This window comes from Coenobita brevimanus, chromosome 61, assembly GCF_032717465.1.
Source record: "Coenobita brevimanus isolate Jiangsu-jjx chromosome 61, ASM3271746v2, whole genome shotgun sequence".
Lineage (NCBI taxonomy): Eukaryota > Metazoa > Arthropoda > Malacostraca > Decapoda > Coenobitidae > Coenobita > Coenobita brevimanus.
The window spans coordinates 31,527,025-31,671,203 of NC_137014.1; the positions used below are offsets into that span (position 1 = coordinate 31,527,025).

Here is a 144,179-nt window from a genome sequence, read left to right on the forward strand (position 1 = left end):
AATTACACACACACACACACCGACGGCATAATGACCTTGGCAGTTGAGCAGCCGGTTTTTTATCTCGTTTTATCCGCCAATCAATCATTCCTCCCTCCCTCCCATAAATTATCATCATCATTACGAACCCCGCCAATGACCATATCTTGTCGGTTTCCACACACACCTATTCCAATCCACTTGATAACGGAAACCACGAAGAAGAAATGGAGAGAATACGTTGATAATAACACAGCCTTCACTATCTGGGTATGTCAATTAAGAGTACCGTATAACAATAATATTGTTCATTATAGAATAGTTATCAGTTTTTATGGTGGTAGATTTTGATGGCAGGAATGGTGGTGGTGGACTTGATTTTGTTTTCGGCATGCAAGAGAACCAAAGCTGGTAGTCGGTTTGCTGTTTAATTAAGGAAAACTAAACGAAAGGGAGCCAAATTCAGCACCAGTTCACTTTCAGGTGCTTGGAAGCACTGCGTTTAAGACTGGAGGTCAGTTAGAAGGAAATACAGACTGGTGACGACAGATCCAGGCTTGACCTGTTGCATACATGAAGGACCTAGAGCACCGCTTAGCTCTTGCTTTAGGGAGCTGGGCAGACAAGGGGTGAGAGTGAGATACCAGACGGGAGCTATGGGCCCACTGGAATGGAGGAGGGAGGGATAGTGGTAGTTGCTGTGTGATGAGAAAGGGGTCTGGAAGGGAGTGGAGATGAGTGGGAAAGGGGGTGGGTGTAGATAGGAGAGGAGGGGGAGGAAGGGAGGAAAGTGGTAGGGTTGAGACCAGTGGTGACGTAAGTTTCACCCGTACCACAGTCTAGTCACACCTACACACATGGAACAGTCGTGGTTGTTCAGGTGCTTAAAAAAAAAAAAAAAAAACTGGAAGACCGCCACAACAAAATAGTATTATCTGACAATTGGTAAAGTTTTAGCTTAACTTAGAAATTCTTTCCCAAACTCATAAAAGACGAACACACACACACACACACACACACACACACACACACACACACACACACACTCATCTAGTATGCCGGGATGTAAAGAAAGTTATAAAGTAGCAAAAAACTCTCACCCCTAACGCGGAAAATAACAGCATGTAACTACACCACATAGCGGTACACACACTCAAAAAAGTACCGTTACAGGAGGTCCGATGAGTTTCGTACTGAACAATCCAGCTGTCTCGGTAGGGTTGGAGGAAGGCAGTTATCAAACGTTTCATTCGTGGTGTCAGTTTGTATCGTGCAGTAGGTGTAACCATAGTTTTTTGAGTGTGTGTACTAATTATTGACTGTTTTATGTTTCACCTAATGTGCTGTACTTTCTTGACCAAACATCTCCTCTTCATATCCTACACTTTTACTCCTAATACCATTCGCTGTTTCATCTAAAGTACCTTTGCCCAAAGATAAGCACCTTGCTAAAAAAAAAGAATAGGAGTGATGGGAAAAGATGAAGATCTTTGTGGGTTCGTGGAGTGGGTTGTGGTTAGGAAAGGGCTTTGAAAGGGCGGGAGATAGGTGTGAACGTAGAAGAAAGAGGAGGGCAAGGATGAGGGATGTGGAAGGAAGGATATGTATGGGATAGGGGAATGGGTGTGTGAAAGGAAGATCTGGGGGGGGGGGAAGAGAGGTTTGGAAAAAGGGAGGTGGGTGTGGGTGGGGGAAGAGGGGTGGGAAGGAAGGAGACGCGTGGGAAAAGTGATGGGAAAAGGAGATGGGTGTGAGGGAAGAGGGATAAGGAAGTAAGACGTGTAGGTGTGGGTTTGAGCGAAGAGGGATGGGGAATGAAGATGTGTGGGTGTGAGGGAAGAATGGTGAGGAAGAAAGATGTGTAGGTGTGGGTGTGAGGGAAGATCGGTGGGGAAGGAAAATGTGAGGGTTTGAGGAGGGAAGGGGAAGGAAGATGTATGGGTGTGGGGGAAGAATGATGGGGAAGGAAGGTATGTGGGAGTGAGTGGAAGGGAATTATGGGTCGGGAAGGACGATGTGTGGGTATGAGTTAAGAGGGCTGGGAATGGAAGATGCGAGGGTGTGGGTGAGAGGGAAGAGGTGTGGGGAAGAAAAAAGTGTGTGTGTGTGTGTGTGTGTGTGTGTGTGTGTGTGTGTGTGTGTGTGTGTGTGTGTGTGTGTGTGTCTTAATATAAAAGTTAAGCTGTGTATGTGTTTGTCTGTGCATAATGTTCTTTTCTTTCACGAGAACATTAATTGATTTTGATTTATCTCGTTCTGCATTAGGTCGCAGTAAGTCCAGGGAGTCAGAAAATATCAAACAAAATTTTGCCTGTTGCTCATGATGCGACGGTGTGAGATTGTTGAAAATTGCAACACACGGAAATATCAATGTATTTTTTTTTTTTTTCAAACTTTTTGTTCATATCTGCTCATTGTGGGCTCAGTAATGGCATGGAAACGAAGATTATGGTATTTGCAAACATTTTGTAATGGAGAGGGTATTAGTTAGTCCCGAAAATTGTTGTGGGCAAGCAGTAGTCTATATATATCTATATATATATATATATATATATATATATATATATATATATATATATATATATATATTTTATGCAAGAATGAAGGAACCAAAGGCCAGGAGCTCGCAAACCATTCCCTCCAAGAAAAAATATATATATACAAAAGAGAGCCAAATTCAAGATCCGTTCATTTCGAGATGCCTGGACACACTGCGTTTGAAGACTGGAGATCATAGGAAGTAGGAAACACAGACAGAGGGGGACAGTTTCAGAGCTGACCTGTTGCATAAATGAAAGACTGGAAGTAACGGCTAACTCTTACATTAGAGAGTTGGACAGAAAAGGGATGAGAGTTTGTTGCTAGGGCGGGTGCTACACACCCGTCGTAGAGGTGGAGGGATGCAAGCAGATAGTTCAGAGGAGCAGCGACCATTGAAGTTGCGAAAGAAAAGAGATAAAGATGCAACAGTGCGGCGAAGAGACAGAGGTTGAAGGGAGCCAGTAAAAGGAGGAGAGTTGAGACGAAAAAGCATTTGACTCCACACTATTGAGAAGAGTTGTATGTGGGAAGCCCCCCCCACACATGAGAGTTTTACTCCAAACAGGGGCAAAAAAAACCAGTGTATAAAGTCAACAACTGCGCAGGGGTAAAGAAGGAACGGAGTCGGCTCAGCACACCTAATCTCTTGGAAGCAGATTTTACAAGAGATGCAATATGATCTTTCCAAGATAATTCCCGAGTGAATGAAACCCCAAGCAAGCTCAAGGATGATGCATAATTGAGCTGGATATAATTAAACAATAGTGGGTACTCCTGTGGAAGATTGTGTCGGGATGATAGGTGTAACAACTGAGTTTTTGATGCATTAAAAACAACAAGATTATTTTTACCTCAGTCAGGGATACGTGCTAAGTCAGCCATTAGGTGTGCCATAGCCTCATCCCTTGTTTGTTGAAGTAGCTGTTGAGATGGACGTTGCGGGAACCGAATTGAAAGGTGAAGGATGGAATCATCAGCGTACGAGTGGATAGGGTTAGATGCACACCTTAAAGGATCATTGATGAATAAAAGGTAGAGAGTTGGTGATAGGACAGAGCCCTGAGGAATATATATATATATATATATATATATATATATATATATATATATATATATATATATATATATATATATATATATATCTCCCTCTCTCTCTCTCTCTCTCTCTCTCTCTCTCTCTCTATATATATATATATGGGTGTGTGTATGTATATATGTATGTATTGAGAGAGGGAGATGACACATCTAGCCATTCCATTTTGAAACTTTTCCCCTAAACTGAAGAAAATGGACTGCATATTGCAAGAATAAACTCAAATGTAGGTCACAGGATATAATGCGATTGCTCAGTACCCAGTTTGGCTAGGTATATACAGGTCATGCTTTTACATATAGTACTCCCAGTACTGACATTTGCCTTTCATTGTTTTCTGGATTCCATCTCTGGATGATGGTCTTGGTGATGATGGTGATGATGATGGAGATGAATCTCCGACTTTTGTTCTCCACTTTTTTGTTTCTCAATATTACTCCATTCCATCTGTAAGAAAGATGGGAACATAACGATAGTTGTTGTGGTAGTGATGATGATTCACTGTTTAATTAATTGCTAAGTTTCAATGTCCCCCATGTTGCAGACGAGGTATGGGGTGCAATAAATTTGCCAAGGATGATGAGATGAAGATAATGATGATGATATAGCTGACTGAGATGCTGATGCTCCTGCATATATTGCTGCTGCTGATGATGATCATTGACGGCATAATCAGTGCTAAATTTTTGTCGTCCACGTTACAGGTATTTAGTCTGAGGTGCAATACACTCTGCCAAGGATGAAGAAGTGGGGCCGCGGAGAGTACTGGGGTGTGAGTTCTGACTACGACCCTGACTGGCTCCTGACACCCACGCAGAAGAAACTGCGGGATGACCTGATAGAGTTGTGCAGGGTTAAGATAAGGCCTCACGCGGTAAGTGACTCGAGGGAGACAACCGTCTATCCATTTTTACTTGGTCTGTAATTCTTACTACACATTGATAACTTTAGCTTGGCTTGATGGAGCTGTGATGGGGAAAGGCAAGACCTCGCACAGTTTGGCTCTGGGACGCCGATGATATGTCCACTCTAACTTGGCCTAAAGTTGTCCCAGTACTCAGTGCACATTAAATTGGTTTTAAATTATCACTATATTTTATCCACTTCAACTTGGCCCAATATTTCCACTATATTCTGTCCACCTTAACTTGATCTAAACATGCCAGTACTCTCAATTCACTTTCAACCCCCCCCCCCTCTCTCATTTATTTTTCTATCACAGTTTCCCACTTTTATTCACCCTTTTTTCAGCAACACTCAAACTCTCACTTATACACACACTCATTTTCTCCCACTCACCCCTTTCCACTGACTCTCACCTTCTCGCTTACGTATTCACTCAATCTTTAATTTACTCATACTTTTCTCCACATTCACGGTCTCCCATTCCCACTTGATTATTCACTCTCAAGCATACTTTGTCTCACATTCGGTTAAACTAATTGTCCCTCACACTTACACTTGCTTATTTTCACATATACGTGTAAGTGTACTCACTCACAGTCAGTCACTCTCATGCTCTTTTACACATATTTAATTACATGCTAACGCACTCATTCAGGCCTCCTCTTTTCTGAATACTAGATGGAGCCTGTTAAAATATTGTGGCCTCCCGCGCATGCGAAATGCGAACCAGGTGGATTGCAGGCCGAGGTTGTCCTCCTGCAATCCTCCACGCCGTCCTCCTGCAATCCTCCACCCTCCTTCTGGGGGATAGGGAGGGAGTTGAGGGACATTTTTGTAACCAGCATAGTGGAGTTACCTGATCTAACCCGAGACCTGCTGCCTACCTTACATGATACAGCTGCAAGCACCTGTGTCCTACCTCATATGAGCGGGAATTACAATAAGGCATCACCAAGTTCCTGGAAGTAGCAACGTCATGGATATTTTACGGGTCCTTTGGGTGACTTATCACCCATATCCACCCCATAGCTTATTACTAGATGTTCAGTAACATCAGCCGCTATGAGCAGAAGTTACTCACTTCATAACAAGTTTACTGTGACATAATCATCCCCTAAAGGGCAGCCATAGTTCAGAGTTGTTTAGAATAACTTACGATCATCTACAAAGTCACCAGGAGATGGTGGAAGTGAAATATGGTGATAAAAAATGCAAAAGTAGTGTGCTATTCATGTACGGAAGAAAATCATGCTAACTGGCAAACCATCTGTCATAAGGGATGGGCGCTCACCACCCCATTTAGCCACAAATTTGTTAAGTAACACAAAAACTAAACGTGTCATTATGAGTGATCCATCTCGCTCGTCTTTTCCTCACCAACCTTCCCACCACCATGCCCTCAGGGAGTGCTTTAGGAGCTACCGTGTGCTCCAGAACCCCTAGACTGCTAATAAACAGAAGAACAAGCAGGGCTGAGAGAGAACAGACGGAGTGAGTGGCTGACAGATATACAGACTACATATGTAAATAAATGTATATACTGTATATCTGAATAAACTGATCTCTTTACCAAGTTAGGAAATAGAATCAGAATCCTTCATTCTTGTCTGGTAATGAGTATAATTTTCATTGCAAGTAAGCATAAATAGTTCAGTTAGGGAACTAGATAGTTATAAATTCTTCATTTATGTAATTAAGTAGCTAATTTTTAGTCTCAGGTAAGGACCACACCAAAGAATATGTAGTACAGATTTGTAGAAATACTTAAGTAATAAGACTTGAGAATAAATGTACAAACAAGCTGGTAGGTGATGATGGCCAGCTGTAAGCGGACCAAGGTTTATCAGCAACCGGAAATGAGTTTCAGCACTTGTAATTTCTATACGCAGGTACTCCAATGCAACATTCTACCCTGGCTTAATAATATTTGGAGCCTTAGGATTTCGTGCGAGCAAGGTTGTAATTTTGGTGCTTATCATATTTTCTGCACATGATGACCGTTGATCCCTGACCTCATTGATATAGGTCATGCCTGTGCAAAGCACACTTGTAGTATTCATGAACATCTATAAGCATGCTAAGTTTCATTCGATTCCATCCACTTACTGTGGAGCTAGGGAATTTGAAATTCACAGAATAACCCACCAGAAGTACAACTTCTAGGTGGAGCTGCCAATGACTGAAAGTGAGTTTTGACACTAAAAAATTTAATGTTATTTTGTTTGGAGGTTCTCCAATGCAACGTTCCACTCAAGAATCATAGCTCTGGCTTAATTATCTTCGGACCCTCATCACTTCGCGCAAGCATAGTTGCAATTTTACCCGTTTCCACTGTTTTCGCGTTTGATGACTTTTGACCCCTGACCTGGCTAATGTTGCACATACGAGTATAATAGAAAGTTGTAGTATTAGTCAATGGCTACAGGCATACAAACTTTCATTCAATTCCATGAAGTCGCTGGGGAACTAGGGCATTTTTGAAAATCGGTACTGGTTGTTAGAGATGCTGAGGCCAATCTTGGCATGATTACCACTTGAAAACTAGAAGAGAGAGAGGAAAAATGGAAGGAATACTTCCAGTAGAGAATAACCTCAAGATTACGCCTAAAGGTGTCAGAGCTTTCTGAGTCCATTAGTAATGCTTCTACAGCTCAAAACGTGAAACACACACACACACAAAACGGGTTTTCGGCTGTTGCTAGGCAACGAGTAGTTGCCTAGCAAAAAAAACCTTGCGGACACAACTAGGTCATATGCTGGTCAATGTGTCCAAGTTTGGTCAGAATCGGTTAATTCTGAAGGGTAGAAGTGCCTGCCACAATTAATCATGAAAGAATGAATATAAGAATACAAGAAAGAAAAAAAGAAAGCAAATGCGAGTAACAATGAGGGCAGCATGGAGCTGGCCAATAAGTTGAGTATTGTACATAGAGGAAAAATCCAATGATCCGTGACAAAGTTACGGACTGTCTCCCACCCTCGTCTGAGAAGAGTGTAGCCTGTGAGAATAGCTTTATGTAGATGGATAGCTAAATACGTTTACCAGACTAAGTAAAATGCAGTAGAAAGTAGCAATAATTAACAGAAGCCTTACTAGGTTTGGGGAAAAAAATTATCACTTAAGTGGCAGCACCAGATTCCCACTTGTCCCCTTCACTCAGACGAGTAATAGATGCAGGAATATATCGGATAGACTGGTGAATAATGTGGCTATGACGATTTCTGCCATTCGTGGGAGAGTGCCTAGGACAGTGATGTTGGATATCAAAAACTAATTTTTGGTAGCTAAGACAGTCATAACCCAAAATAGGCTCATTAACTTCAGCAGTTACCAAGGACCATGAAAGTTGTTAATGCAGTTCTAATTTAATGAAAGTTCCCGAATACCATGAGACAATTGGCGTTTCATTTGCAACAATTAGGTCGTTGGCAGGTTTTCAACTTTCCTGGTTGCACTTGCTTGGCGGAATGAGACTCGCAAACACTCCTGTATCCACTAACAGCCCCATAGTAGACAAACGATCAGTAACACGTAGGAGCATAGATTTCTCCGTTGCAAGGGTAACTGCTCCTAGGACCGCCTGTTTTTTCCATTTAACGACATTTGGCAAAGCTGTCGGCACTTGCTGACTCTACCTCCATAAGTGGTGTGGTACCAGTAGAGGCCTTTGGCTGAACACCGTGAAACTGGATTGTGTTGTCCGGTGATTTTTATGGCTCGCTCTAACTTGTCCAATTGTCCTACTGTAGTAATTTTTCCTAAACTTATTCATCCTTGTTAGCTTTTACACAAGAATCTATAGCTGATGCACCCACTAACTGGCTCGAAATAGGAATTTTTCCCACTCCTCCTTAACAACAGGTTGCACCACTCGCGCTAAAAGCCCCTACCCGTGCCGAAGTCGGTTGTCGAAAATGCTCTCCGCGACAGTTAGAAATGCCTTGATATCACTAGTAAGACTTCCCCCACGGGAGGTTTATGACAGAGTAATTGCCACAACAGTGACTCAGACAGTGGCGTACTGCAGTGTCAGTTGACGGACGTCATCTTCACCCATAACGACGTTGCAGTATAGCCTCCTAGTGTCAAACCTTGTATCTCACCTAGAAAAACAATCTGGCTATCTGTAAAGAGGAATTAATGATTACTTGTGATGCTCAAGTGCGTATTGGTAGATTTACTACAGCGTCTAGTGGTGGGTGGTGGCCAACATTATCTCACTTGTAGTGCTGCCTGCTTCTTCACCTTTATAATTCTATTTCTTCATGTGCCCTCCTTTTCCCCTACCTCTCCCTTTCCTTCTTGTCACTTTTCAGTCTTCTTCCTACCACAGGTAGGCTACACTGAGTGACAAATCTAATGGTTTTCTGTAACCCAGGAAATCATTTTCAACGCTAGGTGGTAACCGTATAACCTGATCACTGGGTGGAGTGGAACCTTCTGTGGTGCCCCTGTTAACTGGATGGAGAGATACAAATGTGGGCTCCTTTCTCCAGGCCTCGCCACAGCGCTGTCAACCGCAAGGGAACATCGATTCATTGCACAGAACGACCTGGCAGGGGTGGTTGCTTGCATGTGGTTGATGAGTCTGTTCGGCCAGACATATTAGGATTGATCAACAACAACAATTACTAAGTGTCTCGAACCTTCAAAGTCATGTTTGTCGGAAGTACCGAAACTAGTGCATGGCGTCGTTGTTGTGAGATCCGTGGTGAACAACATCGCCTCAGTGAGAGTTTACCAGGACTACTTCAATGGTGAATGGGGGTAGCTTAATTTTTGCAGCCACACTTTTTTGAGGAATAATTTCGGAGACAGCAATTTAGTGATTCTCAAGATAATCAAATAGGCAGGCTAAAAACACAAAATTATTTAAAAAACACACAAAATAAATTGAAAAACAAAAGTAAAGAAAACAAAGAAAATGTAGTTCTTTAAGATGACAGAAATGTTATCATAGAAACACAACAGTTTTGCGTATAATTCGTTCCAGTACATGTGGTGGCAGTCGTAACTCTTTCTGGTTGTTTTTATCCGGTATGGGTTTGACGGTCATCTCGGATCCCAGATTCGTTTGCCTGACCAGGGCTGGCGGTAGGGATCGTAGCTGGCGATGAAGCAATGCAGTATGTAGCAGAACTGTAGCATGGAATCATAAACGGTTGGGACCAGCAAACAGACAAATGAGGACCAGGTATTTCTGTATCGTCGTGTTGAATGAGAAGGTCCAGAGTAGGAGTGAGCTTGCTTTTCTCTAGCCTGTTGGTAAGTTTCTACTTGCTGGGTTCATGTTAGTCACCACCATGGTTCGTGGCTTCGGTTGCGTAGCCTGGCTGTGTTGCAACAGCCGTAGCGCCGCGCCAAGGGGCGAGACAGAGCTTTCAAGAGCAAAAATGTGAGAGGTGAAGGGGGGATTAAGGGGGTTTGTCGCGGTTGAGTTGTAAATGGCTTAGATCACGGTTATGTTAAGGATAACAGAACTCTACATACCATGGTATTTATCTGTGTATTTTTGGAGACTGAACGGATTTTGAATACGTCATAAATAAAAAGATTTGTTACAATACCCTCTTCATTTCAATTTAGTAATAATTTTTCGCTTAATGAAAGTAAAGGCTATGCAGATCTAAAGAATACATATTGAGGGTTTATTTTCAGTCATTCCCCTGATCATACTTCCGTGAAGTACAGTCGTGGCCATAAATAATTACCTATCCTCCTGTACCCCGTGTCCCAGGCTGGCTTCTTTATGCGCGGCAAGTCACACTGGAGTAAGAGGGGGTGAGTGGGAGGGGCCAGAGAGAGAAGGGAAAGTGGCTGGGGGGACGAGCGATGGTGATGGGGTGGAGTGAGGAAGGTGGGGGAGGGTAGGTAGGAGAGGAAGAATGAAATGTGAAGTTGCGGCCACATAATTTGTCTATTTTATTTCATTCAGGGTATCATATACAGGAGTTACTATTCGGTAGATAATGCTGCATCACACCTTGTATAGCAGCAACAGATAACAAGCATTAAATAGGTGGTGGTTCAGGTGCTGGCTTGTGAAATATATTGACGTGACAGATCAAATATTAGTGCAGAGCCAACGAGATTGTGTGGGTCCAGATTGTCAACGAGTGGAAACCAGAGAATTAAAGGACACGAGCCCGCCTCCTCCAGCACACCAAGGACGAGTGGGAGCTGTTCAGACGAAACAAGCAAACCATCAACAACATAGTTTCCCCGGTGCCGCGAAACCTGCATGAGGTTTTTAAGGCATGAGGCCACTGGACTGCTTACTAAGGCGTTCCTGGTTGCTTTGATTTTGGGCGTTTGGGTAGGATTTTGTTTCATTTTCCCTCTAACAGATTATGAGAGATACAGTTATCATATCCACCTATGAGCACAAACATCAAATTTATTTACCTTTTATGCACAATTACTTTAAATAGCTTTTTCATATAGACATATCATTAAATAATTATTTAATTGACATGATGGTGACTGTTTAGAGCAAGTGTATACTGCGAGGGTGATCATATTTACTGCGGACACAACCATGTCAAAGATTGCATATAATATTTAGATCCAAAAATTAAGTACATGTAAGGGTAGAGGACTTTTCTTACACAAACGTTACGGAAGTCATAGCCATCCAGATTCCATTCTGCGTTTGAAGTCAAAATACACGGATAAACACAAATATCTGGCTTCGCACTTTTGTTTGATCTGTCACGTCAGTATATTTTTCTCACGAGCCAGCCCTTGATATCACCACCTATCTAAAACTTGTTGTCTGACGCCGCTGTACAAGGTTTAATGCAGTTTATCTACAGAATAGTAACTCCTTTATATGATGTCCTGAATGAAAGAAACAAGACAAATTATGTGGTCACAATATCGGATTTCATTCTTCCTCCCCTACCTATCCTCCCTCCCCTCCCTCAATCCTCCCTAGCACTATCGCCCGTCTCCCACCCACCTTCCCTTCTCTCTCTGACCCCTCCCTCTCAGCCCCTCTTACTCCAGTGTGACTTGCCGAGCATAAACGAGCCAGTCTCAGGTATGGGGTACAGGATGAGGTGATTATTTATGGCCACGACTGTACCTCCTCACAAGCATCATGTCTTCCAAAGTAATCTTTTTCCACTGCACTCTTGCATGCAGGGTCCATTTCGTCTTCAGAATCGGAGGAAATCACAAGAGGAAGCAGCTGTGGCGAAGGCAGGATTTGTTATGGTTCTTCGATACTGCTTATATAATGGTTATATATATCCAAAGTATTTCGGAAATATACATTTATGATTGTATGTTGCAGAGATGTATTCAGGTAACTTGTCAATATTGTTGTCAATAATGCACAAATATGCATAACTGCTAAGGTATTATTGGAGTTATTGTATTCTAAAACAAGGATATCTAGAGTTAAAGCTAATTCGCGCTCCAAGTATTTGGTGTTATTACTGCTACGCCCACTACCCCAGGACCGCTCCGTGGCACTAAGGCCTGGTGCAACGCAGCCCTGGTGTGGTTGTGGCGGCAAACTGCTACTCTGCGAACAAGGCCGCAAACTCTGCGGGTGTATTATACTGTACACATTGTTACTACTCTAGTCCACACGATTTTTTTACACTCCGTTTAACTTTATGATAGCTATAACACAAAAAAATTGCGCAATCACACACACACACACACACACACACACACACACACACACACACACACACACACACACACACACACACACACACACACACACACACACACACACACACACACACACACACACACACACACACACACACACACACACACACACACACACACACACACACACACACACACACACACACACACACACACACACACACACACACACACACACACACACACACACACACACACACACACACACACACACACACACACACACACACACACACACACACACACACACACACACACACACACACACACACACACACACACACACACACACACACACACACACACACACACACACACACACACACACACACACACACACACACACACACACACACACACACACACACACACACACACACACACACACACACACACACACACACACACACACACACACACACACACACACACACACACACACACACACACACACACACACACACACACACACTTCTTTAACTGTCTCACCACCAACTTCCTACTAAATTTTCCCCAACAGATCCACTGCGATCGAGAGTATGTGTTCCCTCGCGAGAGTCTGAACGCCATGGCTGACTTGAAGCTGCTGAGTCTGATAGTGCCGAAGGAGCTGGGTGGGCTCGGGGAGAACCATGTCTGCTGTGCCATGGTTGTGGAGACTTTGGCACGCTATGGTTGCCCCTCTACCGCCATGGTTTATAGTAAGTTGGGCTTTTTTTTTTATTTTTTTATAGTGCGAGGCTCATCAGAACACCAGTAATATTTACAATTAATGATGATGATGATGATGATGATGATAGTGATGATGATAGAGGACCTGTGTCATTCGTCTAATTACCACTTAATTCAGCAATGCACATTGGGGCTGTTTCAACCCTTCTGCTGCGCCACCACAACAACCCTCGCATCAAGGACCTCCTCTCTCGCCTCGACAAGGACAAGCTGGTCGGCACCTTGTCCTACTCCGACCCGGCCACAGGTGATCCTTATGGTGTGGGAGTCTCATGTACATTAAGTGCCTCTACAAAATGGGAGAGGAACTTCAGCATTTTATTTTTGGGCTAATTTTGAGTAACAAAGGCATTATCAACACGGGTTTAGTTCTCAGCCGATATGAAGCTTGTGTTGTGGTCAACACTTGGTTAGTCAACCACACACACACACACACACACACACACACACACACACACACACACACACACACACACACACATCAACACGGGTTTAGTTCTCAGCCGATATGAAGCTTGTGTTGTGGTCAACACTTGGTTAGTCAACCACACACACACACACACACACACACACACACACACACACACACACACACACACACACACACACACACACACACACACACACACACACACACACACACAATCTATCTATCTATCTATATACCCAGGCTGCTTCCCCCAGGGAAAGGTAGGTAGCCGAGACAGGACGACACACTCCCCATTTACTCATCCATTCAAACATTCGTTCGCATCTTAGCCCCAAAGGAAAGAACGGACAGATCCTCACCGCACCACACTGCACAAGGGTGAACTGCACAATGCAGTCAGTGACATTTGCAGCAGGGCCCGACACCAGAGCTGGTTTACCCCTGCCATATCATAACAGACCCATCCTCTTACCCGCACCTGACCTGACTAGCTGATCAGATCAAATGCAGGAGAATATCCCCTCAGGGCTGCATCATCACTTATTCATTCACAATTTCTCTCCATTTATTTCTGTCACGCACAACCACTCTTCCTTGCTCAACAAACATCCCTCTCGCATCCAGCGCTCTCTTCACACTGTCCATCCATCTTATTCGTGGTCTTCCTCTCAGCCTTACACCTCTCACATCAGATCTAGTTTTCTTTTTCACCAATCGTTCATTATCCATTCTCTCCATATGCCCAAACCATCGCAACACCCTCTGCTCAATTCTACCAGCCATCTCCCGAACAACTCCAGTTCTCCTTCGCACTTCATCATTTCGCACTCGGTCCTTATGCGTTACTCCACACATACTCCTCAGACACCTCATCTCCATTACATTCAAACTTTTCCTCTCTGCTACACCCATATTCCATGTTTCAGCCCCATATAAAGCAGTCGGTACCACAACACCCTCATACAGCCTTCTCTTTACATCCATTCTAAGCGAACGACATCTAAACACTTTTTTCATTCCTCCCAGCACCTTTCCTACTTCATTTATTCTAAACTTCAATTCTGCATGTATTCTTCCATCCACAGCAACATGTGACCCTAGATATTTAAAACACTCTACCTCCTCAAGCAACTCGCCATTCAAAACTATATTCATCCCCCTACCATCAACCAACCTCGTACATTTCATTACTTTACTCTTATTCTCATGGGGGAGGCGGTGGCTGAATCGGTAGAGAGGCGGCCTGCAGTCCTAATGGACCCAGGATCGAATCCCGGCTGGGGCAGGGAACAGTTTAAGGATTTGAACTTCCTAAAAGGCAGACTTTCCTGATCTACCAGATGACCCGCCGACATGTCGTAAAAATACCCCCGCTAATACCAACACACCAGTCCTGTATGAGACAGCCCTAGCATGTATTCAATATGGACGGTGGGTGTTAGCGCCGAAGTGGTGACATGTGGAGGTGTAGGAGGACTACTGGGCCTTGGGATAGGTGACTGCCCCCAAGAAATAGGCCCTGAGCCTTTGCCCACAGGCGGACACGTAAAAAAAAAAAAAAAAAAAAATACTTTCAATTTCCTCCTTTCACACACCCTTCCAAACTCCACTACCAACTATCTCAATCTCTCCTCCGAATCAGCCACCAGTGCAGTATCATCTGCAAACAGCAGCTGCTTCAGATTCCACTCTCCACCATCAACATTCACTAGACTCAGACCTCCACCTAAAACTCTTGCATTCACCTCCCTTACAACACCATCCACGTAAATATTAAACAACCAAGGCAACATCACACATCCCTGTCGCAGCCCCACTCTCACGGGAAACCAATCACTCACAGCATTTCCCACTCTTACACACGCTTTACTATTTACATAAAAACTTTTCACCCCTTTTAGTACACTACCATCAAGTCCATACAATCTTAAAACAGTCCACAAAGCCTCCCTATCAGTTCTATCATACGCTTTCTCTAAATCCATGAATGCCCAAAACACATCCTTGCCTTTCGCCATATATTTTTCACACACTAGTCTCACAGCAAACACCTGATCCATGCAACCCTTCCCTTTCCTAAAGCCACACTGCTCATCACCAATCACTCCCTCTGTACCCTCTCTAATTTTATTTCAGCAAATCACTCCGCTAGAGGTCGCTTTCCCATGAGATACACCGCGCTGCCTCACACCACCAGTTGCTGGGTTGTTTTCACACCGACCACACGCATACTCCGACTTGGGAATCAAGATTTGGCTGCCTTCTTCCCATTATCCATTTAGGAGCGGAAAGGCTTTGCCTCAGCCTGTTATCCGTTTAGGAGCAGGTTGCTTCGTCACCCGTGATCCGTGTAGGAGCGGGTAAGTGCCCATTTTGGTGCACTTGGGAGAGTTAACGATTCTCAGACCGTGCCGGCTGTACCACCATTGCCAGCCTGCCGCCGCCATGTCTGATGTCCCGGAAGGATCTCTCGGCAAACAGTTATCAGGCACAGAGGACAAGTCCAGGCATGGGAGCAAGGGTTCATCGCATATAAGGATTTGTCCAGATCCACGAACCGCTCTTCCCAACGGGAATGTTCTAGACGGGTACATAAGCATACCCGGGGTCATGGCTCAGATAGTGAAGGTGAGTGTGATCCTCCACCCACTCATCCTTTAACCTCTACTTCAAGGGATGAGGTTAATTCCCCACCCTGGGCCATGGTGATGGAAGCTTTGGCTGAGTTACGGAGTGATGTGAAGAAATTGAAGGAGGAGAGAAACTTGGCTACAGGTGACTTTGGGGAGAATGCTAACAGCCAACCCACAGAGGTGATTGATTCCAGTTTTCAATCGGTTCAGCGTCATGATTCTAGTGGCGACAGTGACATTCAGAGTGAAGTGTTCACTGGTAGTGTCCTCCTGCAGTGCGCCAAGACTTACGGTCCTGTGGAAGATGTATCTGTTGAGGTTGACAAGCATGTTGCCGACATGGTGAATCATGTGTTTGATTACGGCATGCGGGAGGAGGAGTACAAAGAAATTTTGGTTGATGACATTACCAAGAGACCGAGCAACTGTCATGCTCTAGCCCCGGTTGAATGTAACACACAAGTTTTGGATGCGCTGAAAACCGATGCCAAAAAGTCTGATTTTCGTATGAAAGAAGTTAGTAAGGACATTATAAAAGCTGCCATAATAATCACCAAGTCACTCACGGTGTTGGATAAAGTCGCCCAAGAAGGACAACCAGATGTGGCCCATGAAGTCGGCATGCTTAATGGTGCGCTAGCATTACTGGGAAATGCTAACCACAAGAACAACTTGACGCGCCGGTTCATCATTAAGCGCGAGATCAATCAGAAATATGCTCACTTATGCTCAGATAAGGTGCCAATGACTAGGCTCTTGTTCGGTGATGATGTTTCTCAATCTGCCAAGCACATAGAGGAGTCGGAGAAATTGAAAAACAAGATCACACCGAAGAAACCGTTTCAAACATGGAAATTCGGTGCAGGAAAAGTCAGAGGCTCCTCTGGAAAAACCAACTACAGAGGATTTTCGTCCAGGTTCCACCCCTATGGACAGCGGACATATGGACACAGGAGTGACCACCGGCAATCCTTCTCACGGCAGGGTTCGGAGGCAAAAAACTCCAGAGGGCGGGGACAAAGCAATCCCCGGCAATAACTGAGGTGAGTCATAAATTTGAAGCTGGCAGGCTTCAATATTTTGTGCATGAGTGGCATAAAATAACCAATGACCCTCATATTTTGGATATTGTTGCACATTGCCATCTTGACATTAATGTTGATGATATCAGTCACTTATTTTCTGAAGGAACTGAATATGTTTTTTGTGAGGAGGAAAAGATCATTATTTGTCAGGAAATTGAAAAGATGTTAGATCTTAAAGTTATCAAGGAAACACACAGACAAGAAGAACAAATTATATCCCCAGTTTTTCTGCGGGAAAAAGGATGGAGGTTTTAGAATGATCCTTAACCTGGAAAAACTAAACAAGCACATTAATTATAAACATTTTAAAATGGAAAACTTCGAACAGGCAATTCGGCTTATTAACAAAGGTGATTACATGGCCTCAGTAGATCTTAGGCATGCATACTATTCTGTCAGTATAGCTGAAGAGCAACAAAAATTTCTTTGCTTTAAATGGCAAGGGAAAATCTATCAGTTCACCTGTCTTCCTAATGGGGTTGCAGAAGGGCCACGTCTATTCACCAAACTAATGAAACCCATTTTTGCTACACTGAGAGAGATGGGACATACCATCACCAGTTTCATTGACGACACACTTATATCACACAGCCCATTGGAAGGATGCTATGAGAGCATACATTCAACAGTAGAGATTCTAAGGAAAATGGGATTTTGTATTAATGCTGACAAATCTGTCCTAGTACCTACAAAACGTTTGGAATATTTGGGGAACGTCATTGATTCAGAGACATTGACAGTTACATTACCTGAACGGAGGAAAGAGAAAATAGTTCAAAGCTGCAAACAATTATATCATAGTAATAGAGACAAAATCAGGAATGTGGCCAGAGTAATTGGGCTTTTGGTCGCTGCAATTCCAGCAGTAGAAATGGGGAAACTGCATTATAGAAAGTTGGAAACTGCTAAAATTTTAGCACTGGAGAAAGAAAAAGGTAACTTTGACAAATGGATGGCTATCACATATGACATGAAAACTGATCTGATTTGGTGGATAAATTTCATTGCAGTGCAAGACAGAAAAATTTTTAGGACGGGTACGGAAATAGACCTGTACACTGATGCATCAAATTTAGGTTGGGGTGGTTACCTAAATCATCAACAAATTAATGGAAGATGGTCAATAAAAGAAAAAGAATTGCACATCAATTCTAAAGAACTCAAAGCCATCTTACTGGCAGTGAAATCATTTGCACATCAGATCAGAGGGAAACACATTAAGGCATTTTGTGATAACTCGACAGCGGTAAACTGTCAATGAAATGGGTGGCACAAAATCCGCAACATGTAATGACATCTGCCTCGAAATTTGGGAATGGTGTGCAGAAAATGATGCCTGGATTACATGCTCTCATATACCAGGTAAAGTTAATCTTATGGCAGATGCCGCATCTCAAAAGTTTAATGACAGACATGAATGGAAATTGAACGAGGACATTTTTAGGGAACTTTGCGAAATCTTTGGAGTCCCAAGCATTGATCTATTTGCATCCAGACTAAATAAACAGGTACCTCGTTTTTGTTCTTGGAAACCCGACCCAGAAGCCGAACACTTTGATGCCTTCTCAATAAGTTGGTCACAGTTTGACCTAATCTACATTTTTCCCCCTTTTGCTCTGATTGCCAGGTGCCTTCAGAAAATGCGAGCAGAGATGGCAAGGGGATGGTTGATTGTGCCACTGTGGACGTCCCAACCATGGATGGGGACCCTACTCAGAATGCTCATCAAAGAACCACGGCTAATAATGAGAAGGAAGAATGTATTGCAACAGCCGTCAGCAGCAGAGGAACACCCCATCATGAAACACACCAGGTTAATGGCATGTCTATTGTCCGGCAACAACTGCGAGAACGAGGCGTATCTGCAGCGGGTACGGACATTATCATGGCCTCCTGGAGACCAGGAACTGTGAAACAGTATCGACCACATGTCAATAAGTGGATCCAATTTTGTGATAGACGGCATATCAATCCCCTTAATCCCGCTGTAACGGATATTGTAAATTTCCTGTCCGACACTTTCCACCGAGGTGTGGGCTATGACTCTGTAAACACGGCGAGGGGAACTCTCTCCTCACTAGGGATAGTTGTGGACGGTTGCAGAGCAGGCAACCACCCTCTTGTCAACAGGCTCCTGAGAGGGGTATTCAACTTGAGACCGTCAAAACCCAGGTATGCAGAGACCTGGGACGTCCAGCTGGTGCTCCAGAAACTGAGAACTATGGAACCTTTATGCAATCTTCCTCTAAAAGAACTAACACTAAAATTAGTGATGCTAATGGCACTCACTCAAGCAGCCAGGGTGCAAACATTACATTTGTTAATGCTAAAAAACATTAGAATTGGCAAGGATTCTGTTTGTGTTTGGTTAGGGGGCAACATTAAACAATGTAGGCCAAAATTCAATGTGCAGTTTGTGGAGTTTAAAGCTTACGCTAAAGATAGAAGACTATGTGTTTATGAAACATTGAAAATGTACATTGAACAGACTGAACGCTTAAGAAATGATGTGGATCAAGAGAACGGGAACTTATTCATTAGTGTTATAAAGCCACACAAAAATGTAACAAAAGACACTATTGCGAGATGGATTAGGATAATGCTTAATATGTCAGGAGTGGACACAGGAAAGTACTCAGCTGGCAGTGTTCGGTCAGCTGTAGCTTCAAAGGCCAAGACCATGGCTGTGCCGATAACATACATTATGGCAAAGGCTGGGTGGTCAAGGGAGACCACCTTTGCCAAGCATTATGACAAGGAGATAGTTCAGGAGCTTGACACATTCCAAGAAGCTGTACTAGAATAGGGAGTAGGTATTTATTGTGATAAGAAAGTCATCATTCTTTTGACAAGCTACTAAAATTTGTAAATTTATAATACAGCGGGTTTTGGGTCATGGTTGTTTTATTTCACCAAGTCCACACTTATATAACTTCAAAACGTCAAAGTACGACACCCACATGGCTTCAAAACCTCATGGGAAAGCGACCTCTAGCGGAGTGATTTGCTGAAATAAAATTGAAGAAGTACATGAGACTTACCGCAGGTCAGTTGAAATGTGCTTCGAATTTTATGAAGCAAATCACCTCTGCTAGAAGGGAGCTTTCACATGCCCTCCACTCCCTCCCTAAGCTATGCAGCGTCACATGGATAAAACAGTGTAAACGGTAGGAAATGATACACTACTTGTCATGTGGGTAATCGTACACTTTAAAGTCTGGTGGTGTGAGGCAGCGCGGTGTATCTCATGTGAAAGCTCCCTTCTAGCAGAGGTGATTTGCTTCATAAAATTCGAAGCACATTTCAACTGACCTGCGGTAAGTCTCATGTACTTCTTCAATTCTCATAATTAACACTCTACCATAAACCTTACTTATAACACTCAACAGACTTATACCCCTAAAGCTAGTACATTCATACTTATCACCCCTGCCTTTATACAGCAGGACCATGCAAGCACTTGCCTAGTCAATTGGCACCATACCTTTCACAAAGCACACATTCAACAATCTTACTAACCAGTCAACAATAGTCACTCCACCACCCTTCAGGCATTCCACAGCACACCCATCCATACCTGCAGCTTTCCCTGTTTTCATCTCCTTTACTGCCTTCTCCACTTCCTCCTTCGTGATCAAAGAATCATTCAACTCTCCCAACACATTTATTCCTTGCACCCTTCCATCCGCAACAATCTCAGCCACCCTTTCCTCCTCTACATTTAACAATCTTTCAAAATACTCTGCCCATATCTTCCTTACTGCATCCATCTCAGTTAACATCCTTCCATCCTCTGCTTTTACTCGTTCTTCTTTCCCAGACTCTCCCTTTCGCACCCTTTTCACCTCCTTCCAAAACATTTTCTTACTCTGTTGACAATTCTCTGTCAGCCACCTACCCCACCTCTCATCTGCTGCCACTTTAGCATCACGCACAGCCCTTCTCGCCCTATTCCTCTTTTCCTTATACCTTTCATATGACATCTCATCCTTCCTTTGCAGCCACACTTCATATGCACGTCTCTTCTCAGCCACAGCCATACTTACTTCCTCGCACCACCAATTACTTCCTTTTCTTACACCACCACCCACACGTCTCGCACCAAACACCTTTTCTGCATGCCCCACCACAGCACTCTTAAACAACTGCCATTCCTCCTCCACACTGCCATTTTCCTAATCTTTCACTGCGTTCCACTCATCTTTCAATTTCTCCTGATACTCTATATTTTTCTCTATTTTATCCAACTCACTCACTTTCAAAACCTCCCTGCCACACCTAACCCTCCTAGCTCTCACCCATCTCTTACCTACTTTTAACTTTCCCTCCACTAGGAAGTGGTCAGACATACCTTCACCCTCCCCTCTCAGAACTCTCACATTCAACAATCTCCCTATTACATTCCTTGACACAATCATATAGTCCATCAAAGCTCTATCAACAACCCTTCCACCCTCCTGTCTCACCCACACCCACACAAAACCTTACACAATGTGTGTAACCATAAGTCCTCTGCAACTTTTCCCAGGTGGTCATTTTTGGTTCCCGTTGTCGTCCAAGGTGAAGCAACTTGATGACAACACGATCAAGCTGCTGAAATACGGTTCGTGGGCTACCAGCGCAGGTCACGCCGACTTTTATACCATACAGACGATCAGCCCTGGACACAAACCTGGGGACTACTCGGATCTCTCTTGCTTCTTGGTGTTTAAGGTAAGAGTTGCAGCTTGCCAGTGCTATACTCTGTCCGTTTTAGCTGTCCACGCATAGCCAAGGGGAGACCATAAACATATTGCCTGTATGTCAGTCTGTCCTCCGCCATCAGGCTGTCTTACTTTCAGCTCACCACACCTCCCTACCCAGTCGCTCCACCTCATCCCCTATCTCACCCTTCCCCTTTTCCCTTCCACCTCACTCACAATGAAAGTATTTGATTCTCCATTCTCTCCACACGGCCACGCCTCTTAAACGTGGCCGAAAATGGCCATCTCCACCTTGATGACTGAACTGTAACAAGAGGATAACACTAGAATACACTATAATTTGTATACTTCTGCTTGGTCTAAAATTTTCAGCTCTCAAGGCTGAATGCTGAGATGCAGTAAAACATTATCGGCAGAATAAAATGTCTGTCATAAAAAATTATGGTAAAGATGGCTAACCGTAATATTATCCTATTCTGCAGTTGGGCTACGGGCAAGAAAACGAAAATCCTCGCCAGTTAAAGTGAACGTACAATAACTTGCAGTCCGACTTGTGACATGTCTTTGCTTAATTCCATCTAGTGTTTGATTTTCAGCTGTAAATGCAATTTATTGGGACATTTAGTATACCCTCTCAGTTCGGAAACGTGTTATTTTGCTTTTTTCTTATCACCTCCAAAATGATCAAAGATCTGTTGTAATTGAGGGGCTAATTAAGGCTGCATCAAACATCTCCAATTAGGAAAAAAAAAAAAAAAGAAAATCGCCTTGAGTGAGAAATAGTAAATAGCTGGACTGAAGGAAGTAGAAGAATCCTTGTCTTAATAAGTGGAATTTACACATTTTATATGTCCTCCCCACAAATTTTACAAATGATCTTCATGAACTGCACTTTCCTCCTCCTCTTAGCTTTCAGGCAATAGCGAAAGACTCCCACTTGTAAATATTATTTACTCTTAGCCCATATACCGTAATCAAGAAAAAAATGTACTCTATTGTATATCTATCTGGCCGCTTTCACTCAGCGACTTACAGCAGTTTTATGAAAATATTTGAGGGACATTTGATTACCAGCCGCGATAGCGAAGCTGGTATTGTTTTCAATTTCTGTGTGTGTGTATGTGTCTGTTAGCAAGATAGCTTCGCAATGGCTACAAAAATTTTACAAGTTTGTAGTAGGGATGAAAATCTACGAGTTCGAGATTGGTGAAGGTATGTCAAGGTCTGTGTGCCTGTTACCACGATAACTTCGCAACTGCTGCAGGTATCATTACAAAATTTTGCAGGTTTGTAATAGGGATGAAAATCTCCTACGAGTTCCAAATTGGTGGAAGTAGGTCAAGGTTAAATTCCAAGCCGCGCTAGATATGTATCGGCTCACGGCTGGTGTGATTTCCCTCCTTGGGGGGGGGGGCCTCTAGTTATTATTATTATTATTATTATTATTATTTTGACGGCGATTTGTTTGTGGCCACCGCCTCTGGGATTAAGGCATCTGATGACAGACAGACAAGTAGACATATAGACCAGGGCAATGCAACAACTGTAGAAGTACGTTCGGATTATGAAACTCAGATTAACAAAAAAGCCATACATAATTTTACCTCTATTTCTTCTCTCTATCTAAGGTTTTATACACAGAGAGAATAAAAAATTAATATATTATTTACGAAGCATTTTCTACTAAATACATGAATAAAAAGAAAAACGCAAAACAGTTTGGGAGAGAGATGTATGGCTGCAGTCAGTAAACTTAAGATGAATAAAACACTGGTGCCGGACGAAATTTCGTCATGCGTAACAAAGGACGTTCATGATGAAATATCAAAATCTTTAACTGAACTTTTGAACATATCTGTAAGAGCATCACGATACCACACGAGTGGAGGGTAGCAAATGTTACCCCATTAAAAAAAAAAAAATGCAACTAAGTACAAGCACAAAATTACCCCCAAACTAGCTTAATGTCAGGGGTTTGCAGATTGCTAGAAACTGTTATCATAGGCAAGTTTGTCAGACTCTTTGAAACAAATAATCTTACCACTGGTTCACTGCATGGTTTTCCTAATAATCGCTAATGCCTTATGAATCTCTTAGATTTTTTCAACGATGTATTAAAGGTGTATGACGAAACTAAATCTGTTGAACCTGTCTATCTTGACTTAAAAAAAAACGTTTGGCAGAGTTCCATACAAAAGACTTTTTCAGAAATTAGAGGCACATGGTTTCAGAGGCACCGTGCACAGGTGGAGAGCAAAGAGTTGTTTATTACATGGGGAAAAAAATTAGATTGGATAAATAATACAGGTTAGAAATTGAGTGCCACAAGGTTCAGTCTTGAGGCCTATTCTGTTTAAAATACAGTACACACACACACACACACACACACACACACACACATATATATATATATATATATATATATATATATATATATATATATATATACAGTAACCCCGCGTTATATGATGCCTCTTTATGCGATATTTTGCTTATACAATGATGACATTTTAGTACCCTATGTTCACTGTACAATGGGAACGATTTTCTACAATGATGGATCATCCGCGGCTAATTGAACAGCGAATGTGCGAACGCAACGCAAACGTCCCCACACGGTCGGCGCTGGACAACACACACTTGTCCACCGGTCCAGCCTCATCAGCCAGACCTTCCCAGCCCACCAGCCCTGCCTAGGCGACCAGTTCTGACAGTGATGAGTGAGGGCTGTGAGGCCCTTATTTTCCCTTAGCCTCAGAGTCGGGACAATTTGCCGTCAAGTCATTTTACTGTCAGGACGATTCCCCGTCATTTATTTACTTTATTTAGCAAGTAAACTAGTTTTTGAATTATATGAGTTATCAATGTGATGATGGTTTATTGCTTTTATAGTAAATGTAAAATATGGCATCAAATAATGGGTATTAACTGAAAAAATATAAATATATTGAAATGTGAATCAGCTGATTTATGATCGTTCCTTCATCTTAACATAAGGCTACATACGAGACATTAGCATTTATATAAATGCCTAATGACCTTAAGTGAACGACCGACATACTTTGGAATTATACGAATGATCTTCATATTACGTCTATATAAACGTTTCGGGACAATTCGCCATCACAACAAAAACAAGACAATTCACCATCAGGACTTTTTGCCATCAGAACTTTTTGCCGTCAGGATGATTCCCCGTCGTTTATTTACATATCAGTGTATTAAGCAACTACACTAGTTTTTGAATACTGTACTTGTACAGTAAAGTCGTTTTAAAATATACCCAGGATGTTGTAGTACCAATGGAAATTAATGAAGACTGTTATGGGTGACGCCAGAATAAAATTCAAAGTCAACTACAGTGAGGTAGAGACAATTATTTTCTAAAAATGCAACTTAGAATTGACATCCAAAGCCTACGCTATTGCATGAACATAGACTTTGATAGATCCCCCTGAAAATTAGTTATTAAAATATCAATCAATAATAAGTATGTTTATAGAATGACGGAGAATTGTCCCGACGGGGAATGATCCATATTTTGACGGTTAATTGTTGACTTCACGACAAATTGTGTAGGAACCACATCAACAACCTTACTTGCTTCAGTAAAGGTAAGAACTACTGTATACTGTAGTTTCCATGGGTTTTTCCTCTTTATTCAGTATTATTGTGTTTTTTGAAATATTTAAACATAAGGATATTTCATGTATGTGAGTGCTAAGGTGTGTATATGTGTGAGTTTAGGCAGGTCAGGGAAACGTATCCCCATTGACTCCGTGTTATAATGGGTTTTCAGGAACGGAACCCCATCGTATAACGAGGGGGAGTGGAATCAAGGTCCAAGTAAAATGGAGAAATAGAAGAAGGGAAGGACGGGAGGAAGGAGTAGATACAAGGAGAATGGAAAGGTTACAAGAGGATGAGAAAAAGGCAGAATATAAGAGAGAAGTGGAGGAACGATTGGGTAAATATGAACTGGAGTAGATGGGGGACATGGAAGATGTGTGCATGATATTCACAGAAGAAATATGTGCAGCATGTGAGGTAGTGTGTAGTGTGAAGAGAAGACGAAAGGGGGTGCAAGGAACAGCATGGTGGAATGAAGATGTGAGACAGGCTGTGGCACAAAAGAAAAAAGCATATAGTGAATGTATGAGAAATAGGGGCGTGGAAGAAGTTGAGAGACAGAAGAGAGAGTTATATGCAGAAAGGAAGAAAAAGGGGAAAAGATTAGTAAGAGGAGAGTAAGAAGAGAGTGGATGAGGAATTTGGAAGGAATTTGAGTGTCAAGTGGAGGGAATGTAAGAAAATGTTCTGGAAAGAGGTAAAGAGACTCAGACAGGGTGGCAATGAAGTTAGTAGGGGAAAGATAAAAATGGTAGATTACTAGTTGAGAGGGGGGGAAAAAGTGAGCGGATGGAGAGAACACTTTAATGAATTGTTGAACATAGAAAATGAAAGTAGCATGAATATAAGTGGCTGGAGAATGGCTGGGAGAAGGAGGGAGGTGAGAAGAGAGGAAGATATCAGTAGGATGGATGAAGCAATGAAGAAAGTCAATATGGGGAAAGCCCCAGGAATTGATGGAGTGTGTGGTGAAATGCTGAACCAGGGGGAAAGATAGTAGTAGAATTGATGTGGAAGATGTGCAGATTGGCCTGGGAGGAAGGTAGAGTCCCGGAGGATTGGGAGTCAGGTATAATTATTCCCTTGTACAAAGGGAAGGGGTAAAAAAAGTAATTGGTAATCATAGGGGCATTTGTCTTCTTAGTGCAATAGGAAAAGTATACGGTAGCATACTTATTGAGAGAGTTAGGGAAATAACAGAGGAATTAGTAAGAGAAGAATAAGGAGGATTTGGGAAGGGAAGAGGTTGTGTAGATCAGATATTCATTCATAGATCTTTAGTGGAAAAGTTTCTAGAGAAGGGAAAGAAGTTGTATCCGGCCTTCATGGACTTGGAGAAAGCATATGACAGGGTGGACTGACAAGGATTATGGAAATAGATGGGAAGTTGTTGAATGCTGTGAAGAGTATTTATGACGGTGCTAAGGCTGCAATGTGTGTAGATAGTGAACTGAGTGCGTTTTGCTATTTGAAGGTTGGGTTAAAACAGGGATGTGTCATTTCTCCATGATTGTTCAATCTGTATATGGATGGGGTTATTTAAGAGATACAAGGTAGGGCAGTGGATGTTGGAGTGGCCCTAATGAGAAAGGGCAGTGTTTGGAAACTCCCTGTACTGTTGTTTGCAGATGATATATTGTGTTGTTAAGTGAAGACGAAGGGGAGCTGCAAGGCTTGGTGGATAAGTTTGGGAGTGTGTAAGAAACGGAATCTAAAGGTGAATGTAGGGAAGAGTAAAGTTATGGTTTTCGTGAGAGGTGAAGTCAGTTAATGTACAATGAGGTTGGATCATGAGGAAATGGAAAATGTGGGTACGTTTAAGTACTTGGGTAGTGTGATGAGTAAGGATGGAAGTTTGGAGGGTGAAGTGCTCGAAAGGGTACAACAGGGAAGAAAGGTTGCTGGTTCCTTGAAGGCAGTGATAAGAAACAGAGAAGTGAGCATGGAAGAGAAAAAGTTATTACATGACAGTATTGTGATACTAACTCTAACGTATGGAAGTGAAGCTTGGACGTTGTTGGAGGGACACAAGAGTGAGAGCAGTGGATATGAGTTATTTGAGAGGAGCCTGTGGAGTCACACGGAGAGACAGACTGACAAATGAGGATGTGAAGGAGCGTTGTGGTGTGGATGTGATTGGAAGCGTTAGGAGAAACACATTGAGGTGGTTTGGCCATGTGGAGAGGATGGAGAGTGAGAGACTGACGAGGAGAGTGTATGTGAGTGAGGTGGAGTGGGAGAGAGGGAGGAGAAGGCCAAGGATGAGATGGAGGGATGGAGTGGAAAGGTATATGAGAGAAGGGGGTGTGAACTGGGAGCTGGGCAGTGAAATGGCTGGGAACAGGGTGACGTGGAGGCGATTTGTTTGTGGCCACCCCGTATAAGGGATTGAGGCATCTGGCAATATATATATATATATATAATGTTAGTGAAGGAATAATTTGTAAAATTCTAAATTTGCCGATGATAAAAATGTGTCACCATGCAGACACAGCATTACGAAGGCAGGCAGTTCAAAGATGTCTTGATCAACTGTTTAGCTGAATCCAAGTTTTGAAAATGGATTTCAGTATTAGTAAATATAAAGTGCCTTACACTGGCAGTAAACACGTGGGGGCCAGTTTTGTATGAATAACATTCAACTGGATAATGTAAGCCATGAAAAAGATTTATGAGTTATCATAACAAATTATTTGAAACCGTGCAAGCAGTGTACAGATGCAGTAAAAAAAATAATGGTTGTATTAATAGGTGGAACATTCGAATATCATTCTGCAAATGCTGTTTTCACCTTCTACGGTTTTCTAATACGCGCACTATTGGAATACTGTGTCCAGTTTGGTCATCTTATTTTTAAAAATTGGGGAAACTCGAGAGTTTGCAGCAAAGGGTGAAAAAATAATACCTACACTGGTATGAGGAACGTTCGGAACTAAGGCTGTTTACCTCATCTAGGTGAAGACAACAAGGGGACTTGTTTCAAGTGCACACAAATATGGCAGTTGAAAAGTACTTCACTGTAGATTGATCAAAGTATACTAGAGATAACGGACATAAAGCTATTGGCAAGCGTTTTCACTCACATGAAGCAAAGCACTTCTTCAACAGAGTTGTAAACATATGGAACAAGTTGCCTCCTAATGTGATAAAGTCTGATACAGTACTGACTTTCAGAAACCACTTGGATAAGTATTTGTTCCTAGTTCAGCATGTTCACTTATGAATTATGCATTTCCGAATTATGATATCTTACAATACAAAACATGGAGGCAGAAACTGTAGAATCAATCCCCAATTAAGCATATTTACTACTGAGTAATGTCTTTCTGAATTATAATTTCTTGCAGTACAAAACGTGGACGGCATAGCCGCAGAACTAATCCCCAGCGAAGTGTATTCACTCCTGAATAATAACCATCTGAATTGTGATGCCTTATAGTACAAAACATGGAGGCCTTGACCACAGAACACCATCATTATGTTCCGTATGTTGATTAGATGTTTTTCCTTTGCAGGTTACATTAGTATAAAATATGATATCCTCTAATCCTTCCGTATGAAATTTCCATGTCACCTTTTCTGTGTTGCATGGTAGTCCATCTCACTATTCCTGCCGGCTTCACCTGGGTGATGGGAGTCTTCCTGCATTCTCATCCTTGTTTTTGACCCATGGAGTAGTTACATCAGCTATCACCAATCTAAGAAGAAAGAGGCCCGAAAGAACCAGTAGCTCTGTTGTCGTTTGCTTCCCTTTGTAATTTTTCACACACACACACACACGCACGCACACGCACACACACACACACACACACACACACACACACACACACACACACACACACACACACACACACACACACACACACACACACACACACACACACACACACACACACACACACACACACAGACACACCCACACACACACACACACACACACACACACACACACACACACACACACACACACACACACACACACACACACACACACACACACACACACACACACACACACACACACACACACACACACACACACACACACACACACACACACACACACACACACACACACACACACACACACACACACACACACACACACACACACACACACACACACACACACACACACACACACACACACACACACACACACACACACACACACACACACACACACACACACACACACACACCATCATCATCAAAAACATCATGACCATTTTTCAACCTAAGGATGAGATGAAATAGTATACAGAAAAAAGAAAAGAAAAAATAGAATACGTAGGTTTGCCAACTATCAGTAGTATACCCAGTAAAACCCGGCAATAAATTCTGACATTATATATATATATATATATATATATATATATATATACATACATATATATATATATATATATATATATATATATATATATATATGGAGCCCCTGTGATACAGTGGTAAAGCATGCGATTTTGTACACTGAAGAACAAAGGTTCGCGCCCTGCCAAGATATTAAACTTTGAGAGCGTTCTTCAGGCCACGCACTGCATTGGCGGACATAAGGGGTGCTGTGGCTGAACCAGTGTCGCATACTATAAAAGTATGCTAGCACCCAGTCGGCTTGCGCGGGCCAATTACACTTGGTTCACAGACTACACACACATCCAAAGCCACTCCAACACTACAATTACACTTACAAGCACTTCTCACGCTACATACAATCACTACTAGACAGCCTAAGCCACTTGGTAGAGATACATTGGCTGTATCATCCCTGCAATGGACACTCAAACGGCTGATGAGATATATCTATCTATCTATATACACACACACACACACACACACACATATATATATATATATATATATATATATATATATATATATATATATATATATATATATATATATATATATATATATATATTTATATATATATTATATATATATATATATATGGGGATACACATTTAAGCCCTTGTCACACAGTCACGATAATCGTCACGGTAGGGCTACTTATCAAATTTTTCGTTTGTCACGATAGCTGAACGACACCCTTATGACTGTGCTAAGTGTGTCATGACAGTCTTAAGATCGTCACGATCGAATCATGACAGCTCAACGACATCATCATTGGCGGTTATTTAAATTTTTAACGGTCATTTTCCTGTCATGACAAAGCCACGATGAGCACGACAGAGTCACGATGGCGTCATGAAGGTGTCACGATAACATCAGAAGTGTCGCCCACAGAGGGAAATAATTCCTATCAGATGAATATGTGCCGTACGTTAGTCTGTGACAAAAGAAACAAAATGTTTCTGGACAAAATTATATGTTATTATATAGTATTATATATTATTTATATAGTATATACACATCTATCTATCTGTCTGTCTATCTAATCTATCTCTATCTATCTATATATATAGTATATACTGTGTAGTATATGTTTAGTATTATATATTATATAGTATATACATTGTATATTATATAGAGTACATATATAGTATTATATAGTATTATATGTAGTATATATATATAGTAGATGTAGTATTTATAGTATATACAGTATATTTATAGTATTATATAGTATTATATATATATGTAGATTATATAGTATTATATAGTATTAAATAGTATATATATTTAGTATATATATGGTATATATACAGTATGTATAGAGTACAGTATATGTAGTACATGAATAGTATATCTATATTTATTTATCTGTATTCTATTTATGTACTATATACTGTATATATTATACATACTGTATATATACCGGTAGTATTATATAGTATTATATTGTATATATATTTTAGATATAGAGTATATCATTACAGTATGTATAGTATATATGTAGTACATAAATAGTATATATATCTATATCTATACCTATCTATCTATTTATATATGTATATATAGTATTATGTAATATTACATGGTATTATATATAATATATATAGTGTATATAATAGGTGTGGGCGCTCACCATCTACTCAATGTAGTGCTGCTCTAGGGTGTCTGCCCTTTCCTCTCCTCCATCCTTCTTTCCTTCCACCTTCTGTCTTTCTTTCCTTCAGTCTTTCCTCGTCTTTCTGCCTACGGGTAACTTTACAATTCCTCTTCTGGATTACTTTCCTTCATTCTTTCCTCTTCCTTCTGCCTGTGGGTGACTCTACACTGAGTGACAAGCCAAATGGTTTCCTGTACAAGAGGAAACCATTTACTACACTGGATGGTAACCATATAACCAGATTTTGGCGCCTGGTGGTTTAGTGGGTAATTATTGTGCTCCAATCGGATTAAACCGATGAAGGTATATATCTGAGGGGTGGTTGGGGTTCATTGCTCACGTAATGCCACTCAGGGATGAGCGAGGTTGGTCACTTTTGTGTTAAATGTCAGGACCAACTGCCTAACCCCGGGCTTCTACGCTCCTCATAGGGCAACATAGGATTGGATGATGGATGGATGGATGGTATATGTTTTGAATATATATAGTATAGTACATACAGTATATACATAGTACTACATAGTATATATATATATTATATAGTATATTATATAGTGTACAGTATATATTGTGTGAACGGCACAAAGACAGACCGTGGGCGTAGACTGATAAGAGCCGAGCGGGCCGTTGGTGCAGCCAAGGCCCATAAAACTTGTGACTTGTCATGACGGTCATAGCGCTGTCGTGACGCCGTCGAAACATTTTTTTCATCACGATTACGTCACGATAGCGTCATGATAGACCAATACGCATGACATGATAACGTCACGACAAATGCTACGTTGGGTACAAAATTCGTCGTTCCCAATTTTTTTGTGCAAGCACAAACTTTTCGTGACGGCCGAAGAATGTGCTAAGACCCAAGGCCCATAAAATGGGCCTTGCTAAGACCGTCACGATACGTCACGAAAGACCAAAAGGAAGCGTCATGATAGCGCTACAGCCGCTATTAGTAGTGCTATCGTGATGATTATCGTGACTGTGTGACCGGGGCTTAAACGCGCGTGTACAAATGTTTTTTATGCTTCTGACCGTGAACCGAACCTGAGACTTCTAGATAAAAAGTCAGGCAGTGTTACCATCACACCATGGCATGATAAAAGCTGAGGTGCCTGAATATATTGACGAATCAGGTAAATTCACTATGGGAGGATATATTTAATTCACAACACATCAAGCATTATTGCTCAGCCCCACGCAACTTGCCAATTAACAGAGCAGTTTTAATCTATCCCTGCCAGAACATGAGCGTCTTTATATGTTGGAGGGACACACATTACACCCGTGTGTATAAATGTTTTTTATGTGCTGTGATTGAAGTATATCTTTGAATAATGGATTTACCTTGTTCATCAAAAATTCAGGTAGCTTAGCTTTTATCACGCCATAGGGTAGTGATAATAGTGCCTGACTATTGTCTTGAAGTCTCGGGTTCGATTCCCTGTCAGGAGCAAAAAAAACATTTGTACACATGCGTGTAATGTGTCTCTCTCCAGCATATAAAGACGCTTGCGTTGTGGGTGGGATAGATTAAAACTGCTCTGTCACTTGCCGAGTTGCGTGGGGTTGAGCAATAATTCTAATGTGTTCTGACTGAAATATATCCTCCAATAATGGATTTATCTGGTTTGTCAAAAAATAAAATAATTCAGCTTCTATCACGCCATGGTGTAGTGGTAACAGTGCCTGGCTTTTTCTAGAAGTCTTCGGTTCGATTCCTGGTCATGAGCATAAACACACACAACACACACACACACACACACACATATATATATATATATATATATATATATATATATATATATATATATATATATATAAGAAAAATGGCGCACTATAAGCACGCATCTGAGTCCGCAGGGGGGGGGGGACCATAAATGCCCCTACCATTCGCTCCTCTTTCGGTGATGACTCAACGTGCCTGGAACCACTGTCTAATTCATTTCTTCTTTTCTGCAACATTCTCGGCCTTTTCTCTAAATTTCCCTCTGTTGAACACCACCTCTTTTCCTCGAAACCTCACCTTCTCTTTTTAACCGAGACTCAGCTGTCTGAGGCAACTGACAGCAAATCTTTTTCTGTATCCTCCTACTTTCTCTATACTCATTTCAAAGCCAAAGGTGGCTGTTGTGTATATGTATGCAGCGACCTATCTTGCTCTCGTGTTCCTTAACTTGATTCTTCTGAATTCTCTACTCTCTGGATTCGGCTCTCCTGTCATTCTCTGATAAAATATATCTGTGCTGTTTACTTATCTCCTAACTCTACTATCAAAAATTCTTCGACTATCTTACCTCTACGATGGAACACATTTTATCCATTTCTCCTTTCTCGGAAATCTCCATTCTAGGAGACTTCAATGTTCACCATCACCTTTGGCTCTCCTCTCCTTTCACTGACCCACCTGGTGAACAAGCCTGCATCTTTTCTATCCTTAATGACCTAGAGCAGCTTGTACAGCACCCTACCCGTATCCCAGACAGCCTTGGAGAGAGCTCCAACATACTTGACCTCTTCCTTACAACTAATCCTTCTGCTTACACTGTTAATGTTTCCTCTCCGTTGGGCTCCTCCAATCATAACCTTATTACCTCAACCTGTCCTATCACTCCGGTATGGCCAGTGGACTCTTCAAAGAAACGTTGGCACTTTGGAGCTGCGGATTAGGAGGCCCTCAGGCAGTACTTCTTTGATTTTCCTTGGAATGATTATTGCTTCCATGGCCTGGAGCATCCTGAGTGTGCCTTGCACATTATGCATGGTATTCTCTCAGCCATGGAAGCATACATTCCCTTCTCATATCCTTTGTCTAATGCAAGAAAGCCTTGGTTTAATCATGCTTGTTCTAATGTTGTCTGCAACAAGGAGAGGGCCTATAATTGGTACCAGAGCCAACCCACCCCTGATTCACATCTTGTTTATGTTTCTGCCCGGAATCATGCTAAGTCTGTTCTTCGCTCTTCTAAAAATAATTTCATCCGTACTAAATACTCTCAACTCCCCAACTCGAATTCTTCCTGCTCCTTCTGACACCTTGCCAAAAACCTTTCAAACAACTTTACCTCATCATCCTTCCCTCCACTTTTCTACTCTGGTGGCTCTGTAGCTATTTCTACTGATAAAGCAGATCTCTTCGCTCAGACTCTCTCCTCCAGTTCCACCTTAGACGATTCCGGTGCTGTTCCTCCATCAATTCCCCCCTCTGACTTCCTCTTGCTTGACATTAAAATGTCCTCAGTTGATGTATTTTCTGCCATCACCGGCCTCAGTACTAACAAGGCATATGGGCCTGATGGAGTCCCTCCTGTTGTCCTCAAGAACTGTGCTTCTGTGCTTACACCCTGCCTAGGTAAACTCTTTCGCCTTTGTCTGTCAACTTGTACCTTTCCTTCTTGCTGGAAGTTTGCTCCCATTCAGCCAGTCCCAAAGAAGGGTGACCATTCCCAACCCTCTAACTATCGTCCAGTTGCTTTGACATCCTGTGTCGCAAAAGTTTTCGAGTCTATTCTCAACAGAAAAATTTTAAAGCATCTTTCCTATCACAACCTTCTTTCTGATCGTCAGTATGGGTTCCGTCAGGGACACTCCACTAGTGATCTTCTCACCTACCTTTCAGACTCCTGGTCATCCTCCATTCGGGACTTTGGAAAAAGCTTTGCCATTGCACTTGACATCTCGAAGGCTGCCGATCGAGTCTTGCATAAATCTTTAGTTTCCAAACTGCCCTCTTGTGGTTTCTATCCTTCTGTCTGTGCCTTCATCTACAGCTTCCTTTCTGGTCGTTCTGTAGATGCTGTTGTGGACGGCCATTGTTCTGCTCCTAGACCTATCAACAGTGGTGTTTCTCAGGGCTCTCTCCTATCACCAGCTCTCTTCCTTTTATTCATCAATGATCTTCTAAGCTGTACATCTAACCCTATCTACTCACGCTGATGATTCCACCCTTCACCTTTCCATTCGGTTTCCGCAACGTCCATCTCAGCAGTTACTTCAACAAACAAGGGATGAGGCTATGGCACACCTAATGTCTGACTTGGCTTGTATCTCTGACTGTGGTAAAAATAATCTTGTTTTTAAAGCATCAAAGACTCAGTTTTTACACCTATCAACCCGACACAATCTTCCACAGGAGTACCCACTAATGTTTAATAATATCCAGCTCAATCCTGCATCATCCTTGAACATGCTTGGGGTTTCATTCACTCGGGACTTATCTTGGAAAGATTATATTGCATCTCTTGTTTAATCTGCTTCCACGAGAGAATGTGTGCTAAGCAGGCTTCGTGCCTTCTTTACCCCTGCACAGTTGCTGACTTTATACACGGGTTTTATTCGTCCCTGTTTAGAGTACAACTCTCATGTGTGGGAAGGCTTCCAACAAACAGCTCTTCTCAATAGGGTGGAGTCAAAGGCGTTTTGTCTCATCATCTCTCCGCCTCATACTGGCTTTGTCTATTTGTTGCACTGTTGCCTCTTTATCTCTTTTCTAACGCTACTTCAATGGTCACTGCATCTCTGAACTGTCTGCTTACATCCCTCCACCTCTACAACGGGTGAGTAGCACACTTCTAGCAACAAACTCTCATCCTTTTTCTGTCCAACACACTAATGCAAGAGTTAACAGTTACTCCCAGTCCTTCACTCATGCAACAGGTCAACTCTGGAACTGTCTCCCTTTGTATTTCCTGCTAGCTATTATCTCCAGTCTTTCAAACGCAGCGTGTCCAGGCATCTCGAAATGAACGGATCTTGAATGTGGCTCTCTTTTGTATTGTTTTTGTTTTTTCTTGGAAGGAACTGTTTTACGGGCTGAGCCTTTGATTCCATCCTCCTGGCATAAATATATGATTATATAAATATAAATGAATAAATAAATAAATAAATAAATAAATAAATATATATATATATATATATATATATATATATATGTGTGTGTGTGTGTGTGTATGTTTATATATATATATATATATATATATATATATATATATATATTTTATAAATGTGTATCACAAAGACTAAACCAACCAGATAATCAATTCGTCGACTGTGTTGAAAGAAGGTTGTGAAACACTTGTTATATATTCCTCCGTATATAATTCATACAACCATCTTTTTGAAAACAAATTTCGTGACTAACAGTGTTACCTAATGTTAATCTCTTGTTACGGCTCAGTAGCTCCATAACACTCCTTCGTGACTAGCATCTGTTTTTGGTATTACCCTCTTGCTACTATTCAGTGGCAGCATAAGATAAGAACACAGCTGCTCTGCATCTTTTACAAGGCACTTCTTCGTGACTAGCAACATATTTCAGTGTTAATCTCTTGTTATATCCAGGTTGGAAAGATAACCAACTTTGGCCAGGCTAGTATGGAAAGATAACATCAATGACTTACTACACCGCAAATTTATATCTCCTCAGACTTTTCACCACCACCACCATCCAAACTTTATTTTACCACCTATGAGCATACAGGAGCAGTCTGCCGAAACTGTTGTGTGCCTTTCTTATCGTTTCCATAATTCTGTCTCAGGACGAGATCCGTGCCAACACTGAGGACTGGAGTGCCCTGGGGATGCATGGCAATATGTCTGGCCCACTGGTAGTCGAGGGAACCTTCAGCATGGACAGGATGATTGGACCCCCAGGTGATGGCAGGCTGGTGAGTAGTAGGCTATAGCATTTGCTTTAGCCTGACGAAAATCCATAACTCCTTTCAATTCAGATGATGGCAGGTTGGTTAGTAGTGCCAAATTAATATATTCTGGTCAGACAAAGATCCTTCACCCACTTTCAGCTTAGTTGGCGGCAGGCTAGTGAGTAGTACTGCATTTGTTTTAACCTGACGAAGATCTCTAACCTCTTTGAGCTCAGCTTATGGCCAAGTGTAGTCCGACTGGAAGGTTGATTTGAGTAGTAACAGTGAGATTATTTTCTACTTCATAACTCAGTCTCATCGAATTTTATGCTACAAGGAGTGGGAAAGTGAAAACAAACCGACTATAATTCTTTGTTCGAGCCTCAGGTGACAGCGTATCACATGACCATGACCAAAGACAGAGTGATAGCATTTCATCAAAACCCAAGAGGTTGTTATGGCGATGGAGTGACCCTCTCCACTCTATCAAACATAACTGTTTACTGTAAAATATAGCACAGTAAAAAAAAAAAAAAAACACGCTATATAGAATTGGTTAGGGATGATTCATAAACTGTAATAAACATAAATTAATACTCTGTGCACTGCAGCATACTTAGTGTTCGAATGTACCGTTCTAACTATAATCATTCACTCTTGAGAACAGAATAGATTCGCTCTTCTTCATTTACTGTAAGAACAGACTACAGTATATTGACTCTGAGATCAAACCAATATTCTCTCGTCTTCATTTTAGTCGAAGTGAAGATGAGTACTCAGTTCCATGGTCGGTAGCGATTCTTTGTTTAGATAAGATACTATATTAACCTTTCATCATTTAGTTTGAGAAAACACTATGCGACAATTCTTCCTCCTTTGTTTTAACCAGAGCAACGATGAATGCGTGGACCCTTACTTCCTGCTGAACACGTCTGCCTGCTGGAATGGCATAGCTCTGGGCTCAATGGACGTGGCACGCAAACACGTCACTCGCAAGGCGCACGCAGACGTTGGCATGCGAGTGTGTGACTACCCCACCATCCAGGTCGGTGGACAGGCGATTGTATTTTTATCTAAATGAAATAGTTGATAGGTAATATGTAGCGCGTTTGTGTGGATGTTAATGCCTGTGAGATGTGGGCAGGATTCCGAATGGTTTTATTGGTGAATGAATAAGAGTGTGACCTTTTTTTTTTTATTTTTTTTTATTAGACCTGCTAGTTCTCTCTCTGTCAGTTTTTTCCTCGAGCTCTGGACCTTACCTAACACCATCCTTAGCTGAGAAACGTCTGGATGATGATGATGATGCAATAATTTTTGCTTTAGGGGCATGGCAGCTCAGTGGTACAGCGCCTGACTCAAGACCGAAGTTTTGTGAGTTTGAGCCGCGCCCGGGTAAGCTGTCCTGCCCGGAGAGGTAGCTTTCTCCTGTCACCTAGCTGGTTGTAGCAGCTGTGGCTCAGTGGGTTACAGCGCTCTGACCGAAGGGTCGGAGGTTCGAATCCTCCCAAGTGTAATTGGCAGACATTAGGAAGGGCATCCGGTCATAAAGTGCTACACGCTCCAAAACCAAAGTCCTCTACCCAGGGGCAACGCCTCAGCCCTTATCGTAGAAAAGGGACACGGCGTAAAAAAAAAAAAAAAAAAAAAAAAAATGGACTGCTCGAGGGTCATCAACCCCATGCATCTAGGTAATGTCCTTGATAGTTTACTTTTGCTTCTAACATTCAATTTTATTCGACTTAGGAAAAACCTGTTGTACTGAAGGTTGTTTGTCACGACAATATCTGATCCATCCAGTTCGAAAAGTCACTCCAGAGCTGAATAAAATCATCTGGAGACCGCAAGAGAAAAGAATATCTAAAGAGGGTTCACATCGAGCCCAGACTACAACTACTACTGCTGCTGCTACCGCGCCGCTGCTGCTGTTGCTGTTTCTGCTGCTGCTGCTGCTGCTGCTGCTGTTACTGCTGTTGTTGTTGTTGCTGCTGCTGCTGCTGTTGCTGTTGCTGCTGCTTCTGTTGTTGTTATGGCCGTAGTCTTGTCGGAAACGTAAACACGGTGGACTGCAGGCATAAGTTGCCCTTTGCAGTCCGCGATCTTACATTCGGGGGATAGGGTAGTAGATGAGAGACTTTGGTTCCTGGCTCATTTGAAACGTGAACCCGTTGGGCTGCAGGATTAAGATGCCCTTCTGAAGTTCACCATTCTCCTTGAGGGGAATAGGTGGTAGTTGTGGGATGTTAGTATGACCAGGCAGTTCAGTCGCCCAGTTATATTAATGCCTTCTCCAGCACCAAACAGTTGTATCTTGTCAGTAAACAAGATTTCAAATGGGTATCATTCTTCCAATGAATGGCATCACTAGATTGAAGGAGTTAGGGCTGCGTTGTAGGGACCATCAGAGGCTTCATAACACCTCTCCCTTAGTGATTTATTTTGCATAATACGTCATACACATTCTCTTGTATGTTAGTCATTATAATTCTCTTGTCAACATAGTTGCTTGAGACATATGCAAGTCGATAATAAATACGTTGTGTGAATGAAGTCGTTAAGGAAGAAGTATTACGAAATCTCCGAAACAGTACAGAATTCTGAAGGTTACTGAGGGATAAATAGGCAAAATAACTCGTCATGGAAGGTGTGTTACGGAGTATATAGCACCACTGATTCCGGTGGCAATTCTTTTCAGTCTGATGACATATTAATATAGTTAATTCTTGCTACCTCCGGGTTAGAAACAGTCTCCATCAGCCCCTTCACAAACTGATCTCTCTCTCTCTCTCTCTCTCAGTGAAATAAAAGAGCTTGAAGGTAGCAAAATAAGTCTTCGGATTGAGGGATAATTGTCTTCTTTCAAAATTATTGATGTATAATGTGCAAAATAAATCGATAAGGAAGGGATGTCACGAACTCTTCAGAACTACGAGTACATAGAATGCGATTCCTATTTTTTTTTCCTCCCAGGATTACTTGTTTTCATCAGGAACATACAGCAGAATAAGTTGCTAAGGAAAATGTGCCACCGAAATTTCCAAAGCAACTTCTGACTAATTTTTTTTTTCTCCCAGGATTACTTTGGTGAGGCCATGTGCGATGTGACCGCCTCTCGTGCGATGACCTTCATGGTGGCCGGTGTGCTGGACCAAGTCACAAACAACAACGACTGGTCCATATATAAAGACCTAAAGAAGACGGCCAGGCAAGTGACAGTTATAATCAGAGTAGCCACGCATTACCTACTTATCTTTTCATCTATACCCTTCTCACTTTACTTGACCTAAATTTACTAGTGTTAATCAGTGCGACGGACCAACTCACAAACAGTAACGATTAATCCATATTTAAAGACCTCAAGAAAACAAGCCTGGCGAGTAACAGTTATTCTCAGTTCATCGAGTTGTACCTTTTCTGTCTATGTATTAATTTGGCCTTTCTGTACTCTGTCCACTTTATGTTGGCCTAGATTTGCCATCTCGCCATCTCAGTCCATCTCTAAAGACATCAATAAACAAGCCAGGCCAGAAAGAGTTTGACTCAGTTCAGCGAATCCTCATCTCTGTCTATACCATTTTCACTTGAACTTGACCATGTGTACCAGTGGAAGGGACAAACTCACGTGCACAAACGTGTGGTTCGTATTCAAAGACATCAAGAAACAAGCCGGGCAAGTAGAGATATTGTCATTTCAGTCAGTTTTTATCTGTTTGTACATCTATACTCTGTCCACATTAACTTCCCTTAAAATTCTATTGATCACCAGTTAGAGAATATACAATAATTTTTAACGTCTATACTCAGGGGCCCCTTGCTGCACTGGGCAATGCAGATTAAGTTCACGGCAGCAAAGGTGGTGTCTCATGTGAGTGATAAGATGCTGCAGGCCACTGGTGGATCTGGATACAAGGTGAGGATGTGTTAAAATTGTTTACTGAGTGGTTCTCTACGTGGCACCCAAGGGAGCCTTGCCATATTTCTATGGGGCCATATTGGAAAAATGGAACATTAGAGTGTCATAGTAAGTTTCTAAGGGGGCCTCCTAGACCAATCTGCTAGGCGTATGATCAGTTTTTCATAATCCTTACATTTCATTCTCTGTGCTAATTTCAGCATCATAAATATTGAAAACTGCTATAATTTACAATACATAAAAAAAAAGACAGTTTGTATTACGTGAAATTTTATGTTCACGAGAGACAAACTTTAAAACACTCTGAGGTGGCAAAGCCTGGCAACTCAAACACATTCAATCAACGTAAGGGTAGTCGCTATATACTACCTTCAACGTGGACATTCCATTGTATCTGATTACTATTTTTTTCTATCACAAGATATGATTTGAAGGTTAGATTCAGATTGCGCCATTGCTTATCCATCTAGCAGTGGCTGTGAGGGGAGTCACAGAGGTAAATAAAGCACGAAAGGGGACCATGAGCAAAAAAAAGATTGAGAAACCCTTGTTTAGATTATTTTACGTACATTACCCCCTTGTTCTACTCGCTAATGCAAGATAACTGATACTTTCAGTCCTTCATGTATGCATTAGGGCATCTCTAAGTGTCTTCCATAGTCTATATTTCCCTCTGTCTGTGACCTCTGGGCTTTTAAATACAATGTGTCTGGGTATCTCGAAGTGAACGGAGCTTGAATTAGGTTCTCTTTTGTTTACCTTTTCCTGGAAATAATAACTTTCAGGCCTGCAGCCTTTTTTTTTCTTTGCATAAAATATCGTTTATCCCTTAAACTAAGGGGAAGCAATACTTGGACCACCCAGTTATACTACAGCATTGTAATTACTCCTCCGCCCCCCTTGCCAGACCGATCTGGGTATAGAGCGGCTGCTGAGGGACGGGAAGGCAGGCTGGGTGATGGGGCCGTCCAATGAGGTGCTACGCCAGATGGTGGGCAAGACGGTGCTCTGTGGCATGGATGCTATCGACATGTGGTGAGCCATTATAGTCAAACATATATCACTTGAATTTTAGGACGTTTTATATCCCATACTGAACTCGGGTGAGCTTCCTTCTGCCATTTATCGTTAAAGATGTCATTGAGCTTTCCTTCACCCATTTATTCCTTGAATTTGTCTCTAGTTAACATCATTCAAACATTTTATTGATTGAATTAGTACCGGTAGCAGCTTTGTTCTCCATATTTGTTATAATAATGTTGGGTGGGTGTTTAATCGCTTTCGCCTTCGCTGAAAACGCTGCAGTGGCGTATATAGGTTCATGGAAAGGGGGGGGGGGGCACAGGGGTGAACCCAGGATTTTTTAAAGGCGGGGGCAAGCGAAGCGAGCCTCTACAGCTGGGGGTACCAGGGGGCGCTGTAAGCCCCCCCCAGAAAATTTTTTGGAAATTAAGCATTTTTAGGGGCATTTTGAGGGCTCAGGAGGGATGTATTGCTTTAATTTGATACTGAATGGCAAAACAGTATAAAGAAGCTTATGTATCTTGGCTAGAACAAAAATGAGTTGTTTGAAAAATATTTAATTAGGGAATTCTGCAGTACCCAGTATGTATTAAAAAAAAAAAAATGCTAGATCATAATATATAATTGTTGATTCCTTCACTCCTGGAAGTTGCAGTGTTCATTTTTAGATCAAACATTTAAAAAATTAAACTAAAACTCTCATTAATGACTTAGAGAGAGAGAGAGAGAGAGAGAGAGAGAGAGAGAGAGAGAGATTGAGTGAGTGAATGAGTAAGTGCTTACTCGCTAGGGTCGTTTGAGAGTAGGTCATTTGAAATCAAGCAGCCTATTTTAACGGCTGAATTCACTGATTACTTGTATACGTATTTAGATCTGCAGATATGTAGGCCTACTGGGACAAAAAGGGGGGGACCATGGCCGAATCCCCCCCCCCATATACGCCACTGAAACGCTGCATTTATGTACTGCACTGCACCACAAGCAAGAGAATTTCACTTGCTATGTGTGTGCTTATATATTTAGTATACTCAACTTTGAATCTCCTTCATATTAACAGGGAACAACGAGCTAATGAGCGAGTTATTCACCATGAGGTAAAGAAATTGAGTGTAGCTGAAAAGAAGAAGCTGGCACAGTTTCTATTGGAAGATGTGGAAACTGAGGAAAAAGGTGGAGGAGCCAAACATCCTTTCCAGGAAACTGACTTTGAAAACCCGTTCAACACAAGCCCACCAGCTGTGAACGACAAAGTATGCACTGACGAGTGTTACACTTGTATGCAGTAAGCACTCTTCTAGCAGAGACCTTATAGTTTCTTGTACCTGAAATACACTTTACTTGACTATGCACAACTGTGACAAATATTAACTGTGTGTACAAAATGAATAATACACTGCATTAATCAAAGCTGTTACTGCTTCATAACTATCGAAGCTGTTAGTGTTTCATAACTGATACCTGGTCTTGTAAACACTATAAATCCCACTGTCAAACAATTATTGAAGCAGCATTTTCCCACCCGTAGCTGCTCAACCCATCAGGATTCATCTCGATTTATCCTAGAACTTTGTCGTACAATGACACATTATGATTAACTGAGTGATATAATAACTGATGAATCCACACATACGTATATAGATCATGTAATTCTCTAACTGAAAAATGGGCATATTGATGATGTAGATTGCTTAACTTACTGAGAAACACGCGATTAAGACATGATGTAGATTATATTAGTCACTGTCCAACAGGTGATAATAAATGGTGGGAAATGGGTGAATAAGACATGATGTAATTGTTATTCACTGGCCAACAGGTGATAAAGACAAGTGATGGGATAAGTCACGCACCTGCTCTGAAGCCTGACAAATGGTTGCCGTTGAAGCTACAGTCGTACCATGATGTGAGTGACAAGATGGGATCCTTCGTCTTCGCGCTGCCCAGTGCTACGGATCACACGGGCTGTTATGCTGGACAGTATGTTTCGGTGCGTACACTGCCTAACTATAATGCTTTTATTTTAACTTTGCAAAGATCCATAACCACAGCAGATTCGATGAGCACAGTAACAAACCATGATGGATTGACTCTAACCTCAAAAAGATTCCTAACACGTTTCATCTCGGGTGATTGCCAAGTGTAATCAGACTGGAAGGGCTATGAGGACTTAGCTCTTGACTGAGTGTTGTAAAACTGGATGGTCAGTTGAACTAATATCCAGTAAAATTCATTTCTACTTCATACATACAATAGGTAAAGTATGCGATTCCACTTCCGCAAAGATATACTGTACTTTATGGTGCACACGCAAGTGATCTTAAAGCGTGCACACACACACACACACACACACACACACACACACACACACACACACACACACACACACACACACACACACACACACACACACACACACACACACACACACACACACACACACACACACACACACACACACACACACACACAGTTTTTACAGAGGAAAAAAAATTTGAGAGGGATTATGTGGAACATACATGCCCACATATACTACCAGATATACAAACATCAGAAAAAGTAATACAGGAGGAGCTAAGTAAATTAGACAAAGGAAAAGCAAGTGGTCCTGATGAAATTTCATGTTGGGTACTACGTGAATGTGCAAAGGAGTTAAGTAAACCATTAATTTTAATTTTCAAGAAATCCTTGATTCAAGGTAAACTACCTGATATTTGGAAGAAAGCAAACATTGTTCCCTTATTCAAGAAAGGGAATAGACAAAATCCACTCAGCTACCGACCAGTTTCATTAACCAGTGTTGTAAGCAAGGTATTAGAAAAGCTTACAAGAAAAGCCTGGGTAAATCATCTAGAAGAACACAATATGATAACAGAAAGACAGTTTGGTTTCAGAAAAGGAAAATCATGTGTTACTAATCTGTTGAGCTACTATGACAGAGTAACAGACACATTACAGGAAAGAGAAGGATGGGTGGACAGTATCTATTTAGATTTCAAGAAAGCATTTGACACAGTATCACACCAAAGACTTTTATGGAAACTCTAACATCAAGGAGGAATTCGAGGCAAACTGTATTGTTGGATGCAAGATTTTCTCATAAGAAGAGAAATGAGAACAGTACTAAGGGGAAATTACTCATCATGGAAAGAAGTAACTAGCGGAGTACCACAGGGCTCAGTGCTGGCACCAATCATGTTTTTAGTGTATATAAATGATATAGACAGTAACACTGGAAATGAAAGCTATCTAAATATGTTTGCAGATGATGCAAAAATACATAGGAGAGTTACTAACACAGACTCTTGTAAAGAGCTACAAGAAGAATTAAGTAAACTTCATGAATGGAGTAATACATGGCAAATGGAATTCAATGTGGACAAGTGTCATGTAATCAAGTTCGGTAAAAGTGGAAAAAGACCGATTGGGATTATACGTTGGGAAATAAAACCCTACACACATCAGAGAGAAGGACCTAGGTGTGATTATCAATAACAGACTATCTCCGGCTGACCACATCAGTGAGAAGGTACGGAACATGTATACACTGCTTGCAAATATGAGAATAGCATTCACATACATAAATGAAGACATGCTAAGAAAAATAATAACATCATTCATCAGACCAATCCTGGAGTATGCATCAGTAGTCTGGAGTCCTCATCTCAAAAATCACATAGACAAGATTGAACAAGTTCAAAGGGCCGCTACAAGATGGGTACCAAGCTTAAGGGACCTAAGCTACGAAGAAATACTAAATAAACTGAATCTACCAACACTACAGGAGAGAAGGAAAAGAGATGACATGATTATGCTATATAAATGCAAATCAGGGAAGGAGAAAATAGACATAAATGATTACTTAACATATGGGGAAGCATCAGCAAGAGGACACTGCAAAAAACTGCATAAGAAGAGAGGTGATAAGGACGTAAGGAAATTTAGTTTCCCAGATAGAGCAATTGATCAGTGGAATGCACTACCGAATGAAATAGTGTGTGCCAAAACAATTCACAATTTTAAGGATATGTACAGTCGTCAGCACAAATTCGCTGCAAGTCTACTCGTGTGATGTGAGTCCTTTTGTCTGGCAACAGTGTAAGGGGACTATTTGCCACATAGATTTTTATACACTTTAAAGACGTGTTTTTAAGAAGTGGTACTATAGTAGCCGCAGCGAGAAATGAACGCTGTGGTGGGGCAGCCGGGATGACCGGGGATTCCCCCACTGTAGCCATATCCACATGTCACCGACCATAGAGGTAGGATGTCACCGACCATCGGCCGCCGCTGCAGCCCCGCTCCATGATCCTTACCCTGTGTCTCTGGCTTTCTCTTTCTCTCTCGGTTTCTATATAAACTGCTGTATTTCCGAAACTAATTATGAAATTATTATGACTTTTGTTCCACACCACCACTGAGGTAAAAATCAAGGAGAGTTTTCTGTATAAAGGTTTCCCCCCCCTTGTCTGAGGGCAGGTCAGTTCTGGCGAGTGTATAATTATAGGTCAGGCGGGGGTATCGGCAAGGCCGCACTCCCCCGCTCATATGCCACATTTAGGAGGGGGGGGAAACCTTTAGACAGAAAACTCTCCTTGATTTTTACCTCAAAGGTGGTGTAGAACAAAATTCATAATAATTTCATAATTAGTTTCGGAAATACACCAGTTTATATAGAAACCGAGAGAGAAAGAGAAAGCCAGAGACACAGGGTAAGGATCATGGAGCGGGAGACTGCAGCGGCCCGATGGTCGGTGACATGTGGATATGGCTACAGTGGGGGAATCCCCGGTCATCCCGGCTGCCCCACCACAGCGTTCATTTATCGCTGCGGCTACTATAGAGACCGCCTAGAGTACAATATTCCGTAGGCTATACTGTACGGTATCTAATGAAGGAGTTGGCAGAAGAATGTTATGGAACGACGTATGAGCGCAATACTTTGATATTCCTAATTATAACCGTGTCTAAACTCCCTTCCCCTCTCTCCCCCTTACTCCTGAATTCCTCCCCACCCCTCCCTCTCCCTCCTACCTCCCACCCACATTCATGCCTCTCCACTTTCTCCTCTCCCCACCCTCTCTACCTTCATTCTTTTATCAACGACACTAACCCGACTGGTGCATCGCAATTCTCTCGTGACGGGTTACTAAACCCAGCCAGTCCTGTTTTCAATTGCTTGCAATACTTTAATAAAACTAACAATATCCAAGGTTAATTATCAATATTCCTTCCTGTTCGAGTCCCATTCCCGCTCCTTTTATTCCAATTGTCATTCTTTTCTTCACCCCTTGTCACAACCAACAGCCGCAAGATACAGAAACGTTTGAGGTCTCGTTCTTATGACGTATTCCTTTTTTTTTTTTTTTTTTTTTTTTTTTGAGTGAGCCAGGCAGTCGGTGAATATTATTTCAGTTGATGAAATTGAACAAACATTTGTGCCCCTTCCTCCTATTGCTTGCCCTCTCTCTTCCCTAGGAAAATGTTCATTTTGTTCACAGCTTCATGATGTAGGATCAGAATCAATAATGTTTCGAACTGCTGCATCATGTTTGGAGAAGAGAGTGGGAGAAAAGGACTGTTTCATGGCAAGAAACTCTCGAATGTTGAGGAGCGAAAAAGTTACAGGAATAGACATGAAATAGAGAAAAGTGCAATTCATTACACAGATTAGCGCCGTGGATAATATAAGTTAGACAGGGCAGAGAGAGAAGAGAGTGGAAATGAAGGAAAGAAGGGGGAGGGGGGGGGAAGAGGGGGAGGTTGGAGAGGGACATCGGAAGGGGTACGAGGGAGAAGAATGTAGAACGTTTCGGCCACGGACGTTTAGGCCATGGGCCACCAACCTAGGACGTTTTGAAGTGTGAAGTGTTGTGAACCTTACCAAATCTAGCCTAACCTAACGTAGGCCCAAAACGTCCTAGGGTGGTGGCCCATGGCTGAAACGTTCGTGGACCAAACGTCCGTGGCCGAAACATCCGAGCACGGAGGGAGAGAGCTAAAGTTTCTTCATTCCACAACATTTTTCCGCCGTCTTTTGCACATTATTATGCTAATCAGATATAAAGAATATTGCATTTGGGGCGATTTATAGAACTAATTCTTACAAATAAGTCTTTAAAGCGTTAAAAAAAAAAAAGCCTGTGTGGCAACTAGTTCCCATACACTGTTGCCAGACAAAACGACCCACATCACAAGAGCAGGCTTGCAGCGAATTTGTGCTGACGACTGTACGATAAATATGGTTTAAGATACGGGACAGTACGAGCTTGACTCATTCCTGTAAAGATACAATTAGGTAAGAACACACACACACACACACACACACACACACACACACACACACACACACACACACACACACACACACACACACACACACACACACACACACACACACACACACACACACACACACACACACACACACACACACACACACACACACACACACACACACACACACACACACACACACACACACACACACTTTTAATCACCTTTTACAAAAGAAAGAAATTTTGAGAGATGATATGGAATATGCATGCCCACACGTATTACCAGATATGTAAATATCAGAAAAAGAAGGATCGAAAGAGTTACGTAAATTGGACAAAGGAAAACAAATGGTCCTGACGGAATTTCAGGTTCGGTGCTACATGAATGTGAAGAAGAGCTAAGCAGACTATTGTATTTAATATTTAAGGAATCCTTAGGTCAAGGTAAACTACATGACATTTGGAAGAAAGCAAACATTGTTCTCCTATTCAAGAAAGGGAACAGACAGGATCCACTCAACTACCGACCAGTATCACTGACCAGTGTTTTAAGATACTAGAAAAGCTGATAAAGGAAGTTTGGGTAAAACATCTAGAACACGGTATGATAACAGAGAGGCAGTTCGGTTTCAGGAAGGGAAACTCATGTGTTACAAATCTGTTAAGCTACCCTGATAGAGTTACAGAACCATTACAGAAAAAAGAAGGATGGGTGGACAATATCTATTTAGATTTTAAAAAAGTACTTGACAGAGTACCGCACCAAAGACTTTTATGGAAACTGTACCATCAAGGAGGTATCCAAGGCAATCTCTACTGTTGAATGCAGGATTTTCTCAGAATAAAGGAAATGAGAACAATCTATCTATCTATCTATTGCCAGACGCCTCAATCCCGTTTGGGGTGACTACAAACAAATCGCCTCCAAGTCGCCCTGTCCCCAGCCATTTCACTGCCCTGCTCCCAACTCACCCCCCTCTCTCATATACCTCTCCACCCCATCCCTCCATCTCATCCTCGGCCTCCCCCTCCCTCTTCCCCCCTCCACCTCACTCACATACACTCTCTTCGTCAGTCTTTCACCCTCCATCCCCTCCACATGGCCAAACCACCTCAGTGTGTTCCTCATAACGCTTCCTATCACATCCACATCAACACCACAACGCTCCTTTATATCCTCATTAGTCAGCCTATCTCTCCATGTGACTCCACATGCTCCTCTTAAATAACTCATTTCCACTGCTCTCACTCTTGACTTGTGTCCTTCCAACAACGTCCAAGCTTCACTTCCGTACGTTAGAGTTGGTATCACAATACTGTCATGTAGTAACTTTTTCACTTCCATTCTCACTTCCCTGTTTCTTATCACTTTCAAAGAACCAGCAACCTTTCTTCCCTGCTGTACCCTTTCAAGCACTTCACCCTCCAAACCTCCATCCTTACTCATCACACTACCCATGTACTTAAACGTACTCACATTTTCCAATTCCTCACCATCCAACCTCGCTGTACATTCACTGACTTCACCTCTCTCAAAGACCATCACTTTACTCTACCCTACATTCACCTTTAGATTCCGTTTCTTACACACTCTCTCAAACTCATCCACCAAGCCTTGCAGCTCCCCTTCGTCTTCACTCAACAACACAGTATCATCTGCAAACAACAGTACAGGGAGTTTCCAAACACTATCCTCTCTCACCAGGGCCACTCCAACATCCACTACCCTACCTTGTACCTCTTTTATTACCCCATCCATGTACAGATTGAACAACCATGGAGACATGACACATCCCTGTTTCAAACCAACTTTCTAAGAGAAAAATTCACTTAGTTCACCATCCACACGCACTGCAGCCTTTGCACCATCGTACATACTCTTCACAGCATTCAACAACTTCCCATCTACTCCATATATTCTTAACACTTTCCACAATCCTTGTCTATCCACCCTATCATATGCTTTCTCCAAATCCATGAAAGCCGCATACAACTTCTTTCCCTTCTCTATAAACTTTTCCACTAAAGATCTAAGAATGAATATCTGATCTACACAGCCTCTTCCCTTCCTAAATCCTTCCTGTTCTTCTCCAACTAATTTCTCTGTTCTTTCTCTAACTCTGTCAATAAGTATCCTACCATACACTTTTCCTATTATACTAAGAAGACAAATGCCCCTATGATTACCACACACTTCTTTTTCCCCTTTTTCTTTGTACAAGGGAATAATTATACCTGATTTCCAATCCTCCGGGACTCTACCTTCCTCCCAGGCCAATCTGCACATCTTCCACATCCATTCTACTACTATCACTCCCCCATGTTTCAGCATTTCACCACACACTTCATCAATTCCTGGGGCTTTCTTCATTGCTTCCACAACTTCTATCCTACTGATTTCTTCCTGTCTTCTCACCTCCTTCCTTCTCCCAGCCATTCCCCAGCCACTTATACTCGCATTACTTCCATCCTCTACGTTCAACAATTCCTTAAAGTGTTCTGTCCATCTGCTCACTTTTTCTCCCTTCTCCACTAGTAATCTACGATTTTTATCTTTCACTCCCCTGCTAACTTCACTTCCACCCTGTCTTACTCTTTTCACCTCTCTCCAGAACATTTTCTTACAGTCCCTCCACTTTACACTCAAATTCCTTCCAAATTCCTCATCCACTCTGTTCTTACTCTCTCTTACTAATCTTTTCACCTCTCTCTTTCTTTCTACATATAACTCTCTCTTCCGCCTCTCAACTTCTTCCACGCCCCTATTTCTCATCCATTCATTGTATGCTTTCTTCTTTTGTGCCACAGCCTGTTTCACCTCTTCAGTCCACCACGCTGTTCCTTGCACCCCCCTCCGTCTTCTCTTCCTTCCACACACCACATCACATGCTGCACATATTTCTTCTGTAAATATGCTACACACACTTTCCACGTCTCCCATCTGCTCCAGTTCATATTTGCCCAATCGTTCCTCCACTTCTCTCTTATACTCTGCCTTTTTCTCATCCTCTTGTAACCTTTCCACTCTCCTTGCAATTACTCCTTCCTTTCGTCTTTCCCTTCTTCTATTCCTCCATCTTACTTGAATTCTAATTCTGGCCACCACCAAGTAGTGGTCAGAAAGTCCACTCCCCCAACCTCTATACACTCTTGCATCCTTTACACATCTTCGCATCCTTTCATCCACACACACATAATCAATCATTGCCTTCCTTTCATTCAGTTCATCACCCACCCTTCTTATCACTCGCCATGTATACCTGTGGATCATTTTGTGCCTGAAGAGGGTATTGGCTATCACCAACCCCCTCCCAGCACAAATGTCCACTAACGCACTCCCATTCTCATGTATCTCAGCAAGCACACCCCACTCACCAACTATTCCATCCACCTTCACATTCCCAACTTTACCATTCATATCCCCAATCAAAAACACTCTCTCATTCCTTCCAAACTTTTCCATGCACATTTCTACATTTGTCCAGAACTCTTCTCTCACTCTTCTAGCACGATCTTGCGTTGGTGCATACACACACACAATCGCCCACATTTGTATTCCAACTTTCAACTTTACCCATACAATCCTTGACCCAACTGATCCATACTGTCTTATGCTCCTCTTCCATCTTTTACTCACAACTATACATACTCTTCCTTTGCCCTCTCATTCTCACCTACTCCTGCACATATACCCCATCCATACTCCCATTGTCTCACACTTTCTCCTCGCCATTTTGTTTCAGTTATTCCACATACATCCACTTTCGCACCCTCAAGCACTTGGACAATCTCTCTCTCTTTCACCTCATCATTCGCTCCCCTTACATTCCAAGTTCCAATTACCATGTCCTTTGTCCGGTCCTTGGTCGTCATCGTTTGGTCAGTCCTTGTCCGAGGCTTATTGTTTGTTTTTTTAGTTAGTTGTTTTCCGGGGAGGGGCACTAACCCTCCGCCAACCCTTTTAGTCGCCTTTTACGACAAGCAGGGATACTGGGGGAGTATTCTTGAAAACCCTCGCTACCCCCAGGGGTAGGGGAAATTATTAATCATGGAGGGAAGTGATCAGCGGAGTGCCACAGGGCTCAGTGCTGGCACAAGTTATGTTTCTAGTATATAAAAATGACATAGACAGTAACATTGGAAATGGAAGCTATCTAAATATGTTTGCGGATGATGCAAAAATTCAAAGGAAAATTACTAACACAGATTCTTGCAAAGAGCTGCGAGAGGAATTGAACAAGCTTCATGCTTGGAGCAGTAAATGGCAAATGAAATATAATGTGGATAAGTGTCATGTAATTAAATTTGGTAAAAGTGAGAAAAGACCAGATTGGGATTATAAGTTAGAAAGATCAACCCTACACATATCAGAAAGGGAGAAGGACCTAGGAGTAATTATCAATAACAGACTATCTCCAGATGATCACATCAGTGATTGGATACGTAACATGGATACATTGCTTGCTAATATGAGAACAGCATTCATATACTGTCTATAAATGAAGATATGCTAAGGAAGATAATAAGATCATTCATCAGACCAACCCTGGAGTATGCATCAGTAGTTTGGAATCCTCATCTCATAAAAAAGATATAGACAAGATTGAAAAAGTACAAAGGGCAGCCACAAGATGGGTACCAAGCTTAAGAGATCTAAGCTATGGAGAAAGACTGGAAAGATTGAATCTACCAACGCTGCAGGAGAGAAGAAGGGGAGTCATGATTATGGTATATAAGTGCATCTCAGAGAAACACAAAATAGACATAAATGAATATATATCATATGGGGAAGCATCAGCAAGAGGACATTGCAAAAAACTGCGTAAATAGAGAGGTGATAAAGACGTAAGGAAATTCCGTTTCCCATATAGGGCAGTTGATCAGTGTAATGCACTACCGAATGAAGTAGTGTGTGCCAAAACTATTCATAAATTCAAGAATATATATGATAAAAGTGGTTTAATACACGGGACAGTACTACCTTGACTCATTCCTGTAAAGATACAGTTAGGTAAGAACAATTAGGTAAGAACACACACACACACACACACACACACACACACACACACACACACACACACACACACACACACACACACACACACACACACTAGACTTTTAGCCTTTCATGCACAATATTTTGTTCACCACAGCCATTTTTGAATCCGTCTTTGACACAGGTGGGACACAGGTCATGCGGTCGACGAATCTAGTTAGTAGACTCTCAGAAGAAACAAGATCGAAAATGTCTGTAGTACTTTATATATACCCATTTCCAGCCACCTTTATTATAGACTGTGATGTCTTTTGGCATAAAATGGATTTCACTTTAAAACCGGAATTCTTGTGGCGGCTGTATACATCCCCACCTCAATGTCCTCAAGTACCTGGAGACTTGACTTGTAGGATTTGAGGCATGCCAGTATACTGTACATTAAAGTTAATAACGTCAATATTATAACTACCATTACCTAATAATCGTTGATGCAGTACTTCCAAAGACGGACAGACAGACAGAAGAGAGAGAGAGAGAGAGAGAGAGAGAGAGAGAGAGAGAGAGAGAGAGAGAGAGAGAGAGAGAGAGAGAGAGAGAAATTATCCACATACACTGGCTTTTCTCAATGGGCTTATTTCTCTCATGAACCTATTTCGTCACATGGGACTAATTTCGCCATGGACTTATTTCGTATGTATCTAGGTTACCCACAGGTTGCCTACAGGGACCTGGGTAGAGCCATGGACCTATTTTCCTCATGGACTTATTTTTCAATATGGACATAATTTATCCCCATGGAGAAGCATGTAATTCCTACATGGACTTATTATGCTCATTTAAATTATGTTGCTGCGATAATAATGACTTATACAAGATTCATCGTAGTGAAAGAGAACACGTTTTACAGTTGCGAGCACATAAGTCCATTTCCGGCTTCATCTATGGGTAATCTCCTCCACCGGTGTATTTTCCCCCTTGGACCTATTTTCACCTGCTGGACCTAGTTTTCTCAATGGACATAAAATTATTTCCCCTGCATGAACCAGATTACCCTGTGGACCTGTTCTTCCTCACGACCTAATTTTCCAAATGCACCTACTTTCCAGTTAAGTGGGGTTGGTGGAGGATTAGTGCCCTTCCCTGTAAAACAATTAACTCTAAGCCCTTGGCCACCCCGTCTGGGATAAATGGCGTCTGGCAATGAATGAATGAAATGAAAACCTACTTTCCTACATAAAACTGTTACTCCCTTGCACCTCTTGTATACCACTGATCTGTTTTTTCCCCATGGGCCAATTTTCCCCACAGACAAAAGGATCTCTGAATGGACGTAGGTTTCTATCATGAATGCATACTCGTACACCCATGGATATATTTCCCGCAATGAGCCTATTTTCCCCGTGGGCCAGTTTTTACGCAAGGACGTGTACTTCACACTGATAAGCGTGCATTTCAAACACAGACATCTTAACCACTGGACGTATTTCACTATGAACCTACTGCAAACCCACTGAACCTATGTATCTACTTCAGCATGATTCCTGAGTATTCTCTTATGGACCTATTTTCCACACAGAGCTATTCCCAGTTTGCACCTATTCATTCAATTGGCCTATTTCTATGGGTCTGTATTCTCACTACCGCCCATCCACCTACTCACCCACCTATCAAGGCACATAATCACAGCCTCACTCACCGTAGTTTGTCTCAATTAGGACAACGTAAAATCATCTTCCAAGTAGACACCCTTCCACCCCACTTAAACAGTACACCAACCTCGCCCCATCCCACATAGCTTAACCAACCCAACGACCTCACCTAAACAACGCACTCAACCCAACCTGCCTGTCAAACCACCATCCTGCATCATCTGACCCACCCACCCGGACACCAACCTACCAACCAACTTAAATGTTCCACCAGCCGGGTAACTTGCAATATTACGCGCGCACGCACGCACGCACGCACGCACACACACACACACACACACACACACACACACACACACACACACACACACACACACACACATAGAAATGGTTCAATACAGAATGTAAAAAATCAAAAGAAAGAAGAGATTTGTTGTGGAATAGATACAGAAGACACAATAGTGAAAGGGCGTATAATAATTACAAACAGGCAAGAAACGACTATACAAGAATAAGGAGGGAAGCCCAAGAACAGTTTGAGGAGGATATAATAAATAAAAGTAGTGATCAACCAAAGCTGTTTTACAGCTATATCAGAAGCAAAACCAAAGTAAAAGATATAATACAATCCATCACGGACGAGGGAATCACTTATACACAAGAGAAAGATATTTGTGAAGCACTAAATAAGAATTTCCAATTAGTTTTTACAGAAGAAAAAATTTTTGAGAGGGAATATGTGGAACACGCATGTCCACACATACTACCAGATATACAAATAGCAGAAAAAGTAGTACAGGAGGAGTTAAGTAGATTAGACAGAGGAAAAGCAAGTGGTCCTGATGAAATTTCATGTTGGGTGTTACGAGAATGTGCAAAGGAGTTAAGTAAACCATTATTTTTAATTTTCAAGAAATCCTCGAGTCAAGGGAAACTACCTGATATTTGGAAAAAAGCAAATATAGTCCCCTTATTCAAGAAAGGAAATAGACAAAATCCTCTCAACTACCGACCAGTATCACTGACCAGTGTTGTAAGCAAGGTATTAGAAAAACTTATAAGAAAAGCTTGGGTAAATCATCTAGAAGAACACAGTATGATAACAGAAAGACAGTTTGGTTTCATGTGTTACTAATCTGTTGAGCTACTATGACAGAGTAACAAACACAATACAGGAAAGGGAAGGATGGGTGGACAGTATCTATTTAGATTTCAAGAAAGCTTTTGACACAGTACCACACCAAAGACTTTTATGGAAGCTGTACCATCAAGGAGGAATTCGAGGCAAACTGTTTTGTTGGATGCAAGACTTTCTCATAAAAAGAGAAATGAGGACAGTACTAAGAGGAAACTACTCATCATGGAAAGAAGTGACTAGTGGAGTACCACAGGGTTCGGTGCTGGCACCAATCATGTTTCTAGTGTACATAAATGATATAAACAGTAACACTGGAAATGAGAGCTATCTGAATATGTTTGCAGATGATGCAAAAATACAAAGGAGAATTACTAGCACAGACTCTTGTAGGGAGCTACAAGAAGAATTAAATAAACTTCATGAATGGAGTAGTACATGGCAAATGGAACTCAATGTGGACAAGTGTCATGTAATCAAGTTTGGTAAAAGTGGAAAAAGACCTGATTGGGATTATAAGTTAGGAAATAAAACCCTATACACATCAGAGAGAGAGAAAGACCTAGGTGTGATTATCAATAACAGACTATCTCCGGCTGACCACATCAGCGAGAAGGTACGGAACATGTATACACTGCTTGCAGATATGAGAATAGCATTCACATACATAAATGAAGACATGCTAAGAAGGATAATAACATCATTCATTAGACCAACCTTGGAATATGCATCAATAGTCTGGAGTCCTCATCTCAAAAAGCATATAGACAAGATTGAAAAAGTTCAAAGGGCCGCTACAAGATGGATACCAAGCTTAAGGGACCTAAGCTACGAAGAAAGACTAAATAAACTGAATCTACCAACACTACAGGAGAGAAGGAAAAGAGGTGACATGATAATGCTATTTAAGTGCATATCAGGAAAGGAGAAAATAGACATAAATGATTACTTAACATATGGAGAAGCATCAGCAAGAGGACACTGCAAAAAACTGCATAAGAAGAGAGGTGATAAAGACGTAAGGAAATTCAGTTTCCCAAACAGAGCAATTGATCAATGGAATGCACTACCGAATGAAATAGTGTGTGCCAAAACAATTCACAAATTTAAGGATATGTACGATAAATATGGTCTAAGACACGGGACAATACGAGCTTGACTCATTCCTGTAAAGATACAATTAGGTAAGAACAATTAGGTAAGAACACACACACACACAGAGAGAGAGAGAGAGAGAGAGAGAGAGAGAGAGAGAGAGAGGCTTACTAGGTAGTTTGAAAATTGGTCATAAACTTATGGGTGTGGGAAAGGTAGGAAGAGAAGACGCAGTAATTGTGAGAAAAGGAAAAAAAAAAGATTAAAAATCACGTATGCACAGTGAATGTCAGTTAATGGTTGTAAATACATGGATACTTTTGATCAGTTGTGGCCAGCAGAACTGACTGTAGTCTTTACGTTAACCTATAGAGATATTCAGCATCCGACTACTGGAACCGTATTTCGCGGGTATTGAGCATATTATGGGCGGTTTTATGATTTACTAAATGGAAAAGTTTTAATTGTTGTGTAATTATGATCAGTTACACTAAATCCACTTTGATGCCTACACCTTTACTGTTATGTGGTATGTAGCGCATTAATGTGTTTGACATCTAAACCAATGGCATTTTGTAAATAAGGATTCATTCAGCACTACTGTAATTTTAGACACTGATTACATATAAGACAAGTTAGGATCAGGATATGAGAAATAATCTGTTCATATACCATTCTTTATTCTCCTGAAGTTTATATTATGTGTGTTATAAAAACACATGTGACAACAGCAGTTTATTATAACTATCTATCTATCTATAGCCCGACGCCCTAATCCCGCAAAGGGTGGCCTCAGACAAAACGCCTCCAAGTCACTCTGTCACCCACCGTTTGACTCCCCTCCCCCCAACTCACCCCCCCCTCCCTCATATACCTCTCAACTCCATCCCTCCACCTCATCCTCGGTCTACCCCTCCCTCTCCCTCCCTCCACCTCACCTACATACACCCTCTTAGTCAGTCTCTCATTCTCCATTCTTTCCACATGTCCAAACCACCTCAGTGTATTTCTCCTAATCTTTTCAACCACATCCACATCTACCCCACAACTTTCCTTCACTTCTTCATTCGTCAACCTGTCCCTCCACGTCACTCCACATGCTCCTCTCAAGTAACTCATTTCCACTGCTCTCACTCTTGACTTGTTCCCCTCTTGCAAGGTCCACGCCTCGCTTCCATACGTCAGGGTAGGGATCACAATACCATCATGCAGTGCCTTCTTAACTTCCATACTCACCTCCCTATTTCTCATCACTGCTTTCAGTGTACCAACAACCTTTCTTCCCTGCTGTACCCTTTCACATACTTCATCCCCCAAAGTTCCATCCTTACTCATCACACTACTCAAGTACTTGAATGCACTCACATTCTCCATATCCTCACCATCCAACCTCACTGCACACTCTGTGACTTCATTCCTCTCAAACACCATAACTTTACTTTTGTTTACATTAACTTTCAGCTTCCTCCTCCTACACACTGTCCCAAATTCATTCACCAAACCTTGCAACTCCCATTCATCTTCACTCAACAATACTGTATCATCAGCAAACAGCAACACCAGAAGCTTCCAAATCTCACCCTTATTCATTAGGGCCACCCCCACATCCACTGCCCTACCCTGCACCTCCTTTACAACCCCATCCATATATATATTAAACAGCCATGGAGACATCACACACCCCTGTTTCAGTCCCACATTGAGATCAAAGAACTCACTCAGCTCACCATCCACTCGCACCGTAACCCTAGCTCCCTCGTACATACTCTTCACAGCACTCAACAATTTCCCCTCCACCCCATATATTCTTAATACCTTCCACATACCTTGCCTATCTATTCTGTCATAAGCTTTCTCCAAGTCCATGAAGGCAGCATACACTTTCCTTCCCTTCTCTAGATACTTCTCCACTAAACATCTTAGAACAAATATCTGATCTACACACCCTTTTCCCTTCCTAAATCCCCCTTGTTCTTCTCCAACTAGCTCCTCTGTCATATGCCTAACCCTATCAATGAGTATTCTACCATATATTTTACCAGTTACACTAAGAAGGCAAATACCCCTATGGTTACCACATACTTCTCTCTCCCCTTTTCCTTTGTACAGAGGAACAATTATACCTGATTTCCAGTCCTCTGGAACCCTTCCCTCTTCCCAAGCCAATCTACACAACTTCCATATCCACTCCACAACAATCTCACCCCCATACCTAAGCATTTCACCACACACTCCATCAATTCCTGGGGCCTTTCCCAGCTTAATCTTCTTCATCGCTTCCACTACTTCCGACCTACTGATCTCTTCCTCCCTCCTCTCATCTCTTCTTCTCCCAGCCATTCCCCAACCACTTATACTCACACTGCTCTCACTCTCTACATTCAACAAATCCTCAAAGTGCTCCTTCCATCTCCTCAATTTCTCTCTCTTCTCCACCAACAATCTATTATTCCTATCTTTCACTCCCTACTATTTCCCCTTTCACACTGCCTTACTTTCTTTACCTCCTTCCAAAACAATTTCTTACTCTCCCTCCATTTCACACTCAGATTCCTCCCAAACTCTTCATCCACTTTCTTCTTACTCTCCTTCACCAGTCTCTTAACCTCCCTTCTCCTGCTCACATATACCTCTCTCTTCTCTCTCTCATCTTCTCCCCTACCTCTACTCGCCAACCATTCACCATATGCCTTCATCTTTTGTTCCACAGCTCGTTTCACCTCATCATTCCACCATGCTGTCCCTTGCACACCCTTGCATCTCCTCCTCACTCCACAAACCGCCTCACACGCTGCGCTTATCTCTTCCGTGAATATCTTACATACGTCTTCCACCCCTTCCATCTGCTGTAGCTCATAACAATATGCATTAATAAGGAAAACAAATTGTGTGTAAAAGTATACCATATCATTATATACAGGTTTAGTAAGATGTTTACCTTACCCCAGGATCAACATCATTTGGTCTCTTTCTAATGGATGTTACAAAGTTGGGAAAAATATCTGGGCGGCGGCTGATGCTTTCCCACACTTCTTGCCCATTTTGCACAATAGCAGCAGCAGTGCGCCTCTGTCCGACATCCCAGTCCCTCACCAAAAGAGCCAATAAATGCTCAGTGAATCGCATCCCTTTGGAGACCACTCCAGGAAGTTGATCTCAGGATGTGCTTGGGCCCACATTCTCACACACTGACTCATATGGACTGGACTCATGTTATTGACAACAGCGGTTGTCTGAGGAGCAGGCATGGTTATCACACGAATGGTGGGTAGCAGGACCTCCTCTAGTATACGGACATATTCCTTACCAGTTAGTCTGTCCTCAGTCTGTATCAACTCACCTGGGCCAGATGCACTCATCCACCCCCAAAGGGTTGTGGCTACACGACCACTATGTGCATTCTGAACTATGTGCTGTTGCATATATTGAGTAGTTTTTGGCCTCCAGCACACCCTTGCCCCTGCCTTCATAGACGAAAAACACTTCTCATCTGTAAATATTACATTTTCCGAAAAATAATCACTTTCTACACAGTACTGAAGTGCAAAACCCAGCCGAGCCTCTTTATTTGCAAGGGACAGCTCTCCTTTCACAGCTGGAACACAACAGGAAATGTCTGCTTCGTGCAGGCGTTGTCTTGCTATGGAATCACCGCAGGTCAAGCGGAGGTCGCGCCTAATCAGTGCTGCTGATGTCAGTGGGCGTTGTCTTGCTGACGACAGCCTCGTCCTGTTCTCGCGTTGTCACCCTTGATCGTCCACTACGAGGTCTTGTCCTTAATGACCCTTCCTGTTGCCACTGTGTAAATCACTTGTTAACAGTGGACCTGTGTAGACCAGATTCACGTGAAATTTCCCGTGCAATCATACCAGCCTCCCACATTCCAATAATTCGTCCACTGTCTGTTATTACAGTGGAGGAATTCTGACAGTGCTCTGCCATGATATCTGATAAGGGGGCGATAATTGGTATTAGGCTGGACGTAAACGATATGGATGCAGTTTTCTATCTATCTATCTATCTATTGCCAGACGCCTTAAACCCTTATACGGGGTGGCCACAAACAAATCGCCTCCACGACACCCTGTCCCCTGCCATTTCAATGCCCTGCTCCCAATTCATACCCCTCTCTCTCGTATACCTCTCCACTCCGTCCCTCCATCTCATTCTTGGCCTTCCCCTCCCTCTCTCCCCCTCCACCTCACTCACACACACTCTCCTCGTCAGTCTCTCACTCTCCATCCTCTCCACGTGGCCAAACCACCTCAGTGTGTTTCTCCTAACGCTTCCTATCACATCCACATCCACATCACAACGCTCCTTCACGTCTTTATTTGTCAGTCTCTCTCTCTTCATGTGACTCCACAGGCTCCTCTCAAATAACTAATTTCCACAGCTCTCACTCTTGACTTGTGTCCCTCCAACAACGTCCATGCTTCACTTCCATATGTTAGAGCTGGTATCACAATACTGTCATGTAATAACTGTTTCACTTCCATGCTCACTTCCCACACTGCCTTCAAGGAACCAGCAACCTTTCTTCCTTGTTGTACCCTTTCAAGCACCTCACCCTCCAAACTACCCAAGTACTTAAACGTACTCACATTTTCCATTTCCTCATCATCCAACCTCATTGTGCATTCACTGACTTCACCTCACTTGAAGACCATAACTTTACTCTTCCCTACATTCATCTTTAGATTCCATTTCTTACACACACTCCCAAACTCATCCACCAAGCCTTGCAGCTCCCTTTCGTCTTCACTTAACAACACAGTATCATCTGCAAACAACAGTACAGGGAGTTTCCAAACACTGCCCTCTCTCACTAGGGCCACTCCAACTTCCACTGCCCTACCTTGTATCTCTCTTATAACCCCATCCATATACAGATTGAACAACCATGGAGACATGACACATCCCTGTTTCAACCCAACCTTCATATAGAAAAACTCACTCAGTTCACAATACACACGCACTGCAGCCTTAGCACCCTCATTCATACTCTTCACAGTATTCAACAATTTCCCATCCACTCCTTATATTCTTAATACTTTCCAACCTTGTCTATCCACCCTGTCATATGCTTTTTCCAAATCAATGAAGGCCGCATACAACTACTTTCCCTTCTCTAGAACTTTTCCACTAAAGATCTAAGAATGAATATCTGATCTATACAACCTTTTCCCTTCCTAAAGCCTCCCTGTTCTTCTCCAACTAATTCCTCTGTTATTTCCCTAACTCTGTTGATAAGTATCCTTCCATTATTTTTCCTATTACACTAAGAAGATAAATGCCCCTATGGTTACCACACACTTCTTTTTCCCCTTTCCTTTTGTTCAAGGGAATAATTATACCTGACTTCCAATCCTACGGAGCTCTCCCTTCCTCCCATTTTTACAATGACTAAATGTAATTTTTACACTAATGTATTACAAACATTGCACATAACATGCTGGGGCATGAAATTACTTAATGCAAATCTTTGCAAATTATTAACCCCTTAACCGCGGGTATTGTTTTGGTCTGACTGTCTCTCCCGCAGGGGTTTCAGCCAAATGTAAACAAACCTTTAAACCTTAATAACTCTGCACAGAATAAAGCTAGAGAAAAAAAATAAGGTACCATTAGAAAGTACTAACCTTCAGCTTTCCATTGATGTAGGTTTCATGACTTTGTTGACTTTCACAGGACGGGCAGAGCCGTTAGAAGTGAGGGGTGTAAAATCACTATTTTACGCACTACACACCAGTACCAAATGCCAACCACTCTCTGATAATAGTAATATAAACATATATGAACACTGTACATACGATAAACACCCACTCTGTGTTCACTGAGGTAGGTAAAAGGCACTTCACTGCGGCTGCGCCCGCACTTCACTGCGGCTGTGCCTCACTTCACTGCAGCGTCACCCGCTGACTGACGTTTCAGGCGATCTTTTCATTATTTCTAACTTCTAATATTATTTTACATATAATCTGGGCAATATACATTATATTTACACTGCACTTATTACTATATTGCGTCACTGTCGCATCACAAAATTACACAAGTGCCGCAGAATTACACAAGTGCCGCAGATTCTCTTATTACAATATCACTTATTATACTGGCCAATATTTACATTTTTTTCTAGGCAAAATATCCCTTATTACTACATTATCCATTATACAATTATTGGTAAAGCACGTCACTGTCGCATCACTGTATATCACTGTCACTTTCAGTATTTACTCAGAGAGTGGTACTCGGCAAAGCACGGAGTCACACAGAGAGCGACTTGGCATTCCAGGCACTGGTGTGTGCTCATTTTTCTCGTCTGAGGCCTCCGTGTGGTGTTATGACATACTCTGCAGCGGCCCTGTGACAACCTGCCGCCTGCTGTAAGGGGCAATTTCACAAGCTGGTGCCGGCTCATGTAATTGCGGCACTCAAGACGGTCAGGTTGTGTGTCAGAGTGTCGCCTCGGGATCAATGCCGTCACCTGACCATATCGTGCAAGCAGCTGCTGCACGACAGTCTTGGAGAACTGTCTCGGGGATGGTTGCCTTATGCCCCCGACTTGTGTCTTGTAGAGGATGAAGGCGTTGAGCATGCACATATCGAGCATGTGCAGGCAAGCCTTCCTGTACCATCGGGTGTTTCTCCTGAGACAGTCTATTTCACCAATCATCATATCAGACTTATCAACAAGTCTCATGTTGACATTGTAATCAATGACGGCATCAGGCTTCATGATTGGCTCTCCCGTCCTGTAGCTGACCTTCCCAGTTCTCTGCAATTCCCCCTTGTGGATGGTGCTGATCATATTCACGACCTTCTTGTCATGCCACCTGATCGCCAGAAGCTTGTCTGACTTCTTCAGGTGCACATCTCCCTTGGATGAGGATGATGCTTCTGGGAAACTTGGCCACTCTTTCCTATAGCTCCGTACAGTGCCAACAGTGCCAATGCCGTGTTCAGCCAGGTATTTGGAGAGTTTCGGTGCTGTGTAGTAATTGTCTGTGTACAGCAGATGATTCCTACCAAAATACCTCTCCATCATCACTTTTACAACGGAGCCAGAGAAGCCAAGGGGGTCTTTCCTGTTCACGTCCATTGTACTTGCAGAGTAGATGACGAAATCAAGGATATACCCCGTCTCACAGTCACACAGCAGAAAGAACTTTATCCCAAAGTGGTGGCGTTTGCTGGGGATGTACTGCATGAATTTGAGACGTCCTCTGAACAATACCAGGGATTCGTCTATGACGACTTTCTGCATAGGACGGAAAAATCGCATAAATCAATCCCTAATCCTGTTGAGAAAATCCCTCACTTTCCACAAAGGGTCAGTTTGGGACGGGTTTCCATTGTCAGCGAAGTGCAGGTATCCTAGCAGCTGTCAGAACCGATCCCGTGACATATACTTCCCGAATATTGGGATAGAAGTAATGTCATCCACGAGCCAGTACTCCTCCAACTCATGTCTCTTGATATGGGGCATCAAAAACATCAGTGCAAAGAACACATATAGCTCTCTGATCCCGACAGGCAACCACGACACTTGCTTTGGTGAGCCAATAGGTCCCAGCCCTTCTGCTGCACACCTATTGGTCTCATCGCTGACATGCTGCACGATTTCGTCATCCATGAAGGCCAGGAAGTAGTCCACAAAATCATCTCCTGCGTTGCATGGAAAGGCAGGCTGTATTCCAGCATTTGTCATATCAAACGGCGGATTGTGTGGCTGAAAATCTGCACCGTCAGACCAAACAAATGCATCAACTTTCCCTGTGCGTGGTTCAGTTGAAGTGGCAGGTCGCATTGCACTCGTTTCCCTGTGAGAAGGAGCTGAGGTGGAGACAATGGGTGAGGCAGGAGGTGAGGCAGGAGGCGAGCAGGAGGGGGGTGAGGCAGGAGGCGAGCGGGAGGGGGGTGAGGCAGGAGGCAAGCGGGAGGGGGGTGAGTGGGGGGGTGGCGAGGGTGAGGGAGCTGAGCGGGGGGCAGGCGGGGGGGTTACTGACCTGGTGCGTGGTGAAACTTGACCCTTTCTTCCCCGCTTATCGCCCAGCTTTGCCCTCCAACTGCCACGCATCCCCTTTGTTCTAGGCCGGCCTGCCCTGCCTGCGCGGCCTGCACGGCCTGCCTTCCCTCGCTTTGCAGGCTCTGGGAATTCATATTCCTCAGATGATGTAGACTGAGGAGAGGGCACGGCAGAAGATGAAGATGATGTGAGGGCAATAGGGCTAGGGCAACAGGAAAGTGATGGGAAATGCTTACTAGGGGCTGGTGTGGGAGACGTAAGTCTGCGCTTCACTCCCTTCCCACTTGCAATACCAATTTTCCCCATAGGCGCCTTCCCTTTCCCAGAGTAAGTTGGGGGTGGTGTGGGGGTAACTACACAATCACTTTCATCACTGTCACTGTCAATGGTAAAGGGTTCACCACCAATCACAGCAAAATCGTCACTACTTGCTGTAAGTGTATCACTCTCACTGCCACAATCCAGAGTAGTACTTACAGTTTTGTCCAGCTCTGTTCTAATTTCTGGAGTACTCAACCCCTTCTGCCTCACCGTCGGCAGTTCCTTCCGGTGTAGAAGTTGAAGGCACACTAGCACTGATCACTTGCGAGGAGGAAGCGAGCGACGATGAGTCGGGACGGAGCGCCATTCTCACGCACAGAGCTGGACAGATACTGACTGATGCGGGTCAGGGCAGGGGTGGGGGGGGCCCCCTCGGGGTTGAAGGAGGGAGGTGTGGGATGGCTGGCGTGAAAGAACTCGACAGCTACTCTTGCGTGATACATTTTGCGCACAGAAAAAACGCGCGGCGTTCAAAATATTCACGATCATTCCAGAATGACACCCGCGGTTTGGTCCAGTTTTGTCAATGTCATTCTGGAATGACACCTGCGGTTAAAGGGTTAAAGGACAAAATGTTATCATATTAGGTTATCACCAAACCTATAACTACAAACCGGCCACAACCTTACCTGATACTGTGACAACAGTTGACTGAGAGAGCAAGACTTCACCCTGTAACACATGACCTCGGTTTTAGTGAGGCTTGTGAAGCGATTAATAAACTGGTTCAGTAACCAGTTCCTTACTTGGGATTGTAGTTATGCGTAGTTTGTTACCACACTCCGCAGTTTCTCCGGGTGAAACGCCGCTTGATATAAGAACTAACCCAAGGAATACGTTTCCAATAGTCGGATGCTTAATATCTATATAGGCTTACGTAAAGACTGCAGTCAGTTTCTGCTGGCTACATCAGATCACAAGTACCCATATATTTACATACATTAACTGATTTTTCACTGTGTGTACGTGATTTTCAATTTTTTTTCCCTTTTCTCAATTACTGTGTTTTCTCTTCCTACATTTCCTTCACCCATAGTCTTATGACCAATTGTCAAACTGCCTAGTAAGTCTCTCTCTCTCTCTCTCTCTCTCTCTCACCTAATAACAAACGTTTATTATTGTCTTAGCCATATTTCTCATGCCAAAACACAGGACACTGTCTTCCCTGTTTGGAAGGTTCTGTTAGCTGTTTATTAATACTTTCCCCGTCTTATATCATTTTCACGTGGAGCCGATTCCTTTCCACTGTCACCCCCTCCCCTCCCTCTCCTTCTTCCCCAGCCTGACGTACAGACGTGTGTGTTAGGGTCTGAAACACACTGCTGGTAGAGGACTGTCGGGGAGCTTTTGCTCACGATAGTGCAATGGAGGTACACTTGCAAAACACTGACTTTTCTCTCCCACGTTAACTCTGTCCTTCACTCACTGCTACTCGTTCACTGGCTAACTCTCCATGATTCTTTGCTTAACTGCTCCATCCTTCACTGATTACTTTCTTTGTTTGACTCACTAAGTCTGTTACTGATTCATTGACAAAAAACACAACTCACTCCATCTACCCCTCGTGGCTAGGATAACTGTCATACAGTAGGGTCCGTCCACACCCGCTCATTATATGTGATCGACAAGATGAAACGAAACGCCGGCTTGGAGCTACGTCAATATCCGATTCTGAACGCTAGCCTGACCCCTGAGCTTCATTTCCTCTTGCCGATCATATGTTTGTGGCTAGTGTGGCTGCCACCTAAAACTCAAGTAAAGGGCACACTCTTGGGCACCACGCACACACTCCCTCGTCTGTACACTTGGTTGACTGACCCTCAGTTGCGAAAGTTGCGTAATATACCACCCGGCTCTCCCTACTACCACAGTCCAAAATATTCTAATAAAGAACCTCTATTTTCTGATGCAAAAATGCACATTCTGGACTGTAGCAGAGAACTCGCATTATCTCGCACAGTAATACAATTTAATAATAAACAATAACAATAATAACAAGAACTAATTTCTACTGTAGGATAGAAAGAAAACAAAACAAATGCCTAAATCTTTAGAATGTTTCTCACATGTTCATATACAAACATTACCCTACTCCTACCAGCATAACACTTAGTTTCTAGAATGTTCCTCACATGTTCAGATATAAAACACTACCCTAATTCTACTGGTATAACAATATTATTTATCTAAAGCTTAAGGCAGTCCTCATGCGCTGTTCTCAGGTGAGGGAGGGAGACGAGTTACTGACTTCGACACTGACGATGGGATTATTTTTTCCTACATACAATACCTAACTTATTTATATTTATTTTCGAGTCATTACATCAGAATATGTGCATCTTTGTTCTTCATTTTCTTAGATGTGGTCTTTTCCTGAGAGAAAATTAACTTGGCTACTTATTTACCTAAATGAAGGACTTGTAATTAGTTACTTAGTTACCTACAGTAGATGAACTATTTGTGCTTACATTGAAAATTATACGGTACTTAATACCTTACTACAACAATGAATTATCTTAATTCTATTTCCTACCCAGGTAAGGGAATCAGATTATTCAGAAACATATATACATTTCTTTACATATTTAGTCTGACTGTCATTTTGCCTTCACACCACACTCTCACTGTTTCCTACTCCTTACAAACTGCATTACATCTCTTTGCACTCACTGAGTGTTGATTGCTCCTGAGGGCCATAGGTGCCCTTCCTCGAGTTCTGATGGCATAGTGGTGAGTAGGGCGGCGAGCAGAAGACGAGTGAGGTGTATTACTCATTATGACAGGCTTTGTTCTGATGAGTACACAACAGATAAGTTCTGGCGAGGGGTGGCAATCCACCCTTTGCAGCGGATGGGTTGCCAATTATGCTGCATTTTCATGAGGCTTTTAGACCAGTATCGACCAGTCTGTACCGATTGCTGTTCTAGCGAGACAATTAGATCGGTATAGACTGGTTGAAAGCAGTCCTGCCCCAGAAGCTAGCTTCGGCCAGACTGGTCTGTGCACAAACATATGTGTGTTAGCAACAGCCAAGAAAGAGACCAGGAGTGTCCGTGCCAGAGTGTAAATATTGTTACGTCCCCACTCCACACTGCCACAGGCTCCAACAGCAGTAGTTCAGTACAGGAAGGACGTTGCCCAGTGAGTTGTTCTTCCTGTGGTCAGCCTTAAGGGGTACAGCACACAAGATCAGCAGAGGCAAAAATAAACACTGGTTTCTTAACCCATCATGTCCGGGGGTTGTTTTCACCACCCAAACCATCAGAAGGTGTTTTGCTTAAAAATAACCTTTAATTAAACCATAATTTCTCAGCTAAAACTATAATATAGTATAATATATTATAATACTATAATCATAATAATAATAATACAATAACAATAATACTACAAAACACCAGATCATGTATATATGACCCCCGGACGGCCCCAGAAAGACATGTATACATGTCACCCAGATGGGAGGGGATAAAGTTCACTGTCTTTTTTTTTCCAGATATTTCTACTTAATGCTTTCCAACTTCACTGTTCTCACAAGAACTGGAGCTGTACAAACTTTACTAACTACTGTTACACTTAATGCTTGACAACACTTCACTGTTTTCACAAGTACCGATGATGTACAAACTTCAATAAACACTTCACTGTTTTCACAAATACCGGAAATATACAAACTTCACTACTCTGACTCCACTACACTCAAACTGAACTGAAAACCGACTAAACTGAAACAGTCTCTTCCTCATCCTTATAAAAGCTTGCATTGTTTGAGAATGACCTACTTCTCCACACTTCTGGTGTATTCCAGAAAGAGATAGCACAGTTACCAACTCGGAGACAATGCCAGTTTTCTTACATTACACAACACTCTAAATCATTTACCATAAAAACTTAATTTCAGTTACATAGTTTAACAAGCAGTCACATAAACAAAACAGTATACTGTAGAGAAAAGTAACACAAAATTAATGCATAACTTGCAAAATAACTACGCTTACAAACAGTAGGCGAACTGGCAACTCTAACTCATACCAGAGCTAGCTACCATAAACACTGGGATACATCAAGATGCTTCTTGAGCACCTAACTGGCAAATCCTGCTTCTTAATATTACCCCTCCCTTGTTCTTTGTCATCCCGACAAAACTACACAGTATATACAAACATAAACCTTAATCCTAATGAAACATCAAACTATACACAAAATAATCCTTCAACTTATCAGGTCTTCTTCTATGCCACTTCCGGTGATGTCCTTGTTCCTCCACATAGTCCACTCCTCCTGGAAGGCCTTGGTCCTCTTCCTGATTCACTTCTTGTCTTGGGAAACTGTCACCATCCTCTTGCACCTTAGCTCCTTGGTCCTCCTCAGCATCCTTGGCTGTGGGTGAGCACGATTCCTTGGAGACACCCCAGCTGTACTGTCCTGGCCCGTGGTACTGCCACAGACGATTCACGTGTACCACCTTTCAGCGAGACTTCCTGCCTCCCCGAATCTGATATGCTACATCTGATAGGCGATCCAACACAGTGTAAGGCCCGTCCCATGGGCTCTGCAGCTTCGGTGTCTGTCCCTTCTTTTGCTAGGGATTGTATAACCACCTGATCACCATCCTTGAAGCCCACCTCACTTGCCTTGGCATCATACTTGCATTTCATTACCTCTCCTGAACACTTGAGGGCTCCTTGCACTTGATGATGTACCTTAGCCAGCCTTTCCTGAAGGTGCTTCACACAGCCGGTGGTGTCTGTGGGCAGCTCTTCACCAGGTGGTCTTCCCATTAATAAGTCAACAGGTAAGCGTAACTCATGGCCCAACATCAGTTTTGCAGAGGTGTAGCCGGTAGACTCATGTGATGCAGACTGATATGCCATCAACATCGCAAGTAATTTCTGGTCCCATTCTGTTTGTCCCTCTATGCAGTACTTGACCAGTTCTTGTCCCAAGGTTCAGTTGAATTTCTTCACCATCCCATCTGACTGTGGCCTTAGTAGAGTCGTCCTGGTCTTCTTGTTCCCCAGTAGCTTGCAGCACTCACAAAACACAGCAGACTCAAAGTTTCTACCCTGGTCTGAATGTAGCTCTTGTGGCATCCCAAAATGACAGAAAAAACTGATTAACCAACACCTGAGCCTCTTGATCTGGGATGGCATAGGCTTCTGGCCACTTTGTGAAGTAGACCACGGCAACACATATATACCGGTTTCCTCTTTCATTGAGTGGGAGAGGTCCAGCAATATCCACTGTGACTCCTTCCATTGGTGCACCCACTTGGTACAGCTGAAGAGGGGCACAACACACATCAGAGGCCCGACATTACTCTTCAACATCCTTGTGCATGCCACTTCAGTAGAACCTCTGTCACAGGTGGCTTAGAGTTTCCTTCACTCCCAGGTGCCCACTAGTGATCTGGTAATGGGACTCATCCAACATCTCGGACCTCATCTTCTTCGGAACCATCAGTTTCCAATACTTTCTGAGGCCATTGGGTGTCTCCCATTGATGCTCTAGTAATCTGTTGTTCAAACAAAGAATTTCCCACTCACTCCAGTAGCTCTTGGTCACAGGGCTTAACGCTGGAAAATTCTTCCCACGATGGTTGCATTTTACTCCGCTGCAGCCACTCTAGCACTGGTTGTAAATCTGCATCCTCTTCAGATCTTCTTCATCTGACATTGGCCCTGTCACTGCAGTACGGCTGCATTTCTTACTATGATCTTCCTTTTTACTACACTGCCAGCACTCCGGATCACAAGGCCTATGACTCAGGCTGTCAGCATTGCCAGGTACCAACCCAGGATGGTGCTGCACCTCATAATTGTGCTGGTCTAGCTTCCCGAGCCAGCGTGCCAGTTGTCTTTCTGGATTCTTTAGCCTTTTCAGCCACTTGAGTGCTGCATGATCCGTCCTGATGATGAAGTAGGTCCCGTACAAATATGGATGATAGAAATCAAGGCTCTTCATCACTGCCAAGAGTCGCTTATGGGTCACACAGTAGGTCCGCTCCGGTGGGCTGAGCTTTTTGCTGTAATACGCCACCACATATTCCTTGTCATCCTTCTTCTGTGACAGGATTCCACCAAAACCATGGTCACTAGCATCACAGTCCAAGATAAATGGCTGATTCTCGTCTGGGTACGGCAACACTGGAGAGCTTGCCAATGCATGCTTGAGTTTGTCGAAGGCTTTCTGAGTCTATGCAAACTTCTGCCTTTTCCCCAGCAACTTATGAAGAAGAGCAGCTATCGTTGCAAAGTTTTTGACAAAACACTGATAGTAGGTGCACAAGCCCAGGAAACTCTGTAGCTCTTTCACACAAGTTGGAACTGGCCAGTTTTCCACAGCTGCCACCTTCTCTGGTTCAGTACAAACGCAATGTGTCCCACGTACTTTATTCCTTCTGAAACAAGTAGCACTTTTGGGGGTTCAGCTTGAGATGTGCTGCACAGATCCTGTTCAACACCTCTTACAGCCTCTCCAGTTCCTGGCCGAAAGTCCGTCCAAACACAATTACATCGTTCAGATAGATGAGAGCTGTCTGCCAGTGCAGGCCATCCAGTACACGATCCATTAGATTCTCAAAAGTAACTGGGGCATTGCATAGGCCAAATGGCATCACTTTAAACTGCCATAAACCTCGCCCGTACGAAAAGGCTGTCTTCTCTTTGTCCTTCTCTGCAACCTTGACCTGGTGGTATCCTGCCTTCATGTCTAGGATGGAGAACCACTTAGCACCTGACAGAGTATCCAGAGTATCATCAATTCTTGGCAAGGGGTATGCATCCTTCACTCTCACTTCATTCAGGGCTTGATAATCTATACAGCACCTTACTGAGCCATACCTTACCAGGGCCACAGCTGATACCCACGGACTGCTGGACTTTTCTATTACTCCTTGACTTTTGAGATTCTCCATCACCTTCCCCATTTCTTACCATTGGGTTGGCACCATCCTCCGCGCTGGCTGTTTAATCAGGTGGTGATCCCCGGTGTCTATACTATGCTTCACCAGATTAGTGCACCCCAGGTCTAGGTGTCCCATGGAAAAGACATCAGCAAATTCTGTCAGCAGCTGCCTCAACCTCAGCACTTGTGAATCATCCAGGCACTGGCAACTCCTTGAGAAAAGGTCATTTAAGTGCTTTGGCAGATACCCATCTTCTTTTAATGCGCTCCATTTACAGCCCTTCCTCTGGTGCCACTCAGAGTCCACCACCTGGCACAGTTTCAGAATTTCTCCAACATTGATCTGTGGCTCATGGGAGAAATTGGCCACCACAACTGGCACTTCATCTGCACCTGCTTCCACCAGAATTCTCCCCACCATCACTCCGGCCTTTGTCTTAAACTCCACATCAGGCTCCACTACCCTTAGACAGCTGTCAAAAGAGCCACTCACCTTGCACTGCAGCAGTAGTCCTGATTTTGGGGGTATCACTATAGTGCAGAGCGTCCTCACCTTGCCACCAGAACTGGTACGTTTCACTGCTGTGTCGGGAACCGACCTTCCTCAAACCTTCAGCTTCATGGAGCAGAAGTCCAGCTCACACCCCTTGACATCAGATAGTCCAGACCCAGAAGGCAAGAATCCTCCATGTTGGCCATGTAGACTGGTAGAGTAGCCTCTTGCCCTGCCACTTCAATCCGGACATCCAAAGGTCCCCTCAGTTCTGCACGGTGCCCAGTTATGCCACACAGTTGTTCTGATGACTTAGGCAGATACCGATGATGTAACACATCTAGCCTCACAAAAGTCTGCTCTGAGGCCGAATCAGTCATCAGGGAACACTTCTTTCCTTCTATCCTTCCGTCTATTTTCACACTGTCGATTGCCATTCTCTTGCATTTTTTTGGTGGTGGGGTTACTTGGGAAATGCCGGCTGGTGGTTGCCCCTTCACACCAGCCTCCACTAGTTTTCTGCTTCTTTCTGGTCTTCTGCAGCCTTTTCCTTGTCATTCTTTTTCTTCTTCGGACATTCAGAACTGAAGTGTCCCACCTCACTACATGTCTAACATGCTTTTGTCACAGCTGAAGATTTCCTTGCACTGCACTGTTCTCGCTCCTTCCATTTGTGACAATCCTCCTTCTTGTGTCCCGGCTTCCCGCAGAACCAGCAACTTCCTCCGGTCTTCTCCTGTTCCCATTTCCACTTGTAGCAGTCCTCTTTTCTGTATCCTGGCTTGTCACAGTACCAGCAATTTCCCTCAAATCTTTCCATTTCATATATCTGCCCCTTTCTTGCCTTGAATCCTGCACTGCGACATGTCTGAAAAGTGGGCGCACTGGACCTGACATAGGACTCAAACTCTAGAGCCCTGGCTAGTGCTTCTTTCATGCTTCTGGGTTGTGCCTGCTTCACTTGCACTTTCAACTCTGCACTGTCAAGAGCATCGATAGGTCACTCAGAAGAATAGCCAACAGGTTAGGTGCTGCTCCAGGGTACACCTTGTATGCCATACTCTCCAGGTCATGAGCAAGCTGTTGTAGGGATTCTCCTCGAGCCTGTACATGGCTCCGGAATCTTGCTCTGTAAACTTCAGTCTGGTACATGGTCCCATATCTGTGCTCCAGCACTTCTACAAGGGACTGATAACTGTTCCTTTCCATTGTTGACATCTGGCTTAGAATTTCCATTGTGGCACCCTTAAGGCTAGTAGCAAGCTGCACTGCCCTCTACCTATCATCTCAACCATTCTGATCTGCAAGGAACTCAGACTGTGCATGGTAAGCTTCCCAAGATACTCTACCATCAAATTCCTGAGGTTTCTTTTTAATTGGACCCCCATTATAGCCAAGCACTTTACTAGTTCGGGGCCTAAAAACTGGGCCATCATAGGGTCAGGACTTAAATCTCCTATATTCTGGTTTTTCAACCCTGTAATGCTACCTTTAGATGCTTGGGATCTGTCAAGATTCACCATACACTATCCAATCCTATCATATGCTCCCTGTACGCTAACCTGAGGCTCAGTAGTGCAATATTTCTCTACAGCCTCCATTTTCTCACTAATTAGATTCACATGTCGACTACATGCTTCAACTGGTTATCTGCACTCTGTCATTAGTTCCTCACTAAATGTCTTCAAATGATCGTCTACATGTTTGCACTCGGTCACAATATTGCTTACCTCATACTTCTGCTACCGTAACTCAGCGTATACCTCCTCCTTCAATTGTACCAGTGTTCATCCTTCATTTCCCCCATGAAAGCACCAATCCTGTATGAGACAGCCCTAGCATGTATTCAATATGGATGGTGGGTGTTAGCGCCGAAGTGGTGACATGTGGAGGTGTAGGAGGACTACTGGGCCTTGGGATAGGTCAGTGCCCCCAAGCAATAGGCTGTGAAGCCTTCGCCCAGAGTCGGACACACACACACACACAAAGAAAAAAAATCTAACTGCCCTAGCACCCTCAGTTGTAATTTTCCCTGTTGCTCCTGTAATGCCTTTTGAAGTTGATCATATCGTTCTTTTTGTTCTTCATTCTGTGCCTGCAATTGTTGTTTGATTTCATTCCTGAGCTCTTTCTGTTCTTCATTCTGTGCTTGTGGTTGGACACTTTGTGCTTGTAACTGTCCTTTAAGTTCTTTCTTTTGTGTTTGTAATTGTTCGTTTTGTTCTTCACATTGTGCCTTCAGTTGTTCACTCTGTGCCTTCAGTTGAACACTTTGTGCCTGTTTTAGCTTCATTACTGCAGCCAATGACACCTCGTTCTCCTGCCCAGCTCGGGATCTTGTCTGTACACCCCCTTGCTCCATGTCGAAGGTTAGACTCACTGCAGCTCTTAATAAATCCCACACTCCTGACACCAGTGTTACATACCCACCCGACACTGCCACAGGCTCCAACAGCAGTAGTTTAGTACAGGAAGGACGTTGCCCAGTGAGTTGTTCTTCCTATGGTCAGCCTTAAGGTGTACCGCACACAAGATCAGCTAAGGCAGAAAACCCTGGCTTCTTAAAGTTCACAGTATTTATTTCCCAAATAATTCCACTTTATGCTTTCCAACTTCAATTCACTGTTCTCACAAGAATTGGAGCTATACAAACTTTGCTAACTGCTATTACACTTAATGCTTTACAACACATCATTGTTATTACACTTAATGCTTGACAACACTTCACTGTTTTCACAAGTACCGATGATGTATAACCTTCAATAAACACTTCGCTGTTTTCACAAGTACCGAAAATATACAAACTTCACTGCACTGACATTCCACTACACTCAAACTGAACTGAAAACCGAATAAACTGAAACAGTCTCTTCCTCATCCCTATATAAGCTTGCATTGTTTGAGAATGATCTACTTCTCCACACACCATGAGAGGGAGACCCAAAACATGCCAGTTTTCTTACATTACATAACACTCTAAATCATTTACCATACAAACTTAATTTCAATTACATAATTTAACAAGAACCACATAAATAAAACATAATAGAGAAAAATAACATAAAATTAATGCATAACTTATGAAATAGCTACTCTCACAAACAGCAGGCAAACTGGCAACTCTGACTCGTACCGGAGCTAGCTACCGCAAACACTGGGAAACATTGAGGGGCTTCTCGAACACATAACTGGCAAATCTTGCTTCTTAACAATATCGATGGTCAACAGTGGCGGACTTGGGAAGAAGGTTTGCTTTAAATTACATTTTTAATGCTAGCAGAAGCCCGTGATCATCCAAGAAGGAAACCAAGTAAATCTCACCATGAAGTAGAGGCTATCTATTGCTCTAGATTGCACGAAATTAAATTATTAAAGCATTAATGACTGAAATAAAATTCGAGGGGAAGCAGAAGGATAGCTCTAAATTTGTTGAAAGAATACAGACTCAGTCATCTTCAACTTTAAATGTATTCTGTGAACCTTTAAGGCAGGTTTCAGACCAAATTGTTTGGGAATTTGGCAAGAATCTGTTATTTCTTACAGTAGTGACATTCTTCAAGGCCACTCCCATTTTCTCTTGCAGCCAATAGGAGGCTCGGACAGGATCGAACCGACATTAGCCTGTTCTCGCGACCACTTGTGAGTCCAAACCAGTCTAAACCGGTCCAAAGCGGCCCACAAAAACGCGCCATGATAGCACTGCCATTTGCGCTTGATGCTACTGCTATTAGCTTTCTTACTGCCATGTTTCTTTTTTATCAGCTCTTAGTGACGATGCATATGATTGTAAGTTATTCTGAATAGCTTTGAACCATGGCTGCCCTTTCTGGGATGATAATGCCATGGTAAACTGGTTATGATGAGGGTAACTTTGGCTCATGGTAGTTTGTATTACTGTACACATAGCATCAAGCCTGGGGGATGAGGTAGGAGATGTGAGTTACCGTAAGGAGCCATAAAATATCCATGATATTGCTATTCCAGAAACTCCCCCCACCTCCAAACCCTCCAGTTAAAACTGGTAAGAAAAAGTGAGAAAAACCACTATGCAACATGGAAAAGCTGACATAGAATTTTCATAGGAAAGACTGAAATGGAAAAGCTACTTTCTATAATACTTTATCTATAAGCTACATGTATGAATAACCTCAAAGAGAAAGTAGTAAAGTAAAATGAATAATCGAATAATAAATAACGCAAGACAACGTACAAGTACGTTGAGTTAATGGGGCGTCTGCGGACACAACGTGGAAATTGCACAGTGCACAGTGTGGATGTTCAGGGGTGGTGTGGCAGCCTTGCCTGGCACTATTAAGGTAAGCAGCAATCAATCAGGCCCCAGCTCCATTCATTCCACTGAGACTAGGACCTTTCCCATGCAGGACAAGCAAACAAGTCATCTCCTGAAGCAGTGACCCCTGGTCTATCTATCTATCTATTGCCAGTCGCCTCAATCCCGTTTGGGGTGGCCACAAACAAATTGCCTCCAAGTCGCCCTGTCCCCCGCCATTTCACTGCCCTGCTCCCAACTCACACCCCCTTCTCTCATATACCTCTCCACCCCATCCCTTCACCTCATCCTCGGCCTCCCCCTCCCTCTTTCCCCCTCCACCTCACTCATATACACTCTCTTCGTCAATCTTTCACCCTCCATCCTCTCCACATGGCCAAACCACCTCAGTGTATTCCTCATAACGCTTCCTATCACATCCACATCCACACCACAACGTTCCTTTATATCCTCATTCGTCAGCCTGTCTCTCCACGTGACTCCACAGGCTCCTCTTAAATAACTCATTTCCACTGCTCTCACTCTTGACTTGTGTCCTTCCAACAATGTCCAAGCTTCACTTCCGTACGTTAGAGTTGGTATCACAATACTGTCATGCAGTAACTTTTTCACTTCCATGCTCACTTCCCTGTTTCTTATCACTGCTTTCAAGGAACCAGCAACCTTTCTTCCCTGCTGTACCCTTTCAAGCACTTCACCCTCCAAACCTCCATCCTTACTCATCACACTACCCAAATACTTAAACGTACTCACATTTTCCAATTCCTCACCATCCAACCTCGCTGTACATTCACTAACTTCACCTCTCTCAAAGACCATCACTTTACTCTTCCCTACATTCACCTTTAGGTTCCGTTTCTTACACACTCCCTCAAACTCATCCACCAAGCCTTGCACCTCCCCTTCATCTTCACTCAACAACACAGTATCATCTGCAAACAACAGTACAGGGAGTTTCCAAACACTATCCTCTCTCACCAGGGCCACTCCAACATCCACTACCCTACCTTGTACCTCTTTTATTACCCCATCCATGTACAGATTGAACAACCATGGAGACATGACACATCCCTGTTTCAAACCAACTTTCAAAGAGAAAAATTCACTTAGTTCACCATCCACACGCACTGCAGCCTTCGCACCATCGTACATACTCTTCACAGCATTCAACAACTTCCCATCTACTCCATAAATTCTTAACACTTTCCACAATCCTTGTCTATCCACCCTGTCATATGCTTTCTCCAAATCCATGAAAGCCGCATACAACTTCTTTCCCTTCTCTAGAAACTTTTGCACTAAAGATCTAAGAATGAATATCTGATCTACACAACCTCTTCCCTTCCTAAAGCCTCCCTGTTCTTCTCCAACTAATTTCTCTGTTCTTTCTCTAACTCTGTCTATAAGTATCCTACCATACACTTTTCCTATTATACTAAGAAGACAAATGCCCCTATGATTACCACACACTTCTTTTTCCCCTTTTCCTTTGTATAAGGGAATAATTATACCTGACTTCCAATCCTCCGGGAAACTACCTTCCTCCCAGGCCAATCTGCACATCTTCCACATCCATTCTACTACTATCTCTCCCCCATGCTTCAGCATTTCACCACACACTCCATCAATTCCTGGGGCTTTCCCCGATTTAACTTTCTTCATTGCTTCCACAACTTCTATCCTACTGATTTCTTCCTGTCTTCTCACCTCCCTCCTTCTCCCAGCCATTCCCCAGCCACTTATACTCGCATTATTTCCATCCTCTACGTTCAACAATTCCTTAAAGTGTTCTCTCCATCTGCTCACTTTTTCTCCCTTCTCCACTAGTAATCTACCATTTTTATCTTTCACTCCCCTGCTAACTTCACTTCCACCCTGTCTTACTCTTTTCACTTCTCTCCAGAACATTTTCCTACAGTCCCTCCACTTTACACTCAAATTCCTTCCAAATTCCTCATCCACTCTCTTCTTACTCTCTCTTACCAATCTTTTCACCTCTCTCTTCCTTTCCACATATAACTCTCTCTTCCGCCTCTCAACTTCATCCACGCCCCTATTTCTCATCCATTCATTGTATGCATTCTTCATTTGTGCCACAGCCTGTTTCACCTCTTCAGTCCACCACGCTGTTCCTTGCACCCCCCCCCTCCGTCTTCTGGTACATTACAAAAAAATCCCGATGGTGGTCACTTAACTAACAGGGACCCTCAGTGATCCACAGCCCATCACAGGTTGAAAGTATGAGTAGTGACCATTAACTCAGGGCTATCTGTGCATATCCTAGTCTGTGCATTTACTATATTTGCATTTATAAATTGATCCAGGCCCTAAAATATATATATATATATATATATATATATATATATATATATATATATATATATATATATATATATATATATATATATATTCAGGAGTAAACATGTTAAGCTGGGGGTTAGTTGACAAATACTTATCGAGGCAACCTTTAAAGGTCATTACTGTATTAGAATTTACTAGATTGGAGGGCAATTTATTCCATATATTTACAACTCTATCGAAGATGAAATGCTTAGCTTCATGCGACTGGAATCGTTTGCCAATTATTTTATACTCATTGCCTCTAGTATAATTCGAGTGATCAACTGTGAAGTATTTATCAACAACTACGTTTTCATGTCCTTTGAATATTTTGAATACATGAAATAGATCTCCTCGTAACCTTGTTTACTTAGGGTAAATAAATTCAGGGCTTCTAAACGTTCCTCGTAAGGTTTATTTCTCAATCTAGGTATCATCTTTGTCATCCTTCACTGCACTCTTTCAAGCTTTTCCATATCCTTTTTATAATACGGTGACCAAAACTGAACGCGATATTCCAAGTGTGGGCGTACTAAGGAATTATACAAAGTGAGGACAATATTATCGGATTTATATTCAAATGCTCTGCCTATGAATCCAATCAGTTTATTGGCTTTTTTTTCACAGCTTCTATGCATTGTTTGCTTGGTTTCAAATCGTTTGTTATTATAACTCCTAAGTCTTTTTCATGGTTTACTCTATCAAGTTGGACATTACTCATGCTGTAACTAGCTCTTACATTTTTACTGCCAATGTTTAGCACTTTGCATTTATTAATATTGAAATCCATTTGCCAAACTTGGGCCCAATTAAACAGTCGATCAAGATCTCTCTGAATTGCCTGTCTTTGCAGTGCTGTATCTGCTCTGTTACCTATTTTCGTATAATCAGCAAATTTTGAAATTTTACAACATAATCCTTCATCAGTATCATTGATATATATTAAGAAAAGAATAGGACCTAACACTGAACCCTGCAGCACTCCACTTGTAACGTTTATCCAGTCTGACTCTTTTCCCTTTATTACAACTCTTTGCTTTCGTCCGGTGAGCCAATCTTCAACCCACCCAAGGATCATGCCTCTGAAACCATGTGCCTGTAGCTTTTAAAGGAGCCTTTTGTGTGGAAGTTTGTCAAAAGCCTTTTGAAAATCAAGGTAAACACCATCAACTGATTTAGCGTCGTCATACATGCTCAGTATATCATTGAAAAGTCCATGAGATTCGTGAGGCACGAGCGATTATTACGAAAACCATGTTGAGAATCTTTGATGAGATTGTTTGATTCTAAGTGTTTCACAAACTTGTCTCTGATAATAGTTTCAAGCAATTTGCAAACCACCGATGTTAAACTGATTGGGCGATAGTTTTCTGGCTGTGCTCTGTTGCCTTTTTTGAATACTGGGGTTACGTTAGCAAGTTTCCATTCATGTGGCACCTTACTGCTATTAAGTGATAAGTTAAAAAGTTCGGATAAGGGCTTTGATATTTCATTCTGTAGTTCCTTCAAAACACGTGGAGATATTTTGTTCAGTCCCGGTGTTTTATTATCTTTTAATTTGCTAATTGCAAGTAGTACGTCACGATCACTATTTGTAATGTCAGTGATTATGTTGTCCTCTTCTAAAGGAACAGGAGAAACAGCAGGAACCGTATGTATATTTTCTGTTGTAAATACTGACGCAAAGAAAGTATTAAGAATTTTCGCCATCATAGTTTCATCATCAGTATACTCACCGTTATCTGTGATTAAGGGGCCGATTGTCGGAGTTATAACCTTTTTGCTTCTTATGTAACTGAAAAATTCTTTGGGATATGTTTTACTGATACTTGCAATATGTGCCTCAAGGTTTTTCTTACTGCATTTAATTAATTTTTTGGCTTTCCGTCGGAGGGCATCATATTTATTTTTATCACTTTGACTCTTTGTGGTACTGTACTCTTTATATGCAAGATTTTTGCTTCCAGACAATGTTTAATGTCGGAGTTCCACCATTTGGGTTTAAAATTTTTGGCAGGCCATCTGTTGCACATTGGAATTCATAACCTGACAGCACTGTTGAGAGTTTCTGTAAAATAATTCCACGCATCATTGATATCTAAAGTTTCAGCAACAGGATGCCAGTTACCTGCACCAACAATTGACTTTAAGTTCTTAAAATTTGCCCTCTTAAAGTCAGGCACTTTCTCGCAACCGGCCCTGACCCTGTCTTCACAGATTTTAATGTTAAATGTAACTGTGCGATGATCACTTGTAATAAATTCTTCTCCCGCAGTAACATTACTCACTACATTTTCTGATGTGGCTAAGACAAGATCTAGGATGTTAGCTCCACATGTTGGATAATTTACAAATTGATACAAAGACCTTTCCTGCAAATCTGTATATAGGTCTTACCCTGTGTGTGAGGATAGCCTTCTCTCCATTTTGGAACTGATAAATTAAAATCACCAATTATTACAGTGCTTTGCATACAAGATATTTTGGCAGTTTGATTGTAGATTTCATTTTCGATGTTGAATGGCTGACTGGGTGGACGATAAATTAACCCAAGTGTGATTTTATGAGAAGATTCATTTCTAAGCTGAATATAAATAGTGTCAATGTTTTCAATAATTGGCTTGGTAATTAAGACAGGATGAAATCCTGATTTTATATACACCAACACACTGCCCCCTGCTTGATTCTTCCTTTCACTACTGAAAATATGATAGCCTGGTAAATTAAACTCTGCTAGAAAATCTCTTTGTTCAGTATTTAGCCACGGTTCTGTTATACCAATTACATCATAATCTTCAGTAAAGACAAGGGTCTCTAAATCTGAAAATTTATTACATAGCCTACGTGCATTTACAAGAAGAGCTTTAATGTGTTTTCCTTTCCAATGTGTGAAGCTTCCATTACTTATTGATTCATCGGATCGTATGACATGTATGTTTGCCTCCCTTGGTTCTTGTTTTTTCTCCAGAAAAAACTTACGACATCACTAAGCAAACGACCGAGACGGGCAAAACCAATGGCAATCACGTGTAGTCAATCATTCGCAAATAGTGTTCACTGCTCGTAAAACTGGTTCCATGTGTCGATGAACGCAATTCCTTCCTGCAGGTAAAGTGACCTGACCGTATTATTTATACTAAATGCTTTATTGAAGAAAGCATTCCCTGTACCAATCCTTGGGAGTATTCCTGAAATTAAGATGTTGTTAGTTTTCTCCTTATAACATCGAATTCTCCTCCTGTACTTCTCTATCAGCTCTGTGATTGGGTCCGTGCTACATCATTTGTACCTCTATGAATGATAACTAGGCTGTTATTTTCCACACTCTCGAAAACATCATCCACAGCCTCCGTTGTCGTCTACTTCTGCACCTGGGATACAAAAACGCTTTCATTTGGAGGGTGCTGCAAAATTCAACCAACTGACGGATGATAAGGGTCCCAAACTACCCGTGCCTCATGGGGCTTCTCTACTTCTGCAAGAATCTGAAACTTGTATGTTGTTACTGGAATGATGCTCCTTTTCCTTGCAAGTCGCACTGGCTGGAACTCATTCTGTATGGTGGGGGGAGAAGCAACTACAGTGGGAGGGGGATGGTCAGCCTGGACTGGAGTTGGACTAGCAGTGACACTGTCCTCTGCAGTGTGTCCGACATTACTCAATGAATTCCTCCGGCACATCAACTTTTTGGGTCAGGCTGTTGATTTTGTTTGTACGAGTAGCCTCGGTCAGTTTGTCTTCCAGGCTCTGATGTAGTTTGCACAACCTGCAAACAAAGGTGCGGTCCGTATAAAAGGATCTGGTGAAACTACCGGAGCAGGTTACGCAAATAATGTTCCGCGGCATTCTGAAATCCAAGGTTACCGCAAAGATTTATCAGAGAAAGAGAATACGATACCACTGATTAGTACCTGAAGAGATATTGGAACAAAATTAAGTTACATATACAAAACCTGCTAGAACAGTGACAATTTATGCAGTGGTTACAGGTTTTACTAGTGGGGGTCTTGTTGCTGTTTAGAACTGTAGAGGAATGGCTACCTTACTGGTTAGTAATATACCTGTTACAAAGAATGGAAAGCTAACCATTACCTGGAATGAAGAACTAAAATTATACAACCTGAAATACAGCAACAATGAAGTCACAAAACAGTCTTACAGTACACAAATAAGTTTACTGTCACCTGAAAAGTTACATATGAAGAGACAATTATATCCTACGTGTAAGGATGCTTGTAAACATGGGATATAAACAAAGAAAAAAAAATATTCTACAATCTGAAATATAACAATAAAGTCACAGCACGGTTGTACAATACACAAACAAGTTTATTATCTCCTGAAAAGTCACAACATATATATATATATATATATATATATATATATATATATATATATATATATATATATATATTACCTGTAAAGAAATGGGAGATATTTCACTGCAAAACTTAGTGCAAGTCGAAAGGAAAAAAAAAATGTTGGACTATAACAGCAACACTTGCCTGGTGTCGAAAATGTAAACAAACGCTGTTGTAATCCCTTGTTTTGCTGATTTATCGTTTACAGTGATAAAATAATGGATCACTGGTATAGTAGAGAATCCTGTCTTAATCCATTAATACGAAATTGGTTCTGAGACCAAAAAATAAATAAACAATGCACAAATTCCTATGCTTTTGCGAGGGTAACTCGTCCGGCCCTTCGGCGGGAGACGGCTGAAGTAACTGCGTATCAGGGACAAAGAGACGCCGCCAAGGTAAAACAAAATTAGTTAAGATATAAATTTTTTCTTACCCTAGAGCGGTGCAGATCGCCGTCCAAGCACTCTACACTCAGTCACAGGGATTCAGAGAAATAAACTGAGTCTCTTATTCAATACCGTCTATCAAACAAAGCTAATCAAACACTCATCCACCAGCAGCACTTACAGAAGTTGAACAAACTGTATTAACATTTCACAAACTACACTTAGCGACCAGACAATCAGCCATATCACTCACCTAAACTCAGAACTATCACATTATTGTAATCACACACGCTAAACATTAAAACAGGGCACTTAGCTTTGGGTATTCACAGAGCGGACAAGGAGGGCGTCTGGCTCGTACGGCGGGGAGGAAAAAATGTCATGAGAGATGGGGGAATTGGGGGTTAGCATAGCTGCACTGTCCGAAGTAAGACGACCTGAACATTGCAAGATCAGTAGCGATGGCTACATATACTACTGGTCTGGCTGTGATGATGCTGTCCAGCTGTGGCAGTTGCTGCTCACTTTGTCTCTTGTGTTGACGGAGTTACTCTGGGTGATGGTCGTATCATTTTTTTTTTTTTTTTTTTTTTTTTTAAATAACAGAACGGAGGAAGGAAAAACAAATGGAGAAAAAAAAAATCCATACACCAGATTAATGGTGTCCTCTGTTCATAAAATGTCTGTAACAGTTAGACTTGAACAGCTGTAGGTTGAGATTTGGAGGAAAACAACTCTGGGGAAGCGAGTTCCAGAGAGATGCAGTTCGGGGAATGAAAGAATTCTGATAGGCAGAAGTTCTGCAATATGGTTGAGTGACATTCCAGTCATGAGCGCTACCAGATGCCCGTGTAGCACGAGGGAAGGCATGGAGAGGTGGCACCATGGACGCAACTTCATCTGAGCATTTGCCAAAAAAATATCTGTAAAATAATGCAAGGGAGGCAACATTCCTTCTTACTTGCAGGGGAGGTAGTTTATATGTAATGGCAGGGTTGTTAATGATTCTAACAGCTTTATTCTGAATTTTGTCTAGTTGTCTTAATGCAACCTCTCCACAACCATTCCACAAGGGTGAGCAATATTCAAGCTGAGAGCGCACATGACTCTTATAAATTATAGCTAATTGCTCATCGGCGAAGAAGTTACGGACTCTGTACAATAATCCAAGTTTCTTTGAGGCGGTTTTAGCAAGTGACCCGACATGAGAGGTCCAGCTGAGGGCACTGTTAAGTGAGACACCAAGAATTTCAATACTTTTGGAGATGGGAACATTAGTAGCACTGAAGGTAATGTACGAATCTGGCAATATCTGTCTATTAGTAAACTGTATATATTTAGTTTTACTAGCATTAAAAGAGACAAGGTTGTTTTGTCCCCATTCACTGATTGTAGATAGATCTTGATTTATGGAGATGGCTGTATTGAGCTGAGAGGTAGAGATATTAGACTTTGTAAATGGATGTCTGAGTGTGAATGAACTATGCAGTGTTGAGCCATCTGCACATGAGTGAATGGGATTGTGAGTGACAGATAAGAGATCATTAATATGAACCAGAAATAGGGTTGGCGCCAGAACTGATCCCTGCGGCACGCCGGCGCCAACTGAGTGGAAATTCGAATATACATCATCTACTTTCACTCTCACCTTCCTGTCACTAAGATAAGAAGAAATCAAAGGAACAAAAGACGTTAGTCCATAGCAAGGGAGTTTGGACAGCAGGGAACGGTGCCACACTCTGTCGAAAGCTTTAGAGATATCAAGAGCTACTGCATGAGTTTCTCCAAAAAGATCAATTGATTGATGGATGGTATGAGTTAAGAGATTGAGTATGTCAATGGTGGATCTCTCGTGGCGAAAACCGTATTGTCTATCATTAATTAAGTTGTTGGATTCAAGATGTTTAACAATATGCTTATTAATTAAAGTTTCAAACACCTTACCAAGAGAAGATGTGATAGCTATTGGTCTGTAATTGGAGGGGTCAGACGAACCTCCTTTCTTCGGAACTGGGTGGATATTGGCTTCTTTCCATGAATTTGGGAATAAAGAAGCACGTATGCATAGTCTGAACAATTTAGCTAGGACAGAGGCAAGTTCAGGGGAACACTTCTTCAAAACAATTGGCGGAACTCCATCTGGACCTGGAGCCTTGTTGGTAGGTAAATTGTCTAGGATGGATTTTACAAATCTTGTCTGTATTTTAAGTGGGGCAATTTCGGGAGAATCAAGTTCCAGTACTGAGACACTCTGGCTGGTATCATCTATTGTAGAGTTTCTTGCAAAGGTACTAGCAAAGATATCCGCTTTCCCACGTGGGTCACTTGTAATATTGCCATCTGAAGATTTTAGTGGGGGAATGGAAGATGACTTGTTAAAGTTATTATTGAAAGAATTAAGAGTTGACCAGAATAATCTATTGTCATTAGGGTTGTTAAGTAGTTCTGATGCCCGCTCTTGAAGAAAGTTTGATTTAGATAGATTTAATACAGCTTTTGCATGATTTCTAGCAATTTTAAATTGGGAGAGTGATTCAGGTGTTTTTGATTTTAAGTAAGAGTTATATGCTAATGACCTTCGGGCTGCTGCTCCGGCACAACTGCCATCAAACCATTTTGGAGAGTTTGATCTTTTAGTGAATTGTTGACCTGGTATGAACAAATCCATACCAGCTAGTATTAAGTCACAAATGTGGGACTGGGTAGAATTGGGATCACCAGAGAAGAAAGACTGCCATGGAACATCAGCAAGATAATTTCCAAATCCATCCCAGTCCGCCCTGTCAAAGTGCCAAAGTGCTGTTGAGGCTTCATATCTCTTATTGCAGTGTATGTTCCAACTGGGATGAGTGATCTTGAAGACAAAGATCTGTTCTGCATCAAACTTGACTCGGTTGTGGAACAGTGCCCCTTGTGAAATAAACTCTTGGTCCTGGGTGACTTCAGTGTGGCTAGTGGCACTGACAGGGAAGGCTTCAAGGAATGGGTAGGTCCCCATGGCTGTGGACCAATAATTCTAATAATTCTTGCCTTTTGGATTTGGCAAAGTCCCGTATGTTGAAAATTTCTGGATCTTGATTCCAGGGGCCAGACCTTCACCAGTGATGGTATTCTGGAGGGGTTGCAAAGGAGATTGACCACATCTTTGTTAGTAATCACAGGGTTTTCAGGAGTGTTGTGACTCTAAGGCTACAAATCAAAACAGAGAAGCTCAGGCTGTTTCCATAAACAGTTCCATCTTGAGAAACTCAGGGATGAGGAATGTGCTTATGAGTATGCAGTGGCACTCTCAAATCAGTTTGAGGTACTCAATACTGCCGAGGACACAGGTGGGACACCTAGAACCATGCCACCATGGAGTAGCTGATGAGTGTGTTGGAGAGCCCCCAAGATCAAAGAAGGCTTTCGTACCTCAGGGAAACTGGCCACAATTGAGGAGAATCATGCTGCCAGACTGGTTGGGGATCGGGAGCAGCACAGACTCCTGTTTCAAATGCCATGAGTTTTGCTGAGAAGAGACAAGGAGAGGTATGTCAGGGAAGTCACTGAGGAGGTAGGACTTTCACGTAAACAGCCTTCGACCTGCTTACCAAACCACGAAAAAGCTCCACTTCAGATCTGTCCCCTAGACGGACAGCACATGGATGGCTTGCGCTGGGGGAGAATGGGTAAAGGGGCTTACTAGGCTGAATATTTTGAGCAACTGTATATGGCTGAACCTCCCAGTGGAGAGCTTCTGTCAGCTGGTGTACAATCATTGACTGTTTTCACATCATTTGATGATTCTGTACCTTCTCTAGCCCTAAATAGGTAATGTGGGGTATCAGAAACCCCAGTCCCCGAAATTTAATTTTTAAAAATAAGAGCATAAGGTCTAAAGATCTGTCCGTCTCATTACCTTCCTACCTAAAGAAGCTCTTCATGGGGATGATGGGGTCATAGCTGTAACTGGCTCTGATTTTGCTCTATAGAGCCATTGGGGTATATCATACCCCAGTTTACCTACAATGTAACCTCAGTTTAGCCCTCATGTGATTTTTTAAATTTTAATTTGCTGTCTTTCTCCTTTTGTATACAGAAGGTCCCAACATCAGTCTACCACAAGCCACCCAAGGAATCACGATATTACTTGTCAGTTTTGCAAAAATTTATTAAATTTTGTGTACCAAAAATTTCACCATTTTCTGAAAACTTTGGAAAAAAAAAATTTATTTAAACTTTATTTTTTCTGGCCCTATTCAAAGATAATGGGTTGAATTATTTGTGTATTGAAGCATTTTGAAATATCTCCAACGGAAGTTTTTTTTTTTTTCCTTGGGGTAGGCCATACCCCACCTTACCTAATATAGTAACAAAAAAACGTTTACCTATCCGGGCTAGACGAAATCAAGGAGGCAGTGGATCGGTTGAAAAGTGGTAGAGCACTTGACATTTGTGGCATCCCAGTGAAAGTGATCAGAGCTGGGGGTGAAGCCATGATCAAGGCATTATATGCAATCATAGAAGCCCTCTGGTGGACTGGACAAGGGGTCTGGTCACCCATATCTGGAAATGGAATGCAGCCCAGGGTGACTGTAGTAACTACTGTAGTATAACAGTGATCAGTGTCCAGGCAAGGTTTTCGCTTACATTTTCCTGAAGCGTATCCGAGACCATCTGCCAAAGTGTTAGAGGCCTGAGAAATCGGGATCCACACTCAAGATGTCTACAGTTGACAATATCCTAGCTCCCTGAGTTCTTGTGGAATGCCAGCTTGAGTGATGACAAGGTCTGCTTGCAGCCTGTAATGGATCTCAAGAAGGGTTGCAACTTAGTAAAGTGGGAGGAACGTTGGTAACTCCTACAGTTCCCTGGGATCCCCACAGAGACAATCTGACTGATTGCTGGCAGATGCTTAACCCATTAGCTCCCAGAATTCCTGTGAGAGAGATTTTGCCAGAAGGCTACTGAGCATACCTCCCTACGCCTGTCAGCTCATAGTCATGAAGCTCATAGGTCCCCACCCCGGAGTTCCCTTCTTTATTAACTTATGAAAATGCCCAATTCCGTCCTCAGCTAAGGACAGTGGGAGGAAATGGATTAAAGTACTGTAAAGTGTGGAGAGGGAACATCCATCTTCCCAATAAGTACTGCTGTATAACAGGGATGTGCTCTTGTCCCACACTTTTCAATATGTGCATGGGTAGGGTACTTGGCCGGGCTGTGAGTTGAAGTCAGTATAGAATATCAATAGGCAGTTTCAGGATTACCGGCCTTGACTTTGTTGATGATGCAGGTATCCTAACAGAGTCTTTGGAGATACTACTGAGTGTCCTCGAGAAATTTCATAGAGAACGAGAAGCCATTGAGATTAAAGGTCTCTTGGCCAAGATCAAGGTCCAATCATTTGGTGGTTGTTTGATGAAGCAGTTTAGTCTGTCCAAGCATATGGTGATAACGTGGATGTCTTGGAAAGATTCACTTATCTTGATAATGTGGTCCAGAATAATGGTAGGTCAAACTACGAGATTTCTCGATGCATCGATCTAGCCTGTGGGGTTATGAATTCACTCTGCCTAGGTTATGGACATTGTTGTTATTTGTGTTGAAGGACGAAAATTCGCATCCGCAAGGGTTTGGAGCTCCCTGTCTTACTGTACGGTTGTAAGACATGAATAGTAGGCTAAGCAGTGACCTGAAGGGATGAATTGACTTCTTTGGTACTAAGTGTCTTTGCGGGATCATGAGATATTGCTAGTACAACCGGATACCTAACGAACAACTACTCCATAAGACTGAAGTGAGGAATATTATCTTCATAAACATCAGCACCAAGTCAGGTTATATGGGCACGTCGTCTGTTTTTCCCGAGGATGATCCTTTTCAAAGGATACTCTCCAAGAGAGTTAAGCAGGGATGGAGGAGACCAAGGGAAAGGCCATGGAATTCATGGCTGAAGCAGGTTGATCTTTCCTGTCAATAGATACTTAGAAGGTGAAGAGTCTCTGCCTGGAGGATTGCACAAAGGGACCCCATGGGCGAATAAGGCTGTGTGCCCCACGGCGTTTTCTCCTAACTTAAAGATACTGATAATGATTTACAGCTAAATTGCATCGAAATTCATGTAACCACAGCATGATGAATTAACATACAGATATAGTATTTCATGAGAAAGTAGTGGGAATCACAGATACGGTTTTTGTTTTGGCTGTGATCATCATCAGACCATCTGTCTCAAGAAAGTCTGAGGGATCGGTGTAAATACAAGACATTCAGTTATGTCAGCCTTTCCTCTTTTGCATCTGTAATAATTATCATCCATCATCAGAGCTGGGAATAGCGCCGCTACTATTTTAATAGCGATGATGGTAACGCCATTACTTTTTTAAGCCAGTAGCAGAACTGAGAGTGCCGCTACATTTTGGCTGTACTCATGCGTTACCGCGCTCCTCGCTACTCACGCGACGAATACAGGTCCGGAGTCGGTGAGCACATATAGATATGCCGACGGTTTGGTTGTATTTATTAATGACGAGAAATAATACTTTTGTCAATTCTGTCATTTAATGATGTTTGTTCTACATTACATCAATAGTTTATTAATTATTATTTATTAGTAATGCGCAATAATTAGACAGGAATTTGCTAGTTAATTATCGATCATTTAAATTACGTAAAGATGAATAAGGATGTCAGCTAGATGTAGGCAACACACACACACACACACACACACACACCTCTAACCATTCCCGTCTCTAACTCCCGCTCTCTCCCCCACTCTCTTTCAGACTAATTCCTACTCACTACGATATTAATTTGCAACAGTTTGCTACTTTCAGTTTAAAGTAATGGAAAAAAAATGCTATTGTATAAACAGACTTTGAAAGAAAGCCCCAGTTCATTTTTACTTTCGTTTTCGTACATATATAGGTATCATTGAAAAGATGATAAATCTATATAATATGTATCAATGGCAGGCCACATTTTTTTGCCTTTTATTTACGTATGTTACTTTCAGTAGGTATACTAGGTAACAGTGTTAAAGAACATTTGTTACATTATACAGTAAATAGCTTTTTCCTGTAGCGTCGGCTCTAAGCTTAATTAAAGTGACACCGACGTGTATTATGATTTTTTTTTTTTGGTCAGTATAAGTATATACTGACATTACTGGTACACAACATAACCACTCAGACAGATTAATATAATCGAAAACAGTATATAGTGTATCGCTGTATCACAGATTTTTGTTAATCTTTCCTTCGTCTACCTTTTTCTTATCCAAAGTAGCGGGAGCACCGCTACATTTCGTATCAAGTAGCGAAACTAGTAACGCCACTACTTTTTTGAGCCAGTAACGGGAATGGGAGCATCGCTACTTTTTATTAGTAGCGTTCCCAGCATTGTCCATTATTAAATTTAACTGGGGGTAAATGAATGACACTGAGTTATATCAACCCTTCCTCTCTCGCTTCTAGAACTTTTTTTTTTTTTTTTTTAACTAAACTTTACTGGCATTATTTGTAAGAAAACAAAAATGTATCTAGCACTTTTCATACAAATGCCACATGCTCCTGTGCATTTGCTTAGGAGGAAAGTGTTGATGAGGAAGTATGAATGAATAAGTGGGCATCTTGAAGAAATAGTGAGTTGCTTCCTATGAGTTCTTCCATTCGTAAGTTGCCAGTAGAATGCAAAGTTCAGAAATATGGGATATGCTGTGTGTGTGTGTGTGTGTGTGTGTGTGTTCTTACCTAATTGTTCATACCTAATTGTATCTTTACATAATGAGTCAAGCTCGAACTGTCCTATGTCTTAAACCATTTTTATCGTACACTCACGCACCAAAGTTTCTGTACCCCCCCTCGGTGGAAGGAAGTGAAAGGGTTAGAAAGAGGGCAAGGGGATGATCAACCGTGAGTGGTAGTTTGGTAATGAGTTACGAGGCGAATGGATTCGAACTGGATTCGAAACACTTTCATGCTATTCACCTGCAAAACATTATACGTTCGTAACATACATAGCATATATTACAACATAGATGACTACTATGTTATCATGAAGTCCTGTGAAGCTGGTCTAGACACGACCCATCTGTTTCGGATCCTCATCATACGGATAAAGCACCGCGCCGATTCCTTGCCCAGCCACCGTGCAGTCAAGACCTCCGGCTCGTGTGTCTGTAGCACTGGACTCTGCCTCCGTTATAGAGGAAGAATTTTTTCCAGTTTTCCCAGTTTTGCCATTGAAGGGACTTAGTCTCTGGCACTGAGGAGAATTTTTGTGTCTTACAGGTTTTTCCTGGGACTCTGTCTTCAAGGCAGACGTCTGTCTGACTGTTTGGTGTGTGTGTGTGTGTGTGTGTGTGTGTGTGTGTGTGTGTGTGTGTATGTGTTTTTGGCCTGCCGTTAGTGTCCCTCACTGTAGTACGACGCCGAACCCTGAAGGGGTGCCATTAGGGCACTTCCATGAAGGGGGGCCATTAGGGCCTGGTTATAGGAGGCAGTGAGGGCGGCTCTGGTAGATTAGGTAAGACCCTCACGGGGCAGTGGCGGGGCCTCCTACGTCGCCCTTTAGAGGGCGGGGAGCATAGGTTGCCCGTCACTGTAGGGACTTGGCCATTTTTTTTGTTTTTCTTTTGGAGTGATTGTGTGTGTGCTGTGTGTGTGTGTGTGTTAGTGTGTGTGTAGTCTGTTTCTTGGGGAGTTTGCTTGCCTCAGTGCTATGGAGGCACCTCTTAGTACCCGATCTTCGGGTCCCTCACGCATCCCACGACCTCAGCCCCAGCACTCAGGTTTATCTAGGCCTTCCAGTGCTAAGGGGAGTAAGAGGGAGAGACGCTCCTCCACATCCAGCTCACAGTCCTCTGGTCCCATAGATCCCTTTCCCTCCCTAGCTACTGCCTTGGCTCCTCCCTCGGGCCCATTGCCTCGTCCTGCCACCTGTGCTTCCCCTTCTACAACTCGACCAGCTAAATCAGCTCGCTGCCACGAGCAGATGACCATGGATGCTGCCATTCCTGCTGCCTCATTTGCTCCTTCTGATGCTGATCCTGCCCTTACTGATGACGACGGTTTCTCACTGGTCAGTAGTAAAAGATCTAGACGGCGAGAGCAGGGAAACTACGCCACTCCGGTACCACGCTCCGGGGCTCCTCGCAAGCCTCCTCTTGCCGCTCGACCTTCAGTAATGGTGGCAGTGCCCCCTCCACCTCGCTCATCATTCCCGGCCTTTCGTGTTACTCGCCAGGACGGGCATGAAACAAGCTACAATGCAGTCGCTGCTTTGGAACGCCGCCTGCCGGAACTGAGGACCACGAACATTATCGGCAAAGACGGGAGCTCCGTCTTAGTCCCGAAAGACGAGGCCTCTTACGACCTTCTCAAGGCAGCAGCCCAGGACGTGGCCAACCCCATCAAGCTCGTGGAGCTCACTCCAGGGCTGAGATCGACCAAGGCTATTGTCATGGGGTATCCCATGAGAATGCCGGTCGATCTCCTTTTGCGTCACCCACAGGTGGAAGAAGCCACGCGTTGTCAGAGGCAGTGTACCAGGGAGGAGACTCGCCAGGTCCTCATCACTTTACGGGGTCCTCTACTACCCTTTCTCGATCTTGGGAACTGGGGGACTTACTATCTGTGCCCATATACCCCGGAGCCTCTCCGTTGCTATTGGTGTCAGAGGTATGGACACCACAGAGCCACTTGCAACAGGCCTGTCGTTTGCGGGATCTGCAGCGGCCCACACGATACAGAGTGCTGCCTGGCAAGATTCAAGGCCAAGGAGGCAATCACCTCCCGCTGCCCCAACTGCTCTGGCCCACACCATGCGTGGCACCCCAACTGCCCCATCAGAGCTGCACATGTCTTGCAAGGCCGGGAACGCCAGGTAGCCTGGGTTCAGCAGCAGCAAGCCACCAGCTCCACGCCTGCACCTCCAGGGACCTTTGTCTGGGGCCAACAGCGTCAAATAACAGCTGTGCCTTCTCCTCCTCCTCCTCTCGATGCCAGTGCCTTTCCCCCTCTGCAGTCTGCTCCCCCTCATCAGACTGCAGACTGTGGCAGTGGAGGTTCACCACCCACCTCCTACCACACTCCCACCACCGTTCGATGCATCTCTCCCCGTACCACCTCATGCTCTGAGCTCTCCCCAGATTCTCTTCACCATACAGGACCTGCGATTAATTGGGAAAGAGATTGCTCTAAGCTTTGCTCAGTTACTGGAATCGATGCATGGCAAGAAAGTCGATACTGCTCCCCTCGTGGCTACTATCGACAAAATCGTCGTCGTGGATGTGGTGGAGGCAAAGCGTCAGCTTCATCCCTCTCCACCTACACGTCAGATGTCGTCTCCTGACCTGTCAGCAACACCCCAGCCACCTCCTGTCCCTACACGCCGTCGTCGACATCGCGGCCCATCCACCCACTCGCCAGGACCAACTGCAGCCTCAGCAGTGCCCAAGGCCAGATGCCGCTCTCGCAGCCCAATTACCACCTCACCAGGGCCACCACAAACCTCAGCAAGGGTAGGGGCAGAATGCCGACCTCGCGGCCCAGCCTCCAACTCTCTGGCACCGACTCCAGCCTCAGCAGTGGTAGAGGCAGATCACCCGCCCGGCAACCTGCCCATCAATCCATCAGGGCCAGTTCCAGCCTCAGCAGCAGTAGAGGCAGAGGGAGAAACTCTCGGACTTCTGCGAGAGACTGCTTACCCTCCACGGTCCCAGACAACGCTGATTGCCTCCAAGTCCTGCGGTGGAACTGCGTAGGAGCTTGGAGTAAGCTCCCTCACCTCCAGGAGGTGGCTTTCCGGGAGAATATTCATGTCTTCCTTCTGCAAGAGACACTCCTACCCCACGGCTCCCCTTTTTGGCTCCGAGGATACAATGGCTTCTTCCTCCCTAGGGCCCTGGTGATGCACAAGGGTGTGCCATCCTGGTTCGGGATCACATCCCTTGCAAAGAATGTAGCCCTCCTATTCGCTGCGGTGAGGGTGTTGAGGTTCAAGGAGTCATCTTGCAGCTCGCCACGACCTCCTTAACCGTCTAAAACATTTATAAGAGCTATGCTGGGACTCTAGACATTGGCGAGCTCCTCCATCAGGCTGCAGCTGAGTCCACCCTCACTGGGGGGGACTTCAATGCCCACCATCCCGTCCTATACTCACCCCACCCGGTGAATGAGGCTGGGTGACATATTGCCATCTCCCTCGAGGAAACTGCGAGGGTCTCCTTACTCAATGACTTGTCCAAGTCTACTCATGTCCGTGGTGGGAGGCTTGACCTCTCCCTAGTCTCTGCACCTCTTGCCGATGTGTCTGCGTGGTTCTTGCACCCAATCCTCACCAGTGATCATTTCACTGTGGTGATGGAATTGCCTACGGCTCCTCTTCCACCCCCACCACCACCTCCGCCTCGCTGGGACTTACGATGTGCACATTGTCCCGAGTATGCACAGACAGTTGACACCGCCTTGGACAAGGCTGTTCCCCCACATTCCCTAGAGGACCATGCGGAGCAGGTTGCCCATGCCTTACGTCACGCTGCTGCTGCCTGTATTCCCCTCACCAAGCACCCCACGGTCTTTCTTAAGGACTACTGGTTTTATGACGAGCGGGTTCAGGAGCTGAACCATCGGCTAAACTCCGCTCGTAAGGCCTACCGTCGGCGACCTTCCTCTCCAACTAGGAGATATCTGGCTGCAGTGGTGCGACATGTTTCACAGGAAAAGCGCCGCATCTGGGACGAGGCTTGGATGAGGTGGTGTAGGTCGCTTAATTCACGTTCCACACTTGGGGAGATGTGGGCGAGAATCAAGTCGGTCTCTTCTCCCCGACCAGCTAGGCCACCATCACATCCTGACCCTGCAGGTGAGGCAGATCGCCTTGCTGCCCATTTCGCTGCTCGTACTGCCACAACGAACCCTCCCACAGTCTGTCAGTGACCTGCAAGCTCGCCTTGCAGGACCCCGCAGGGATGCTGTCAATGCTGCTTGCTCTCGTCCTGATGCTGCAGACCACCCCTTTACTGTGGAGGAGCTAGATCAAGTGTTGTGCAGCAGAAAGGATACAGCTCCGGGCCCTGATGGCCTTGTATACTCACTCCTGGCTCGCACAAGCCAGGGAGGGAAGGCGCGTGTCCTGGACCTGTTCAATCGCTCATGGCTTGAAAAGCGTCTCCCTGGATCATGGAAGACAGCCATTATTCACTCCATCCCCAAACCACGAGACCCGACTACCATGAGGCCGATCTTCCTCCTCAGTTGCATTGCCAAGACCGCTGAGAGGCTTGTCCTCTCTCGACTTGTCTGGAGGTTGGGGCCGCTCCATCCCCGGCTATTTGCTTACCTCCCTGGCAGGAGTGCTCAGCATTGCCTAGCCTCCTTTCTTGGTGAGCTGAGTTGTGGTCGTGGCATGGCTGTCTTCCTCAATCTTGAGAAGGAATTCGAACTTGCCAACCCAGACGCAGTACTTGTGGCGCTCGCAGTGAAGGGCTTGGGTGGTCGCCTCCTCTCCTGGGTGAGGGACTTCTTCCACGGCCGTGCAGCTTGTGTTCAATTTCAGGGCAGAGTATCCCCTCCCTACTCGCATGTCAATGGCACACCCCAGGGCAGTGTGCTGAGTCCTCTATTATTTAATGTCTTAGTTGAGGACCTGCTTACAGTCGACTATGGCCAAGGGGTTACTCTGTTCTGCTATGTAGATGACTTGGCACTGGTTTTCTCTAGATGGGACTGCTACACTCAGGCACCAACTGTGCTTTCCCGTCTACATGCCAAATGCTGTGAGCTTGGCCTTAAAATCAATTTCCAAAAAACTAAATGCCTGCCTTTTGGTCTCCGCCACCCTGACCGTCCCCTTCTATTTGGGGGTAATAGCCTTGATGTCATTTCCTGTCACCAGTACCTGGGTGTATGGTTCAACAGCCGTCTGATGTTTGCCACTCATATCCGCTATATACGGGAGCGAGCAGCTACCCGCATTACTGCCCTAAAAGCCCTTTCTCACCGCAACCTGGGTGCCTTGTACAGCGTCCTACGGACTTTTTATTCACAAGCTATCCATTCCATTGTGGATTACGGGGATCTATGTCTAATCGGAGTGTCTGAGTCACTCCGTCTCTCTTTGGAAGTCCTGCAGAACACTGCTCTGCGTATATTGCTCGGTGCACCTCCTTGGACACGCTTGGTCAACCTTCGGGCTGAGACCGGTTTTCCCTTTCTGCAGCACCGCATTTGGGCATGAACAACAGCTGTCATTGCTCAGCTCTGTCGGCATCGGCCCCACCTTCCGGTGTCTGTACTTCTCCAGCGTACCCTTGCTCGGCTCCCAAATCCGCACCCTGGAGGTGATTGGATTCTGCTTGCTGCGGACATAGTTCGCAAGCTTGACGCCGCTGATGCCATTAGTGGTGGTCCTGACTTGCCCAATCCTGCATATGCCCCTGCTCCTCCTTGGCTCCCACCTGTGATCAAATATGTCGAGCCCAATATAGCGGTTCCCAGGTCCTCTTTTCCTGCTGTTCTTCGCCAGGATGCTCTCAGTCGTGTGGCAGCTTTCTTCACTCCAGATACTGCAGTCTACTATACTGACGGGTCTGTTGGTGATGATGGGTCTGTGGGTGCTGCTTTTGTTTGTGTTGGGGTTGAGTCCTGGCATGTCACCTCCGGTGTTTCAGCCTACGAGACTGAGCTCGTTGCCATTCTCTGCGCCCTTCGCCATGCTGATCAACACCTCCATTGGCGTATTATTATCCATACGGACTCGCTTTCCTCTATACGTGGCCTCCAAAAGCACTGCTACGCTGACAATAAATATCTCCTTACGTCCATCATAGCTGTTGCAACTTCCATCACGGGTCGGGGGGGTGAGGTTCACCTTCACTGGCTTCCTGGGCATGTCGGTATTGCAGGCAATGAGCATGCTGATGCTGATGCTCGCCATACTGGCACGTTACCTGTTACCACATTTCAGCTGAGTCCTAGTTTATCCCTTCTCTTGCGACACGTGGCTGATGCCATCTGCCGACTTTCGCAGGAGGATCATCAGTTTCAGGTATGGGAGGGCTCCCGTTCTGCTACATGGTATGCCAGAGCTACAGAGTACACACCTGTGTCTGTTCCCCATGGCACACCTAACCACCTACTGGTTCCACTTCGCCACTTACGCCTGGAGTTCCTGTGCTACAGCCAGGTGACTAACAGCAACCCAGAGCCGTGCCCTCACTGCTTTGAGGTCAGTGAGCAGCCCCTGCTCCATTATGTTCTGGACTGTCCTGCAACATCTCGACTTCCGTGTAATATTGGGACGCAGCTTCGTGTCGGGGCTGACGACTTTCAACTGGCAGCAGAGCTTATTGCAAGGACACCCACGTCTGCTCTTTTGGGGGTTGTGGCCATGTACCCACCCCCACGCTAGTATATAATCCTTGTTTTATTGACAGAATTTCTCTGACGGGCTTTTGTTTTGCCTGTGTCCTCTCTTTTTAGGAGGCGAATCTAAACCAACCAACCAACCAGCACCGCGCCATTTGTATATAAGCTGCGACTTGTCTTTATCACCGCATTGATAATTTTTGTGAACATGTTGTTCCTGGATTGTCTATAGCTACAATATAGAATTACTGTGGATTTAATGCTGATTCCCACAGCAGCTGTGTGGATAGTTATAAATGTTAATATTGCATTATGTGGACGAATAAACCACACTGTGATGGGCAGCAGAGAGCATTCACCAATAATTAACTATAACCAGATGAAGTTAGAAGCAAATTACACATACTATTATGAGACAAAGTTACAGCTGTGGTATCCTGCTCCGCCTCATTACCCAGGCCTTAAACGTTGCTTCACCTCACACGTGCATTGTTTTCCTTCAGTCTCTGTCTCTTGTATTACTCTTACTTTTCAGTATCCTCTTACTGCGGGCCATCATATTCCTTAGGGGGATTCTAGTCGTCTGGTCCTACAACCCCTACAGTATTACATTGTTTGTCACATCATCATTTCCACACAAAGAACGTTAGCACAAGACTGCTAAATCTGTTACTATCATTGATGGCACTGCCACTACTAACCCCTCTTTTCCCACTAATTTCCCTCACAGCACTACTGCTACTCATACTACTAATCCACTAAAAATCTGTGTAATAATACATATCATTGTCCTTCTGTCTGTATATCTGCTAGCTACACTGTCGCCTTTGTCTATCAACTTGTACCTTTCCTTCTTGCTGGAAGTTTGCTCTCATTCAGCCAGTCCCAAAAAGGGGTGACCAATCCCAACCCTCTAACTATCGTCCAATTGCTTTAACATCCTGTATCTCAAAAGTTTTCGAGTCCATTCTTAATAGAAAAATTGTAAAGCATCTTTCCTATCACAACCTTCTTTCTGATCGTCAGTATGGGTTCCGTCAGAGACGCTTCACTGGCGATTTTCTCACCTACATTTTAGACTCCTGGTCATCCTCCTTTCGGGACTTTGGCGAAAGCTTTGCCATTGCATTTGACATCTCAAAGGCTTTCGATTGAGTCTGGCATAAATCTTTAATTTTCAAACTGCCCTCTTACTTTCTATCCTTCTATCTGTGCCTTCATCTACAGCTTCCTTTCAGGTCGTTCTATAGCTGCTGTTGTAGACGGCCATCGTTCTTCTCCTAGATCTATCAACAGTGGTGTTCCTCAGGGCTCTATCTTATCACCAACTCTCTTCCTTTTATTCATAAGTGACCTTCTAAGCTGTACGTCTAATCCTATCCATTCATACGCTGATGATTCCACCCTTCACCTTTCCATTCAATTCCCGCAACGCCCATCCCAGCAGTTACTTCAACAAACAAGGAATGAGGCCATGGCACACCTAATGTCTGACTTGGCTCATATCTCTGACTGGGGTAAAAATAATCTTGTTTTTAATGCATCAAAGACTCAGTTCTTACACCTATCAACCTGACAAATCTTCCACAGGTGTACCCACCAATGTCTAATAATATTCAGCTTAATCCTGCATCATCCTTGAACTTGCATGGGGTTTCATTTACTCGGGACTTGTCTTGGAAAGATCATAATACATCCCTTGTAAAATATGCTTCCAAGAGATTAGGTGTGCTAAGCCGACTCCGATTCTTCTTTACCTCTGCAAAATTGTTGATTATACACGGGTTTTATCCACCCCTGTGTGGAGTACAACTCTTATGTGTGGGAAGGTTCCCCACATATAGTTCTTCTCATCAGAGTGGAGTCAAAAGCTTTTCGTCTCATTACCTCTCCTCCTCTTACTGACTCCCTTCAATCTCTGTCTCTTCACCACATTGTTGCATCTTTGTCTCTATTCTGTCGCTACTTCAATGGTCACTGCTCCTGTCTGCTTGCATTCTTCCACCTCAATGACGGGCACGTTGCACCGTCTAGCAGTAAATTCTCATCCCTTTTCTGTCCAACTCTCTAATGCAAGAGTTAACCGTTACTCCCGGTCCTTCATTTATGCAACAGGTCATCTCTGGAACTGTCTCCCTCTGTCTGTATTTCCTGCTTCCTATGATCTCAGTCTTTCAAACGCAGTGTGTCCTGGGATCTCGAAATGATCGGATCTTGAATTTGGTTCTCTCTTGTATTTTGTTTTTCTCTTGGAAGGAACAGTTATTGCGGGCTCGTGGCCTTTGGGTCCTTCTTCCTCGCATAAAAGAAAAAAATCCTTCTCTTTTTTGTAATGTTTTTGTTACTCTTATCACAGTAGCTCAACAGATTAGGAACTCATGATTTTCCCTTTCTGAAACCAAACTGTCTTTCTGTTATCATATTGTGTTCTAGATGATTTACCCAAACTTTTCTTATCAGCTTTTCTAATACCTTGCTTACAACACTGGTTAGTGATACTTGGTCGGTAGTTGAGTGGATTTTGTCTATACCCTTTCTTGAATAAGGGAACAATGTTTGCTTTCTTCCAAATATCAGGTAGTTTACCTTGTTCAAAGGATTCCTTGAATAGTAAAGATAATGGTTTACTTAACTCCTTTGCACATTCATGTAGCACCCAACATGAAATTTCATCAGGACCATTTGCCTTTCCTTTGTCTGATTTACTTAACTCCTCCGGTATTTCTTTTTCTGATATTTATATAGTTGGTAATATGTGTGGGCATGCATGTTCCATATCATCCCTCTCAATAATATTTTCTTCTGTAAAAACTGGATGGAAATTCTTTTATTAGTGCTTCACAAATATCTTTCTCTTGTGTATAGATGATCCCCTCATCCGGAATGGATTGTCTTTTATCTTTTACTTCGGTTTTGCTTCGGATGTAGCTGTAAAACAGCTTCCATTGATCGCTACTTTTATTTATGATGTCTTTCTTAAACTGTCTTTGGGCATCCCTCCTTATTCTTGTATAATCATATCTTGCCTGTTTATACTTGTTATATGCCCTCTCACTATTGTGTCTTCTGTACCATTTTCTTCTGATTTTTTACATTCTGTATTAAACCATATGACAGGGTTGATAGACAAGGATTGTGGAAAGTATTAAGAATATATGGAGTAGATGGGAAGTTGTTGAATGCTGTGAAGAGTATGTATGATGGTGCCAGACGCCTCAATCCCGTTCGGGGTGGCCACAAACAAATCTCCTCCAAGTCGCCCTGTTTCCCACCATTTTAGTGCCCCGCTCCCAACTCACATCCCCCTCTCTCATATACCTCTCCACCCCATCCCTCCATCTCATCCTCGGCCTCCCCCTCCCTCTTCCCCCCTCCCTCTTCCCCCCTCCCTCTTCCCCCCTCCACCTCACTCACATGCACTCTCTTCGTCAGTCTTTCACCCTAAATCCTCTCCACAAGGCCAAACCACCTCAGTGTATTCTTCCTAACGCTTCCTATCACATCCACACCACAACGCTCCTTTATATCCTCATTTGTCAGCCTGTTTCTCCATGTAACTCCACAGGCTCCTCTTAAATAACTCATTTCCACTGCTCTCACTCTTGACTTGTGTACTTCCAGCAACGTTCAAGCTTCACTTCCATACGTTAGAGTTGGTATCACAGTACTGTCATGTAGTAACTTTTTAACTTCCATGCTCATTTCCCTGCTTCTTATCACTGTCTTCAAGGAACCAGCAACCTTTCTTCCCTGCTGTACCCTTTCAAGCACTTCACCCTCCTAACCTCCATCCTTACTCATCACACTACCCAAGTACATAAACGTACTCACATTTTCCAGTTCCTCACCATCCAACCTCGCTGTACATTCACTGACTTCACCTCTCTCAAAGACCATCACTTTTATTCTACCCTACATTCACCTTTAGATTCCGTTTCTTACACACTCTCCCAAGCTCATCCACCAAGCCTTGCAGCTCTCCTTCATCTTCAGTGAACAACACAGTATCATCTGCAAACAACAGTACAGGGAGTTTCCAAACATTACCCTCTCTCACTAGGGCCACGCCAACTTCCACTGCCCTACCTTGTACCTCTTTTATTACCCCATCCATGTACAGATTGAACAACCATGGAGACATGACACATCCTTTTTTCAACCCAACCTTCAAAGAGAAAAATTCACTCTGTTCACCATCCACACGTACTGCAGCCTTAGCACCATCATACATACTCTTCACAGCATTCAACAACTTCCCATCTACTCCATATATTCTTAATACTTTCCACAATCCTTGTTTATCAACCCTGTCATATGCTTTCTCCAAATCCATGAAAGCTGCATACAACTCCTTTCCCTTCTCTATAAACTTTTCCACTAAAGATCTAAGAATGAATATCTGATCAATACAACCTCTTCCCTTCCTAAAGCCTCCCTGTTCTTCTCCAACTAATTCCTCTGTTCTTTCTCTAACTCTGTGAATAAGTATCCTACCATACACTTTTCCTATTATACTAAGAAGACAAATGCCCCTGTGATTACCAAACACTTCTTTTTCCCTTTTCCTTTGTACAAGGGAATAATTATACCTGACTTCCAATCCTCCGGGACTCTACCTTCCTCCCAGGCCAATCTGCACATTTTCCACATCCATTCTACTACTATCTCTCCCCCATGCTTCAGCATTTCACCACACACTCCATCAATTCCTGGGGCTTTCCCCAACTCAACTTTCTTCATTGCTTCCACAACTTCTATCCTACTGATTTCTTCCTGTCTTCTCACCTCCCTCCTTCTCCCAGCCATTTCCCAGCCACTTATACTCGCATTACTTCCATCCTCTATGTTCAACAATTCCTTAAAGTGTTCTCTCCATCTGCTCACTTTTTCTCCCTTCTCCACTAGTAGTCTACCATTTTTATCTTTCACTCCCCGGCTAACTTCACTTCCACCCTGTCTTACTCTTTTTACCTCTTTCCAGAACATTTTCTTACAGTCCCTCCACTTTAAACTCAAGTTCCTTCCAAATTCCTCATCCGCTGTCTTCTTTCTCTTACTAATCTTTTCATCTCTCTCTTTTTTTCTACATATAACTCTCTATTCCGCCTCTCAATTTCTTCCACGCCCCTATTTCTCATCCATTCATTGTATGCTTTCTTCTTATGTGCCACAGCCTGTCTCACCTCTTGATTCCACCACGCTGTTCCTTGCACACCCCTCCGTCTTCTCTTCCTTCCACACACCACATCACATGCTGCACATATTTCTTCTGTGAATATCCTGCACACACCTTCCACGTCCCCCCTCTGCTCCAATTCATATTTGCCCAATCGTTCCTTCACTTCTCTCTTATACTCTGCCATTTTCTCATCCTCTTGTAACCTTTCCACTCTCCTTACAAATACTCCTTCCCGTCCTTCCGTTCTTCTATTTCTCCATCTTAATTGGATCTTGATTCTGGCCACCACCAAGTAGTGGTCAGAAAGTCCACTCCCCCAACCTCTATAAGCTCTTGCATCCATTACACATTTTCACATCCTTTCATCCACACACACATAATCAATCATTGCCTTCCTTTCATTCAGTTCACCACCCACCCTTCTCATCACTCGCCAAGTATACCTGTGGATCAATTTGTGCCTGAAGAGGGTATTGGCTATCACCAACCCTCTCCCAGCACAAATGTCCACTAACGCACTGCCATTCTCATCTATCTCGGCAGGCACACCCCACTCACCAACTATTGCATCCACCTTCACATTCCCTACTTTACCATTCATATCACCGATCAAAAACACTCTCTCATTCCTTTCAAACTTTTTCATTCACACTTCCACATTTGTCCAGAACTCTTCTCTCACTCTGCTTGCACGATCTTGCATTGGCGCATACACACACACAATCGCCCACATTTGTATTCCAACTTTTAATCTTACCCACACAATCCTTGACCCAACTGATCCATATTCTCTTATGCTCTTCGTCCATCTTTTGCTCACAAGTATACATACTCCTTTTGCCCTCTCATTCTCACCTACTGCACATATACCCCATCCATACTCCCATTCTCTCACACTCTCACCTTCCCATTTAGTTTCAGTTATTCCGCATACATCAACTTTCGCACCCTCAAGCACCTGGACAATCTCTCTCTCTTTCACCTCATCATTCGCTCCCCTTACATTTCATGTATAACTTTTAAATCTTGTCCTCTAAGCTCCTTTTCCCAATCTGTTCCTAAGAAGTACATCTTTAGGTCATGGTAGTTTCCATTTATATAATTTAGGCTCTTTTTGTAACTTTCATTGCTGCTAACTATGTCATATGCAATCCTGAAGTTGCAGTTTAGTACTGCATGGTTGCTTTTGCAGAATGGAGGGTGATACATTAAATTGTCAATATTGTTTTCTTGCCTAGTAAATATAAGATCTAGTACTGATGGTACATCAAATCCTCATTTTCTGGTGCTTTCCCTTACATGTTGCGTTAGGAAAAACTCCTGCATGAGATCCAGGTGCTTTTGGTTGCAACACCTATCCTGGCTTATTATATCTGGAGTATTCCATTTTATATTTGTATTAAAATATCCAGTTAGTAGCCTATAATTCTTTCCGATTTCTCCTCCATTCTGTGTAGTAATGCTCTTAAACTCTGAATTGTATTCTCTGCCAGATTCTCATATTCGCCTCTTTCCCATGTGTTTGATCTGGGTGGCATGTATAAATTGGCTACAGTTACTTTCCCTTCAGATGTATTGATTTCTACTGCAATCAGTTCTACTTGTAAGGGTATATCTAGTTCTATTTCTCTGACTTTTAGATTTTTCTTTGGTAATAATTCCTTCTCCTTTTTTTAAGTTCCCATCTCTTCTCCATATATTGTATTTCTGTAAGTTTAGAATGTCGCTTGATATCCTTGGTGTTAATTTTGTTTCATTTAGGCATATAATATGTGGTTCATATTCCCTGTTGTAATAATTCATCTCTAATAATTTAGATATCATTCCATCTACACTTCAGTACATTAACTTAATCATCTTGTTTGCATCCTTGTCTTGACTTGGGTCTACTACCTTCCTCCTTTTTATTCCCTCCTGGTTATGTACCACTTTCGAACCTGCAATCCAATTACCTTGCAAAAAATGTATTCTTCTTCTCTGATCTTCCCTCGTTCTTTGTTTTTGCTTCCTCTCTCTTCTCTTTTAGTAATTCCAGTTCCTCTTGAGTTAGGCATCTTTTTATCCATACATTTTTGAATTCCTCTTTTTCCATGAGTTTCTTTGCACTTTTTAGCATCTCCTCCACAGTGTTTACACTCTGGAAGGTTATTTTTAGGGGCGTTCACTTATTTTTCTCATATTTCCCTAGCCTTTTGTGTTCCTCTATGTCTTTATTACAGATTTCCTCTGATACTTCCTTCAATATGTTCATTACATTTTCCATTTTTTTGTCTCTTGAGATCTTGTTTTTTATTTCTTTCTCATCTACACCAGTGATTACTATAGATTTGTTTATATCTGCTGAATCTCAGACCAATTTGGGATTGTTTTGGATTATTCTTCTCACTTCCTTTTTAATGCTCTTTTCTTCAACTAATATTTCTAAGTCTTTCTTTACTTTCACCATTTCAGCATACGTGGTTTCCACATCATTTTTGTAGCTTTGCATCGCTTCATTTACCTGTGTTATCTTCTCCTCAATATCAGTGCTCTGATCTATCAGATTGCTTACTTGCCTAATTGTCTCTGTATCATTTCTGAACTGTTCCATGACACCGGGTACTCTTGTGGTTGACTACTGTACTTGCCATTTAACTTATTTTCCTTCTAAGTGAACCCACTTCAACTGTCAGCTCATCTATTGTTGTGTCTTTCTTGTTGACTTCCTTCACTAATTTCTCTATTTCTTCCTTCTGCATGTGCAACTGCCTCTTAATTTCATCCATTTCATTCTGAAATGTCATCTCCGATCTGTTTACCCGTTCTAACAACTTACTGTACGTTTCCATTTCAACCAGTTCCTGGTAGAAATCAACATACTGCTTTTTACTTTTATCCCTTAGCACTTCCAAACTTGCTTTACTAAAGTAGGTGGATATCATGTGGTACTAAGAGCACAGATTCTACTTGCATTCCCTGGGCAGATAAAACAATCGGCTGACGCTTGCTGGGCACATTCCTGCACTACTTTGTTTATTTTGCTATTTGAACAACAGTCTTACCTAAAACTTCATCTGTTATATTAGGACACCATTTAATTTAACTGGGTACAGAGCTTGACTCATATAAAGATACTAATTTAGGTATGGCCAGTTGGCCAGGTTGGTCAAATGCGGAGTGATGTGACGTGCGTTCTGCCTGCCCGGCGCCTCTCGTTCTTACCTTACCTAATTGTATCTTTACAGGAATGAGTCAAGCTCGTACTGTCCCGTGTCTTAGACCATATTTATCGTACATATCCTTAAATTTGTGAATTGTTTTGGCACACTATTTCATTCGGTAGTGCATTCCATTGATCAATTGCTCTGTTTGGGAAACTGAATTTCCTTACGTCTTTATCACCTCTCTTCTTATGCAGTTTTTTGCAGTGTCCTTTTGCTGATGCTTCTCCATATGTTAAGTAATCATTTATGTCTATTTTCTCCTTTCCTGATATGCACTTATATAGCATTATCATGTCACCTCTTTTCCTTCTCTCCTGTAGTGTTGGTAGATTCAGTTTATTTAGTCTTTCTTCGTAGCTTAGGTCCCTTAAGCTTGGTATCCATCTTGTAGCGGCCCTTTGAACTTTTTCAATCTTGTCTATATGCTTTTTGAGATGAGGACTCCAGACTATTGATGCATATTCCAGGGTTGGTCTAATGAATGATGTTTTTATCCTTCTTAGCATGTCTTCATTTATGTATGTGAATGCCATTCTCATATTTGCAAGCAGTGTATACATGTTCCGTACCTTCTCGCTGATGTGGTCAGCCGGAGATAGTCTGTTATTGATAATCACACCTAGGTCTTTCTCTCTTTCTGATGTGTATAGGGTTTTATTTCCTAACTTATAATCCCAATCAGGTCTTTTTCCACTTTTACCAAACTTGATTACATGACACTTGTCCACATTGAATTCCATTTGCCATGTACTACTCCATTCATGAAGTTTATTTAATTCTTCTTGTAGCTCCCTACAAGAGTCTGTGCTAGTAATTCTCCTTTGTATTTTTGCATCATCAGCAAACATATTCAGATAGCTCTCATTTCCAGTGTTACTGTTTATATCATTTATGTACACTAAAAACATGATTGGTGCCAGCACCGAACCCTGTGGTACTCCACTAGTCACTTCTTTCCATGATGAGTAGTTTCCTCTTAGTACTGTCCTCATTTCTCTTTTTATGAGAAAGTCTTGCATCCAACAAAACAGTTTGCCTCGAATTCCTCCTTGATGGTACAGCTTCCATAAAAGTCTTTGGTGTGGTACTGTGTCAAAAGCTTTCTTGAAATCTAAATAGATACTGTCCACCCATCCTTCCCTTTCCTGTATTGTGTTTGTTACTCTGTCATAGTAGCTCAACAGATTAGTAACACATGATTTTCCTTTTCTGAAACCAAACTGTCTTTCTGTTATCATACTGTGTTCTTCTAGATGATTTACCCAAGCTTTTCTTATAAGTTTTTCTAATACCTTGCTTACAACACTGGTCAGTGATACTGGTCGGTAGTTGAGAGGATTTTGTCTATTTCCTTTCTTGAATAAGGGGACTATATTTGCTTTTTTCCAAATATCAGGTAGTTTCCCTTGACTCAAGGATTTCTTGAAAATTAAAAAATAATGGTTTACTTAACTCCTTTGCACATTCTCGTAACACCCAACATGAAATTTCATCAGGACCACTTGCTTTTCCTCTGTCTAATCTACTTAACTCCTCCTGTATTACTTTTTCTGCTATTTGTATATCTGGTAGTATGTGTGGACATGCGTGTTCCACATAGTCTCTCTCAAAATTTTTTTCTTCTGTAAAAACTAATTGGAAATTCTTATTTAGTGCTTCACAAATGTCTTTCTCTTGTGTATAAGTGATTCCCTCGTCCGTAATGGATTGTATTATATCTTTTACTTTGGTTTTGCTTCTGATATAGCTGTAAAACAGCTTTGGTTGATCACTACTTTTATTTATTATATCCTCCTCAAACTGTTTTTGGGCTTCCCTCCTTATTCTTGTATAGTCGTTTCTTGCCTGTTTGTAATTATTATACGCCCTTTCACTATTGTGTCTTCTGTATCTATTCCACAACAAATCTCTTCTTTCTTTTGATTTTTTACATTCTGTATTGAACCATTTCTGTATTTTCTTATCTGCTTCTTTGTGCTGTGGGATGTACTTCTGGACTCCTGTTTCATAAAATTCACAAAAATTTTTATATACAGCATTTAAATCTTGTCCTCTAAGCTCATTTTCCCAATCAACTTCTAAGAAATACTTCTTTAGGTCTTGATAATTTTCCTTTTTATAGTTTAGGCTCTTTTTGTAACTGTCATTGCTGTTTACTACGTCATATGCTATCTTGAAGTTATAATTTAGTACTACATGATCGCTTTTGCCGAGTGGAGGGTGATATATTAAACTGTCAATGTCATTTTCTTGCCTAGTAAATATTAAATCTAGCACTGAAAGTACATCAAGTCCTCTTTTTCTAGTGGTTTCCCTCACATGTTGCGTTAAGAAACACTCCTGTACGAGATCCAGGAGCTTTTGGTCCCAACAGCTTTCTTGGCTATTTATATCTAGAGTATTCCAATTTATATTTGTATTGAAGTCCCCCGTTAGTATAATTCTTTCCGATTTCTCTTCCATTTTATGTAGCAAGGATCTTATACTCTGAATTGTACTCTCTGCCAGGTCCTCATATTCGTCTCTTTCCCATGTGTTTGATCTGGGTGGCATATACAAATTGGCTACAATTACTTTGCCTTCAGATGTGTCGATCTCTACTGCAATCAGTTCTACTTGTGATGGTATATCTAGGTTTATTTCCTTGACTTTTAGATTTTTCTTAGTTAATATTATAATTCCTCCTCCTTTTTTTAAATTTCTGTCCCTTCTCCATATATTGTATTCCTCTAAGTTTAGTATGTCATTGGATATCCTTGGTGTTAATTTTGTCTCAGTTAGGCATATTATTTGTGGTTCATTTTCTTTGACATAATCATTCATCTCTAGTAATTTAGATACCATTCCATCCACATTTGAGTACATCAACTTTATCATCTTGTTTATATACTTGTCATGACATGGTTCTACTAACTTCCTCCTTTTTCTTCCATCCTGTTTGTGTACCACTTTCGTACCTGCAATCCTATTACTTTGTAAAAAAATTTCTTCTTGTCCTCTTCTGATCTTCCCTCATTTTTTGTTTTTGCTTCCTCCCTTTTCTCTTTCAGTAATTCCAGTTCCTCTTGTGTTAGGCATCTTTTTATCCATACATTTTTGAACTCCTCTTTTTCCATAAGATTCTTTGCATTTTTTAGTATCTCTTCCACAGTGTTTACACTCTGGAAAGTCACCTTTAGAGGTCTTGTCTTGCTTTTCTCGTATTTCCCTAACCTTTTGTGTTCCTCTGTCTTTACTACAGATTTCCTCTGATACTTCTTTCAGTAAGCTCATTACATTTGCCATCTCCTTTTTGTCTCTAGTGATCTTGTTTTTAATTTCTTCCTCTTCTATACCAGTGATTACTATTGATTTATTTATTTCTACTGAATCTCTGACTAACTTTGGATTGTTTTGGATTATTCTTTTCACTTCCTTTTTAATGCTTTTTTCCTCCTCCCTTGTTTCTAAGTCTTTCTTTACTTTCACCATTTCAGCATACGTGGTTTCTACATAATTTTTGTAGCTTTGCACAGCTTCATTCACCTGTGTTATCTTCTCCTCAATATCACTGCTCTGGTCCATAAGACTGCTTGCTTGTCTAATTGTCTCTGTGTCATTTTTTAACTCTTCCATAACACTCTCGTGATTGACTACTGTACTTCCCATTTCACTCACTTTCTTCCTAAGCGTATTCAATTCCACTGTTAGTTCACTGATGGTTGTGTCTTTCTTATTGGCCTGCCTTCCTAGTTTTTCTATCTTTTCCTTTTGCAAGTGCATTTGCTTCTGTATTTCATCAATTTCATTTTTGAAAGCCATTTCTAGTTTGTGTACACGTTCAACCAGTCTATTGTGAGTCTCCACTTCAACCAGTTCTTGGTAGAAATCATCATTTTGCTTTTTACTTTTATCCCTTTTCTTTTCCAAATTTGTTTTACTGAAGTATGTATCCATTTTCTAATACTAAATGAACAGAGTATGTACTTACAGAGTTTGCACGCTTTCCCCGTGTTGCTGTAGTATAAACAAACCCAGCTGACTCAATGCATCGTGGTTCTTTGTTGTTTGAACCAGTCTTATTTAAACTTATTATTTCTTTACCTTTTAATAATGAAAAATCATTTAGTCTAACCTGGTACAGAGCTTGACTCATTCAAATATACTAATTTAGGTAATTGCCACTGGCCGTGTTGTTTTGGTACGGAGCGCCGATGTCCGACGTCTGCATCTGATGACTCCCTGTGTGTGTGTGTGTGTGTGTGTTGTGTGTGTGTCAAGAACCTCCTTTCTCCCTCACAGGCCCGAGTAAAGAGTGATGGCAGGGAACACATGCGCTATTTCTCACCTGTCTCTCTCCCCAGTGATTTTGGCAAGATTGAGCTGGTGCTGAGGTTTGAAAAGCAAGGAATCATGTCACAGCAATTCAAGGCACTTAAAATAGGTGAGTCATAGTTAATATTAGCAGTTTATTTATTCATACCTTCATTTCTATTGTGATTATCAGTTTTACAGATCTGTAATACATGAAATGTTCTTTCATTTCGGAGTTAATTTTACTCAAGTTAAGTAGATTTTCTGTGTACTGTAGTTTGAACCAGAGCTTAACCTGTACACCCTTTCCCTCTTGTGAGACATCATGTCACATGGAGAGCAGCATTCCAGTGGATGTCATATGAAGAGGGGGATTTTCCGTTTAAGGGAGTAACATCTGGTGGTTGAGGCATCAGATACAACTCTGGACCACCAAGAGCTAACTGAGTCTGTTCCAGCTACCACGATGGGTACACATACTTAATTCCCTTACAGCTCAACCGTATTTGTGCCACTGCTTTTTGCCAGAAGGGATGTTTGCAGAAAATTACTAGGATTTTTCTTGTTGCCCAAGTTTTGATATGCAAGCAAATGACGAATCCTTTCTTGAATCTTGGAGGAAGGACTGAATATGTTGGGCAGCTTACTTTTCTGAATAACCTTTTCCTTCATGTAGTATCTGCAAGCTAAAAAGTGCATATATATATATATATATATATATATATATATGTATGGGAGGGAACACTTGTATTCCACACCCAGGATACAGGGGTTAAACCTCAGGCTTGATGAACATGCCATAAGAGTGTGTAGTCCAGTGGTGTGAATGAGACTGAGACTGGAACATCAACTGAACGTGGTTTTGTTGTTGTGACAGGGGATACGGTGGAGTTCCAAGGACCGTGTGGAGGATTTGAATACGAGCCGGGCGTGCTGGAGGAACTAACACTGCTGGCATCTGGTGGGGGGGTCACACCCTGCTTGCAGCTGGTAAGGCAGGTGCTGGCAGACCCTAAAGATAAAACCAAAGTCACACTTCTCTACTTCTCCGAGAACTACAACGAAATTCTTTACAGAGAGGAACTGGACAAGTACCAAGGTGAGAGTATTTTAAAACGGAGTGCTTAAAGGTGTAGCTCCTCAGGATATAGCACTCATCTGCAAAAATTGTCCCCCCCTTCGTCCCTGTTCACACAAAAATACAATTGGGAATCTGGATTTAAGTTAGGATGCTTGTTTGTCATATTCTAGAGGAAGATTGAACCTGAAAAAGTTTACACTCTGCCTTAATGATCCTTTGTGTAGTCGATAGGCATTAATCCAAAGTTTTGTTCTTCAGCTGCTGACAAGCGACTGAAGCTGGTGTACACGTTGGGAGAGACACCGGAGAACTGGGAGGGAGAGGAAGGCTTCATAGACACTCAGATGATTGATAAGCACGTCTCTAAGCCCAATGGCATTAAGAACAAGGTAAGCTTTGTGGTATTTTATTCTGCTGATATATAAATACTGTGACTGGGAGTCATATTGACCCTCTTATGGTAGGGATAACTGTATTAGTCTACTTCAGATAACTCCAGATTATTTTATTCAGCTAAGAGTTATTGGAGCCTAAAAGTTAAGTACCATTACGGATTTTGCTATCGTTGTGGTTGTGTTCCCTGGCTCATCTGAACGTGAAGCTGTTGTACTTCAGGCTAAAGATACTTTTTTCTCCTTTCTCCTTTGAGGGGATGGAATGGGGATCGACGAACGTTTGAGCTGAGTGATTCACTGCTCTGAGGCCCCAAGTTAGCCAGTATTTTTTTTTTTAATAATTAGTCAGTTTAAGTCAAACCAGGTACTTGCTTTCTTCACATCTTTACAATGTATCCACAGTTATCTCAAATTGTGAAAGCTGCCATTATTCAACATTTAAACATAAAAGAGCCCGGGTTCCAAAATTACAAATTTTCAGTGCAACTTTATCTGCAGGGATGACTGCATCTTCCCTAGTAGCATATATATATATATATATATATATATATATATATATGATAAGTGTACAAGGCTTGTGTTTAAATAATTTTCCCTTAAGGTGGCCCACTGCCAGGGAGAAAATGCTGTTGACTGAAATCGAGGGAAAAAAAAAAAAAAATAGGCGGTTAGTGATCGAAAACGGGATGATCACTAGATAATTGCAGTTGACCAAATGATGTGTACTCTGCGCCGTGCTGGTGAAAGCATTTACGTTCCAGCATATGTCTCTTTTATTTCAAATGTTGGATAGTTTCTCGGATGCAGTCTATGACTGACGTAAATTGAAATCTGGATGCACGGAATTTCATTGAAGTCCGTTTATTAATGAAGGATACACAGTATTGGTGTTGTTCGGGGATCTCAGAGTGGTAAATCACCTTGCATAACCAGGCATTGGGGACACCAGATTATATTTGTGTCACTACGTGAGGGCGTCCCTCTTCAGTACCTCAACTAATGTAAGATGCCTTACCATATTGCCTCTTCCGCTTGGCTAATAATTTTCCCTTTAACATCACAGATAGTGATGTGTGGAGGTCCTGTCATGACCATCTCCTGTCTCCACTCGCTACGCACCCTCGGCTTCCCCTCCCACTGCGTCTTCGTCTACGGGCAGTTTGGCACGGAGCAAGTGAAAACTGTGTATGGGAGGAAAGTGCCACTTGCTTCTCACCTCTGTGACTAGGACTATTTGGACATGACAAGGAGAAAGGCGTCTTAGCACGTCTTCCTTGGTGATTTGTTTTGCAGCTGATTCTTTGATACTTTATGTAATCTATATCGTTTTAACAGCGACATAGTTTGCTTCAGTAAAATCAAGAGGATAACGAGGTGTAATGTGTACCTTAAGCCGCTGTAGAATTGTTGTTACGAAATTGCAAAAAGAATATGGGTCATAGTCATCCTTCAGCATCCCTTTTTATTAACCCTTTAAAAACTATTATTGTTATTATTATTATTATTATTATTATTATTATTGGTCACCTATTTACCACCGGTAGAGATCTTTGTATCGGTCATTATTCTTATTATTACTGATCTCCAGCTATTACTATAGGTGGAGATCTTTGTTTCCATTACTGTTATTATTATTATTTCGTCATTTTTTGTCTCCATAATATACTTATTAAGGATGTACAGCATCAGGACCCTATTACACTGACCAAGTTTAATTAACCGTGACATGATTTTCAAGGTCACAGTCAAGAAAATGTTAAAAATCATAAATTTTCAATCTCAGTTTATTTCAAAACTATTATAGGTATATGAACATGGAAGGAAATCCCGTAATAAAAAAAATTAAGGTAATTCAGGCATGACTTTGTGGTATTTGAGACACCCACACCTTTCAACAGCTTTCAGTTGCTCTTCCATACAAGAATTAGACATAAATGAGGCACTTCTTAGTCTTACAAGTATGATCTGGTCATAGACCAGGTCTGTATACTTTTCGGTGGCAGTTTGGCCAGCGGTTTTCGAGTCATTACAAAATGCAAAATTCCCATGGGTGGAGATCAGTAAATGTGTCTGATAGTCTTCCAGTTATTATTCTGTTACTTTTCGTCTCCAGTTTTCATTATTCTTAGTATGTACACCACCATGACCCTATTACACTCACCCATTTTCAGTGACCTTGACCTAATTTTCAAGATTACAGGTCCAAAAATCATGAATTTTCAACCCCAAATTACTTCAAAACTGTTATAGATACATGAGCATGGAAGGAAATCCCGTGATGAAATTATTTTCCAAACATTTACATGGAAAAAATTTGAAGATCATTAATGCGTGATATTACAGTATGATATTTCGGTCACCTCAATTTTCAGTTGTTCTTCCATACATGAGAAAACAAAACAAAAAAATGAGGCCCTTCTTTGCCCTAAAAGTTTTGCCTGGTCCAGGACCATCTCTGTATACTTTTTGGTGGGAGTTTGACCACAGGCTCTTGAGTTATTACAAAAAACGAGTTTCACTGACTATCAGCTACTATTCAAGGTCACAGGTCCAAATTGTCCAAAAATCATGAACTTTTAGGCTTAATGTACTTCAGAATTATTATGGATATATTAACCTGGAAGGAAACCCTGTTTTAAAATAACTTTCCTGACATTTGTATGGAAAAAAATTGAAGATTTTTCTTGAGTAACATGATATTTCAGACACTCCACTTTTCAATTGCTCTTCGATACAGGAAAAACCAAAACGTAAATGAGATGCATCTGGACCCTAGAAGCTTTGTCTGCTCCTGGGCCATGATTGTATACTTTTTGGTGGCAGTTTGACCAACGGTTTTTAAATTATATATTAAAAAAAAAAAGTCAGTGACCTTGACCTACTTATCAAGGTCACAGGTCCAACAATGTCCAAAAATCATGACTTTTCAACATCAGTTTACTCCCAAGCTATTCTAGATACATGAGCATGGAAGGAAATCCCCTGATAAAAGTAATTTCCAAACATATTTGGCTGGAAAAAATTTGAAGATCATTCATGCGTGACGTTATGATATTTCGGACACCCCACTAGTCAATTACTCCTCCATATAGGGAAAAACAAAACATAATGAGGCACTTCGTGTCACTGAAGACTTGTCTGGTCCTGGACCAGGTCGTTATACTTTTTGGTGGCAGTTTGACCAATGGTTTCTTGAGTTATTAAAAATATAAGTTTTGCCTGTTTGCATTTTTTTTTTCAGTGGTGGAGATCAGCAACTGTCTGACAGTTACAGTCTTGTAGTTTTATTATTATTATTATCATTATAATTTGCTTTGGCTATTTTCAGCCGATTTTCTTTAGCTAACAGAGAGAAACGAGGTATGGTCGAGCGGTAAATGAAGACGGTCCCTACCTCTCACTGCAAAATTTAATGATCTCTCTTATCCTCATTTGGAGTTAGCAGGAAATATATATATATATATATATATATATATATATATATATAACTTTTTTACAGCCTTATGTTCCTGTACCTCAAGTCAATGAACTTTGCTTAAAAACAAAGAAAAAGGCCCCTTTTCCTCTCAGTTAAAAAAAAAAAAAAAAAGTCACCCCGAAATTTTAAAAAAATCAATTTTTGGAAGTGTATATTTACAAGTATAATAATAAAAAATACAAGAGAGCTTATATTACTTAAAATCGCTGCTTATTACCTAGAATAAATCGATGTTGTAGTTTGGCTTTGTTTCTGCAGGCAGCATAAAGTTCCTGCATCACTTTGATTGTACGTTCTGCTCACTGATTACTTCTTGGTATCGAGTAAGGATGGCTCCTGCTTCCAGTGATTCAGCAATAAGTTTATTGCTATTTTGTAAGGTTTCAATATTTCTGATAAGTTCTTGAAGTCATTTTCATTGTACATCTTATTAGTAAACCAGTGCCCATTTGTACGAAATGAATCTGCATATCTTCTCCAAAGTCTTCCTTGTTGTAGGTATAAGAATGAATGCAAGGATAACGAGAATTGCTCGTGAATTCCACCTTGCATTACTGATATTTGGAATTTTGTGAAAGTTAATCAAAGAAAAATGCCCTTTTTTCTTCAAAGAATCCAAACATTCATGTTAAATGGTACAAAAACTTCATGTCATCTCTCCATCCTGACTTATCAAGGATTTCTTTTGTTCCTTAACAAACTGTGATTTTAGATTTTCATAATTCATTATTAGTTGCGACACAACTGGAGATTCGATATTTGGAGAATTGGTTTAGTGCGAAGTTCTTTGTCCATCACCAAACAGAGAATCCTGTCCAGAATGTGATACTGACAACCGATAAATTGTGGTTTGTTGAAACTTTTATCTGAGAACATTTGGTGTAATCTGACAACTCCACTCTTTTTCCCAGTGTTAATGCTACTGTAGTTGCATCAGCAATGATCATTTTTATTGCATGCCATGCTTTATATTCATCAGTAACTTTTTCAGTTCCTTCAGCGGTAGTTACAGCCTTGCCATTTTCCAAAGGCAATGCATTCAATTTTATTTCGGTTCTATCATTTTTAAGTAGTATACCTGGTACTCATTTTCATCAATCCACTTTCCATCGAAATGTAAAGAGCATGTTTCCAACTGTAACTTTTCAATCATTTCCTCCTTCAGTGTAGCAGCCTCTTTGCATATTGACTTGTAAATTGCTGCTTGACTTAGAGCTGGAATGGCAGTACCATCATGTGATAATTAGTTGCATATTTTAGCGGCTTTATTTGTCGATACTCCAGCGGATGCCACCAAGTTGGTTGCAACTTTACTTCTGTTGTGTTTTCTGGTTGGTGGATGATTTATCTCATCTTCATCCTTATATTCTTTGTAATCAGATTCAGTGCAAATACCACTAGATGAAAGACTGTAAGATGTTGATGGTAATACAGGTTCATCAGGCAGTTTTAATCTTTTTGAAGGGTGAATGGTTTCCTTACTTGCAGCTTGACCTGTTGAGTACCCCACTTCTCCTTTGCTTTGCAATTGCAGGTGGTAGAGTTGTTTATCTTCAGTGGATAACCATTGACCATTTACTTTTGTGATATCAAAAAGTTTATTTAGGGCATCATATTTTCCCCTCTTGACACATTCATTGTAAGATTTTAGCACCTTGTCAAGCTTTGCTTTTATTGCTTGATCTGACACATGTGGAAAGTTCAATTTATTCTCCTATAATTTTGTAACTTCTTCGGAAATTTTGATTAATCTTTCTTTTCTTAATTTGATTTTTGCTCCAAGAAATTGGTAACTTCCAACAACTTGCATTTGGTTTGGCAACTACATCCCGTTTTATAATATTTAGATTATTCTAGAGTGTTCTAAACAATGTTAAACCATACTAGAACGTTACAAACTGTTCTAGAAAGTTCTAAACAGTTCTAAAATCTTCTGTGCAAAGCTATAAAGTTATAAAAAAATCTATAAAGATTAAGAAAGTGATAAAACTTGCAGGTGGTAACGTTAAATATATGGTAATCCATTTTTTGATTGGGGGGTGACCTTAAAAAAAAATGAGAGGAATAAGGGCTTTTTTCTTAGTTTTTAAATAAAAGTTCATCAATTTATGATACAGACTACAATTTATTTGAAAAAAAAGGTATAACCCTAATATATATATATATATATATATATGTATATATATATATATATATATATAATAGCAGATAATTAGTAATAATGTTTGACAGAGATATAGCTAAGAAATAGCAGAATTTTATCCATTCAAAAATCCAAATTAAATATATGCTTGGGGTGTCTCGTTCAGGACTGGTGTAATGATATTAGTGTATTTTTTTCATGCTATAGATTCAAGCATTGTATTGTTATAAGTATGTAGACAGAATAGCAGCTATAATATATGTGTTTAGTAATATTGACACAGGGACAGTTATGCGCACTATAAGTTTAGGATTAGAATTCCAAGGTAGGTCTTAGATGAATATGAATATGAAATAAAAATTAAGCAATTTATATTCTGCAGCAACAATTTGAGTTTTATTTTTGAATAAACCCCCCTTTTATTGGTATTACATGAGCAGTGCGGGAGAGGGACGCAGTCAGTTGGTGGTGTCAAGATGACCTAGTGGCTTGCCTGCCTAGCTAGCTATAATAACGTCCTTCATCTGGAATCGCCTTTGGGACGACTAGACTGTCTCAATTAACCCATACAATCCCGCCGTCGGCATAGTGCCGACAGTACAAAACGTCTCTATTAATCCCAGTGACGTGATCGTGCCGACAGCAAAATTCGAACGCTGTAGCATGTCTCAAATAGCTTTAATCGAGCTTATTTTTTGCTAAGGAGTAGCTTAATGTATTGGCAACATTGTGTCCAAGCAGTTGTAGTACTGAGTTTGGTTCTGCATGGGTGGGTAATAGTAGTTTGCCACTGTCTGTCGGAGCGTCGGGATGTCGTGAAAATCACGCCATTTTTCCGCTTCATTGGGCTGGAGGAGGCTGTTGAAATTGTCACATGGATCCTTCTGTCCCTTCATTTAGTGATTCTTCAGTAGAGAAAGATCTGGATAACTATTCTGGGGAGGAATATGAGCCAGAGGAGTACACTAAGAAAGGGGAATCCCCCTTTCTCCTCCCCCGTTCTCTCTCATCCCGCCCAGCTGGGTGGGAAAACTGCTCACGGCTTGGGAAACTGAGCTAAGAACACGACGACCGCCCATCCTGGTCTTATTTCTCCTATAAGGAGTATCATTTTTTTTTTTTGCTTTGATTTATATGTCCTTTTGGATTGTTTTATGCAATAAAAATTTTTTCCGTTTTTGGTCCGGGATTGGGTGGGAATAAACTTGCAAAAATGCCTGGGATGGTACTGGTTAATAAGGTGTACTTTGCTATTATCAAACAGTAGTTAGAACAGAGTGCATGTGTGTAGTTACACTCGTGTAAACTGGTGGTAGGCCAGGACACAGGAGGCTTGTGTACTCACAGGCTACGAGTGACCGAGGGCAGAGGTTTAGGACGTGACATTTAACACACTCTTTGTGAAGGCTATGAAATCTGTCTTTCCCTGGACGGGAAATGAGAGTAAGAGGGATGAACATGTGGTCACCACTAGCCCTTTCTGGTGAAAAAGATTATATGACCTTTGGTCAAAACAAATGTGAGAATGTTGATTGGTAGTTTTGAATGACATGTAACGCGTACACAGTACTGGAGTGACATCATGAACGTGTTACCAATAAGTTACCCCTCATAAGGACATCCTACTAATGGACCCACTTATCTGTGAAACAGGCTTTGTTGTATGTAGGGTATACGAAGAGGGCTGAGGAAGAGTATGAATAAAACTGTGAAATAAAGGAAATGATGGCATATTTCTCTCGAAACAACCATACATTGCTTTTCGTTTGACAGATTTTAACTGATCCCTGACATCCTTCTCTGGCTGTGTGTGTGTGTGTGTGTGTGTGATTAGTCACTCTATAGCCTTGTGGCCCTGACATCTCTCAACGGGGAGAGGGTAGCCCAAGGAGGTCCCAGCAAATTCATTATGCACGGCCGTAGCTTTTAACCTTGGAACAAAATTCATTTTATATTATTAGACGTTTACCCGGCCATGTGTTTGGTTGGGAACGATCACTGATGACCTCTCGTCATGGTAGGGAAGCAAGGGTAGCCACATGGGGAGACAATGCCATAGTTTTTTACCTAAAGCATATAAAATATTGAACAATGACAGATCTTTACTGGTGCCACATTTTAGGCAGGGTGTGACCCCAAAGGCCACCCCCCATGGCCCCTGGGGTTCCAGGACAAAGTCTTTATGCCCAGTCATGGTTTTAAACATATGAATACAAAACTATTTTTCTCTACTTGGTAGACGTTTACCCCTGTATTTTTTTACGCAGCTTGGGACCACTGATTTTTTTTCCAAAAAATTTCTTTCTTTTTCTTTTTTCCTTGTTATGCTGAGTGTTTTTAGGCTGACTCCTCGTACTAAAAACACTAGCTACTGAGCGGGGTCCTCTTTCCGGACCGGAAGTAAAGCACCAACAAAGGAACAGGACATAAAAACTAGGCAGTCCACCTTTAACACATCTATTACCTTAATTCTAACACCATGATAATATTACATAGAATGATATTCTGGACAGGGGATACAGATATACAAAGTTACGTTAAGATAACACGGGATATTCACACACACTATAATTACACTTTACAATGGGTTAAGGTTCCGTAAGTGAATGTGACTGGCTTTCATTAACCCGTCCCATCCCGTCGACGTATGGGTACGTTGCAACGATTTGCATTTGCCAGTCCCGGCGACGTACGAGTACGTCATGCAATTGCAAGGTCCCTAATTTGCACAATTTTCAATTTTCGCACGTGATTTTTCGTATGTATACATGGGACACCTTCCTCTATTCCTCTACAAGATGCCAAGCAGGGACAATGCCTTACACTGCATAACCTCCCCCCTCCCCCCCTCATGCCATTGTCTTGGCAAAGGACCTGTTACCAGTGACCTGGCTAGTAAAGATATTCAGGGCCAGAGTGATTCCCCAATTGATGACAATGTGGAGGACAATGTTTACATAGCATTAGAAGAAGAAACAGCCAGAAATAATGATCAGGTAATGTGGCAAAAATAGGTCAGGTATGGTGATTAGTTAGTGAGTGAAACAATGCTTATAATGCCTTTATTACTGCTTGAAAACCAATATACTCTCATACTACATATACATTCGTACCAAGTAAATAAATAAATAAATACCGTTTATGAGTGGATAAAATAGTTACCCTCCCATAGAACTCGTTTTCTTTGGTGCCAGCATGTTAGGTAACCCACTCAGGTAAGGAGGAACTCCTACCTGGATTGGGCACTTTAAACCTCAGGTGAGCGATTTCTCTATGAATTTTCGATGTTTCTCACCAAAAGCGAAGGTTTTAGCCAAAAAAAAAAAATCGAAAATACCTCGGGACTGGGGGATGTCGGAGGTGTGGAAAACCTTGGGACGTGACGGGTTAAAGTCCAAAAGGTCTTAGTGCACTGGTACAATAGGGATGTATAGGCTTGATGAGCTAGGGGAGGATTACTACTATAAAAGAACAGGGGGAGCAGATCACTATAATTTACTGGCTGGGCTCGGCGCGGCGACTCTCGCCCGCACGTGCACTGGTAAGGGAGAACTCCTCTATTCTGGGCTGGGGAACAACACTAGATTCACGGGCCCAGAACTTTTAGTCTTTAATCAAGGGAAAGTAATCATGGACACTTATAGATGGGATCCCTCTTATTCACTCTGTCACTGTATCACTGTCCCTGTCTCACTGTAGGAGGGAAGGTCACTAATCTTGCCCGATTTTCTGGGGCGATATCGCTCTGTCACTTTAAGGGGACCTCTGGGGTCTCTACCCGTGGCGGGAATCACCTTACCCACTGGGGGGAGACTCGACCCGGGTCCGATCCACTGGGGCGTTGCAGGGAGACCCTCTTGCCTGGGGTCTCGACCTGTTGTAGACCCTCCTCTCTGGTCCCGTTGTCACGGTGCAGGGAGACCCTCTTGCCTGGGGTCTCGACCTGTTGTAGACCTTCTTCTCAGGGTCCTGTCATAGTGGTGCAGGAAGGCCCGTCTGTGTGGGGTCTCGACCTGTTGTTGTGGCCCTCAGGACTGGAGCCAAACAGGTGAAGCAGTCGTGTCTGGTGTCGGAGGGTCTGTGGCAGGAGGAGGACAGCGTTGGCAGGCTGCTGGGCTCGCCAGGGGGTCCGCAGACTGTGGAGGTCTGTCAGGAGATGCGCTGTCAGGTGTGGGCTGCGGCCTCGTCTCCTGCTGGTGCCTGGGGAAGACAAGAATCTCCCGGGTGTGGGAGGTAGGTCCCAACTGGGACCGGGTCTTTGCTCGGGTGACACCTTCGGGGCAACTCTCTCGGGTGGTGTCCAGCTACTCCTGCAGGAGTTGGCTGAATTTAGAGGACACACGGAGGCCGTGGTCTCTCTCTTACACAGGGAGGGTAGCACAGAGGCAACTCTCTCTCTTGTCTCCGACACAGCCGTGGCGCCAGGTCGATCGGCCCTGGGACCCACTTGTGGCTTTATACAAGGGGCTCTTACCCTTGGGGTGGCTAGGGGTGTTGGCCCCGTATAGTCCACTATTGGGCCTCCTGCCCTGTTTGTGATAGAAGGTATTTCTCCCTCGTGTTCATCAAAAGACCTCCTGTCCTGGTAGTGGCAGAGGGTATTTCTCCCTCGTGGCTCACTGTGGCAGAGGGTACTGGACCCTCGTGGCTCACCAGAATAGCGGCAGAGGGTGGTATTCCCTCGTGGCTCGCTGTGGCAGCAGGTGCGAACACCTCGTGGCTCACCAAGGGACCTCCTGCCCTTCTGGGGTGAAGCTGTGGTTGTCACCACAAAACTACTAGGGACTGATATTAGATCAGTCCCACCCCACTGCTGTCGATGGTCAACCCGCCGTGTAAGTTGTTGTGGATCTAGGCTCACCTGGTGTTGGGGCAGTTGCGGGAAGAAGGGGCACAGGTCAGTGGTGGTTGGATGACCCTCTTGTCCTGGGTCATTACCCTGTCCGTTATCTCCTCCTCGGGTGGTGGGTTGGTGGTGGCCCGGTGGTGGTGTGGGGGGTGGCGGGGCGGAAGGTCCGGACGCGGGCATTTTATTCCTTATGGTTACTTTAATGTTTTTATGCTTTCTTATACTTCATTATTTTTTGCTGCTTTTGTTTCAACCTTTTCTATGTTTTTTCATGCTATCCTGTCTTTTTTTCTTCTCATGGTTATGTAAAAAAAAATAAAATAAAGTATTTTGCACGTTTTCTCATGTTCTCATTTGTTCACTAAGGTTCCTGTTGATCACCCAGATGAACATTGTCTTACGTAAACTGGAATAGTACAGTAGAGCTCTTCAATCTGTGCGAGGGTTAGTGACAATACTGGCTGTCAGGTTCTTCTGATTCACTGTCGTCTGCATAAAAAAGACAACATGCCCACTGCACCCAGTAAGTCGTGTAGGACAGTGACAGAACAATAAGGAACTACATGCTTGACAAGATATTCAAGAATAGCGATATAATGCATCGTGAACTTCAAATATATAACCCCAATCAGTCCCTCAGAGGTTGGGATGGTGGTGGTGGTAGGATAGTTCCTGTCTGTCATGGGGTTTTTAAAATAAATGCTTATATTATTTAATTGATAATAATATTCAATAATATTGAAGAGCAGGGACAATGATTGTCTTGCTAAATCAAGCAACGATTACTTTGCGCTGACTTGCTTCGCACGATTCTCTAAGAACGAGAATTTATAAACTTTCTCAACAGTACACAGCAGAGACTAATTACTCACAAATGCTGATTATTAGTACTGTTAGCCTCTGGAGAAAGTTACTTCACCCCTGACAATAAATAACTAATACTAATAATAGTATCAGGTTCTTGCTGATGCTTAACTCCTAGGAGGCACAACGGATTTTAAGCTTAATACAAGACTGGCCTAAGTACCAGTTATGAATGGCAAACGTTTACGCAAAGCTAGGAGCTATATGGGAAATAAGCTTAATTATGGAGAAATGAAACAAGAGTTTACATTACATTAAGCTCAAAAAAAGAACTGTTAAATTTACTGATTACAAAATAAATTTAACGTTACATTTCATATCAAATTAATGAGATCGCACTCACTCACTCACACGAGAGCTAAATCCTTACGCCTATGGTGGTACCAATCTTAAGTGGCGGTTTGGGTGGGGCACAAACCTCTGTACAGTGTTGCCACGTATTCCATACCCGCTATGTGAACGTCTCTGATATATGTAATAGGCATCACAATAAGATAAACACATAAGAATGTAATGGTAACGTGTGTATTATAATATATGAAAGAACAGTAAACTGATTATGCGTAAAATATTTATACGGCAATACAGAAACGTGGCATAATTATTTTACAGTGTTGCTTAAAAAAAAAGTAGTCACTTTTATTGGCTGTTACCGTATTTCTGGGGTTGGTAATAATGTCACAATTATGATTATAAGATAATGTGCAGGAATATAAGCAAAAATATGCCAGTTTCTTAGTAAAAAAAAATATATACATTAAACCCTCGTGAGCGGCAACACACACACACCCAGTCCGACCTGGTCATCTGTGAGGGATAGAGGAATAGGCCTGTTTGGGGACACCTCTTAAAAAAAACGCGCCAAGACTCTAACCTCCTGGGTGGTGTGGAAATAAAGTCAAATTTACAATATGTACATTATAACGTAAAAGAAAATAACCAAATGTATCCTAAAATACCACAGACGAGAGAGAGAGAGAGAGAGAGGGGAAGGCAGACCAGGGGCAGTGTTGAGTGCAGCTTAGTGAGAGATGAAGGAAGGGAGGGAAGGAAGGAGGGAAAGAGTGACTGAATGAAAAATCATGGCGCCACAACAACGAGGTCATCTGGCGCCATATGTAAAACAGTAATATTTTTAAACATAATTTGATATAATAAGAACAAAATAAAGAAATGAAAGCACAAGTTTATAAGTCACTCATAAAAGAAACAAAATTCCCAAGGGTGATGCACATCTCCCCCAGGAGAGAGAGAGAGAGAGAGAGAGAGAGAGAGAGAGAGAGAGAGAGAGAGAGAGAGAGAAAGAGAAGGCAGGCAAGGGGCAGTGCTGAGTGCATTGTCAAGCTGAGGGAAAGATGAAGGGAGGGAAGGAAGGAGGGCGAGAATGATTGAATGAAAAGGCGCCGTAACACCGAGGTCATCTGGCGTCATATGTAAAACAATAATATAATAAAAAACAAAATAAAGAAATGAAAGCACAAGTTTATAAGACATAAAAGAAACAAAATTCCCTAGGGTGATGCACATCCCCCCAGGAGAGAGAGAGAGAGAGAGAGAAGCATCGCGAGTATGGAAAACGTGGCACCACTGTACAGAGGTTTGTGCCCCACCCAAACCGCCACTTTAGAATGGTACGACCTTAGGAAAAACACCTTAACTAAACTCTTAAGACTAGGAAAACGAAAAGAAATACTGGTCAGTGAATGCTGTGTATCACCAAGGGTGGGAGCACTGGAGAACTGTGGTCTAGTAGAGCCTGGGCTGACTTCTCACTTTTGGAGCACAGAACCTTTCTCCGTCAAAGCAAACACTGGACTGATGAAGTCGTGGGAAAGAAAAGGGAAGCAATAGGCCGCATTTTTTTAACGGTCGAGTGAGCGAAATGCGCCCAAAACAAATCGTTCAGCGGAAGCGCTCATGTCTGACACCAAGACGATCCCGTATGACAATGAAAAATTGATTTGACAAAGCTTCCGTCCGAATGAGCGGTTAACTGAACGATAAACTGGGATTCCACTTGAGTTCAATGTTTCCCACAAAAGCCAATGTCACTAGCCGACTTGTGACATTACGCCCCATGAAAATCAAATCTTTTTTCCTTCAGAAAAAAGATTTCAATATGCATACATATAAATCCTAGCTCAGTCACACAAGATTCACACTGTGGTGTGTGTGCTATCCTGCTACAGGAGAAAGTCGCAGTCGCCAGTGAGCGAAAAAAAACTCGTATTTACGTTAATAGAAGCAAGCTTGAGGGATAAACTCCGTGACGACGGTGAAAATCCTGTACTCAGGTCAAACTGAGCAAAAAGTTCGCTACATTTACACTGACAACTAATTGTTGTGTAGCGTGGTGTATGTAATAACACGGTGTAGGTGTGACAGTTGTAGTGTAACTGTACCTATGTGTAAAATGACACAGTAAATAATAATATGGTGACGACGAAGGCAGAGGAGAAGAGGCGGCAGCGTGCAGCAGACGATCAGCTGGCCTGCACAGCAAAACTGCTACACCCATTGCTGTACCTGCAAAACCAATTAAGGTGGAGCATCAAAAGTGTCAATGAGACAAAATTCTTATTACGTTACAATTACTCTCTCTGCCTAGCAATCAGTACATGCTACGAAAAGTACTCTCTAGCTGAAAAATACAAGTGACAGCCTAAGCTTCATACATTCGAGGTCGCCATTAATTATAGCACACGATTAGTGTCGGCGTGTTGAGAATCCTTGTGCAAACTCGGGTCTTCCATAGCCTCGAACTGCACACGGGTCCTCAACCTGTGCCTTAACCTACAGTACTTATATTAATATCGGGGGCTGAGAATCCTTGTGCAAACTTGGGTCTTCCATAGCCTCGAGTCGCCTCTGCGGAGTTCTCTCTCGAACTTCCCCCTTAACCTACAGTACTTATATTAGTATCGGGGAGCTGAGAATCCTTGTGCAAACTCGGGTCTTCCATAGCCTTGAGTCGCCTCTGTGGAGTTCTCTCTCGAACTTCCCCCTTAACCTACAGTACTTATATTAATATCGGGGAGCTGAGAATCCTTGTGCAAACTCGGATCTTCCATAGCCTCGAGTCGCCTCTGCGGAGTTCTCTCTCGAACTTCCCCCTCAACTTACGGTACATAATATGTATGTACAGGCCCTAGACATAATGTGTCCTGTGGGGCCAATGGGTGAGACGTCAGGTCTACTCCCACTTCACCACTACCCTGTCTCTCAACTGACTCAGAGATTACAGGTGTGGTCAGGAACGGCACAGGAAGGACATGTCTCTGATTAGTGGTGTTACTTTGACACACACTGCAGGAATGGACAAAACTATCTATGTCTCGTCCCATCCCTGGCCAGAAAAAGTCAGCTCGGACACGGCCCTGGGTCTTCCTTTTGCCCATGTGACCTCCTGAGGCTGAACAATGACCCCATTGTAACACTGCTAGGCGGTACTTGGCGGGAACGACAAACTGCAGTCGAACCTCGCCCTCGGGTGTTCATGACTCACGGTAGAGCCGTCCTTGTTTGCGAAGGAACTTGGCTCGACCTCCCCGTGAATACTTAATCACTCAACCCTTTTGTTTGTTCCACACGACAGCAAGTGTCGGGTCAGAATGTTGCTCTTGTACAACAAGGTGACTACACATCAGATCTTGCGGCGATTCAGTGATCACTGGGGTGACACGGTCTGGAGCCTCAGCCATGGCTCGTGTTACCGCAGCAGCCGAAGTCTGAGTAGCGTCATGTTCGGTGCAACTATCCTTGACACCATAAATGTTTCCTACTATGAGGTCAAATAAAGGTTCTGGCATGACAACTGCGGGTGTTGTACCAGTATAAAATGGAGATGCCACTTGGATACATGCCTCAGGGAACAATCTCACTGATCCATCAATAAGGTTTGCATGGATCTGTCGACCTGTATACTGCTCAGGCCGAACTAGACTCTGTTTGACAGAGCAACCTGAGGAACCATTATCTCTCAGGACCTTCACAGGAATGCCTCCCACAAACCCTGGCTGAACAAGGAAGGTACTGTCACCTGTGGGAGGGCCTGTGGAGGAAGCAGCTAGCTACTCATGAGGCTGCTGAATTGATGCGGCAAACATTGTGCCTTGAGAATTATATGCTTGAGGACTCACTGCCTAGGAAGATGGAACATTGGCCATCTGTGGAGGGGTGTTCACTGTCACTGTGGGACTAGTGAACTGTGGGGGAGTACCCATACTGGTAGGGACGTGACCACCGTGCTGCTGCTGAGGAATGAAGGCTGCGTTCGCTTCCTGCCTCTTTTGAGCTGGTGGTGAAAAAGTTTGTCCCGATGGTCGATTGTGTGGCTGATACTGCTGCTGGTTAGGGTACTTGTTGTACCTCTTCCACTCAGGTTTCTGAGTGTTTTGCCCCTGGTCCTTCCACTGCGGTTTTGGACCTTGGGCATTATTCTGAGAATGGCCTTGTTGCTGGGGTTCAGCCTGAGACGATTTCCCAGATTTATCAGGTTTTCTGTTCCAGGTGTTTTGCTTACGAGTTTGGTACCCGTATGCAGTAAAATATGCGTCAGCCTTCTCTGCCATTTGGCTGGCATCTTTCACCTGGCAGATCTTAAGCTGTGCTATGAGCTCAGCAGGCCACGACCTCTCTAGCTGTGTACGCAGCATAAGGTCAATTATCCCCTCACGCGTGGAAGGAGTTTCATCTTTCTCCATCCACTCATTTAACCCCTACACCGCGGGCTTGTTTACCAATTACTTGCGTGTGCCGCGGGGTTATTTGGGCTCCGACAGACTCTCCAAAAATATTTGCCAAAAATCAGTTATTAGTCCTAGAATAATAAAATTACATATGCTTATGGCACATACCTTCAGCTTTCTCCTGGAATGATTGTTGAGCCTTCGTCGGTTACCGTAGGACTTGTGGAGACCTCTGAAGTAGGGTAACGAAGTCTCCACTTTACACTTCCCGACAACCCATAATATGATTACCACAGCCATATACAAACACTATAAACACTATTCTACAATTTTCAAGTAGTTTGGGATCCATACTAAAAAAAAAACACTGTGAAAGCAATGGAAATTACGAGCGCGTCTGATCGTCGCACTGGCACTAGTTCGCTCATGGTAGTCTGTCATTTATTATTCATAAAACCCCTCACACTTTATATTTCTATTACTATATAACACTTATATATATCTACAGTCTTTATCCATAAGTTTCCTTCAGTAGTATTAGTTTATTGTCACTGTAGGGATTCAATTTCTTTCAGTAAAATACGTAGCATTCACTTTCTCGTCCTGTATACTGGCATTGAGAGTGAATGTCACTTTCATCTTCACTCTCATAACTCATAGCATTCAGACATGCTAGAGTGAAACTTTCACTTTCATTACTCCTAGGGTATATACTCGTATTCTTATAATACTACTCATTTACATTTCTATTTACGTTCTCTATTTTATTTACGTTATTTACATTTCTATTTTATTTAGAGTGTTATGCACTGTCACTTGAAATAACTTATAAAACTATTTTCCATTGTTCACGTATATTTACATTCATTACTTTCACTTGCTGTTTACACATTATTTACAATTCCACTTGCACTGTTTTACTCAATAGAAAGATCGTAGTCACTCTTTTATCAATTGTCAGCCCTTTACCTCTTTCCACACGAGGTTTAGTAGGGGGTAAAGGTCACAGAGCCATTTGCATGGGGGTGAAAAAAGGCCTTGAAGTCAGCAAGATGAAACATACGTCCTCTCACTTCGGAAGATGAGACTACAATGATAACGCATGGGCCAGGCCAGCTAGCCTAGAGGCCTGCTTTAGGGGTTATTCAGAGTTACCAATATTACTTCTTGAAACAGCTAAGTCTAGCACTGATATGATTGGCAGGAAATCTAGACAATACATTATAAATTTGGTAGTTCCAGGTGAATGTAAATATCATTTAGGGTTCTCCCTTCCCTCCTTACATGTATATTTATTACGAAAATAGATTAGAGGCCTACTTAGGAGATGTATAATCAGAACTACCAATGTTAAATCTTGAAACAGCTTTGTGTAGCACTGATATGATTGGCAGGAAATCTAGACAATACATTATAAATTAGGTAGTTCCAGGTGAATGTAAATATCACTTAGGCTTCTCCCTTCTCTCCTTACATGTATATTTATTACGAAAATAGATTATACGGCATATTTCAAGGGGAAAAAAACAGCGAAAATTAGCGAACGAGTGCACGTGAGGTGTTGTCAGGTGATAATTAGCCAATTCGAGGTGTATGGCACTCTCACTTACCTGATTTCTTTCTTGTATATATTATTTGGTATAAGAATACAACATAGGGCTTATTTCAATGGATGAAATCAGTGAAAAATTTCAGGGAAGATTTACTTAGCGTAGCATGGCCGGGCAGGCGAGAGGATAGGGTAATGGAGGGGGGGTAGGGAGGGGAGTCAAGAACGGGGAGAAATGGCTAAATTGTCAACAATGGATGGGAGTACAGATGAGATTAGGAGTGCTGACTAGTGTTGGACATTGTCAGTACTGATAGATGATACAAGCCCCCACTTGAAAGCCCGGGTGAATTCAAAATAACACAGAATCACAAAAGCGACGCCCCGCGGTATGATCCCTTGCTCCCAAGCGTCACGAAAGTGACGCCCCACGGTTAAGGGGTTAAGTAAGCAGTGAGACGATCGAGGAACTGAACAGCTGTCTCCTTGTCTTGGAGACGAGCTTGCATGAACTGAACTTTGGCGTCGTCTACTGTGAGACCATATGCCTTAGTGAGTGCAGCTTTCATCATCTCATACATGAGATTGTCTCCACGAATTCTGTGGAGAATATCGAGGGCAGGGCCCTCAAATAAACTAAGAAATTGGAGCTGCTTAGCTGCCTCATCCAGTTGATACATGACTGCCATGTCCTCAAAACGAGCTATGTACGGGTCGATTCGCTCGCCTTCCTTGTATGAAGGAAGCTTGATGCGTGGGGTCGCCAGGACATGTGCAGAGAGAACGCTCGTGGAGCTTGGACCAACTGCACCGGATGTCTGAAGCCAAGGAATCTCATTTGAGCTTCAGCATTTCATATTCGTGTTTTTCATGTGCTTCTCGCTCGGCACGTTCGTGCTCTCGTTCTCTCTCGCGTTGTTGTAACTCGTATTGATGTTCTCTCTCTCGTTCCTCACGCTGTTCTCGCTCATTTTCTAAGTCGAGTTCGCGCAGTTTCTGCTTGTGTTTGAGTAGTTCTCGCTCGTATTCACACTGAATCTTACGCTCTTCACGGGTATCATTCTCGCGTTGCTGGTCCATATTATGCCGTGAGAGTATGTACTCTTTAATTTCAGTTGGGTCTGTAAGACCCATTTCTTTGGCTTCCTGTAAAAATACAGCGGTAGCCATGGCACTAATTTATTTAGCAAACCGAAACTGAGTACTGACTGCTTCGCAAACGAATGCTAACAAACACAAGTAAAGAGTACAGACACAAGCTAGTGGTGACCAGTCTTACCTAGTTAACTGGAAAAGAATAAAGCAAAAATGCAAATAACGGAGAAGACTCAATAATTAACACAATGGGTACGGTGGCTACCCAGGAGCGAATAAAATCGTCTGGCGTTACCAAAAATAAAGTACTAAATAGAGTTAAGTACTCTATGGATTAATAAAGCAAAATTCACTTGCTAAATCAACGGTAACCACCAGTAAACTTGTGCCTGTAAACTTTAATGATAAATACCTAAATATGAACGAGTGAGTATTATCTCGTGAATAGCTTTAGAGCTAGGAGTTAATATCCTGGCGAGGTCGCCAATTGTCACGGGGTTTTTAAAATAAATGCTTATATTATTTAATTGATAATAATATTCAATAATATTGAAGAGCAGGGACAATGATTGTCTTGCTAAATCAAGCAACGATTACTTTACGCTGACTTGCTTCGCACGATTCTCTAAGAACGAGAATTTATAAACTTTCTTAACAGTACACAGCAGAGACTAATTACAAATGCTGATTATTAGTACTGTTAGCCTATGGAGAAAGTTACTTCACCCCTGACAATAAATAACTAATACTAATAATAGTATCAGGTTCTTGCTGATGCTTAACTCCTAGGAGGCACAACGGATTTAAAGCTTAATACAAGACTGGCCTAAGTACCAGTTATGAATGGCAAACGTTTATGCAAGCTAGGAGCTATATGGGAAATAAGCTTAATTATGGAGAAATGAAACATGAGTTTACATTACATTAAGCTCAAAAAAGGAACTGTTAAATTTACTGATTACAAAATAAATTTAACGTTACATTTCAAATCAAATTAATGAGATCGCACTCACTCACTCACACAAGAGCTAAATCCTTATGCCTAGGAAAAACACCTTAGCTAAACTCTTAAGACTAGGAAAACGAACAGAAATACTGGTCAATGAATGCTGTGTATCACCAAGAGTGGGAGCACTGGAGAACTGTGGTCTAGTAGAGCCTGGGCTGACTTCTCACTTCTGGAGCACAGAACCTTTCTCTGTCAAAGCAAACACTGGACTGACGAAGTCGTGGGAAAGAAAAGGGAAGTAATAGGCGCATTTTTTTGATGGTCGAGTGAGCAAAACGTGGCCAAAACAAATCGCTCAGCGGAAGCGCTAATGTCTGACACCAAGACGATCACGTATGACAATGAAAAATTGATTTGACAAAGCTTCTGTCCGAATGAGCGGTTAACTGAACGATAAACTGGGATTCCACTTGAGTTCGCGGTTTCCCACAAAAGCCAATGTCACTAGCCGACTCGTGACACTGTCGACTTGCATGTTTTGAGAAGTAGGAGACATCAGACAAACAGCGTCATGAAGGTGATGAGTTGTTGTTCTTGTTGATTAACCCCAGTCTATCTGGCTGAACAAACCCATCAACCTCAGGAATGCAACTACCCCTGCAGGGCAGACCCATGCAGTGAATCAGTGTTCCCTTGCAGCCGAGATCACCTGGCCAGGCAAGGCGCGGGGAAAGATGTGAAAACTTGGTTCCTGGGTGGACTTCACATTTACGTCTCCACCCAATTAACAAGGGCACCATGTAAGCTCCACTTCACCCTGTAATTTAGTTATATGGTTACCACCCAGGATTGTAAATGGTTTCCTGGGTTACAGGAAACCATTAGGCTTGTCGCTCAGTGTAGAGCCACCTGAAGTGGAAAGAAGAAGAATTGTCAGGAGAGAAAGAAAGAAGTTGGAAGAGAGGAGGGCAGATATGGAGATAGAATGAGAGATGGGAAGGAAGAAGTAGGCAGCACTACATCAAATAAGTGGATGATTTTTAAATGGAAGGAAGAAGGAACCAAAGGCCAGAAGCCCACAACATTGTTCCCTCGAAGAAAAAAATAAAAAAAACAAGGTAAAAGAGCCAAGTTCAAGTGCCATTCATTTCGAGATGCCTTGATACACTGTGTCTGAAAGACTGGAGGTCATAGACAGTAGGAAATACTTCAGAGGGAGGCAGTTTCAGAGCTGACCTGTGTCTTACATGAAGGACTGGGAATTTTGTTAACTCTTGCTTTAGAGAGTTGGATAGAAAAGGGATGAGAGTTTGTTGCTAGATGGGTGTTATGTGTCCGCCATAGTGGTGGAGGTATGAAAGCAGACAGTTCAAAGGAGCAGTGACCATTGAAGTAGCAATAGAAAAGAGATAAAGATGCGACAGTTCAGCAGAGAGATAAAGACTGAAGGGAGCCAGTAAGAGGAGGAGAGTTAATGAGAAGAAACTTCTTTGACTCCATCTTGTTGAGAAGAGCCGAATGTGGGGAGCCTCCCCACGTGAGAGTTGTACTCTGCACTGCACAGGGGCAGATAAAACCTGTGTATAGTGTCAACAACTGTGCAGGGGCAAAGAAGGAACAAAGTCGGCTTAGCACACCTAATCTCTTAGAAGCAGATTTACAAGAAAGGTAATAATTACAATCTTTCTAAGATAAATCTCGAGAGAATGAAACCTGAAGTTTGTTTAAAGATGATGCAATATTGAGTTGGATATTGTTAAAAATTAGTGGATACTCGTATGGATGATTTTGACAGGGTGTTGAGTGATGAGGGGATGTTAACCTACATTAGAGGCGGCACTGTGCAATGCACCACGGACTTAAGATTGCAAGTTGCAAGGGAGAATAACTTGAAAAATTGGTCCCATGCCATAATAGGTGGAACACAGGGCCAGGGAGGACATTGTGGGTTCATAGAAGGGGTGTATGGGACTTTTGTAGGGATGGATCTGTCAGGACTGGAGAGGCAAGAATTAATGGCAGCAGGCATTTGTTCCAGGTGGCTGGCTCTGGGCATTGACTGACGGTCCCCTACCATGGAGTTAGAAGCACCCTCATCAGCATCAGCACCACCATCAAGTCGGAATCGTCTGGAGGTGCTTGGCGCGACATTCAGGGCAGCAGCAACACCAAAGGCAGTGGCTCATGAAGAGCAGATGCTGTGCAAGAGTCAGCAGGCACATCTGGCCCTGTGCTAAGCCCTGTCCACGCTAGGGGTCATGCTGTGCACTCTGCTGTGTGTCATGTTGCCAGACTCAGGTTTTGGTGCCACGGAGGGTCTGTGCTGCGCACATCTGGCAAATCTGGTCGATGAGCATTTCATGGTGACAGCACATGCCATGTGAGTCCACAATGCCCTGAGCAGCTGCCTGGCTTCCGCTGAAAGCAGTTTTGTTGTTGTCGCTCTTTTTTTTTTTTTTTTCCCCCAGTAGGTTGCAATGGTCTGTCTCTTTTTAGGAATTAAAAAACAGAGGAGGGGGTCCCTAGTCCCCTCACATATGGAGAGAATGGATAATGAGCGATTGGTGAAAAGGATAACTAGATCTGATGTGAGAGGTGTTAGGCTGAGAGGAAAATCACAAATAGGATGGATGGACAGTGTGAAGAGAGCGTTGGATGCGAGAGGGTTGTCTGTTGAACAAAGAAGAGTGGCTGTGCGTGATAGAAATGAATGGCGAGAAATTGTGAATGAATAAATGATGATGCAGCCCTGAGGGGATATTCTCCTGGATTTTGTCTGATCAGCTGATCAGGTCAGATGAGGTTAGGGGATGGGTCTATTATGATGTGGCAGGGGTAAATCAGCTCTGCTGTTGGGCCCTGCTTCGGATGTCACTGATTGCACTGCGCAGTTGACCCTCGTGCAGTGTGGTGGGGGTGAGGATCTGTCCCTCCTCCCCTTTGGGACTAAGATGCAAATGAATGTGTTTGAGTGGATGAGTAAATCGGGAGTGTGTCATCTTGTCTCGGCTACCTCCCTTTCCCTGGGGGAAGCAGCCTAGGTATATAGATGGATAGACAGGTTGCAATGGTAGAAGAACATATATGTACTGAATGGTCAAGGGGCAAAATTCTACATTTTATTGAACTGCTGATGATTGTTCCAGGAAGACTGCTGAATCCCACAGCTGGCTGCCGAATTAATGTCCCCAGCATAGACTCTGCTGAATTCCACAACTGGCCACCGAGACTGATGATGATGAGCCCGTGAATCAGGGGCAGGTAGCATGTCAGGTGAATCAGAAAACCAGGAGAAGATGTGTTTCTCCCTCTTTATTATGCCACAGAAGATACAGCTGCAACAAGAGAGATAATGGAACAGAGTGTCTACCTCTGGCAGGAGCTGAAAGGTATCTGACTGCCTCGCCTCCTAGCCCTGGGAATCATCACAGGTCAGCAAATTAAGAGATGCCACTATCTTTCAGACATATTGAGATATGTATACGAGTTGGTGAGTGTTACAACCCTACCATGCACATCGTACATCTCAATAAGGCAGTATTAACTGTTTATGTTGTATTAACACATATATGTTTCCCCAAGACTGAGATATATACAGAATTTATTCTGTTGCAACATAGTATCCAACCACCTTTAGGCTCTGGTATAAGGCACCAGTCTCTTTGGAGGCATGGGTTCGAATCCCACCACTGCCACCAAATTAATGTTCTTGTGTAGACTATCCGACAGCTGGCCGCCAAATTAATATTCCCAGCAAAGACTCTGCTGAATTCCACATGATGATGAGCTCGTGAATTAGGGGCAGGTAGCGTGTCAGGTGAGTCAGAAAAATAGGAGCAGCTGTGTTACTCCCTCTTTATTATGCAACAGAAGATACAGCTGTGACAAGAGACATAACGGAACAGAGGTTCTACCTCTGGCAGGAGCTAAAAGCTATCTGACTGCCTTGCTGCCCAGCCCTGGGAACCAGCACAGGTCAGCAAATAAAGAGATGCCACTATCTCTCACACATATGGAGATATGTACTCGAGTAGATGTGAGTTACAACCCTACCATCCACATCATACATCTCAATAAGGCATTACTAACTGTATATGTAGTATTAACACAAATATATATCCCAAAGACTGAGATATATACAGAATTTATTCCCTTCCCTCACCCCTCCTTCAGTCTCCCTGTTTGGGTCTAAAAGTGCTAGCCTCGGCAATGTCTGGGGCCGCCTCTCTCTCTCTCTCTCTCTCTCTCTCTCTCTCTCTCTCTCTCTCTCTCTCTCTCACACACACACACACACACACACACACACACACACACACACACACACACACACACACACACACACACACACACACACACACACACACACACACACACACACACACACACACACACACTACAGTCAACAGTATTTGGTTATTCAACTCAGCACTACTATACATCATTAAATATGAATAAACACAACTATGTGTAACATGTATGGTAGTGTGAGACATAACTCATTTTGGAAGTGATGCCAGAACCAGAACAAGATGAATCCATGTATCTGGCTGGTGAAAAACATGCAATACATGAACAAAAACTTAAGAAGTGCAAGAATTTAAGAAGAGCTTCTGCTGAGATGCTGCCACGTAAACAAGTATCCTCTTTGGAAGTGTGAGACTGTTTTATTAAGTAACCATAAAATGCACTTGTCGGTGATCTGGTGTAGTTTTCAAAGTCTTTTCCACTTTCTGTCTTGAGTTCTGAGCAATTGGTTGAAACTCCCTCTGAAATTATGTCGAGACAGCCACTGCTTGCACCACATCATCTTTTTCCTATTCTGCTTGGCACAGCATAGTGTCACAATACTCCACGTCACAGTCTCTTGAATTGCTGAAGTTTGGATATCCTTCTTCCTCCCGCAGCTCACTGGCGCACTTTGCCCATTGTACTAGTGTGGACATCACCAGCCCTAGCAACAGGAGTTGGGCAAAATGACACGCAACAGAGCGCACTGCATGACCTCTAGTGTGATCGGGACTTTAGTGGGAAAGTGTGTGCAACAGCGAGTGACAGATGGGGTGGCACGGTGAGGCGTGGCATCATTTGTGATGCCACGGAATTTGTTTGTTGGTTGTGATTCCTACATAAGCCACCCCTAAATATCTAGTTTTCTATGAAACATATGTGTTACATAGAAACCGAACAGGATGAATGCGTGAAGCATGTGAGTCGCAGTGTATGTTTTTTGCTGTATTTGTGTACATTTTTATGCAGTACTGAGTTTCCTTACCGTGTTCGTGACTGTCCTCAGTGTGATCAACTTTGCCTCATGTATGCGTCACAGTATCCCTTTGTTCTCATGTTGCTAGTTACCCTTCCTGCCTGGCCTTAAGCGACAGCATTCCCGTGTTGGGGTTTGTACTGAATGGTAAAGTATATAAATATATAAATAAATAAGTAATCTCTCTCTCTCTCTCTCTTTCTATATATATATATATATATATATTATATAATGCAGTATAGTGCCACAGGGGTGACCCGACACCCCCCCAGGGAGCCCATAGAGGAGCAACAACAGCGGGCCGGGACTTGGGGCGATAATGGCATAAGTCCGCCCAGGCCGCATGCCTCTATGACCCGGAGCTCTCCCGCTGTCACTATAGCAGGAATACCAGACTACCATCCAGGCGAGCCTTCCCCAACCATCACTGGGGTGGAGTTGTTCTTCTAGCTCCTGCCAGCACCCCTGAGACAGCCTGTAGCCACTCAACCCTCCTGAAGGAGACGGCCTGTAGCCCCTCCTACCTTCGTCAGGAGACGGCCTGTAGCTGCTCTGAAGGTGCCCTTCTCGAGATGGCCTGTAGCTGCTCTGAAGGAAATCAGGTGATGGCTTGCAGCCGCTCCCGCCTTCATCAGGAGACGGCCTGTAGCCGCCCTAAAGGTGTCCTTCCCGAGATGGCCTGTAACCACTCAATCTTCCTGAAGGAGACAGCCTGTAGCCACTCTGAGGAGAGTCAGGAGACTGCCTGCAGCCGGTCCCGCCTTTGTCAGGAGACAGCCTGTAGCCTCTCTGAAGGTGCCCTTCCTGAGACGGCCTGTAGCCGCTCAACCTTCCTGAAGGAGACGGCCTGCAGCTGCTCTGAGGGAAATCAGGAAACGGCCTGCAGCCGCTTCTGCCTTCGTCAGGAGACGGCCTGTAGCTGCTCCGAAGGTGTCCTTGGGTCTGCTGGTAGCTGGTCCCTTCCCCATGCCACAGCCAATAGCTGGGCCTTGGCAACGGCCTGTAGCCACGCCTCTAGATGGCCACGGCCGGTAGCCAGGCCCTACGGCAGGAGACGGCCATGGCCGGTAGCCAGGCCCTACAGCAGGAGACGGCCAGTAGCCGCATCTCCATCAGGAACTGACCCCTGTTCTTCCACCCACGACTCAGAGGGAGTCCCCAGCCTGGAGGAGTACTGGAGAGGACCCGTGATTTCCCCCGGCCTCTTCTCCCTGCAGTCGGCTCTGGTGAAGACCCACCTGATGGACCCCGACGTAGGCCGGTGCTGCAGCCCCTTCCTGATGGCGCCACTGAGCACCAGGGACCGCAGCCCTTGGGAACCCCAGACTGTCCCCAGGATCCCCCGGTGGGATTTCCCCACACCCCGACGCCGGAGATCTTCATCCTCTGTCAGGCACCTGAGTGAGAAGTTCAGGCAGTTGTTCGGCCCCAGTCCTGAGGGTCGTTCTCCAGCCCCCAGCCCTGAGAGCATGGGGCCCTTCACCACCCACAGCCCCGGATGAGAGAGGACACCCCTGTGCGTGATCCCATGGCCTCTGGATGCAGATGCCCCCGGTAGAACCCAGCCCCATCAGTAGTAAGGCTGTGACACCTCCACCGCCCTTGTACCTGACCGCCACGACGCCCAGATCAGAAAGGAGTAACAGTGATAGCACAGTGTCCGTGACTCAGTGACTTGAAGGCAGAGCAGTGAACTAACCTCATAACGGAAGTCAGTAAGAAAGCACCAGTGGTAATATCAAAGTGGAGAAGCGAGTAAAAGTGACAGTGCAACCGTGAATGCTGCCACGCAGTCAGTTATAGTGAATACGCTACCATCAGATAACATCTCCTAATACTAAAACCGTACACAGACTCTAGTGCTAAAGCAACACTTAAAAGCAGTGAAACAGTACCAGCTACTTCACGAATATATAAAACTTCAACTTCCTATAACTAATAATACAGAAACCTCTACCCCAAGTGCTATTCATGTTGACCTGAGCAGTATCCTGCGTGATACAGATAACCTACATCTAAACGTAAGAGTTGTAATTGTCCAGTGTATCTGTATCCGTGATATCTACCTGTTCCACCATACAGCTTAGTAATACACATGTAAGGTTGTTGCCTTGAGTTTTTGTTTCCTGCCTCTCTCCTTTTTGTCTAAGCTCCGGTCTAGAAAGAGAGCCCAGCTACACACTAGGCGTTTAAGGGACGGGAAGGCGACCCCTAAAACACCTAGCATTACAATTTATCGTTTCGTTTTTAAAGGCTCCAACATGCTTGCATATGTCGGCCTTGGTCACCTAATGGCGGCTCTCCACGCTGCACGATCCATTGCAGCCTCCCTGTTCAGTCCCTTAACCCTAAGGTCACACTTAATGACCTCGTCCCATGTCTTTCTCGGTCTACCCCTCATAACCCCACCCCCAGTATTAACACTTCTCACCTTCCTCACCCAATTATCATCCCCCATCCTCTCCACATGTCCAAACCACCTCAACACACCAATACACTCCAGTCCCATCCTACTCTTCCATTGTAAACCCAGCCCCTCCAGGCCTTGGACGCAGGGACGCACTGCACATCCACCTAATCATTGTCATTTCTGTACGTCTGAGCCGGCGAATATCTTCCTCCTTCACCACCCGGGTCTCACTGCGATACAGCATTACACTCCTAACACATGCTGCATACAAAGACCCCTTAGCACGTAGGGAGAACCCTCTCAATGTCAGGAGAGGCAAGAGCTCCCTGAACTTCTTCCAACCACTTCTCACCCAGCCCCACCTCCAGCACACAACATGTCTCCCAAATAACAAAACTCTTCCACACACTCAAGAGATTCACCAGCAAGTTCAATCCTTTCACGTCTGACAATCTCCACCTGCTCACTCCGACACGCCAGACACATAAAATCAGCATTATCTCGCAGTCTACCTCTGATACCACTACATCTCTTATGCACCCATTTATCACACACACCGCACAAGATGGAATTACTTCCCACGCCCTTGTGGCAAACTGCACATGGCCACTCTCCCTCGTCTTTGACAGTACCGCCACCAACCCTAGATATCATCACTTTTGTTTTATCTGCATTTACCCTTAAACCCTTTTGCCCCATACCATCTCTCCACTTCCTAAACCTTTCCTCCGCCTCCCTTTCGTTCTGTACAATCAACACCAAATCATCAGCATACAACAACTCCCACGGGAGTCCGTTTCTAAAGTCACGTGAAAGGGCTTCTGGTACCATGATAAACAACATGGGACTCAAGACTGACCCGTGATGCACACCAACATTCACGGAAAACTCATCACTCAAATCTCCATTCACTCTCACCTGGGTGTGAGCACCCACATACATGGCCATAACCACCCTAACCAGCCACTCCTCCAAGCCAAGCTTTCTCATTGCCCACTTCACCACCTCTCTAGGGACTCTGTCAAAGGCCTTTTCCAAATCAACAAAAACAATATAAAGATCCCTTCTTCTACCAATAAATTTTTCCTGAAGCTGTCGAACAATGAATATGGCATCAGTGGTCCCCCTACCTGGCATAAACCCAAACTGCATCTCATCAATATTCACTCTTTCTCTAATCATACCTTCTAAAACTCTCTCCATTACCTTCACTATCTGATCTAAAAGCTTTATACCTCTATAATTTCCTCTTTCCAGGGCATCACCCTTCCCTTTATACACATTTACAATTACACTCTTCAGCCAATCATCTGGGACAACACACTCATAAATAATCCTATTTATCAGGTCAGTGACTAAACTCACCCCTATGTCGCCTGAGGCCTTCAACATTTCGGCAGTCAACCCAGACACACCTGCTGCCTTCCCCACCCTCATCCTGCCTATTGCCTCACTCATAGTAGCAGTATCAATCAAAGGCCAAGGGCCAGACACTGGATCTGCTGGCTCCAAACCTTCCCTGTCCCAGTCAAACTCCTCATTCAACAACCGGTTATAATGCTGTTTCCATGCATCTTTAATATCCTTACTGTTCACCACTACCCTTCCTTCATCATTCTTCACACACTGCTCACCTATGATATCCCGATTATCCCTCTTCACCTGACCTGCCACCCTAAATATATTTTTCCTTTCCCCATGATTTAGGTTATCAAGTAATTGTCTCTGTGACTCAGACTTTGCCCTGTATAACTCTCTTCTAGCCCTACGCTTGGCAGCCAAATATTCCTCTTTGCTACCACCCTTCTTCCATTCCCGGAAAAGCCTTCTTTTCTCCTTAATTGCAGCTTCTACACCCTCATCCCACCACCAAGTTACTTTATGTCTTGGTGGTCCTCTTGTCCAGCCGCATGTTACATCAGTAATTCTCAAGAAATTGTTCTTGAGGGCTCTGTACTGTTCATTAACGCCTCTGTCTACAGCTCCCTGTTCAGCCACCACTCTCCTCAACTCGATATAGAAGGCATCCCTTACTGCTTGGTTTTTCAGCTTCCATATTTTCCTCCTAGGTACATAAGTCCTCTTTTTCATCACTTGTTCTTTAAGCACCATATCTATCTATCTATCTATCTATCTATATATATATATATATATATATATATATGTGTGTGTGTGTGTGTGTGTGTGTGTGTGTGTGTGTGTGTGTGTGTGTGATATGAATACAGCTTTTTATAATGTCATACTCTAAAGCAAGAAGAAAGAAATATGCATTCCAGAGTTCAGACAAATCTAGACATTAACATTATCTGGTACAATAAAACATATACTACTTAATTTATTAATGACAGTAATGCACAGCTGCGCTCACAACTTATCATGAAATAATTATCTAGCAAAAAAAAAAAAAAAAAAAAAAAAAAAAAAGGACGCTAATCATAAATTTTACCAGTTTACAAGTACCTAGGAAGGGGAAAGGGTGTGTAGATCAGATATTTGTTCTAAGATGTTTAGTGGAGAAGTAACTAGAGAAGGGAAAGAAAGTGTATGTGTCCTTCATGGATTTGGAGAAAGCTTATGACAGAACAGAATGGCAAGGTATGTGGAAGGTATTAAGAATATATGGGGTGGAGGGGAAATTGTTGAGTGCTGTGAAGAGTATGTACGATAGAGCTAGGGCTACGGTGCGAGTTGATGGTGAGCTGAGTGAGTTCTTTGATCTAAATGTGGGACTGAAACAGGGATGTGTGATGTCTCCATAGCTGTTTAATATATACATGGATGGGGTTGTAAAGGAGGTGCAAGGTAGGGCAGTGGATGTGGGGGTGGCTCTAATGAATGAGGGTGAGATGTGGAAGATTCCGGTGTTGCTGTTTGCTGATGATACAGTATTGTTGAGGTAAGATGAATGGGAGTTGCAAGGTTTGGTGAAAGTATTTGGGACAGTGTGTAGGAAAAGGATTCTGAAAGCTAATGTAAACAAGAGTAAAGTTATAGTGTTTGAGAGGAATGAAGTCACAGAATGCACAGTGAGGCTGGATCGTGAGGATATGGAAAATGTGATTCAAATACTTGGGTAGTGTGATGAGTAAGGATGGAACTTTTGGGGATGAAGTGCGTGAAAGGGTACAGCAGGGAAGGAAGGTTGTTGGTTCGCTCAAAGCAATGATGAGAAATAGGGAGGTGAGTATGGAAGTTAGGAAGTCACTGCGTGATAGTATTGTGATCCCTACCCTGACGTATGGAAGAGAGGCATGGACCTTACTAGAGGGGAGCAAGTCAAGAGTGAGAGCAGTGGAAATGAGTTACTTGAGAGGAACATGTGTAGTGACATAGAGGGACAGGTTGACGAATGAAGTGAAGGAACTTTGTGGGGTAATGTGGATGTGGATGAGAAAATTAGGAGAAATACACTGAGGTGGTTTGGACGTGTGGAGAGAATGGAGAATGAAAGACTGACTAAGGGGGTGTATGCAGGTGAAGTGGAGGGAGGGAGAGGGAGCGGAAGATCGAGGATGAGGTGGAGGGATGGAGTTGAGAGGCATATGAGGGAGGGGGGAGTGAGTTGGGGGGAGGGCAGTCAAATGGTGGGTGACAGCGACTTGGAGGCGTTTTGTCTGCGGCCACCCTTTGTGGGATTAGGGCGTCGGGGTATAGATAGATAGATACATAGATAGATAGACAAGTACTTACCTACATATCAAATGCCATCAATGAGAGGTTTCACAATAATTTCCACAAAAGGTCAGGTGTAGTATGTGTTTGTGGGTCTGAAGCAACACCTGTCCTCGTGTCTGCTGCTCTGTGGTACCGCAGCTGAAATGTGACACACGGTTTGGGGTTCAACTGAACCGCCCGTGCAGTTTAACAAACATAAGTGCCGATACATGATTTATGAGAATCCTTGAATGTGCTGGTGTTATGATAAGTTCATGTGACTGAATCTCCTCTTATACTCAGCAGTACTAATAGAAATAACTTGTGAACAGCTCAGTAATGGGTGTAAAACTTCGGGGATGCGGTGTCCACCATCCTCTGCATCATCTCTGAAGGCATGTATTTGAGGAAGAGGAAAATTTAAGCTTCTTTCAGAAAGATGATATTGCAA

General features: G+C 42.8%; 3 protein-coding genes across 3 annotated transcripts; all 3 read left to right on the plus strand.

Moving 5' to 3' along the window:
* Window positions 1-4,349: 4,349 nt before the first annotated feature.
* LOC145403631 (uncharacterized) lies at window positions 4,350-114,014 on the plus strand. Its single transcript, XM_080275310.1, has 15 exons — window positions 4,350-4,487; window positions 12,727-12,907; window positions 13,057-13,185; window positions 21,615-21,799; window positions 36,967-37,095; window positions 37,961-38,116; window positions 40,146-40,276; window positions 40,876-40,981; window positions 41,892-42,019; window positions 43,065-43,257; window positions 43,824-43,994; window positions 111,299-111,440; window positions 112,188-112,409; window positions 112,650-112,780; window positions 113,850-114,014. Exons 1-15 carry the CDS (start codon window positions 4,353-4,355, stop codon window positions 114,012-114,014), a joined length of 2,304 nt encoding a protein of 767 aa, XP_080131436.1. The 5' UTR covers window positions 4,350-4,352.
* On the plus strand, window positions 16,038-17,039 carry LOC145403630 (uncharacterized). Its single transcript, XM_080275309.1, has one exon. The coding sequence runs from the start codon at window positions 16,071-16,073 to the stop codon at window positions 17,037-17,039; it is 969 nt and encodes a 322-aa protein (XP_080131435.1). The 5' UTR covers window positions 16,038-16,070.
* On the plus strand, window positions 18,416-19,892 carry LOC145403558 (uncharacterized). Its single transcript, XM_080275236.1, has 2 exons — window positions 18,416-18,448; window positions 18,714-19,892. The coding sequence occupies exons 1-2, from the start codon at window positions 18,416-18,418 to the stop codon at window positions 19,890-19,892; spliced, it is 1,212 nt and encodes a 403-aa protein (XP_080131362.1).
* Window positions 114,015-144,179: the final 30,165 nt, after the last annotated feature.

Excerpts from the sequence above, each read along its gene's own strand:
- LOC145403631 (XM_080275310.1), top strand. The coding sequence starts at position 4,353 with ATGAAGAAGTGGGGCCGCGGAGAGTACTGGGGTGTGAGTTCTGACTAC. Across the intron at positions 40,982-41,891 it reads CTGGTGGATCTGGATACAAG|ACCGATCTGGGTATAGAGCG; the intron begins GTGAGGATGTGT and ends CCCCCTTGCCAG. Across the intron at positions 111,441-112,187 it reads ATTCAAGGCACTTAAAATAG|GGGATACGGTGGAGTTCCAA; the intron begins GTGAGTCATAGT and ends TTGTTGTGACAG.
- LOC145403630 (XM_080275309.1), top strand. The coding sequence starts at position 16,071 with ATGGTGATGGAAGCTTTGGCTGAGTTACGGAGTGATGTGAAGAAATTG.
- LOC145403558 (XM_080275236.1), top strand. The coding sequence starts at position 18,416 with ATGATGCCTGGATTACATGCTCTCATATACCAG. Across the intron at positions 18,449-18,713 it reads TACATGCTCTCATATACCAG|GTGCCTTCAGAAAATGCGAG; the intron begins GTAAAGTTAATC and ends TCTGATTGCCAG.